Below are 144,179 nucleotides of genomic sequence, written 5' to 3'. Positions count from 1 at the left end.
CAAGCGGATGTATCATAATTGATGCCTTTTTTTATGCACCGTTTTTTGGTTTATGTTTGTTTCTTTGTTTTTGGGTCCTATTTTTTGTTATTTATGAATTGCTCGTCTTTTGTTTTGAATCATCTGACATAACGACTGCCTTTTCGACCTCGTTTGCACAGTAACACGCTCGTTTTCATCGGGCGCGTTCACGTTTTTGAACACAATGCCGTAATGTCAGACGAACTTGTACATCGCTACGGGAGATTCGCCCGTTTTTGGACGAGATAGACAAAATTATGACGATTGTTTTGACCTTTTTTAACTGACAACGATCACGAAGCACAAACGAGGTCGACAAAAAGTGTGCAACGTCACGTGAACGCAGCCCGCACCATTCATTCTTTACACGTTTACACTACGTGAAGGCTGCATGAAGGCTGCATGAAGGCTACATGAAGGCTACATGAAGGCTGCATGAAGGCTACATGAAGGCTGCATGAAGGCTGCATGAAGGCTACATGAAGGCTACATGAAGGCTGCATGAAGGCTGCATGAAGGCTACATGAAGGCTACATGAAGGCTGCATGAAGGCTGCATGAAGGCTGCATGAAGGCTACATGAAGGCTACATGAAGGCTGCATGAAGGCTACATGAAGGCTGCATGAAGGCTGCATGAAGGCTACATGAAGGCTGCATGAAGGCTGCATGAAGGCTACATGAAGGCTGCATGAAGGCTACATGAAGGCTACATGAAGGCTACATGAAGGCTACATGAAGGCTGCATGAAGGCTACATGAAGGCTGCATGAAGGCTACATGAAGGCTACATGAAGGCTGCATGAAGGCTACATGAAGGCTACATGAAGGCTGCATGAAGGCTACATGAAGGCTACATGAAGGCTGCATGAAGGCTACATGAAGGCTACATGAAGGCTACATGAAGGCTGCATGAAGGCTACATGAAGGCTACATGAAGGCTACATGAAGGCTACATGAAGGCTGCATGAAGGCTGCATGAAGGCTGCATGAAGGCTGCATGAAGGCTACATGAACACTACATTTACTCCGACCACTTTTTGCCTTTGTTATTTATCGTTCCTTTTGCGCCGCTCGTCTGTTTTCGCCAAACCGTTTTCTTGGTGGAATGTAGAGCTGAATGTGCAACAACATCTCTGCTGCCTTTTTGTTTCCTTTCATTGTATTTTCTTGTTTTCAAAAGAACAAATATGAGTGCAATCTACGTTTTTGTCATTAAACGTGAGGCACATTTTCTATTCATTTGTCGTGATTTGTGCAGCGTTTTGTCGACGTTTGGGAGAAAAGAAGAAGAAAAGGGGCGTGGTGTTGTTTTATTTGATTTTTTATTAGACTTTTGTTAGACTGGGACTTTAGAGTGACTGAAGTCGTCTTGCTTCGGTCTTATTTTAGAACTTAGTCTGAGTTAGAGCTGCTTTAGAACTACTTGAAAGCCAAATGTTTTCTCAGGTGGGTAAAAAGGTTTAAAGCGCCCTCTACAGGTTGGAGGACTCACTGAGCTAGTTAAGTTTATGGATTTAAAATGTTGATAAAAATTCTAAAAATGTTATCACAGAACAACACATTTTTTAGGTTTATAATTTTACTTCCTGTTTGTAATTGATGACATCACACAAGGAAATTACCCAGCAACCACTGGGCCAAAACTCATCTAGTGTCACCATTTTTTTTATTTGACAAATGGAAATATATGAGGGCAAATTTATTTTATTTTAATCTTTAGAGAGTCAAAAAGGTTGTTTCTTTGTGAAAATTCTGCATAAACTTTGACTGGAATGAGTGTTCCTGGTGTGATGTCACTTCCTGTCATTTTCTACAGATTTTTCAACTTCACAAATACCTGCTCGACTTGTGTAAAACTAATAATTTATATGTACAACAGGTACAATACACCAAATAAACTGTCACAGGCACTTTAATCGCGCATTGTCAGAATAGTTTGTACGAGTAGTTTGACTTGTATTCTCAAAAATCAATACATTTCTTTAGGCTGTGAGCTTTGACCTTTAACCTTGAATCAATCAGAACAAACCTCGTCAATCTGCAACTAAAATATGTTTCATATTTCTTTTCTATTATTATTCTATTTCTATTTTCTATATTTCTTTACAATTCAAATGTACAGACACAGACAAAAAACGTTAAAAAGACAGATTAGGAAAAGTAAGGCAAGAAAAAAAGGTCCAATTTTGTCCAATTTATGTGAGATTTGTCCATTTCAATTTTCGGTTCCAAAGGTATTTATTGATTAATTGATTAATTTCATCAACTGTCATTCACAGATTTAAACGGGATATTTTAACTTCCAATGACGACAAATATCAGCCCTTTACCTCACTTTAAACTTTAAAACCTTGTACTTGTCCAAGGATTTGTTCTTGTCTAATTCTAAGTTATTTATTCAAGTTTTCACTCCAAAAATTAGGCAAAATTGTAATCTTAAAAGCTAAATTTTTCAGTAAGATTTAATTTACTCAAAATCCTAAATAAGATATCCAAACTCGCCTTTGTGCATTTGTTGTATCTGTTGTTGTATCTTAGGGAATTTAAAGCTGGTTTTATCATTTCTTTAAAAAAAAAAAAAAAAAATTCCACAACTTACACATTAAATGCTTGAATTTAAAATGATAAATTCTTCATGTACGAGAACGACACAGGAAGTTTCAAATTTATACCTTCACATTAAAGATTATTTCTTCTCTTTTGTATAACAGACTTGCAGTTGCATGAAGTGTCCTGTAGGGCGCGCTCTAGGACACCTTTTGAGAATATTTCAATATCAAATCTCTCGACTCCATTCAATGTTTTTGGAAGAAATATTTAAAAATCTAAAATCCTCTAAATTTGATGATTATTTGTTTGGGATTGACTCCACAAACACAACATATTAATCTCATCTCTAAAAGTAAATTAATTCATCTGACAATTAATTATGTGGAAAAAAAAGAAAATCACTCTCGGGTACGTTCAGTTTAAAGACATTTACAATTGGATTTTATTTATTTCAGCTTTTACTGAACAAATACTTAGAGAAATGTTAGTTTTTCATTTGATTGATTGATTTACAGATACATTACACACTTAACCACAAATTGCACCTTTTTATATATTTTTATAACATATTTTGTTGGTTAATAGGAAAGGCCACTGACTTACAATTAACATTACAATTAAAAATCTAAATTATTGGTATTTTTTTTGTTATACAGCCTTGAAAAGATGTCAGTTGGTGTTTAAAAATGTGTTGTGTAATTCAAATTTAGCTCCGTTCTGGATTGATTAGATTTAAAGTGCCTATGACGGGTTTTTACAATTTTCAAATTTGACTTTATTTGGTGTATTTATACCTGTCGTACATATAAATTATGTATATATTTTTTACACCAATCGAGCAGGTATTTGTGGAGAAAACGTTAAAATCTGTAGAAAATGACAGGAAGTGACATCACACCAGGGACTCTTGTTCCAGTCAAGGTTTATGCAGAATTTACACCAAAAAACAACTTTTTTTTGACTCTTCAAACATTAAATCAACAAAATAAAGTCGCTCCCATATATTTTTATTGTCAAATTTAAAAATATAAATTGTCACATTAGATGAGTTTTGGCCCAGTGTTTGCTGGGTAATTTCCCAGTGTGATGTCATCAATTACAAACAGGAAGTGAAATTATAAACCTTAAAAAATGTGCTATTCTGTGATAACATTTTTATAATTTTCCGCAAATATCAAAGTATATTCATCTTAACTGCGTTTTAGTGCGATGAGTCGTGCGACCTGTAGGTGGCGCTTTATTACGGTCGTTTGATTAAAATATCTTGCTGCTTTTACCAAAGAAAAGTGTCCAAAGCCAAAGTGTGATTACAAGATCCATATTTTAATGTTTTCTTGTGACATCAATGACGTAAGGAACATTCCAGCAAATCTCGTCTCGATGCAAAAATCACAACGACAGAGATCAAAGCCAAACCCATACGACATCGAAGACGAAACGATACAAAGGTTACACAAAGTTACAGAGATATACATTCATGCAGACACAATGTAACGGGACACTACATTTTCAATAGCTGCAACATGCGAATGAGATAAACTTCTTTTAAGTGTCAAAATGATTGTTCATATTTTTAAATGATTTTTTTACATATATTTTTTTAAAGAATAACATTTAAAAAATAAAAACGGTCTCTTGTCAACCATGTTTAAAGTAGTGCAAAGTTATAGTTTCTGAAATATCATTTGTTTTATAGCAAAGGAGTTTATAATTATATTCCCCTTTAAAAAAAAAAAAAGAACATCAAATAAGTTAATATAGAATTTGTTGATGTGAAAAGACAAACGACATGTAAAGATGCAAAACGTTTAACGGAATTGAATAAATGTGATTATTACCGACTGTTTTTTCGTACGGAAGATCATTTGTTTCATCAGATTTTGAAGTTTTAAAAAAGTGTCGGATTTTTAACCGTGAATTTTGTTTTCGTCTAAATTTCTGCCGCTGAATTTTGCAGTGTACATTTTCTCTGGGTTGAAAAATTCAAAATGAAAATTAGTGTAAAATCACAGTGAGAATTTTCTGCAAATTTTACACTCAGAATTTTTGAATTTGAGAATTTTCAAATCCGTCCGGCGGATTTTCAAAAGGTGAATTTCTCATTTTTCATTTGGAAATCGTGAAAAAAACCACAAAAATGCACAAAGCAAAGTTCCAAACGTTGAAAATCCAATATTTTTTGTTTTTTTCAGGGTCAAAAATTCTGCAATGACGAATCAGCGGGATTTAAAAAAGACTAAACGTGATGAAGCGAATGATCTTGTACAGTTCAGGGCCAGTGTTGGCAGTGGCTGAGGCAGTTGTTGGAGGATTGACAGACCTGGTTTGGTCCTGTACCACCTCGGCCCAGCTCTGCGTCACCACTGTCGCTACGGACAACCTGAGATGCAATGGATTTTATGAAATGACATTATGAGGTAGATTGACTTGATGAAATACGTCTTTATGGCTTTTGGTCCAAATGTCACAGCTCCAGTCTCAGATATTCATGGGTTTCAGCTTCTTATTTTTTCTTATTTTGAGGAATTTTAATCAATCAAAGGATTTTGTCATCACTCTGAAACCCACGGATATGACATCACTAATAACACATCGATTTATTTAGCTTCTCTGGAGGTGAATGTCATTAGTTTATGTAAATCTTCTTTGGTTCAACTGCCTCAGCCGCTTCAAACACTGGAGAGAAAAGTCACACACATAAACCTGACAAAAACATGGACCTGTCACATGGACCTGTCACACACACATCACATGGACCTGTCACACACACCTGTCACACACACGTCACAGACGCACTCGGATATAAAACTACAGCTTTATATTGTGACATTAGAAAGACAGCGGTGGAGTGTCTGTCCCTGAGGACTTACAGTCTTTATGGACATTATCACCTCGTTTTATAAATGATATTTTATATTGTGTTATATTTTATTTTACTGGTGACAATAAATAAATAGACATAATATTATTTTAATTTGAAGTCACAATAGTGACAGCTTTACACTTCACCTCCACCGCTGACCTCTGACCTGGAGAGTAACACATCCACTCAGAAAAGTAAAGGTCACGACCCACAAACATGAGCCTGAGCAGGAGGATTCACAGTAATAAAGTCAAGAAAACAGCATAAACACTAAACATGATAATAACAGCTCAAACTTCATGAGCTCGAGGACAGTCAGTTTGAAACATATTTACAGAGGTGAGATTTCTCTCTGAGCAGGAGGTGATGTAGAGCAGGAGGTGATGTAGAGCAGGAGGTGATGTAGAGCAGGAGGTGATGTAGAGCAGGAGGTGATGTGGAGCAGGAGGTGATGTAGAGCAGGAGGTGATGTGGAGCAGGAGGTGATGTAGAGCAGGAGGTGATGTGGAGCAGGAGGTGATGTAGAGCAGGAGGTGATGTAGAGCAGGAGGTGATGTGGAGCAGGAGGTGATGTAGAGCAGGAGGTGATGTAGAGCAGGAGGTGATGTAGAGCAGGAGGTGATGTGGAGCAGGAGGTGATGTAGAGCAGGAGGTGATGTAGAGCAGGAGGTGATGTGGAGCAGGAGGTGATGTGGAGCAGGAAGTGATGTGGAGCAGGAGGTGATGTAGAGCAGGAGGTGATGTGGAGCAGGAGGTGATGTGGAGCAGGAGGTGATGTAGAGCAGGAGGTGATGTGGAGCAGGAGGTGATGTGGAGCAGGAAGTGATGTGGAGCAGGAGGTGATGTAGAGCAGGAGGTGATGTGGAGCAGGAGGTGATGTGGAGCAGGAGGTGATGTGGAGCAGGAGGTGATGTGGAGCAGGAGGTGATGTGGAGCAGGAGGTGATGTGGAGCAGGAAGTGATGTGGAGCAGGAGGTGATGTGGAGCAGGAGGTGATGTGGAGCAGGAGGTGATGTGGAGCAGGAGGTGATGTGGAGCAGGAGGTGATGTGGAGCAGGAGGTGATGTGGAGCAGGAAGTGATGTGGAGCAGGAGGTGATGTAGAGCAGGAAGTGATGTAGAGCAGGAAGTGATGTAGAGCAGGAGGTGATGTAGAGCAGGAGGTGATGTAGAGCAGGAGGTGACCACCGTGTGGCGCTCTACTGTCGGGACAACTCTTTACACTGCAGCCGTTTCCTCTTCTTCACTTTGAAGAAATCTGCAGAGACAAAGTGTGAAGTGAGTCCTCATGATCCTCTCACACTGAAACATGATGGGGTCACTTCCTCTCTCACCTGTGATTGGAGCCTGCTGGCACTTTCCTGACTCCAGCCTGTAGCGCCTCCTGGTGGTCACCTCGAGGTACTCCTCTTCAGAGGAGGATGAGCTGGACACAGTAGAGCCCTCTGAGGAGGAAGAGGACCGCCGTTTGGCCCCTGCTCCAGAGCGCGTGGGTCGGACCACGCGACTGCGGTAAAAGGCGGGCACCTCCTGGAAGCTCAGCTCCTCCCACTCCATGTTGGGGCCCGGGCCAGGCTCCTCCCTCTGGAAGTCAAAATTCCAGCGCTTGCTGGCCACTTCCACGCCCATGTGAAGCACTCTCTGGAAGTCCTGCTGCAGCTGCTGGTGGTCCACCGGCCCAAACAGGTTTCTCCTCACGGAGCCCATCTTCTGCCTTAGGGCCACGCCCCCAGGACAGGACAGCTCCTGCTCGGACGCTGCAGATGTTGATGCTGATGATGATGATGAGGCCATGACCACGTCCCTAAAACACAAACCAGCCTCTGTGAGAACATGACACATGAACCTGCACCTGAATGTTTTATATGATCAGACACACATGTCCCCCAAACTGTCATTACAGCAGGAGCCGGGCCCCTGAAGGAGCAGGAGCCGGGCCCCTGAAGGAGCAGGAGCCGGGCCCCTGAAGGAGCAGGAGCCGGGCCCCTGAAGGAGCAGGAGCCGGGCCCCTGGAGGAGCAGGAGCCGGGCCCCTGGAGGAGCAGGAGCCGGGCCCCTGAAGGAGCAGGAGCCGGGCCCCTGAACAACACCAAGTCAATCCAACACACAGAGACTTAGACACCTGCTCCAAGCCTCCTGAGGAATGTGCTCCTGCCACAGTTCATTAGAGCATCACAGGCTCTAATGAACTCCCATCACCACCTGCACGAGCTGTACTTATACTACACACACGAGCTGTACTTATACTACACACACGAGCTGTACTTATACTACACACACGAGCTGTACTTATACTACACACACGAGCTGTACTTATACTACACACACGAGCTGTACTTATACTACACACACGAGCTGTACTTATACTACACACACGAGCTGTACTTATACTACACACACGAGCTGTACTTATACTACACACACGAGCTGTACTACACATGTACTACACACGGTCTGTACTACACACAGTCTGTACTACACACTTGTATACTTGTACTTGTACACACCACATTCCATCAGACTCAGAGTTACACGTTTGATCCAAAAGTAACGTCACATTCCATCAGAGAAGCACAAATAACTTTTAATTATCTATTTACTCCAGTTTACTCACCCATTTATCTGAATAACCACCTCTGCGCGCGTGTTAATGTATTTTAATGTGATCTTTAGGCTCAGGGTGTGTTTCTGTCTCTGTTTTGCTTTGACTCCAGTGAAAGTTGTCAGCCAAACATGACGTCACCGGGTTTGTACTGGAATATTCACTTGTAGTAATATTCTCTTGTAGTAAACACAGTCCAGATGATATTTTTAATATTCTCTTGTAGTAAACACTGTCCAGATGATATTTTTAATATTCTCTTGTAGTAAACACTGTCCAGATGATATTTTTAATATTCTCTTGTAGTAAACACTGTCCAGATGATATTTTTAATATTCACTTGTAGTAAACACTGTCCAGATGATATTTCTCTACAAAGTATTACAGGATAAACACTCACCATAAGCGGCCCCAAAGTGGCTCTGAAATGTGCCCAAAACGCAGCTCACGCGCGCGTCTAAAGGCACGAGGGTCAGTGCGTGTGGTGAGAGGGGACCGTCCCGTGGAAACAACACTGTCCCGTGGAAACAACACCGTCCCGTGGAGTAAACTCTGTCCCGTGGAATAAACTCTGTCCCGTGGAGCAAACACTGTCCCGGAATAGTGGCCAGTGGAGGGCTGCTCTGGTCCTTTATCTACTCCTTGTTTGTTATGCACTCATAATACAAGGGGGACGTCCCAGGAGCCAGCAGCGGTCACGTGGGGGCCGTCAAAACACTCACTGTGGGAGGTAAACAGCGCTGTCGCAACTGCACACAATACTATCACAAATACTGTACAAACTGCACACAATACTATCACAAATACTGTACAAACTGCACACAATACTATCACAAATACTGTACAAACTGCACACAATACTATCACAAATACTGTACAAACTGCACACAATACTATCACAAATACTGTACAAACTACACAATACTATCACAAATACTGTACAAACTGCACACAATACTATCACAAATACTGTACAAACTGCACACAATACTATCACAAATACTGTACACATTACTATCACAAATACTGTACAAAGTACTGTAGTTTGTACAGTATTTGTGACTGTGCTGCTGAAGGACAAAAACATAATATGAATATGATTTAAAATAAACGGCACATTACTTAAAGTCTTTCTTACCTCATTAAAAATAAAAGTATCCTCAGTGCCGTGTGAGGCGCGCGTCTCTGCTCTCCAGACCTGTTGCTATGGCACCGCGCTGCGCTCCTCGGGCTTTTTCCTCTGGCGCGATTAAAAGTAGGTCAAATATCTTTGCAGTGGCGGCCGTTTCCCGTTCGTTCAAACGCGACACACATTCTCGTGTCGAGTGTGACGTCATGTTCCGTTTGGCGCCACGCCCACAGCCTCAGTCACGTTGGATTGCAACGTGACTTCTGCAGAGCCACAGCCCTATTTGGACCTGAATGAGGAGCTCCAGGTGGAAACAGTGGCCCAGGGCAGACTCTGCTCTTGTGAATGAAGAGAAGAGTTTAGTCGAGCGGGAAAAGACTTCAACAAATGACAAAGACGATGTAATGAACAACTTTACAAATGTCACACTTTAAAAGGGAAAACTACCATTAATAAACATGAGATATTCTTTTGCAGATGATGACCCACATGCTTAAAGCAGCAGTGTGTAACCGTCACCATGGATACTGTGGAGGCTATAGCTCAGGGCTTCTCAAACTTTTGGCACTAAAGATAAAGGCTGTGGCTGCAGAGCCGCGGCACGGTCAAATGGCCCAGCAGTTTCAGGAACCGCGGCACTGCCATATAGCCTCATGGCTAACCCTAACCTTAACCCTAACCTTAACCTTAACCCTAACCCTAACCCTAACCCTAACCTTAACCTTAACCTTAACCTTAACCTTAACCCTAACCCTAACCCTAACCTTAACCTTAACCTTAACCTTAACCCTAACCTTAACCCTAACCCTAACCTTAACCTTAACCCTAACCTTAACCCTGACCCTAACCTTAACCCTAACCCTAACCTTAACCCTAACCTTAACCCTGACCCTAACCTTAACCCTAACCTTAACCCTAACCTTAACCCTGACCCTAACCATAACCTTAACCCTAACCTTAACCCTAACCTTAACCCTAACCCTAACCTTAACCCTAACCTTAACCCTGACCCTAACCTTAACCCTAACCATAACCCTAACATTAACCCTAACCTTAACCCTAACCTTGACCCTAACCTTAACCCTAACCCTAACCCTAACATTAACCTTAACCCTAACCTTAACCCTAACCTTAACTTTAACCCTAACATTAACCCTAACCTTAACCTTAACCTTAACCCTGACCCTAACCTTAACCCTAACCTTAACCTTGACCCTAACCTTAACCCTGACCCTAACCTTAACCCTGACCCTAACCTTAACCCTAACCCTAACATTAACCCTAACCTTAACCCGGCGCGGTCAAATAGCGCAGCAGTTTCAGGAGCCACAGCACAAAATAACATGGCAGTGTTACTTCACGTCGCTGTGGTCCACGACGTCACACACACAGAGCTGACTCGTACCTCTGCAGGTCCACGACGTCACACACACAGAGCTGACTCGTACCTCTGCAGGTCCACGACGTCACACACACAGAGCTGACTCGTACCTCTGCAGGTCCACGACGTCACACACACAGAGCTGACTCGTACCTCTGCAGGTCCACGACGTCACACACACAGAGCTGACTCGTACCTCTGCAGGTCCACGACGTCACACACACAGAGCTGACTCGTACCTCTGCAGGTCCACGACGTCACACACACAGAGCTGACTCGTACCTCTGCAGGTCCACGACGTCACACACACAGAGCTGACTCGTACCTCTGCAGGTCCACGACGTCACACACACAGAGCTGACTCGTACCTCTGCAGGTCCACGACGTCACACACACAGAGCTGACTCGTACCTCTGCAGGTCCACGACGTCACACACACAGAGCTGACTCGTACCTCTGCAGGTCCACGACGTCACACACACAGAGCTGACTCGTACCTCTGCAGGTCCACGACGTCACACACAGGCTGCTTTCTGCGCGGAGCTGACTCGTACCGTTGCGTTTATGTTTCACATTTTACACAAAAAGCTCAGGGGATCAATGCAGAAAGGAAGCAAATGCACAAACATTCTCTTCTCATACTTTTCAGATTCAGACTTTGAGAAGCTCTGCTATAGCCCGAGGAACATCTCCATGGAAACAAGCAGGAGGAAGCTCCTCCAGGCCAAGTTTGAGTCAGGTTTGTGGAGATGCAAGCTCACTGAAAGAAGGTTTCAAAGTAAAACATACTTTTATATCATAGGGACTTACAAAGACGCTCAATAAGGTGAAAATGTGATTTAGTTCTACTTTAAAAGCTTTTAAAGTAGAACTGAGTAACATTTTCACCTTATTTTGCATCATGTCTCCTTTAAAACATATTTCATTATCTTTACAGACCGAATAGTTTGTCACTTACGTCTATAATTTCCCAAACAGGACGTGATATTGTGTGATTCATGTTGTGCTTGATTTGAACCCCGCCCTACTTTCACAGCCCATTGACCCTTGACCTCCATAGTGACAGTCCTGTCCACACATTAAGTCATACAGCAAATACCACACCCGTAAAGTTGCACCTTTGTGTCAGTGACTGCACGACCTCTGACCTTTCCTCCTGCTAGCTCTATGCTAAGTGCAGCTAAATATAGAGATATTCATTTAAAACTGTCGTAGTTTAAGAAAATACTGCATTCCACGATAACGAGTTTAAGTTTACGAGATGAAATGAAAGCATCTCGATAGGCCAATTGGAGAGTTTGGTTCCGTTGCCATGGAGACGTAGTGGCTCCTCTCGCCCCTGGACAGTGTCACAACAGTTGTGTCCTGTGCACCGCCAGTGTCCAGCAGTGGGAGTGGCCGAGGGCGGGTTTGTGTCCGTGTCATTGGCCGGTAATGATGTCACCGGCCAGGAATGCCGCTCACACAAGGGGCTTAAGCAGGGCCAAGGTTGCCCACGACGACAGGGCCCGACGCTCTAACCCAAGTGCACTTTTCATCCCGTGAACTTTAAGGCTTTTTATTGTTTTAAAGGGTTTTTATAAAGGTTTCTATGAGGCAATAAAAGAACTGTCCCGTTTATGAACTCGCTTTATGAACCCGTCCTTCTTTCTCTGCACAAAGTTCATATTATAGTGAAGTAGCTCGGTGCCCTAATGCCCTAATGCCCTAATGCCCTAGTGCCCTAGTACCCTAATGCCATAGTGCCCTAATGCCCTAGTGTCCTAGTACCCTAATGCCATAGTGTCCTAATGCCCTAGTGTCCTAATGCCCTAATGCCCTAATGCCCTGGTGCCCTAGTACCCTAATGCCCTAATGATCTGGTGCCCTAGTACCCTAATGCCCTCGTGCCCTGATGCCCTAGTGCCCTAATGCCCTAGTACCCTAATGCCCTAGTGCCCTGGTGCCCTAATGCCCTAGTACCCTAATGCCCTAATGCCCTGGTGCCCTAGTGCCCTAATGCCCTAGTGCCCTAGTGCCCTAGTGCCCTAATGCCCTGGTGCCCTAATGCCCTAGTGCCCTAATGCCCTAGTGCCCTAATGCCTTAGTGCCCTAATGCCCTAATGCCCTCGTGCCCTAGTGCCCTAATGCCCTAATGGCCTGGTGCCCTAATGCCCTAGTGCCCTGGTGCCCTAGTGCCCTAATGCCCTAATGCCCTAGTGCCCTAATGCCTTAGTGCCCTAATGCCCTAATGCCCTGGTGCCCTTATGCCCTAGTGCCCTAGTGCCCTAATGCCCTGGTGCCCTAGTGCTCTAATGCCCTAGTGACCTAATGCCTTAGTGCCCTAATGCCCTGGTGCCCTAATGCCCTAATGCCCTGGTGCCCTAGTGCTCTAATGCCCTAATGGCCTAATGCCCTGGTGCCCTAATGCCCTGGTGCCCTGGTGCCCTAATGCCCTAATGCCCTAGTGCCCTAATGCCCTAGTGCCCTAATGCCTTAGTGCCCTAATGCCCTGGTGCCCTAATGCCCTAATGCCCTAGTGCCCTAATGCCCTGGTGCCCTAATGCCCTGGTGCCCTAATGCCCTAATACCCTGGTGCCCTAATGCCCTAATACCCTGGTGCCCTAATGCCCTAATACCCTGGTGCCCTAATGCCCTAGTGCCCTAATGCCCTAATACCCTGGTGCCCTAATGCCCTGGTGCCCTAATGCCCTAATGCCCTAATGCCCTAATGCCCTAATGCCCTAATACCCTGGTGCCCTAATGCCCTAGTGCCCTAATGCCCTAATACCCTGGTGCCCTAATGCCCTAGTGCCCTAATGCCCTAATACCCTGGTGCCCTAATGCCCTAGTGCCCTAATGCCCTAATACCCTGGTGCCCTAATGCCCTGGTGCCCTAATGCCCTAATACCCTGGTGCCCTAATGCCCTAGTGCCCTAATGCCCTAATACCCTGGTGCCCTAATGCCCTGGTGCCTTAATGCCCTAATACCCTGGTGCCCTAATGCCCTAATACCCTGGTGCCCTAATGCCCTGGTGCCCTAATGCCCTGGTGCCCTCCCGTGTGTGTGCCAAGTGGGCTCTCCTAAAACACTTTTCTCTGTCCCGTCCTCTCACCCTCGTCTCTCTGTCCCATGATTCCCAATCTGTGGCGTATTGTGTCTGTTTTTGGAGTTTCAATCCTCCTCCTCCTTGTCCTCCTCCTTCTCGTCTCTCCTCCTCGCCCTTCTCCTCCTCGTCCCTCCTTGTCCTCCTCCTTCTCGTCTCTCCTCATCGCCCTCCTCCTCCTCGCCCTTCTCCTCCTCATCCCTCCTTGTCCTCCTCCTTCTCGTCTCTCCTCATCGCCCTCCTCCTCCTCGTCCCCTCCTCCTCGCCCTCCTCCTCACCCTCGTCCCTCCTCCTCTCTCCTCCTCACCCTCCTCCTCGTCCCCTCCTCCTCGCCCTCCTCCTCACCCTCGTCCCTCCTCCTCTCTCCTCCTCACCCTCCTCCTCGTCCCCTCCTCCTCGTCCCTCCTCCCCGCTCCTCCCCGCTGAGCACAGTGTGTCTTGCCCTGGTGGACGGAGTCATTAGTCTCCATTGTCTCTCAAACGAGGTCATTGTCCTTTCACTACATCAGAGACAATAGTGCAAACGACACTCGGTTCTGTTTTGTCACAGTCAGAGTCAGAGGGTCCTTTGTTCCTAAAAAGATGTTCCAACTAAACCAACTAAACCAGGACAAAAGGTCTAATATAGTGTTTTACGTTTTAATCATGAGGTCGATCTCAGCCGTTCTGTCACATTCCGAGTTTGTGCCACTGTGAGACGTGGCTAAAGCAAGAGAACCAGTGGAGGAAGCACCATCAGAGGAGCTGCCCCCAGCCACAGTCACCAGACCTGGACCCGGGGGCCCGAGAGTCAGGGCCCAGCAGTCAGCGCCGGCCTCCTGGTGCAGAGGGCCCCACAGAGGGAACGAGAACCAGTGGAGGAAGCACCATCAGAGGAGCCGCCCACAGCCACGGCCACCAGACCTCGACCCGGGGGCCCGAGAGTCAGGGCCCAGCAGTCAGCGCCGGCCTCCTGGTGCAGAGGGCCCCGCAGAGGGAACGAGAACCAGTAGAGGAAGCACCATCAGAGGAGCCGCCCCCAGCCACAGTCACCAGACCTCGACCCGGGGGCCCGAGAGTCAGGCCCCAGCTGTCAGCGCCGGCCTCCTGGTGCAGAGGGCCCCACAGAGGGAATGCCGTGGCTCCTCAAAAATGAAGTTTGAAATAAGTAACAACGATATGAGTTAATGCTTCAACTTTGAGGAGGAGCGTGAATGAAACGAGGACAAAGCGTTCAGACTTCCTATAAGTCATCTGTTCTTCTGTATTTTCCTGCGTTGCACCAATAAAATTTCCCCATGTGGGACAATAAAGGAATATCTTATCTTATCTTATTAATGTTTAATATTTAACTCTAGAGAAGGACGCAAACGAGACATAACTGTGTTGTCTATATGACCTGTACGTTCAGTCACACAAGACGCTTCTGTCCTCCTGACCTTGACTTATTCCACCACTTGACCTCTGATCCATGTCTAACGGTTCAAAAGCCTAATTAGCTGTTTCAAAAAAGTGTTATTTTGCGTGGTCCAATCAGAGAAGTGTATTCTGATCATGTGCTCTCTTTGTTGAGGTTTTATCACTGATTTTACTCCCGTTTTAAGCCGAGTTCACGTGATTAAATACGGCAGTTTTTCTCTTATTTTTTCTGAAAGTTATTGTTTTTCTGAATACTTCAGAAAAAGTATTATTATATACTTGAGATGAGTTTTGGCCCAGTGGTTGCTGGGTAATTTCCTAGTGTGATGTCATCAATTACAAACAGGAAGTGGAATTAAAAACCTAAAAAATGTGCTTTTCTGTGATCAAAGTTTTCGATTTTTTTTAGCAAAATGAAAATTTTACTTCAATGGGTCGTCCTGTAGGGGGCGCTTTAACCAGAATAGAGTAGCTTTAAATGATTATTCCGAGTGCGTTTGTTTGGCACATGCATCCTTCAGAGTTCTTTCCTTCAGAGTTCTTTCCTTCAGAGTTCTTTCCTTCAGAGTTCTTTCCTTCAGAGTTCTTTCCTTCAGAGTTTCACTGACTACGTGAAACTCCAAAGTCTGATTACGGATATGAAACTCGTACATTGTGAGTTACGAAAATAACCTTTCTGCTGAACTTCCTTTCAACGACAACGCCCTGAGGCAGTGACGGACCACCAGAGTAAAGTGACGGACCACCAGAGGAAAGTGACGGACCACCAGAGGAAAGTGACGGACCACCAGAGGAAAGTGACGGACCACCAGAGGAAAGTGACGGACCACCAGAGGAAGGTGACGGACCACCAGAGGAAAGTGACGGACCACCAGAGGAAAGTGACGGACCACCAGAGGAAAGTGACGGACCAGAGGAAGATGACGGACCACCAGAGGAAAGTGACGGACCACCAGAGGAAAGTGACGGACCAGAGGAAGGTGACGGACCACCAGAGGAAAGTGACGGACCACCAGAGGAAAGTGACGGACCACAAGAGTAAAGTGACGGACCACCAGAGGAAGGTGACGGACCACGAGGAAAGTGACGGACCAGAGGAAGGTGACGGACCACCAGAGGAAAGTGACGGACCACCAGAGGAAAGTGACGGACCAGAGGAAGGTGACGGACCACCAGAGGAAAGTGACGGACCAGAGGAAGGTGACGGACCACCAGAGGAAAGTGACGGACCAGAGGAAGGTGACGGACCACCAGAGGAAAGTGACGGACCACCAGAGGAAGGTGACGGACCACCAGAGGAAAGTGACGGACCACCAGAGTAAAGTGACGGACCACCAGAGGAAAGTGACGGACCACCAGAGGAAAGTGACGGACCACCAGAGGAAAGTGACGGACCACCAAAGTAAAGTGACGGACCAGAGGAAGATGACGGACCACCAGAGGAAAGTGACGGACCACCAGAGGAAAGTGACGGACCAGAGGAAGGTGACGGACCACCAGAGGAAAGTGACGGACCACCAGAGGAAAGTGACGGACCAGAGGAAGGTGACGGACCACCAGAGGAAGGTGACGGACCACCAGAGTAAAGTGACGGACCACCAGAGGAAGATGACGGACCACAAGAGTAAAGTGACGGACCACCAGAGGAAAGTGACGGACCACCAGAGGAAGGTGACGGACCACCAGAGGAAAGTGACGGACCAGAGGAAGGTGACGGACCACCAGAGGAAAGTGACGGACCAGAGGAAGGTGACGGACCACCAGAGGAAAGTGACGGACCAGAGGAAGGTGACGGACCACCAGAGGAAAGTGACGGACCACCAGAGGAAGGTGACGGACCACCAGAGGAAAGTGACGGACCAGAGGAAGGTGACGGACCACCAGAGGAAAGTGACGGACCACCAGAGGAAGGTGACGGACCACCAGAGTAAAGTGACGGACCACCAGAGGAAGATGACGGACCACAAGAGTAAAGTGACGGACCACCAGAGGAAGGTGACGGACCACGAGGAAAGTGACGGACCACCAGAGGAAAGTGACGGACCACCAGAGGAAGGTGACGGACCACCAGAGGAAAGTGACGGACCAGAGGAAGGTGACGGACCACCAGAGGAAAGTGACGGACCAGAGGAAGGTGACGGACCACCAGAGGAAAGTGACGGACCAGAGGAAGGTGACGGACCACCAGAGGAAAGTGACGGACCACCAGAGGAAAGTGACGGACCACCAGAGTAAAGTGACGGACCAGAGGAAGATGACGGACCACCAGAGGAAAGTGACGGACCACCAGAGGAAAGTGACGGACCACCAGAGGAAAGTGACGGACCACCAGAGGAAAGTGACGGACCAGAGGAAGGTGACGGACCACCAGAGGAAGGTGACGGACCACCAGAGGAAAGTGACGGACCACCAGAGGAAGATGACGGACCACAAGAGTAAAGTGACGGACCACCAGAGGAAGGTGACGGACCACGAGGAAAGTGACGGACCACCAGAGGAAAGTGACGGACCACCAGAGGAAGGTGACGGACCACCAGAGGAAAGTGACGGACCAGAGGAAGGTGACGGACCACCGGAGGAAAGTGACGGACCAGAGGAAGGTGACGGACCACCAGAGGAAAGTGACGGACCACCAGAGGAAGGTGACGGACCAGAGGAAGGTGACGGACCACCAGAGGAAGGTGACGGACCACCAGAGGAAAGTGATGGACCACCAGAGGAAAGTGACGGACCACCAGAGGAAAGTGACGGACCAGAGGAAAGTGACGGACCACGAGGAAAGTGACGGACCACGAGGAAAGTGACGGACCACGAGGAAAGTGACGGACCACCAGAGGAAAGTGACGGACCACGAGGAAAGTGACGGACCACCAGAGGAAGGTGACGGACCACCAGAGGAAAGTGACGGACCACCAGAGGAAAGTGACGGACCACCAGAGGAAAGTGACCGACCACGAGGAAAGTGACGGACCACCAGAGGAAGGTGACGGACCACCAGAGGAAAGTGACGGACCACCAGAGGAAGGTGACGGACCACCAGAGGAAAGTGACGGACCACCAGAGTAAAGTGACGGACCACCAGAGGAAAGTGACGGACCACCAGAGGAAAGTGACGGACCACCAGAGGAAAGTGACGGACCACCAAAGTAAAGTGACGGACCAGAGGAAGATGACGGACCACCAGAGGAAAGTGACGGACCACCAGAGGAAAGTGACGGACCAGAGGAAGGTGACGGACCACCAGAGGAAAGTGACGGACCACCAGAGGAAAGTGACGGACCAGAGGAAGGTGACGGACCACCAGAGGAAGGTGACGGACCACCAGAGTAAAGTGACGGACCACCAGAGGAAGATGACGGACCACAAGAGTAAAGTGACGGACCACCAGAGGAAAGTGACGGACCACCAGAGGAAGGTGACGGACCACCAGAGGAAAGTGACGGACCAGAGGAAGGTGACGGACCACCAGAGGAAAGTGACGGACCAGAGGAAGGTGACGGACCACCAGAGGAAAGTGACGGACCAGAGGAAGGTGACGGACCACCAGAGGAAAGTGACGGACCACCAGAGGAAGGTGACGGACCACCAGAGGAAAGTGACGGACCAGAGGAAGGTGACGGACCACCAGAGGAAAGTGACGGACCACCAGAGGAAGGTGACGGACCACCAGAGTAAAGTGACGGACCACCAGAGGAAGATGACGGACCACAAGAGTAAAGTGACGGACCACCAGAGGAAGGTGACGGACCACGAGGAAAGTGACGGACCACCAGAGGAAAGTGACGGACCACCAGAGGAAGGTGACGGACCACCAGAGGAAAGTGACGGACCAGAGGAAGGTGACGGACCACCAGAGGAAAGTGACGGACCAGAGGAAGGTGACGGACCACCAGAGGAAAGTGACGGACCAGAGGAAGGTGACGGACCACCAGAGGAAAGTGACGGACCAGAGGAAGGTGACGGACCACCAGAGGAAAGTGACGGACCACCAGAGGAAAGTGACGGACCACCAGAGTAAAGTGACGGACCAGAGGAAGATGACGGACCACCAGAGGAAAGTGACGGACCACCAGAGGAAAGTGACGGACCACCAGAGGAAAGTGACGGACCACCAGAGGAAAGTGACGGACCAGAGGAAGGTGACGGACCACCAGAGGAAGGTGACGGACCACCAGAGGAAAGTGACGGACCACCAGAGGAAGATGACGGACCACAAGAGTAAAGTGACGGACCACCAGAGGAAGGTGACGGACCACGAGGAAAGTGACGGACCACCAGAGGAAAGTGACGGACCACCAGAGGAAGGTGACGGACCACCAGAGGAAAGTGACGGACCAGAGGAAGGTGACGGACCACCGGAGGAAAGTGACGGACCAGAGGAAGGTGACGGACCACCAGAGGAAAGTGACGGACCACCAGAGGAAGGTGACGGACCAGAGGAAGGTGACGGACCACCAGAGGAAGGTGACGGACCACCAGAGGAAAGTGATGGACCACCAGAGGAAAGTGACGGACCACCAGAGGAAAGTGACGGACCAGAGGAAAGTGACGGACCACGAGGAAAGTGACGGACCACGAGGAAAGTGACGGACCACCAGAGGAAAGTGACGGACCACGAGGAAAGTGACGGACCACCAGAGGAAGGTGACGGACCACCAGAGGAAAGTGACGGACCACCAGAGGAAAGTGACGGACCACCAGAGGAAAGTGACCGACCACGAGGAAAGTGACGGACCACCAGAGGAAGGTGACGGACCACCAGAGGAAAGTGACGGACCACCAGAGGAAAGTGACGGACCACCAGAGGAAGGTGACGGACCACCAGAGGAAGGTGACGGACCAGAGGAAAGTGACGGACCACGAGGAAAGTGACGGACCACGAGGAAAGTGACGGACCACGAGGAAAGTGACGGACCACCAGAGGAAAGTGACGGACCACGAGGAAAGTGACGGACCACCAGAGGAAGGTGACGGACCACCAGAGGAAAGTGACGGACCACCAGAGGAAAGTGACGGACCACCAGAGGAAAGTGACCGACCACGAGGAAAGTGACGGACCACCAGAGGAAGGTGACGGACCACCAGAGGAAAGTGACGGACCACCAGAGGAAAGTGACGGACCACCAGAGGAAGGTGACGGACCACCAGAGGAAGGTGACGGACCACCAGAGGAAGGTAACGGACCACCAGAGGAAAGTGACGGACCACCAGAGGAAGGTGACGGACCACCAGAGGAAAGTGACGGACCACCAGAAGAAAGTGACGGACCAGAGGAAGGTGACGGACCACCAGAGGAAAGTGACGGACCACCAGAGGAAGGTGACGGACCACCAGAGGAAAGTGACGGACCAGAGGAAGGTGACGGACCACCAGAGGAAAGTGACGGACCACCAGAGGAAGGTGACGGACCAGAGGAAGGTGACGGACCACCAGAGGAAGGTGACGGACCACCAGAGGAAAGTGACGGACCACCAGAGGAAAGTGACGGACCAGAGGAAGGTGACGGACCACCAAAGGAAAGTGACGGACCACCAGAGGAAGGTGACGGACCACTAGAGTAAAGTGACGGACCAGAGGAAGATGACGGACCACCAGAGGAAAGTGACGGACCACGAGGAAAGTGACGGACCACCAGAGGAAGGTGACGGACCACCAGAGGAAAGTGACGGACCAGAGGAAGGTGACGGACCACCAGAGTAAAGTGACGGACCAGAGGAAGATGACGGACCACCAGAGGAAAGTGACGGACCACGAGGAAAGTGACGGACCACCAGAGGAAAGTGACGGACCACCAGAGGAAAGTGACGGACCACCAGAGGAAGGTGACGGACCACCAGAGGAAAGTGACGGACCAGAGGAAGGTGACGGACCACCAGAGGAAAGTGACGGACCACCAGAGGAAGGTGACGGACCACCAGAGGAAGGTGACGGACCACCAGAGGAAGGTGACGGACCACCAGAGGAAGGTGACGGACCACCAGAGGAAGGTGACGGACCACCAGAGGAAGGTGACGGACCACCAGAGGAAGGTAACGGACCAGCAGAGTAAAGTGACGGACCACCAGAGGAAGATGACGGACCACAAGAGTAAAGTGACGGACCACCAGAGGAAGGTGACGGACCACGAGGAAAGTGACGGACCACCAGAGGAAAGTGACGGACCACCAGAGGAAGGTGACGGACCACCAGAGGAAAGTGACGGACCAGAGGAAGGTGACGGACCACCAGAGGAAAGTGACGGACCAGAGGAAGGTGACGGACCACCAGAGGAAAGTGAAGGACCAGAGGAAGGTGACGGAACACCAGAGGAAAGTGACGGACCACCAGAGGAAGGTGACGGACCACCAGAGGAAAGTGACGGACCAGAGGAAGGTGACGGACCACCAGAGGAAAGTGACGGACCACCAGAGGAAGGTGACGGACCAGAGGAAGGTGACGGACCACCAGAGGAAGGTGACGGACCACCAGAGGAAAGTGATGGACCACCAGAGGAAAGTGACGGACCACCAGAGGAAAGTGACGGACCAGAGGAAAGTGACGGACCACGAGGAAAGTGACGGACCACGAGGAAAGTGACGGACCACGAGGAAAGTGACGGACCACCAGAGGAAAGTGACGGACCACGAGGAAAGTGACGGACCACCAGAGGAAGGTGACGGACCACCAGAGGAAAGTGACGGACCACCAGAGGAAAGTGACGGACCACCAGAGGAAAGTGACGGACCACGAGGAAAGTGACGGACCACCAGAGGAAGGTGACGGACCACCAGAGGAAAGTGACGGACCACCAGAGGAAAGTGACGGACCACCAGAGGAAAGTGACGGACCACGGGGAAAGTGACGGACCACCAGAGGAAGGTGACGGACCACCAGAGGAAGGTGACGGACCACCAGAGGAAGGTAACGGACCACCAGAGGAAAGTGACGGACCACCAGAGGAAGGTGACGGACCACCAGAGGAAAGTGACGGACCACCAGAAGAAAGTGACGGACCAGAGGAAGGTGACGGACCACCAGAGGAAAGTGACGGACCACCAGAGGAAGGTGACGGACCACCAGAGGAAAGTGACGGACCAGAGGAAGGTGACGGACCACCAGAGGAAAGTGACGGACCACCAGAGGAAGGTGACGGACCAGAGGAAGGTGACGGACCACCAGAGGAAGGTGACGGACCACCAGAGGAAAGTGACGGACCACCAGAGGAAAGTGACGGACCAGAGGAAGGTGACGGACCACCAAAGGAAAGTGACGGACCACCAGAGGAAGGTGACGGACCACTAGAGTAAAGTGACGGACCAGAGGAAGATGACGGACCACCAGAGGAAAGTGACGGACCACGAGGAAAGTGACGGACCACCAGAGGAAGGTGACGGACCACCAGAGGAAAGTGACGGACCAGAGGAAGGTGACGGACCACCAGAGTAAAGTGACGGACCAGAGGAAGATGACGGACCACCAGAGGAAAGTGACGGACCACGAGGAAAGTGACGGACCACCAGAGGAAAGTGACGGACCACCAGAGGAAAGTGACGGACCACCAGAGGAAGGTGACGGACCACCAGAGGAAAGTGACGGACCAGAGGAAGGTGACGGACCACCAGAGGAAAGTGACGGACCACCAGAGGAAGGTGACGGACCACCAGAGGAAGGTGACGGACCAGAGGAAGGTGACGGACCACCAGAGGAAGGTGACGGACCACCAGAGGAAGGTGACGGACCACCAGAGGAAGGTAACGGACCAGCAGAGGAAAGTGACGGACCACCAGAGGAAGGTGACGGACCACCAGAGGAAAGTGACAGACCATCAGAGGAAAGTGACGGACCAGAGGAAGGTGACGGACCACCAGAGGAAGGTGACGGACCACCAGAGGAAAGTGACGGACCACCAGAGGAAAGTGACGGACCAGAGGAAGGTGACGGACCACCAGAGGAAAGTGACGGACCACCAGAGGAAGGTGACGGACCACCAGAGGAAAGTGACGGACAAGAGGAAGGTGACGGACCACCAGAGGAAGGTGACGGACCACCAGAGGAAAGTGACGGACCACCAGAGGAAAGTGACGGACCACCAGAGGAAAGTGACGGACCAGAGGAAGGTGACGGACCACCAAAGGAAAGTGACGGACCACCAGAGGAAGGTGACGGACAACTAGAGTAAAGTGACGGACCAGAGGAAGATGACGGACCACCAGAGGAAAGTGACGGACCACGAGGAAAGTGACGGACCACCAGAGGAAAGTGACGGACCACCAGAGGAAAGTGACGGACCACCAGAGGAAAGTGACGGACCACCAGAGGAAGGTGACGGACCACCAGAGGAAAGTGACGGACCAGAGGAAGGTGACGGACCACCAGAGGAAGGTGACGGACCACCAGAGGAAAGTGACGGAACAGAGGAAGGTGACGGACCACCAGAGGAAGGTGACGGACCACCAGAGGAAACTGACGGACCACCAGAGGAAAGTGACGGACCAGAGGAAGGTGACGGACCACCAAAGGAAAGTGACGGACCACCAGAGGAAGGTGACGGACCACTAGAGTAAAGTGACGGACCAGAGGAAGATGACGGACCACCAGAGGAAAGTGACGGACCACGAGGAAAGTGATGGACCACCAGAGGAAGGTGACGGACCACCAGAGGAAAGTGACGGACCAGAGGAAGGTGACGGACCACCAGAGTAAAGTGACGGACCAGAGGAAGATGACGGACCACCAGAGGAAGGTGACGGACCACCAGAGGAAAGTGACGGACCAGAGGAAGATGACGGACCACCATAGGAAAGTGACGGACCACGAGGAAAGTGACGGACCACCAGAGGAAAGTGACGGACCACCAGAGGAAAGTGACGGACCAGAGGAAGGTGACGGACCACCAGAGGAAGGTGACGGACCACCAGAGGAAGGTAACGGACCAGCAGAGGAAAGTGACGGACCACCAGAGGAAGGTGACGGACCACCAGAGGAAAGTGACGGACCACCAGAGGAAAGTGACGGACCACCAGAGGAAAGTGACGGACCAGAGGAAGGTGACGGACAACCAAAGGAAAGTGACGGACCACCAGAGGAAGGTGACGGACAACTAGAGTAAAGTGACGGACCAGAGGAAGATGACGGACCACCAGAGGAAAGTGACGGACCACGAGGAAAGTGACGGACCACCAGAGGAAAGTGACGGACCACCAGAGGAAAGTGACGGACCACCAGAGGAAAGTGACGGACCACCAGAGGAAGGTGACGGACCACCAGAGGAAAGTGACGGACCAGAGGAAGGTGACGGACCACCAGAGGAAGGTGACGGACCACCAGAGGAAAGTGACGGAACAGAGGAAGGTGACGGACCACCAGAGGAAGGTGACGGACCACCAGAGGAAACTGACGGACCACCAGAGGAAAGTGACGGACCAGAGGAAGGTGACGGACCACCAAAGGAAAGTGACGGACCACCAGAGGAAGGTGACGGACCACTAGAGTAAAGTGACGGACCAGAGGAAGATGACGGACCACCAGAGGAAAGTGACGGACCACGAGGAAAGTGATGGACCACCAGAGGAAGGTGACGGACCACCAGAGGAAAGTGACGGACCAGAGGAAGGTGACGGACCACCAGAGTAAAGTGACGGACCAGAGGAAGATGACGGACCACCAGAGGAAGGTGACGGACCACCAGAGGAAAGTGACGGACCAGAGGAAGATGACGGACCACCATAGGAAAGTGACGGACCACGAGGAAAGTGACGGACCACCAGAGGAAAGTGACGGACCACCAGAGGAAAGTGACGGACCAGAGGAAGGTGACGGACCACCAGAGGAAGGTGACGGACCACCAGAGGAAGGTGACGGACCACCAGAGGAAGGTGACGGACCACCAGAGGAAGGTAACGGACCAGCAGAGGAAAGTGACGGACCACCAGAGGAAAGTGACAGACCATCAGAGGAAAGTGACGGACCAGAGGAAGGTGACGGACCACCAGAGGAAGGTGACGGACCACCAGAGGAAAGTGACGGACCACCAGAGGAAAGTGACGGACCAGAGGAAGGTGACGGACCACCAGAGGAAAGTGACGGACAAGAGGAAGGTGACGGACCACCAGAGGAAGGTGACGGACCACCAGAGGAAAGTGACGGACCACCAGAGGAAAGTGACGGACCACCAGAGGAAAGTGACGGACCAGAGGAAGGTGACGGACCACCAAAGGAAAGTGACGGACCACCAGAGGAAGGTGACGGACAACTAGAGTAAAGTGACGGACCAGAGGAAGATGACGGACCACCAGAGGAAAGTGACGGACCACGAGGAAAGTGACGGACCACCAGAGGAAGGTGACGGACCACCAGAGGAAGGTGACGGACCACCAGAGGAAGGTAACGGACCAGCAGAGGAAAGTGACGGACCACCAGAGGAAAGTGACAGACCATCAGAGGAAAGTGACGGACCAGAGGAAGGTGACGGACCACCAGAGGAAGGTGACGGACCACCAGAGGAAAGTGACGGACCACCAGAGGAAAGTGACGGACCACCAGAGGAAGGTGACGGACCACCAGAGGAAAGTGACGGACAAGAGGAAGGTGACGGACCACCAGAGGAAGGTGACGGACCACCAGAGGAAAGTGACGGACCACCAGAGGAAAGTGACGGACCACCAGAGGAAAGTGACGGACCAGAGGAAGGTGACGGACCACCAAAGGAAAGTGACGGACCACCAGAGGAAGGTGACGGACAACTAGAGTAAAGTGACGGACCAGAGGAAGATGACGGACCACCAGAGGAAAGTGACGGACCACGAGGAAAGTGACGGACCACCAGAGGAAAGTGACGGACCACCAGAGGAAAGTGACGGACCACCAGAGGAAAGTGACGGACCACCAGAGGAAGGTGACGGACCACCAGAGGAAAGTGACGGACCAGAGGAAGGTGACGGACCACCAGAGGAAGGTGACGGACCACCAGAGGAAAGTGACGGAACAGAGGAAGGTGACGGACCACCAGAGGAAGGTGACGGACCACCAGAGGAAACTGACGGACCACCAGAGGAAAGTGACGGACCAGAGGAAGGTGACGGACCACCAAAGGAAAGTGACGGACCACCAGAGGAAGGTGACGGACCACTAGAGTAAAGTGACGGACCAGAGGAAGATGACGGACCACCAGAGGAAAGTGACGGACCACGAGGAAAGTGATGGACCACCAGAGGAAGGTGACGGACCACCAGAGGAAAGTGACGGACCAGAGGAAGGTGACGGACCACCAGAGTAAAGTGACGGACCAGAGGAAGATGACGGACCACCAGAGGAAGGTGACGGACCACCAGAGGAAAGTGACGGACCAGAGGAAGATGACGGACCACCATAGGAAAGTGACGGACCACGAGGAAAGTGACGGACCACCAGAGGAAAGTGACGGACCACCAGAGGAAAGTGACGGACCACCAGAGGAAAGTGACGGACCATCAGAGGAAAGTGACGGACCACGAGGAAAGTGACGGACCACCAGAGGAAGGTGACGGACCACCAGAGGAAAGTGACGGACCAGAGGAAGATGACGGACCACCAGAGGAAAGTGACGGACCACGAGGAAAGTGACGGACCACCAGAGGAAAGGGACGGACCACCAGAGGAAAGTGACGGACCACCAGAGGAAAGTGACGGACCACCAGAGGAAGGTGACGGACCACCAGAGGAAAGTGACGGACCAGAGGAAGGTGACGGACCACCAGAGGAAAGTGACGGACCAGAGGAAGGTGACGGACCACCAGAGGAAAGTGACGGACCACCAGAGGAAGGTGACGGACCACCAGAGTAAAGTGACGGACCAGAGGAAGATGACGGACCACAAGAGGAAAGTTACGGACCACGAGGAAAGTGACGGACCACCAGAGGAAGGTGACGGACCACCAGAGGAAGGTGACGGACCAGAGGAAGGTGACGGACCACCAGAGGAAAGTGACGGACCACCAGAGTAAGGTGACGGACCAGAGGAAGGTGACGGACCACCAGAGGAAAGTGACGGACCACCAGAGGAAGGTGACGGACCACCAGAGGAAAGTGACGGACCAGAGGAAGGTGACGGACCACCAGAGTAAAGTGACGGACCAGAGGAAGGTGACGGACCACCAGAGGAAAGTGACGGACCACCAGAGGAAAGTGACGGACCACGAGGAAAGTGACGGACCACCAGAGGAAAGTGACGGACCACCAGAGGAAAGTGACGGACCACCAGAGGAAGGTGACGGACCACCAGAGGAAAGTGACGGACCACCGGAGGAAGATGACGGACCATGAGGAAAGTGACGGACCACCAGAGGAAGGTGACGGACCACCAGAGGAAAGTGACGGACTACCAGAGGAAGGTGACGGACCACCAGAGGAAAGTGACGGACCACCAGAGGAAAGTGACGGACCACCAGAGGAAAGTGACGGACCACGGGGAAAGTGACGGACCACCAGAGGAAGGTGACGGACCACCAGAGGAAGGTGACGGACCACCAGAGGAAGGTAACGGACCACCAGAGGAAAGTGACGGACCACCAGAGGAAAGTGACGGACCACCAGAGGAAGGTGACGGACCACCAGAGGAAAGTGACGGACCAGAGGAAGGTGACGGACCACCAGAGGAAAGTGACGGACCACCAGAGGAAGGTGACGGACCAGAGGAAGGTGACGGACCACCAGAGGAAGGTGACGGACCACCAGAGGAAAGTGACGGACCACCAGAGGAAAGTGACGGACCAGAGGAAGGTGACGGACCACCAAAGGAAAGTGACGGACCACCAGAGGAAGGTGACGGACCACTAGAGTAAAGTGACGGACCAGAGGAAGATGACGGACCACCAGAGGAAAGTGACGGACCACGAGGAAAGTGACGGACCACCAGAGGAAGGTGACGGACCACCAGAGTAAAGTGACGGACCAGAGGAAGATGACGGATCACCAGAGGAAAGTGACGGACCACGAGGAAAGTGACGGACCACCAGAGGAAGGTGACGGACCACCAGAGGAAAGTGACGGACCAGAGGAAGATGACGGACCACCAGAGGAAAGTGACGGACCACGAGGAAAGTGACGGACCACGAGGAAAGTGACGGACCACCAGAGGAAAGTGACGGACCACCAGAGGAAAGTGACGGACCACCAGAGGAAGGTGACGGACCACCAGAGGAAAGTGACGGACCACCAGAGGAAAGTGACGGACCACCAGAGGAAGGTGACGGACCACCAGAGGAAAGTGACGGACCACCAGAGGAAGGTGACGGACCACCAGAGGAAAGTGACGGACCACCAGAGGAAAGTGACGGACCACCAGAGGAAGGTGACGGACCACCAGAGGAAAGTGACGGACCACCAGAGGAAGGTGACGGACCACCAGAGTAAAGTGACGGACCAGAGGAAGATGACGGACCACCAGAGGAAGGTGACGGACCACCAGAGGAAAGTGACGGACCAGAGGAAGGTGACGGACCACCAGAGGAAAGTGACGGACCACCAGAGTAAGGTGACGGACCAGAGGAAGGTGACGGACCACCAGAGGAAAGTGACGGACCACCAGAGGAAGGTGACGGACCACCAGAGGAAAGTGACGGACCAGAGGAAGGTGACGGACCACCAGAGTAAAGTGACGGACCAGAGGAAGATAACGGACCACCAGAGGAAAGTGACGGACCACGAGGAAAGTGACGGACCACCAGAGGAAAGTGACGGACCACCAGAGGAAAGTGACGGACCACCGGAGGAAAGTGACGGACCACCGGAGGAAGGTGACGGACCATGAGGAAATTGACGGACCACCAGAGGAAGGTGACGGACCACCAGAGGAAAGTGACGGACCACCAGAGGAAGGTGACGGACCACCAGAGGAAAGTGACGGACCACCGGAGGAAAGTGACGGACCACCAGAGGAAAGTGACGGACCACCAGAGGAAAGTGACAGACCACCGGAAGAAAGTGACGGACCACCGGAGGAAGGTGACGGACCATGAGGAAATTGACGGACCACCAGAGGAAGGTGACGGACCACCAGAGGAAAGTGACGGACCACCAGAGGAAGGTGACGGACCACCAGAGGAAAGTGACGGACCACCAGAGGAAAGTGACAGACCACCAGAGGAAAGTGACGGACCACCAGAGGAAAGTGACGGACCACCGGAGGAAAGTGACGGACCACCGGAGGAAGGTGACGGACCATGAGGAAATTGACGGACCACCAGAGGAAGGTGACGGACCACCAGAGGAAAGTGACGGACCACCAGAGGAAGGTGACGGACCACCAGAGGAAAGTGACGGACCACCAGAGGAAAGTGACGGACCACCAGAGGAAAGTGACGGACCACGGGGAAAGTGACGGACCACCAGAGGAAGGTGACGGACCACCAGAGGAAGGTGACGGACCACCAGAGGAAGGTAACGGACCACCAGAGGAAAGTGACGGACCACCAGAGGAAAGTGACGGACCACCAGAGGAAGGTGACGGACCACCAGAGGAAGGTGAAAGTGACGGACCACCAGAGGAAGGTGACGGACCACCAGAGGAAAGTGACGGACCACCAGAGGAAGGTGACGGACCACCAGAGGAAAGTGACGGACCACCAGAGGAAAGTGACGGACCACCAGAGGAAGGTGACGGACCACGAGGAAAGTGACGGACCACCAGAGGAAGGTGACGGACCACCAGAGGAAGGTGACGGACCACCAGAGGAAGGTGACGGACCACCAGAGGAAAGTGACGGACCACCAGAGGAAAGTGACGGACCACCAGAGGAAGGTGACGGACCACGAGGAAAGTGACGGACCACCAGAGGAAGGTGACGGACCACCAGAGGAAGGTGACGGACCACCAGAGGAAGGTGACGGACCACGAGGAAAGTGACGGACCACCAGAGGAAGGTGACGGACCACCGGAGGAAGGTGACGGACCACCGGAGGAAAGTGACGGACCACCGGAGGAAGATGACGGACCATGAGGAAAGTGACGGACCACCAGAGGAAGGTGACGGACCACCAGAGGAAAGTGACGGACCACCAGAGGAAGGTGACGGACCACCAGAGGAAAGTGACGGACCACCAGAGGAAAGTGACGGACCACCAGAGGAAAGTGACGGACCACGGGGAAAGTGACGGACCACCAGAGGAAGGTGACGGACCACCAGAGGAAGGTGACGGACCACCAGAGGAAGGTAACGGACCACCAGAGGAAAGTGACGGACCACCAGAGGAAAGTGACGGACCACCAGAGGAAGGTGACGGACCACCAGAGGAAGGTGACGGACCACCAGAGGAAAGTGACGGACCAGAGGAAAGTGACGGACCACCAGAGGAAAGTGACGGACCACCAGAGGAAGGTGACGGACCAGAGGAAGGTGACGGACCACCAGAGGAAGGTGACGGACCACCAGAGGAAAGTGACGGACCACCAGAGGAAAGTGACGGACCAGAGGAAGGTGACGGACCACCAAAGGAAAGTGACGGACCACCAGAGGAAGGTGACGGACCACTAGAGTAAAGTGACGGACCAGAGGAAGATGACGGACCACCAGAGGAAAGTGACGGACCACGAGGAAAGTGACGGACCACCAGAGGAAGGTGACGGACCACCAGAGGAAAGTGACGGACCAGAGGAAGGTGACGGACCACCAGAGTAAAGTGACGGACCAGAGGAAGATGACGGACCACCAGAGGAAAGTGACGGACCACGAGGAAAGTGACGGACCACCAGAGGAAGGTGACGGACCACCAGAGGAAAGTGACGGACCAGAGGAAGATGACGGACCACCAGAGGAAAGTGACGGACCACGAGGAAAGTGACGGACCACCAGAGGAAAGTGACGGACCACCAGAGGAAAGTGACGGACCACCAGAGGAAAGTGACGGACCACCAGAGGAAGGTGACGGACCACCAGAGGAAAGTGACGGACCACCAGAGGAAAGTGACGGACCACCAGAGGAAGGTGACGGACCACCAGAGGAAAGTGACGGACCACCAGAGGAAGGTGACGGACCACCAGAGTAAAGTGACGGACCAGAGGAAGATGACGGACCACCAGAGGAAGGTGACGGACCACCAGAGGAAAGTGACGGACCAGAGGAAGGTGACGGACCACCAGAGGAAAGTGACGGACCACCAGAGGAAGGTGACGGACCAGAGGAAGGTGACGGACCACCAGAGGAAAGTGACGGACCACCAGAGGAAGGTGACGGACCACCAGAGGAAAGTGACGGACCAGAGGAAGGTGACGGACCACCAGAGTAAAGTGACGGACCAGAGGAAGATAACGGACCACCAGAGGAAAGTGACGGACCACGAGGAAAGTGACGGACCACCAGAGGAAAGTGACGGACCACCGGAGGAAAGTGACGGACCACCGGAGGAAAGTGACGGACCACCGGAGGAAGGTGACGGACCATGAGGAAAGTGACGGACCACCAGAGGAAGGTGACGGACCACCAGAGGAAAGTGACGGACCACCAGAGGAAGGTGACGGACCACCAGAGGAAAGTGACGGACCACCAGAGGAAAGTGACGGACCACGGGGAAAGTGACGGACCACCAGAGGAAGGTGACGGACCACCAGAGGAAGGTGACGGACCACCAGAGGAAGGTAACGGACCACCAGAGGAAAGTGACGGACCACCAGAGGAAAGTGACGGACCACCAGAGGAAGGTGACGGACCACCAGAGGAAGGTGAAAGTGACGGACCACCAGAGGAAGGTGACGGACCACCAGAGGAAAGTGACGGACCACCAGAGGAAGGTGACGGACCACCAGAGGAAAGTGACGGACCACCAGAGGAAAGTGACGGACCACCAGAGGAAGGTGACGGACCACCAGAGGAAGGTGACGGACCACCAGAGGAAGGTGACGGACCACCAGAGGAAAGTGACGGACCACCAGAGGAAAGTGACGGACCACCAGAGGAAGGTGACGGACCACGAGGAAAGTGACGGACCACCAGAGGAAGGTGACGGACCACCAGAGGAAGGTGACGGACCACCAGAGGAAGGTGACGGACCACGAGGAAAGTGACGGACCACCAGAGGAAGGTGACGGACCACCAGAGGAAGGTGACGGACCACCAGAGGAAGGTGACGGACCACCAGAGGAAAGTGACGGACCACCAGAGGAAGGTGACGGACCACGAGGAAAGTGACGGACCACCAGAGGAAGGTGACGGACCACCAGAGGAAGGTGACGGACCACCAGAGGAAAGTGACGGACCACCAGAGGAAGGTGACGGACCACCAGAGGAAGGTGACGGACAACCTGAGGAAAGTGACGGACCACCAGAGGAAGGTGAGAGACCACCAGAGGAAGGTGACGGACCACCAGAGGAAGGTGACGGACCACCAGAGGAAAGTGACGGACCAGAGGAAGGTGACGGACCACCAGAGGAAAGTGACGGACCACCAGAGGAAGGTGACGGACCAGAGGAAGGTGACGGACCACCAGAGTAAGGTGACGGACCAGAGGAAGGTGACGGACCACCAGAGGAAAGTGACGGACCACCAGAGGAAGGTGACGGACCACCAGAGGAAAGTGACGGACCAGAGGAAGGTGACGGACCACCAGAGTAAAGTGACGGACCAGAGGAAGATAACGGACCACCAGAGGAAAGTGACGGACCACGAGGAAAGTGACGGACCACCAGAGGAAAGTGACGGACCACCAGAGGAAAGTGACGGACCACCAGAGGAAGGTGACGGACCACCAGAGGAAAGTGACGGACCACCGGAGGAAGATGACGGACCATGAGGAAAGTGACGGACCACCAGAGGAAGGTGACGGACCACCAGAGGAAAGTGACGGACCACCAGAGGAAGGTGACGGACCACCAGAGGAAAGTGACGGACCACCAGAGGAAAGTGACGGACCACCAGAGGAAAGTGACGGACCACGGGGAAAGTGACGGACCACCAGAGGAAGGTGACGGACCACCAGAGGAAGGTGACGGACCACCAGAGGAAGGTAACGGACCACCAGAGGAAAGTGACGGACCACCAGAGGAAAGTGACGGACCACCAGAGGAAGGTGACGGACCACCAGAGGAAGGTGACGGACCACCAGAGGAAGGTGACGGACCACCAGAGGAAAGTGACGGACCAGAGGAAGGTGACGGACCACCAGAGGAAAGTGACGGACCACCAGAGGAAGGTGACGGACCAGAGGAAGGTGACGGACCACCAGAGGAAGGTGACGGACCACCAGAGGAAAGTGACGGACCACCAGAGGAAAGTGACGGACCAGAGGAAGGTGACGGACCACCAAAGGAAAGTGACGGACCACCAGAGGAAGGTGACGGACCACTAAAGTAAAGTGACGGACCAGAGGAAGATGACGGACCACCAGAGGAAAGTGACGGACCACGAGGAAAGTGACGGACCACCAGAGGAAGGTGACGGACCACCAGAGGAAAGTGACGGACCAGAGGAAGGTGACGGACCACCAGAGTAAAGAGACGGACCAGAGGAAGATGACGGACCACCAGAGGAAAGTGACGGACCACGAGGAAAGTGACGGACCACCAGAGGAAGGTGACGGACCACCAGAGGAAAGTGACGGACCAGAGGAAGATGACGGACCACCAGAGGAAAGTGACGGACCACGAGGAAAGTGACGGACCACCAGAGGAAAGTGACGGACCACCAGAGGGAAGTGACGGACCACCAGAGGAAAGTGACGGACCACCAGAGGAAGGTGACGGACCACCAGAGGAAAGTGACGGACCACCAGAGGAAAGTGACGGACCACCAGAGGAAGGTGACGGACCACCAGAGTAAAGTGACGGACCAGAGGAAGATGACGGACCACCAGAGGAAGGTGACGGACCACCAGAGGAAAGTGACGGACCAGAGGAAGGTGACGGACCACCAGAGGAAAGTGACGGACCACCAGAGTAAGGTGACGGACCAGAGGAAGGTGACGGACCACCAGAGGAAAGTGACGGACCACCAGAGGAAGGTGACGGACCACCAGAGGAAAGTGACGGACCAGAGGAAGGTGACGGACCACCAGAGTAAAGTGACGGACCAGAGGAAGATAACGGACCACCAGAGGAAAGTGACGGACCACGAGGAAAGTGACGGACCACCAGAGGAAAGTGACGGACCACCGGAGGAAAGTGACGGACCACCGGAGCAAAGTGACGGACCACCGGAGGAAGGTGACGGACCATGAGGAAAGTGACGGACCACCAGAGGAAGGTGACGGACCACCAGAGGAAAGTGACGGACCACCAGAGGAAGGTGACGGACCACCAGAGGAAAGTGACGGACCACCAGAGGAAAGTGACGGACCACGGGGAAAGTGACGGACCACCAGAGGAAGGTGACGGACCACCAGAGGAAGGTGACGGACCACCAGAGGAAGGTAACGGACCACCAGAGGAAAGTGACGGACCACCAGAGGAAAGTGACGGACCACCAGAGGAAGGTGACGGACCACCAGAGGAAGGTGAAAGTGACGGACCACCAGAGGAAGGTGACGGACCACCAGAGGAAAGTGACGGACCACCAGAGGAAGGTGACGGACCACCAGAGGAAAGTGACGGACCACCAGAGGAAAGTGACGGACCACCAGAGGAAGGTGACGGACCACGAGGAAAGTGACGGACCACCAGAGGAAGGTGACGGACCACCAGAGGAAGGTGACGGACCACCAGAGGAAAGTGACGGACCACCAGAGGAAAGTGACGGACCACCAGAGGAAGGTGACGGACCACGAGGAAAGTGACGGACCACCAGAGGAAGGTGACGGACCACCAGAGGAAGGTGACGGACCACCAGAGGAAGGTGACGGACCACGAGGAAAGTGACGGACCACCAGAGGAAGGTGACGGACCACGAGGAAAGTGACGGACCACCAGAGGAAGGTGACGGACCACCAGAGGAAGGTGACGGACCAGAGGAAGGTGACGGACCACCAGAGGAAAGTGACGGACCACCAGAGGAAGGTGACGGACCACGAGGAAAGTGACGGACCACCAGAGGAAGGTGACGGACCACCAGAGGAAGGTGACGGACCAGAGGAAGGTGACGGACCACCAGAGGAAAGTGACGGACCACCAGAGGAAGGTGACGGACCACCAGAGGAAAGTGACGGACCAGAGGAAGGTGACGGACCACCAGAGTAAAGTGACGGACCAGAGGAAGATAACGGACCACCAGAGGAAAGTGACGGACCACGAGGAAAGTGACGGACCACCAGAGGAAAGTGACGGACCACCAGAGGAAAGTGACGGACCACCAGAGGAAGGTGACGGACCACCAGAGGAAAGTGACGGACCACCGGAGGAAGATGACGGACCATGAGGAAAGTGACGGACCACCAGAGGAAGGTGACGGACCACCAGAGGAAAGTGACGGACCACCAGAGGAAGGTGACGGACCACCAGAGGAAAGTGACGGACCACCAGAGGAAAGTGACGGACCACCAGAGGAAAGTGACGGACCACGGGGAAAGTGACGGACCACCAGAGGAAGGTGACGGACCACCAGAGGAAGGTGACGGACCACCAGAGGAAGGTAACGGACCACCAGAGGAAAGTGACGGACCACCAGAGGAAAGTGACGGACCACCAGAGGAAGGTGACGGACCACCAGAGGAAGGTGACGGACCACCAGAGGAAAGTGACGGACCAGAGGAAGGTGACGGACCACCAGACGAAAGTGACGGACCACCAGAGGAAGGTGACGGACCAGAGGAAGGTGACGGACCACCAGAGGAAGGTGACGGACCACCAGAGGAAAGTGACGGACCACCAGAGGAAAGTGACGGACCAGAGGAAGGTGACGGATCACCAAAGGAAAGTGACGGACCACCAGAGGAAGGTGACGGACCACTAAAGTAAAGTGACGGACCAGAGGAAGATGACGGACCACCAGAGGAAAGTGACGGACCACGAGGAAAGTGACGGACCACCAGAGGAAGGTGACGGACCACCAGAGGAAAGTGACGGACCAGAGGAAGGTGACGGACCACCAGAGTAAAGAGACGGACCAGAGGAAGATGACGGACCACCAGAGGAAAGTGACGGACCACGAGGAAAGTGACGGACCACCAGAGGAAGGTGACGGACCACCAGAGGAAAGTGACGGACCAGAGGAAGATGACGGACCACCAGAGGAAAGTGACGGACCACGAGGAAAGTGACGGACCACCAGAGGAAAGTGACGGACCACCAGAGTAAGGTGACGGACCAGAGGAAGGTGACGGACCACCAGAGGAAAGTGACGGACCACCAGAGGAAGGTGACGGACCACCAGAGGAAAGTGACGGACCAGAGGAAGGTGACGGACCACCAGAGTAAAGTGACGGACCAGAGGAAGATAACGGACCACCAGAGGAAAGTGACGGACCACGAGGAAAGTGACGGACCACCAGAGGAAAGTGACGGACCACCGGAGGAAAGTGACGGACCACCGGAGGAAAGTGACGGACCACCGGAGGAAGGTGACGGACCATGAGGAAAGTGACGGACCACCAGAGGAAGGTGACGGACCACCAGAGGAAAGTGACGGACCACCAGAGGAAGGTGACGGACCACCAGAGGAAAGTGACGGACCACCAGAGGAAAGTGACGGACCACGGGGAGAGGGACGGACCACCAGAGGAAGGTGACGGACCACCAGAGGAAGGTGACGGACCACCAGAGGAAGGTAACGGACCACCAGAGGAAAGTGACGGACCACCAGAGGAAAGTGACGGACCACCAGAGGAAGGTGACGGACCACCAGAGGAAGGTGAAAGTGACGGACCACCAGAGGAAGGTGACGGACCACCAGAGGAAAGTGACGGACCACCAGAGGAAGGTGACGGACCACCAGAGGAAAGTGACGGACCACCAGAGGAAAGTGACGGACCACCAGAGGAAGGTGACGGACCACGAGGAAAGTGACGGACCACCAGAGGAAGGTGACGGACCACCAGAGGAAGATGACGGACCACCAGAGGAAAGTGACGGACCACCAGAGGAAAGTGACGGACCACCAGAGGAAGGTGACGGACCACGAGGAAAGTGACGGACCACCAGAGGAAGGTGACGGACCACCAGAGGAAGGTGACGGACCACCAGAGGAAGGTGACGGACCACGAGGAAAGTGACGGACCACCAGAGGAAGGTGACGGACCACCAGAGGAAGGTGACGGACCACCAGAGGAAGGTGACGGACCACGAGGAAAGTGACGGACCACCAGAGGAAGGTGACGGACCACGAGGAAAGTGACGGACCACCAGAGGAAGGTGACGGACCACCAGAGGAAGGTGACGGACCACCAGAGGAAAGTGACGGACCACCAGAGGAAGGTGACGGACCACCAGAGGAAGGTGACGGACAACCTGAGGAAAGTGACGGACCACCAGAGGAAGGTGAGGGACCACCAGAGGAAGGTGACGGACCACCAGAGGAAGGTGACGGACCACCAGAGGAAAGTGACGGACCAGAGGAAGGTGACGGACCACCAGAGGAAAGTGACGGACCACCAGAGGAAGGTGACGGACCAGAGGAAGGTGACGGACCACCAGAGGAAGGTGACGGACCACCAGAGGAAAGTGACGGACATCCAGAGGAAAGTGACGGACCACCAGAGGAAGGTGACGGACCACCAGAGGAAAGTGACGGACCACCAGAGGAAGGTGACGGACCACCAGAGTAAAGTGACGGACCAGAGGAAGATGACGGACCACCAGAGGAAAGTGACGGACCACCAGAGGAAGGTGACGGACCACCAGAGGAAGGTGACGGACCACCAGAGGAAAGTGACGGACCAGAGGAAGGTGACGGACCACCAGAGGAAAGTGACGAACCACCAGAGGAAAGTGACGGACCACCAGAGGAAGGTGACGGACCACCAGAGGAAAGTGACGGACCACGAGGAAAGTGACGGACCACCAGAGGAAAGTGACGAACCACCAGAGGAAAGTGACGGACCACCAGAGGAAGGTGACGGACCATCAGAGGAAAGTGACGGACCAGAGGAAGGTGACGAACCACCAGAGGAAAGTGACGGACCACCAGAGGAAGGTGACGGACCATCAGAGGAAAGTGACGGACCAGAGGAAGGTGACGGACCACCAGAGGAAAGTGACTGACCACGAGGAAAGTGACGGACCACCAGAGGAAAGTGACGAACCACCAGAGGAAAGTGACGGACCACCAGAGGAAGGTGACGGACCACCAGAGGAAAGTGACGGACCACCAGAGGAAAGTGACGGACCACCAGAGGAAAGTGACGGACCACGAGGAAAGTGACGGACCACCAGAGGAAGGTGACGGACCACCAGAGGAAGGTGACGGACCACCAGAGGAAAGTGACGGACCACCAGAGGAAGGTGACGGACCACCAGAGGAAGGTGACGGACAACCTGAGGAAAGTGACGGACCACCAGAGGAAGGTGAGGGACCACCAGAGGAAGGTGACGGACCACCAGAGGAAGGTGACGGACCACCAGAGGAAAGTGACGGACCAGAGGAAGGTGACGGACCACCAGAGGAAAGTGACGGACCAGAGGAAGGTGACGGACCACCAGAGGAAGGTGACGGACCACCAGAGGAAAGTGACGGACCACCAGAGGAAAGTGACGGACCAGAGGAAGGTGACGGACCACCAGAGGAAAGTGACGGACCACCAGAGGAAGGTGACGGACCACCAGAGTAAAGTGACGGACCAGAGGAAGATGACGGACCACCAGAGGAAAGTGACGGACCACCAGAGGAAGGTGACGGACCACCAGAGGAAGGTGACGGACCACCAGAGGAAAGTGACGGACCAGAGGAAGGTGACGGACCACCAGAGGAAAGTGACGAACCACCAGAGGAAAGTGACGGACCACCAGAGGAAGGTGACGGACCACCAGAGGAAAGTGACGGACCACGAGGAAAGTGACGGACCACCAGAGGAAAGTGACGAACCACCAGAGGAAAGTGACGGACCACCAGAGGAAGGTGACGAACCCACAGAGGAAAGTGACGGACCACCAGAGGAAAGTGACTGACCACGAGGAAAGTGACGGACCACCAGAGGAAAGTGACGAACCACCAGAGGAAAGTGACGGACCACCAGAGGAAGGTGACGGACCACCAGAGGAAAGTGACGGACCACCAGAGGAAGGTGACGAACCACCAGAGGAAGGTGACGGCAACCAGAGGAAAGTGACTGACCACGAGGAAAGTGACGGACCACCAGAGGAAAGTGACGAACCACCAGAGGAAAGTGACGGACCACCAGAGGAAGGTGACGGACCACCAGAGGAAAGTGACGGACCACCAGAGGAAAGTGACGAACCACCAGAGGAAAGTGACGGACCACCAGAGGAAAGTGACGGACCACGGGGAAAGTGACGGACCACCAGAGGAAGGTGACGGACAACCAGAGGAAGGTGACGGACCACCAGAGGAAAGTGACGGACCACCAGAGGAAAGTGACGGACCACCAGAGGAAGGTGACGGACCACCAGAGGAAGGTGAAAGTGACGGACCACCAGAGGAAGGTGACGGACCACCAGAGGAAGGTGACGGACCACCAGAGGAAAGTGACGGACCACCAGAGGAAGGTGACGGACCAACAGAGGAAAGTGACGGACCACCAGAGGAAGGTGACGGACCACCAGAGGAAAGTGACGGACCACCAGAGGAAGGTGACGGACCACGAGGAAAGTGACGGACCACCAGAGGAAGGTGACGGACCACCAGAGGAAGGTGACGGACCACGAGGAAAGTGACGGACCACCAGAGGAAGGTGACGGACCACGAGGAAAGTGACGGACCACGAGGAAAGTGACGGACCATCAGAGGAAGGTGACGGACCACCAGAGGAAGGTGACGGACCACCAGAGGAAAGTGACGGACCACCAGAGGAAAGTGACGGACCACCAGAGGAAGGTGACGGACCACCAGAGGAAAGTGACGGACCACCAGAGGAAAGTGACGGACCACCAGAAGAAGGTGACGGACCACCAGAGGAAAGTGACGGACCACCAGAGGAAGGTGACGGACCACCAGAGGAAAGTGACGGACCACCAGAGGAAAGTGTCGGACCACCAGAGGAAGGTGACGGACCACCAGAGGAAGGTGAAAGTGACGGACCACCAGAGGAAGGTGAAAGTGACGTACCACCAGAGGAAGGTGACGGACCACCAGAGGAAAGTGACGGACCACCAGAGGAAAGTGACGGACCACCAGAGGAAGGTGACGGACCACCAGAGGAAGGTGAAAGTGACGGACCACCAGAGGAAGGTGACGGACCACCAGAGGAAGGTGACGGACCACCAGAGGAAAGTGACGGACCACCAGAGGAAGGTGACGGACCAACAGAGGAAAGTGACGGACCACCAGAGGAAGGTGACGGACCACCAGAGGAAGGTGACGGACCACGAGGAAAGTGACGGACCACCAGAGGAAGGTGACGGACCACCAGAGGAAGGTGACGGACCACGAGGAAAGTGACGGACCACCAGAGGAAGGTGACGGACCACGAGGAAAGTGACGGACCACGAGGAAAGTGACGGACCATCAGAGGAAGGTGACGGACCACCAGAGGAAGGTGACGGACCACCAGAGGAAAGTGACGGACCACCAGAGGAAAGTGACGGACCACCAGAGGAAGGTGACGGACCACCAGAGGAAAGTGACGGACCACCAGAGGAAAGTGACGGACCACCAGAAGAAGGTGACGGACCACCAGAGGAAAGTGACGGACCACCAGAGGAAGGTGACGGACCACCAGAGGAAAGTGACGGACCACCAGAGGAAAGTGTCGGACCACCAGAGGAAGGTGACGGACCACCAGAGGAAGGTGAAAGTGACGGACCACCAGAGGAAGGTGAAAGTGACGTACCACCAGAGGAAGGTGACGGACCACCAGAGGAAAGTGACGGACCACCAGAGGAAGGTGAAAGTGACGGACCACCAGAGGAAGGTGACGGACCACCAGAGGAAAGTGACGGACCACCAGAGGAAGGTGACGGACCACCAGAGGAAGGTGAAAGTGACGGACCACCAGAGGAAGGTGACGGACCACGAGGAAAGTGACGGACCACCAGAGGAAGGTGACGGACCACCAGAGGAAGGTGACGGACCACCAGAGGAAAGTGACGGACCACCAGAGGAAGGTGACGGACCACCAGAGGAAGGTGACGGACAACCTGAGGAAAATGACGGACCACCAGAGGAAGGTGAGGGACCACCAGAGGAAGGTGACGGACCACCAGAGGAAGGTGACGGACCACCAGAGGAAAGTGACGGACCAGAGGAAGGTGACGGACCACCAGAGGAAAGTGACGGACCACCAGAGGAAGGTGACGGACCAGAGGAAGGTGACGGACCACCAGAGGAAGGTGACGGACCACCAGAGGAAAGTGACGGACCACCAGAGGAAAGTGACGGACCAGAGGAAGGTGACGGACCACCAGAGGAAAGTGACGGACCACCAGAGGAAGGTGACGGACCACCAGAGTAAAGTGACGGACCAGAGGAAGATGACGGACCACCAGAGGAAAGTGACGGACCACCAGAGGAAGGTGACGGACCACCAGAGGAAGGTGACGGACCACCAGAGGAAAGTGACGGACCAGAGGAAGGTGACGGACCACCAGAGGAAAGTGACGGACCACGAGGAAAGTGACGGACCACCAGAGGAAAGTGACGAACCACCAGAGGAAAGTGACGGACCACCAGAGGAAGGTGACGGACCATCAGAGGAAAGTGACGGACCAGAGGAAGGTGACGAACCACCAGAGGAAAGTGACGGACCAGAGGAAGGTGACGGACCACCAGAGGAAAGTGACTGACCACGAGGAAAGTGACGGACCACCAGAGGAAAGTGACGAACCACCAGAGGAAAGTGACGGACCACCAGAGGAAGGTGACGGACCACCAGAGGAAAGTGACGAACCACCAGAGGAAAGTGACGGACCACCAGAGGAAAGTGACGGACCACGGGGAAAGTGACGGACCACCAGAGGAAGGTGACGGACAACCAGAGGAAGGTGACGGACCACCAGAGGAAAGTGACGGACCACCAGAGGAAAGTGACGGACCACCAGAGGAAGGTGACGGACCACCAGAGGAAGGTGAAAGTGACGGACCACCAGAGGAAGGTGACGGACCACCAGAGGAAGGTGACGGACCACCAGAGGAAAGTGACGGACCACCAGAGGAAGGTGACGGACCAACAGAGGAAAGTGACGGACCACCAGAGGAAGGTGACGGACCACCAGAGGAAAGTGACGGACCACCAGAGGAAGTTGACGGACCACGAGGAAAGTGACGGACCACCAGAGGAAGGTGACGGACCACCAGAGGAAGGTGACGGACCACGAGGAAAGTGACGGACCACCAGAGGAAGGTGACGGACCACGAGGAAAGTGACGGACCACGAGGAAAGTGACGGACCACCAGAGGAAGGTGACGGACCACCAGAGGAAGGTGACGGACCACCAGATGAAAGTGACGGACCACCAGAGGAAAGTGACGGACCACCAGAAGAAGGTGACGGACCACCAGAGGAAAGTGACAGACCACCAGAGGAAGGTGACGGACCACCAGAGGAAAGTGACGGACCACCAGAGGAAAGTGTCGGACCACCAGAGGAAGGTGACGGACCACCAGAGGAAGGTGAAAGTGACGGACCACCAGAGGAAGGTGAAAGTGACGTACCACCAGAGGAAGGTGACGGACCACCAGAGGAAAGTGACGGACCACCAGAGGAAGGTGAAAGTGACGGACCACCAGAGGAAGGTGACGGACCACCAGAGGAAAGTGACGGACCACCAGAGGAAGGTGACGGACCACCAGAGGAAGGTGAAAGTGACGGACCACCAGAGGAAGGTGACGGACCACCAGAGGAAAGTGACGGACCACCAGAGGAAAGTGACGGACCACCAGAGGAAGGTGACGGATCACCAGAGGAAAGTGACGGCCCACCAGAGGAAGGTAACGGACCACCAGAGGAAAGTGACGGACCACCAGAGGAAATTGACGGACCACCAGAGGAAGGTGACGGACAACCAGAGGAAGGTGACGGACCACCAGAGGAAAGTGACGGACCACCAGAGGAAAGTGACGGACCACCAGAGGAAAGTGACGGACCACCAGAGGAAAGTGACGGACCACGGGGGAAAGTGACGTACCACCAGAGGAAGGTGACGGACCACCAGAGGAAGGTGACGGACCACCAGAGGAAGGTGACGGACCACCAGAGGAAGGTGACGGACCACCAGAGGAAAGTGACGGACCACGGGGAAAGTGACGGACCACCAGAGGAAGGTGACGGACCACCAGAGGAAGGTGACGGACCACCAGAGGAAAGTGACGGACCACCAGAGGAAGGTGACGGACCACCAGAGGAAAGTGACGGACCACCAGAGGAAAGTGACGAACCACCAGAGGAAAGTGACGGACCACGGGGAAAGTGACGGACCACCAGAGGAAGGTGACGGACAACCAGAGGAAGGTGACGGACCACCAGAGGAAAGTGACGGACCACCAGAGGAAAGTGACGGACCACCAGAGGAAGGTGACGGACCACCAGAGGAAGGTGAAAGTGACGGACCACCAGAGGAAGGTGACGGACCACCAGAGGAAGGTGACGGACCACCAGAGGAAAGTGACGGACCACCAGAGGAAGGTGACGGACCAACAGAGGAAAGTGACGGACCACCAGAGGAAGGTGACGGACCACCAGAGGAAAGTGACGGACCACCAGTGGAAAGTGACGGACCACCAGAGGAAGGTGACGGACCACGAGGAAAGTCACGGACCACCAGAGGAAGGTGACGGACCACCAGAGGAAGGTGACGGACCACGAGGAAAGTGACGGACCACCAGAGGAAGGTGACGGACCACGAGGAAAGTGACGGACCACGAGGAAAGTGACGGACCACCAGAGGAAGGTGACGGACCACCAGAGGAAGGTGACGGACCACCAGAGGAAAGTGACGGACCACCAGAGGAAAGTGACGGACCACCAGAGGAAGGTGACGGACCACCAGAGGAAAGTGACGGACAACCAGAGGAAAGTGACGGACCACCAGAAGAAGGTGACGGACCACCAGAGGAAAGTGACAGACCACCAGAGGAAGGTGACGGACCACCAGAGGAAAGTGTCGGACCACCAGAGGAAGGTGACGGACCACCAGAGGAAGGTGAAAGTGACGGACCACCAGAGGAAGGTGAAAGTGACGTACCACCAGAGGAAGGTGACGGACCACCAGAGGAAAGTGACGGACCACCAGAGGAAGGTGAAAGTGACGGACCACCAGAGGAAGGTGACGGACCACCAGAGGAAAGTGACGGACCACCAGAGGAAGGTGACGGACCACCAGAGGAAGGTGAAAGTGACGGACCACCAGAGGAAGGTGACGGACCACCAGAGGAAAGTGACGGACCACCAGAGGAAAGTGACGGACCACCAGAGGAAGGTGACGGATCACCAGAGGAAAGTGACGGCCCACCAGAGGAAGGTAACGGACCACCAGAGGAAAGTGACGGACCACCAGAGGAAATTGACGGACCACCAGAGGAAGGTGACGGACAACCAGAGGAAGGTGACGGACCACCAGAGGAAAGTGACGGACCACCAGAGGAAAGTGACGGACCACCAGAGGAAAGTGACGGACCACCAGAGGAAAGTGACGGACCACCAGAGGAAGGTAACGGACCACCAGAGGAAATTGACGGACCACCAGAGGAAAGTGACGGACCACCAGAGGAAGGTGACGGACCACCAGAGGAAGGTGAAAGTGACGGACCACCAGAGGAAGGTGACGGACCACCAGAGGAAGGTGACGGACCACCAGACGAAAGTGACGGACCACCAGAGGAAGGTGACGGACCACCAGAGGAAAGTGACGGACCACCAGAGGAAGGTGACGGACCACCAGAGGAAGGTGACGGACCACCAGAGGAAAGTGACGGACCACCAGAGGAAGGTGACGGACCACCAGAGGAAGGTGACGGACCACGAGGAAAGTGACGGACCACAAGAGGAAGGTGACGGACCACGAGGAAAGTGACGGACCACCAGAGGAAGGTGACGGACCACCAGAGGAAGGTGACGGACCACGAGGAAAGTGACGGACCACCAGAGGAAGGTGACGGACCACCAGAGGAAGGTGAAAGTGACGGACCACCAGAGGAAGGTGAAAGTGACGGACCACCAGAGGAAGGTGAAAGTGACGTACCACCAGAGGAAGGTGACGGACCACCAGAGGAAAGTGACGGACCACCAGAGGAAGGTGAAAGTGACGGACCACCAGAGGAAGGTGACGGACCACCAGAGGAAAGTGACGGACCACCAGAGGAAGGTGACGGACCACCAGAGGAAGGTGAAAGTGACGGACCACCAGAGGAAGGTGACGGACCACCAGAGGAAAGTGACGGACCACCAGAGGAAAGTGACGGACCACCAGAGGAAGGTGACGGACCACCAGAGGAAGGTAACGGACCACCAGAGGAAAGTGACGGACCACCAGAGGAAAGTGACGGACCACCAGAGGAAGGTGACGGACCACCAGAGGAAAGTGACGGACCACCAGAGGAAATTGACGGACCACCAGAGGAAGGTGACGGACAACCAGAGGAAGGTGACGGACCACCAGAGGAAGGTGACGGACCACCAGAGGAAAGTGACGGACCACCAGAGGAAAGTGACGGACCACCAGAGGAAAGTGACGGACCACCAGAGGAAAGTGACGGACCACGGGGAAAGTGACGGACCACCAGAGGAAGGTGACGGACCACCAGAGGAAGGTGACGGACCACCAGAGGAAGGTGACGGACCACCAGAGGAAGGTGACGGACCACCAGAGGAAAGTGACGGACCACCAGAGGAAAGTGACGGACCACCAGAGGAAAGTGACGGACCACGGGGAAAGTGACGGACCACCAGAGGAAGGTGACGGACCACCAGAGGAAGGTGACGGACCACCAGAGGAAGGTAACGGACCACCAGAGGAAATTGACGGACCACCAGAGGAAAGTGACGGACCACCAGAGGAAGGTGAAAGTGACGGACCACCAGAGGAAGGTGATGGACCACCAGAGGAAGGTGAAAGTGACGGACCACCAGAGGAAGGTGATGGACCACCAGAGGAAAGTGACGGACCACCAGAGGAAAGTGACGGACCACCAGAGGAAAGTGACGGACCACCAGAGGAAGGTGACGGACCACCAGAGTAAAGTGACGGACCAGAGGAAGATGACGGACCACCAGAGGAAAGTGACGGACCACGAGGAAAGTGACGGACCACCGAAGGAAGGTGACGGACCACCAGAGGAAAGTGACGGACCAGAGGAAAGTGACGGACCACGAGGAAAGTGACGGACCACGAGGAAAGTGACGGACCACCAGAGGAAAGTGACGGACCACCGGAGGAAGGTGACGGACCACCGGAGGAAGGTGACGGACCACCGGAGGAAGGTGACGGACCACTGGAGGAAGGTGACGGACCACCGGAGGAAGGTGACCACCAGAGGAAGGTGACGGACCACCAGAGGAAGGTGACGGACCACCGGAGGAAAGTGACGGACCACCGGAGGAAGGTGACGGACCACCGGAGGAAGGTGACGGACCACCGGAGGAAAGTGACGGACCACCGGAGGAAGGTGACGGACCACCAGAGGAAAGTGACGGACCACCAGAGGAAGGTGACGGACCACCAGAGGAAGGTGACGGACCACCAGAGGAAGGTGACGGACCACTAGAGGAAGGTGACAGACCACCAGAGGAAAGTGACGGACCACCGGAGGAAGGTGACGGACCACCAGAGGAAAGTGATGGACCACCAGAGGAAGGTAACGGACCACCAGAGGAAAGTGACGGACCACCAGAGGAAGGTGATGGGGGGAGTTCTGCCCCGGAAGGATTTAACCAAACACACACACCAAACTAATGCACACTCGGGGTTATTTACCACCATCACTCACTGAAGACACTGACTGAACATCACTGGAGCAGAAGATAAGGCTTTTCTCATCCTTCAGCGTTAAGAGCTCACAACAGGAAAACAAATAGTCCGGTTCAATTTCTTTAGAAACATGGATCTGGCCCCGGGGTCATTTGTGTGGACGCTGACAGCAGAGATGTGTTTGTGTGCACGCAAACACCAAATAGTCATCAAACACGTGATAGTCATCTAGGAAAACGGCTGCGTCGGCTGCGTCACTGTTTCTCTGTAAAACTGTGGAAAAGACTCACTTTTGTTGTCTCTATATATTAAAAAAAACTTACTTTAGTCAGTGTAATCATCTAAAAACAACATCTTACAATCTCTATCAAATAAATCATACTTGTTGTGCATTATTGACACTTGGCACTAAACGATAAACCAGAAGTTTCTTATTTACTCCAGCTTGAGGAATTACTAAGCATATTTTGTTGTTGTTGTTGTTGTGTACTGAAAAGGTGCATTTACAGCCACCTACTGTTGTTGTATGTCTTCAAAGTACGTGTTTTACGCTGTACCGTAAAAAAGAAAAAGAAAGAGAAAAATAAGGGAAAAAAGCAGCGTCTTTTTGTGATTTGCTGAGAATGGCCTCATGATTAAAAAGTATAATTCAGGTACAATTTAGATTTAATTTGAATAATAACAAAACAATGGTGATGTTTGTGTTGCAGAGCGATTGGACACTGTCATGAAAAGAAGTGTTCCGAAGCGTTCCAAAGCGCTTCGAGGCGTTCCTAACGGCGAGCAGGTCTGGGGGCGCGGTTGCCTGACCCGCCAGCCCCGCCCACATTCTGTTCGACTGCGTAAGGGTCTGAAATCGGAGTCAGAGCCAATGAAATCGTCGGTAATCCATTTACCTGTCCAATCCCAGTCGGAGGTTTTAACGCGTCACACTGAAGATACGGAAGTTGCTTTTCACCCCCGTTCCAAAACATTCAAGATGGCGGACCCGGCTCGTGACCCGGCTCGTGACCCGGCTCGTGACCCGGCTCGTGACCCGGCTCGTGACCCGGCTCGTGACCCGGCTCGTGACCCAGTGTTTACTTCTGCTCTGGCTTCGGTTTGAACAATCAGGAAAGTCCGCTCTACTCGCCGTGATGAACGTGCGTTAGATGCAGTTATACGAAGGGCGTCGTCGCGATTCAGGAGACATTTTCTGCGTTCAGGGACGGATAACGCGGAACACGCCTTGTTGACGTGGGCTACGTAATATCCGGTTAAGTGTGTCTCGTTTTTTGCGTCACTTCTGGGTTTATGTGATTGGTTCTGTCTCTGCTCTAAGCTCCGCCCTAGAAATTGAAACGCAGCGGTCGAGCCCCAGACCCACACGGTTTTGTTAAGTCGTCTGTCAAACGTGTTGGGAACGGCTGGTCAGGCAAGGGGCGCGGTGGGTCAGGGCCGGTTGAAACGTGGCTTATGCTAAGGTGGATTCCTTTCTGTTTGTACCGACTGAAGCTGCAGCGTATTATATGTGACGTATAAAGGTGAAAACGTGTGCGTGCCGCGCGGTCGTGGTCGAAACCGGTTTTGTTTAGTTTTTCCAAGTTCAACGTGAAGTGCGTGGGGGGAGGGGCCGGTGTGAGAAACACAAGACCTCCATTGAACCCCCCGAAAGAGAGTGACACAAAAACAGGGTCTGTGTGTCAGTGGGAGGGGCATCCATGGGAGCCTTGGCCCAGCTGTAGAGGCCTGCGGGGCGGGGGGCCCAGGGGCGGGGGGCCCAGGGGCCGGGTGCAGAGGGGAAGGGGTGTCTGGTTTCATGTGCACGTATGTGAGGGCCGCAGCTGGATGTTGTCAAGCAGGGTCCGCCGGGTGCCAGGGCATCAGGGTGAACAGGTTTAAGATGAAACCCGTATTGTGTGTTTGTTTTTGTGGGGGTCCTGCAGGGCCCCTGTGGGGTCCTGTGGGGTCCCGAACGACTTCAAGAGGGTATTTAAAGGGTATTTTAGAGAAGTTAGATACATTGCACCATCCGAAAAGATCCTCCGCCTTCACACATTCGACCTTTTGTTTTTTAACAGTGAAATCAGTCTGAAATTGTCTGTAGATATTCATAAAGAAGTTATATTTTAGCTGTATTTTTTATCCGTCTGAATTCATTTTGTAATTTTTAGTGTATTTTATTGAGCTTATGTTAATAATGAAATGTAACGTGCTGTAATTGTACTGAAATGTGTTCTTTTATTGCTGTTGTTGTGAATTCACCTGCTGCAGAGGGAAAGCAGCAGGAGCAGATCATCTTTTCTATTGAAAATGTATGATTTTCATTCATTAATTTTCATTCATTCAGGCGGGGTACACCCTGGACAGTGGCCAGCTCATCGCAGAGCCTAATTTATGTATTTGGCAAATAAAGACTAATATATATATATATATATATATATATATATATATATATATATATATATATATATATATATATATATATATATATATATATATATATAATTGTATTATTATAAAAAATGATATTATAAAAAATAGTAAAGTATATATTTTATTTTTTTAACAACATATATAAAAAAAAAAAATGCATTAAAGAAAAACAATTTAAATCTGCTCTAGGATAAAAATCAAAATAGACTTACTATGTACACGAAATTGACAGTTAAATTGACAGATGTAGTGCAGAAAGTGAACAGTGCAAATTATTAAAAATAATAAAAATATAAATAAATAAATAAAATAAATAAAATAAATAAAATAAATAAAATAAATAAAATAAATAAAATAAATAAAATAAAATAAATAAAATAAATAATATTATATTTAAAGTGGCAGGTGTTGTAACTACAGTCTTACTTTTACCTCTGAATAAACTGTACAATTCCAAACTTGTTTGTCTTTGACTTCGTGCCTTCCGAGCGCAGCAGCAGTGAGTTGTTGATCCTATCTGGTGAAATATTGTTTTGCAGAGTTACTTTGTGGGCGTGGGAAGCAGAGGGAGGGGGGCTCGGGGGGCTCCGGGGGTCCGGGGCAGGGGGGTCCGGGTCTCACGGGTGTAAATCAATCCTTTGTTTTGGTCCTCGGCGTAAGTGTCTGAGCGCCACTTGTTTTGGTCAGATCCAGAGACTGGGTCAGTGTCGGCGCTCACATTGCAGGCCACTTTCTCCTTTTAAGCCGCTTTCAATGGCCGCGGTGTTTGTGGTGGAGGATTTTGTTTTGTTTTGGTTCTCAGGGCAATTATCCAATCAGAGAGCTGAAAGAGAAGAGAAGATTTCACCACTGAATCCAACTTGTGCCCGTTCACATGCCAGCCAACGCTAACCGAGCAGTCCTCGCATTGTTATGAGGTTTTTAATCTGCTGAAGCGCAGATTAAAAAGTAGGTTCACTTTTGCACGTTTCAGTAAAAATGCGACGCTAAAGATGCAGTGCGGTGCTTTTCTGATGGAGATGTGTCAACTGCTCGTCTCCATTGACATTTTAATGCTTTGTCTGGTATTTTTTAACACTTTGGCATCAAAATATCACGCCTATTTAGCATTTATTTTATTTTATTTGTGCACAGAGCTCGGGATCGTCAGTGGAGAGTTTAAAACGCTCAATAAAACACATTCTGACGTTCTGATAAATGTCAGCAGTTTATCCATGTTGTCTTCTGCTCTTTAGTTTACTTTTTTACATTGTTTTAGCTGATTTACATGCGGACCTTTTGCACCTTGTCGTATTTCCATGGTAACGGGTTTGTCGTTGTTTTTTCAGCTCTTTTGCTTTACTTTGAAAATGTCTCCACACAGCAATAAATGTATGCATCGTTCACGGTATTTTAATTGCATCAGACGAACAAAACAACCTCAAAAACAAGGCCCAGTCGAGCCACTTGCTTGTTGTTAAATGCCGTACCATAGAACATTCCAGACTAACATTTTGACTTTATTTGGTGTATTTAAACCTGTTGTACATATAAATTATAGTTTTACACCAATCGAGCAGGTATTTGTGGAGAACATTTAAAAAAATATTCCAGTCAAAGTTTATGCAGAATTTACACAAAGCAACAACTTTTTTGACTCTTTAAACATGAATTCAACAAAATAAAGTCGCTCTAGTGTATTTTTATTCATTTCAATTACAAAACGGTGATATTAGTTTTTTCCCAGTGTTTGCTGGGTAATTTCCTATTGTGATGTCATCCATTACAAACAGGAAGTGAAATTATGAACCTAAAAAATGAGCTATTCTGTGATAATTCTTTTATAATTTTGACTCAAATTCAAAACATATTTATCTTTACTGCATTTTAGTCCAGTGAGTGGTCTGGCCTGTAGGGGGCGCTTTAAACCTGCCTCTGGATTCACCACCGCGCAGCTTCCAGGCGCAGTGTGTTTTGCTCCGTGCTTTTTCCCGCGCAGAGCAGCTCACGTGGATGGGGGGGGGGCGGGGCCTTCAGCTGATGTGGTCCGTGTCCCGTCACGTGGTACGCATCTGGTTTGAATCTGGCGTCGCGGCTGCGCACCGGGACCGTCCGCGCGCGTGACGATCTGACGCGCGTGGCCGAGGGCGGGAACGACTGTCACGTGACGGGCGCGAGGGGAACGGTTACGTAATCGTGTTTTTGAACAAGGCCAATGCGAACTTTAGCCCACATATCGCGCTGTTATTTTGTGTTTTGCTGTTAAATAAAAGTACTTTCGACACAATCTTATTATATTGACAAGTATTACGCAAACTGTTTATGGTAATTTCTTAGTTTGAAGTGACGTATGACAGGTTTTTACGAGTGTCTAATTTTGACTTTATTGTGCGTATTTGTACCTGTTATTATAGTTGTATATGAATTGAGCAGGTATTTGTGGAGAAAATGTTGACAAATCTGTAGAATATGACAGGAAGTTTATTTTCCAAGGTCCCACCCGGTAATAAATAAATGCAATTCTCAATAATCTTGTTTTATTTCATCAGTGTTTGTCATTTATAGGCCCTCAAACAGCATTAAACAGCCATTATTTTTTAGAACGATTTGATAAAAATCTCAACGGTACGATTACAAAACCACATTTGATTTTTTGTAATAAACGATGGAATTCATTTCGATTGTACAGCTCTTTTAAAGCATCGTTTTGGTTCAGTCCAGAGTGTGTTTGTGTGTGTTTTTGTCCTTAAGTGAGTCAGAGAGACAGGAAGTAACCAGGGGCCCCTCTCCACAGCAGCAGCAGCAGCAGCAGCAGGAGAATGTAGGCCCCTTAAAGGGCCTATAGCAGGTTTTTATGACATTCTCATTTTGACTTCATTTGGTGTGTTTATACCTGTTGTACATAAGAATTATAGTTTTACATCAATCAATCAGGTATTTGTGGAGAAAAGGTTGAAAAATCTGTAGAAAATGACAGGAAGTGACATCACAGCAGGGACACTCATTCCACTCTAAGTTGGACTCCCCCTTGGTCACATCCTCCGCCAACTCAACCTGGACTTTCACTGCTACGCTGACGACACCCAGATATACCTCACCACCAAATCCACCCAAAACCCTCCCCTCAGCCACATCGAAACCTGCATCTCTACAATAAAATCATGGCTCACTCTCAACTTCCTCAAACTGAACAGTGACAAAACAGAGCTCCTCCTCATTGGCACCAAATACACTCTCAATAAAACTGGTCCCTTTTCACTCAGCATCGACACCTCGACCATCACCCCCTCTACCCTGGTACGCAATCTCGGTGTCATCATGGACCCCACCCTCTCCTTCACTCCCCATGTCAGCCACATCGTCAAGACCTCATACTTCCACCTCCGCCGCATCGTCAAAATCCGACACTGCTGAATCCCTCATCCATGCCTTCATCTCCTCCCGCCTCGACTACTGCAACTCCCTCCTCACTGGCATCTCCTCCCATTCCCTCCATAGACTCCAAATGGTCCAAAACTCCGCTGCCCGCCTCCTCACCCACACCCGGTCCCGTGATCACATCACTCCCGTTCTCCGCTCTCTCCATTGGCTCCCCATCAAGCAGCGCATAAACTTTAAAATACTCCTCCTCACCTTCAAAGCTCTTCACCACCTTGCCCCCCCCCCCTACCTGTCTGACCTCCTCATCCCCCACCGCCCCACCCGAGCTCTCCGATCCTCCTCCTCTCTCACCCTGGCTGCACCAACATCCCGACTCAAAACTTTTGGCGACAGAGCATTCTCCCGAACAGCACCCCGACTCTGGAACTCCCTCCCCCAACCTGTCCGCCACTCTCCCTCACTCACAACATTCAAATCCCGCCTAAAAACATACCTCTTCACCCAAGCCTATGACCTCCCCCTCCCCTAGCCTCCTCTACCCCATTGCCTACTCTTCTACCCCCTGTTACATCCCCATCTTTTTCTCTCTACTTCTTCTGTCTTGTTCATTTTATCTGTATATTAATGTGTATTGTACGTGTTGTCCCCCCCGTCTGTAAATACCCCCCCTTTTTTATTATGTTCAGCGTCTTTGGGTCACTGAAAAGCGCTATATAAATAAAAGTTATTATTATTATTATTATTAAGTTTAAGCAGAATTTACACAAAGAAACAACATTAATCGAACAAAATAAAGTCGCTCTCATCAAAATTCACAAACACAGAAACTCGCTTTACATAAAACAATGAACAATGATAAAAACAACATGTATAAAGTCAAAAAGATTCAAAATATATTTATCTAAGCTGCATTTCAGCTCAGCGAGTCGTCCGACCTGCAGGGGGCGCTCTGATCCCAGCTCCTCAGTTTAAACACGACACCACGTTCTGCTTCATGTTTTTGTTTATGTACAAACTTTGGAAAGTGTCAGTTTGTCCCGCGGTTACGCTCGCTCCGTGGTAAACAAGGCGTCCATTCTCTGCGTTGGAACAGGGCGTTTGGCGTGGGGATCACATGTCCGTGATGATTAAAGGGCTCCCCCCGGGGTCTGCGTCCATGTGCCGTCCTTCAACGTCTCTCCTCGGCTCGGGATAATCCACGTTTTGTTCCAAACGGTCGCGGCCTCGTGCAACTTGTGACGTTAGAAACACTTCATTTAAAGGGAACGGGGATAAATCAGTGTAATGTGCGAGAGCGAGTCAATCACACGCAGAGATTCAATAGATTTAAGTCAATACAATGTCGTCTTTAAAGCAAGCGCCCCCTACAGGTCGGACGACTCACTGAACTGAAATGCAGTTCAGATGAATATATTTAAAAATGTGCTGAATATTATTACAACCACAGTAATCACAGAATAGCACATTTTTTAGGTCTAAAAAATTCCACTTCCTGTTTGTAATTGATGACATCACACTAGGAAATTACCCAGCAAACACTGGGCCAAAACTCATCTGATGTCACAGTTTCTGTTATTTGACGAGTAAAAATATGTGAGAGCGACTTTATTTTGTTGAATTCATGTTTAGAGAGTGAAAAACGTTGTTTCTTTGTGTAAATTCTGCATAAACTTTGACTGGAATGAGTGTTCCTGGTGTGATGTCACTTCCTGTCATTTTCTACAGATTTTTCAAAGTTTTTTCCACAAATACCTGCTCGATTGATGTAAAACTATAATGTATATGTACAATATATACCAAATAAAGTTAAAAATAGAGAATTAGAAAAAACTGTCAATAAGGAGAGACACTGCAGGACAAACTCTTATTATTCTATTTTTATTTATTTATTTCAATTTTGTCTCTTTTTCTCTCTTTCACCTGGAAATTACATTTTACGGCTCAGCAAGATTAATCGCACTCGAATCAAAATTTTAACGATCGCCGTGTCTCATCTAATTTTGCATAAAAACTGCAAACTACAGTTCAGATTTGGGATGTCGAGATTGTTCGGTGAATCGCTCATTGTGATTATTTAGGTCACACTGTACAAAAAGAATCATGATATTGACATTTTTAGAAGCTAAAGTGCTTTTTTCATCTGTTTGTTTTTGTTGCATTTACTTTATTTTGCATTTCAGACGCTTAAAAGTCACAAATCTGAGACGCGTCGGTTGAGATTTCTCACAGATTCATTAATAATCGTGAATAATCGTTGCTCTCACAATAATCATAACATTTGACACTGTGACATCCCATAGTTTAGATCTGTACAAACACGCTACAAAAAACACGTGTATTTTAGTACTTCATCGGGTCAATTTGCGTTTCGACCTGAACTTTGAACAGAATCCTTTTATTAAAACATAAATCAGGATATTCAATTGAAATTATTGTCAGGAAAAATTGCAATTTGATATGTTTTTTCCAAATCGTGCAGCCCTTTTGTCCAATCTGCAATTACGTAGTAAGATTTTGTTTTATTTTAGATTTATTATATCTATTTCTAAGCCTGATTTAATATCCAAAAAGTATTTATTATTTATGTATTTATTCTCCTGCAGTAAAACAAATACTTACAAAAGCATAAGCCCTTCTTGCCAATAATATGAACTCTTTAAGTAATACTTTTGATTATTTTTAGGTGACATTGCACCCTCTGCTGTTGAAACAGTGTCACACGCAGGAGGATTATAGCTCTCTCTAGCGGCGACCTCGTGTATTGCAGGGAGTGACCTGTAAAAACACAAAACATGAGCTGTTTTGCCTGTAAATAACTGAGCTGTAACGTGTAATGTGTTTTGACACCGACACGGGGGAGGATCTGCAGTGTTGCCAGGATACACAGACCCCGCCCATTCACTGTAGACCGCGACGCCCCTTTACAACAACAGCCACTTAAAAACAATTCAACATTTAAAGGATTTATGACTTTTCAAATGTATTTCTCTCATGTACAGTCTATTATGCACTGGAATAATTAAAAAATGAAGGTAAAAAGGTAAATATAATGAGTAAAGCTGTGAGAGACGATGGAAAAAAGTGTAATACATGTAAAAGGCCTGTTTATTTTAGCTTAATCATATTTTTTTGTATTTGTGAGTTTTTGGTCCTGATTCGTCTGAGAATTTGACAGAAAATTAGTGGGTTACAACTTTCTGCGCATGAATAAAGTGAGATAAAGTGATAACAAACAAATACTTATGTATATATTCAGAAAAATATCGGAATTAGGGCAAAAAATGAATCGATTAATCGCAAACAAATCGATCAATCAAAAGTACATTTAGTGTTTTGGATGAAAACCAAGTGTCAACCTGTTCGCAGACACCAGCTTTATCTGGGTCAAATCTGGTGAATATTGCATAAAACTAAAACAGCTAATACAAATCTAAAAGTCGCCGGTTTAATCCAATTGCAAAAAATAATACAATGAGCTTTATGGTCTTTGGAAAGTTCAGTATCTCAATAAAATTTTGATTATTCTAAGTAAAAAAAAACAAAAAGAAAAGTAAAAAGGCTTTGCAAATATCCTGTTTGTCTCACAAGTTGCAGTTCTTAATGTGTAAAATAGATAAATAAATGTGTAATGTGCCATTTATCTATAAATCAAATTTATTTATAAAGCACAATTCATACAAACTGCAGTTCAAAGTGCTTTACAGTGATTAAAACACAATTTAAAAAAAAAACACACAATGCAATTTATAAAAATGTAAAACAATGTACATCAGAGTAAAATAAAGAATACAAATAATGTAGTATTTTAAAGTATTAAAAACCAGGTAAAATTATGTCAGTCATAGGCGCTGCTAAACAAAACAGTTTTTAGCTTGGATTTAAACACTAACTGTTTAAATCCAATAAAAACTATAACTAAGTGAGATGAACAGATTTATTTCAATACATTTGTGACATCTCTCACTCTCACACGAGTCACTTTTAAACACATCGACAAACCCACGCGCGTCGACAAAAGACCTAAATATTTGTGCAGTTTTCTTTTGTCAGATGCGATTCATTAAAGTCACTTGTGGACGTGAGTATTTGTCAAAGTGGTGCAACAAACCGCACTCTGATCCGCGGGGGCCGCGTCATGTGACCGCGGGCGCGTCCATCCACACATCGACTCAAAATAACTGCGTTTGCGCTTCAGAGGCGGGACATCGTGGTTGTTATGGAGATTTGCAGCACATAATACAAATGTATATCATAAAAACGAATCACAAAGCAGAAAAGCTGTTTAAAACAAAAAAAAATACTGTGATATTTCAAAGAAAGTGATATTACCGTATTTTCCGCACTATAAGGCGCACTTAAAAGACTTTAATGTTCTCAAAAGACTACATACCTACTTAGTACTTAGTATTTGAACTACAACATGAGTAGATCACTATTATACGTTTGTCTCATTATAAACTGCAATATTACGTCTTAGAAACAGAAACAGGCCCATCGACTGACAAAACACACCTGAGAGTACCGTATTTTCTGCACTATATAAGGTGCACTTAAAAGCATATAAGATAAGATAATCCTTTATTGTCAACACATGGGGAAATTTCATTGTTGCAACGCAGGTAGATACAGAGGTAGATACAGAGGAAAAGAACAGATCACTTATAGGAAGTTTGAAAAACACTCTCAGTAGAAGATCTCTTATAAACAAAAACACCTATAGACAAAACCTCCCATTTCCCAACAAGGGATGGAGGGGAAAAATAAAGATAAAAATAAATAAATAAATACCATTGCATGTGAAATAAAAAAGATGAAATAAATAAATAAATAAATAAATACCATTGCATGTGTCACGACAGTAATTGCACATGAATTGCACAGTAATTGCACATGAATCACGGCAGTAATTGCACATGAATATGACAGTATTGCGAGTGTTCAGTACTGACAGTGTTTGTTATAAAGTCTGACAGCAGCAGGAAGGAAAGACCTACGAAACCTTTCCTTCACACAGCGAGGGTGGATCAGTCTCTCACTGAAGCTGCTCTCCAGAGCGGACAGAGTGTCCTGCAGGGGGCGACACTCATGGTCCAGCATAGATGTGAATCTAGCCAGGACCCTTCTGTCCCCCACCTCCTGCACCGAGTCCAGAGCGCAGCCCAGGACGGAGCTGGACTTCTTGATGACTCTGTCCAGCCTCTTCCTCTCCCTCTCTGTGATGCTGCTGCTCCAGCAGGCCACACCTACAGGAGCTGATGCCACCACAGAGTCGTAGAAGGTCTTCAAGAGTGGCCCTGTCACTCCAAAAGACCTGAGTCTCCTCAGGAGGTAGAGCCGACTCTGGCTCTTCCTGTACAGTGCGTCTGTGTTATGAGTCCAGTCCAGTTTGTGGTTCAGATGAACACCCAGGTACTTGTATGAGTCCACTCTCTCAATGTCCCGTCCCTGGATGTTCACTGGTGAGGGGGCAGTGGGGTGGTGTCTGTGGAAGTCCACCACCATCTCCTTGGTCTTCCCCGCGTTGTTGAGGTGGTTCCGCTGACACCAGTCCACAAAGTCCTGCTCCAGTCCTCTGTACTCCACATCATCGTCGTCTGTGATGAGTCCGATGATGGCAGAGTCGTCAGAGAACTGGACACAGCTGTCCGTGTCATGTCTGAAGTCTGCAGTGTAAAGAGTGAAGAGAAAGGGCGTGAGGACAGTGCCCTAGGGCGCCCCCACACTGCAGGTCCGAGTGTCAGACACACAGTCCCAGGCTCTTACTAACTGGGGTTGGTCTGTGAGGTAGTCCAGGATCCACTCTGCCAGGTCGTACTCCACACCAGCCGTCTCCAGCTTGTCCCTCAGGAGCAGCGGCTGATGGTGTTGAAGGCGCTGGAGAGATCGAAGAACAGGATCCTCACAGAGCTGCCAGGCTTCTCCAGGTGAGGGAGAGAGCGGTGCAGCAGGGAGATGACGGCGTCCTCCACTCCGATGCCAGACCGATATGCAAACTGCAGCGGGTCCATGGCTGAGCGCACGGTGGAGCGGAGGTGGTCCAGGACTAGCCGCTCCAGTGTCTTCATCAGATGGGACGTGAGAGCCACCGGCCTGAAGCTGTTGAGGTCTTTGGCGCGCGGTGTCTTGGGCACAGGTACCAGACAGGAGGTCTTCCAGACCTGTGGTACCACCCTCAGCTTCAGGCTCATGTTGAAGACATGCTCCATAACTCCACACAGTTCAACTGCGCAGGACTTAAGGCTGATGCCGTCAGGTCCTGCTGCCTTCCTCACTTTAATCCTCTTCAGCTCACTCCTCACCTGTGCTGCTGTGACAGTCAGTGGATGGCAGGGGGACTGTGTGCTGGGGGGATGGGTGGTATCTCCTGGTGCCGAAAAACGAAAGAAGAAACTTCTTGACGATGTAAAGAAACTGCAAACTCAACAACACTCTCCAGGTATTGAACTTATCTTACAAAGAGACGGTTAATGCTGCTGTTTGAAACAACACGATTCTGTCAGTTCGCTCAGGCTGGAGGCGAGACGAGAGTGTGATAAAATGTGAATATATGATTGTATTTCTGTGATGTATTTTATCTGCATAATAGTGATATTTTATCTGCATCATTAGTCTAAGAGAAGAATGGGTGTGTGACAAACTGCATTTGTGAAGGGGTCGTAAAGATGGGCCAAAGAATGTTGCCCCAGGGGGGGAGTTGCACCTCCCCTTGCAGGCTTTATCTCTACGGAAAAATACCAAGTGCCTTGATGTGAGGCTGACCAATGAGAAATGTGACCCGCCTATTCCAGAATATCTAATAAAACCAACCAGCATGGGAAAAAACGGGGTGAGACGCAGGAGGATCACGCAGGCTGCTTACCACAGCTTGCGTGATCAGTCCCCGCGTTTTCTCCCAAGCTTGCCATACAAATGTCTGATATTTTTGTGTCGTTTCATATTCTAAGTTGAATTGTGTTCTCTATGTGTTAAGGAATAGCATCGGTGTTTGTCTAATTCCATGACATTTTCTGGTCCTATCGAGCCGGACGACCAGCTGCCCTTCGCGGAGATTGACGGGTGAATCGGTGAAGTCTGTGCACAGCTGAAAGAAGTTCACTTTTCCCATGGCCGCCCATCGCACCTCATTCTCCGCGAGGAGAGCGCGTCGTTTCGAAGCAGCAGGAGAACACAGGCGACGAAGAAGGTCAGACAAAAACTTTGTGTGTGAAAAAGAGTTAGCCATAAAACGTTTTATGCATTAGTTTGATATTTACTGGAAAAATATTATAGGCTTTTATGCCCAGTTAGGTATTACTGAGGAAATGCCCAGTTTAATATTACTGAGGAAATATGTGTGAATGTAAGTGCTGTGCACGAGCGAAGTAAGTAAGAGAGAAGTGTGAATGTGTGAATGAGGATTAATAGTGATTAACTAACGAGTGTAAGAATCACAATTAATAATACAAGGGTCACAAGGCGTTATTCTGAGAGATCTAGAATTTGCAGTCATGGGTGAATCTTAAACACCACGTTTATGTCCGGAGGAATCTAATAAGGAATTTTCTCTAGAAGCTTGACATTGACCGTGACTGTAAAGCAAGTAGCATTTCTCTCAGACGACCGAGACCACATAATGCCAGAATTATCACCCCAAACTGTAAAAAGACAAAGGAAAAGTCATAAGAGGATTTTGGAGGGAGACTTCCAGCATGCTCAGATGACGTGGCAGAGAGGGGGAGATAAGGGGGGTCAACAAGGCAGGAGAAGAGAAAGCAGTTCAGAGGACGCTCTGAACTGATGAAATAAGTAAAACTAAACTCAGCTGGTTTTAAATTTTAGTATTTGAGAGCTCTGTAGAACAAATTTTAAGGATTTTGTTTGATTGACAACAATCAATTATAAAGATTTTATTAAACTTGATAAGAGATAAAGATGAATTCAGATTTTTATAGATGGCCAATATTTTGGGGAATGTGATCACAAGACAGGACACTTCCTGTCCCCGACATAGAATACAAAAGTTGTGTTTTTACGGTATTGTGTTTTTTAGAACACAGAACAAACCTACGTTTTGTTTTGTTTTATTTTTGGACTTGACGAAAATTATCTTTTTGGACTTAATGCATGACTAGATGAAAGTACAGGACAAAAAGACAGAAGTGTTTTTAAATTTAGAATAAAATGCAGGCACAGGCCTGGAAGTGATAATGTGGGTAAATGAGTGACGACTGATGTTTTTGGACATAGAACGGGCAGTAAGTAAAGTGATAGTAAAAGTTATATCAGTAACTTATTTATTTGTATTATCATGAGGAAACCTCGTATTGCATGTAGACGTAAGTGAGGGAATAAGTTAAATAGTGACGTCTAATGCCGTCCCAAGACATGACTGTGTGTCATTAACTAAGGAAGGACACCAAGTCACAAAAGATAGTCAGAGATAAGGGGCTATTGACTGGCAAAGAATCTGGAGGACGTTGAGCAGATGTTGTTAACTTTACGGATCACAGGGACACCAAGAGGTTACACCTCAGGGGGGGGTTGACGTGATGAGTAATAGGAAAAGTTAACATTAACAGGGAAAGAATTTGACATTCTAAAGGAATTACCTGAAGGATTGTGGAGATTCAATCAAGAATTTAATAGATTTAAATAAGACAATATCATCTAAAATTAGACGCTATAGAAGTTATGAAAACCAGTGATAACAGGACTTAAACATTATAGGACTCAGGACGGAGGCAAGAGATGGTGAGACTACAAGAAAGAGAGAAAGTAAAAGCAGGTTACAAGTGAGGGTAAAGAGTAAGTGAAAAGAGAGAAAGAAAAAGCAGGTTTAGAAATTTGGAAATGGGTGTTTCCTCCGTTACGAGAGGAAGACAGAGAACAGACATAGGAAGATGTGATGAGAGACAAAGAAAAGACAAAGAAAGTAGGCAGCAAGGGGAAAACTGGTTGATAAAATGATGTGCCTTATAACCAAGGGGAAGGTTTAGAATCATTTTGATTTTTTAATACACATATAGACTTGCTAGAACAAACTAATACACAATGTTTGTAAAGCACCACATGAGCAGGTGTGAGAGATTGAGTTTGAAACTCACCTGAAGCACATATAGAAGATTAGCACATATTACATTAGATGTGTGACTTTATTCAGGCCACACCCACAGAGGAGATGTGAAATTATTAATTATGTGAAGAATTCTAAGTTGTGAACTGACCCTTAGAAAAGAAGTGTGTTCAATGTTGAGGAATGTGCATAACTTTTTGAGTGTAAAAGTGTCATTTTAACACCAATATGAAAGACATGTTGAAAACTGAAAAGAATAATGTGTTTGGCATATGAGACAGTAGACTAATGCTTTGATAAACAGGAGGGAAATGTGATAAAATGTGAATATATGATTATATTTCTGTGATGTATTTTATCTGCATAATAGTGATATTTTATCTGCATCATTAGTCTAAGAGAAGAATGGGTGTGTGACAAACTGCATTTGTTTGTGAAGGGGTCGTAAAGATGGGCCAAAGAATGTTGGCCCAGGGGGGGGAGTTGCACCCCCCTTGCAGGCTTTATCTCTACGGAAAAATACCAAGTGCTTTGATGTGAGGCTGACCAATGAGAAATGTGACCAGCCTATTCCAGAATATCTAATAAAACCAACCAGCATGAGAAAAACAGGGTGAGACGCAGAAGGATCACGCAGGCTGCTTACCACAGCTTGCGTGATCAGTCCCCGCGTTTTCTCCCAAGCATGTGAGACAGGCTTCTACTCTGACAATGTTCAAATCTAAGCTAAAAACAGTTTTGTTTAGCTGTGCATATGACTGAAAGGATTTTTTCTTTGCACTCTTCTCTTTTGTTTGTGATTTTATTAGTTTAGACAATCAGTTGGATTGATAATTTTTTAATTTAGTTAATTAATTTTATTGTAGTTAATTTTTATCTTTGCACTCTTCTCTTTTGTTTGTGATTTTATTAGTTTAGAAAATCAGTTGGATTGATGATTTTTAATTTAGTTAATTTTATTGTATTTCTGTAATTTCTTTGTGATTTGAATGCATTTTTCCTGCTGTGTGAATCACTTTGAATTGCCTTGTGTATGAAATGTGCTCTACAAATAAACTTGCCTTGCCTTGCATGCCATACAAATGTCTGATATTTTTGTGTCGTTTCATATTCTAAGTTGAATTGTGTTCTCTATGTGTTAAGGAATAGCATCGGTGTTTGTATAATTCCATGACAGAGAGCTCTGCCCCGCGCATAATATGTCTGAATGAAAGATAATAAGCTTAACATTTACACCAGCCCGGTAGTGTTAGCTGCAGGTGAGGCTGGTGAGGTCTATGCCCCGGGTCACGAAGAGGTGGAGGTCCGGTCCGGACGAGCGCCGTCTCGTCAAGAACCTCTGACGTGAGACTTTGGGGTGAACAGTGTGCGGCCCCTGTCCCGGGCCCCTGTCCCGGGCCCCTGTGCAGCCTCAGTTAGAGATGAGTGGGTTTGAGTTTGCGTCCCTCTCTCACATCACCATGTGTGAGATCAATCGTGACTCGTGATGTCTGTTTTACTTTGACTTCTTAACGTGGAATGAGAGGAACGTAAAGGTTTATGCGTGTAAGGTCCATCAGCCAATCACATCGCAGCATTGTTTCATGCAGGAGTCCAGTGTGTGATGTTCTGATCAGAACAAACATTTATATTAGAATTAACTTTTAATAGAGCAATAAAACATTGCGATGTAGTTAATTCTTAATCAAGCAATGCTTATGCCATTTCTTTAATTCAATACAACTTGTTTTGTCACTTTGGCAAGAAGGAACCGTTGGGAGCAGTAAAAGATAAATTAGTAAGGATAACTATTACTTTTACATTTTCAGTTAAAATGAATCAATTTGACCATAATTATTTTTCATAGCCAATATTGTATTGAGTAATTAAGTACACTATTGTATTAATAACTGGCTTTAGTCATTTTCTCCTGGCACAGTTTCATCACATCACCATTTTATAGCATTACAACCTCAACATTTTACTCTTACTTTAGCCGGCTGGACCACATTAAAATGCAACAGAAGACCCCAAAAAGGTCTGAAAATCTCCCCCCCTGTTTATTCATTTAGTGCTAACGTGGCTGTAGACCCTTAACGCCCACAAATACGCCCAAAAACATATCTGGGAGGTGTGTTATTTGTACAGGGAGTATAGGTGATGTCAGCGGAATACCAAGTTGCATTGTGGGATTTAAGTTATCAATATTTGAGCTTGTGAGGTGCTGAGAATAAACTAACTGGCAGATGCCCTGTTTGCGTTGAAGAAAGTTTCCATACGTGAATTGTTTACCGACAATGGCAATAAAACTGATTCTGAAGACGTGGTGAGGGGCCCCCAAAAACGTTTTCGCTTAGGGCCCCCTGAAGGCTTGGGCCGACCCTGGTTAGGGTTAAGGTTAGGGTTAGGGTTTGCCATGAGGCTATATGTCAGTGCCGCGGTTCCTGAAACTGCTGGGCCATTCGACCGCGCCGCGGCTCTGCAGCCACAGCCTTTTGTGTTAACCTGTTTGTCTTGCCTTTGGCCGATGTCTAGAAATTAAAGTGCAACAATATTTGGAAGCCTGTCTTTTTTCTTTAAGCTACTCATATTTTTATACGTTTTATTCGTTAACCCGCCATTAGGTGTCCCTATCCAGTCGTTCTATTGCCAGCGCATTGCTAAAGTCACAACGTTTGCATGGAATCTTGAATAGACAGTTCAACCAAACCATCTGGTAAAATATACTAATTTTGTCTAATTATATTTCCCTGGTGTAGGATCGCCAAAAGGGCTAATAGAGCCAACTAGGCCGATGTGACTGTTATGACCCCGGAGAGGTTTAACATTTAAAACGGACACGGAGACGAAGACAAGTTTAAACAAGTTTATTAGGTTTTCACCAAAAAATAAATGCCAAATTTCGAACCCCTGTGACCTAAAAATCACCCCAAAGTTATAAAAAGAAAGGTGGACCTGGTGGGCCAGCCAAACAGAAATAAAATAGGAGCGACACCGGGCCAGCCCCGTATAGGGCCGTCGAAGCCGGTGCCGACACCTCTACCTAAAGCACAAAAATAAGGACACACCAAACCCCCTATCTAGCCCCAAACAAAAGCGAAAATGGGACTACCGGTCCCACCAGGCCAAACAAAACAGGCTAGTGCTATTGCTAGTAAGAGCCAGCTGGGAGCAGGCGAGCCGAGTGCGTCTACGAAGCTGGACCGTAGCGGGATGGGCAGAGCCGAGCTGAGAGGGAGAGAGATGAGCCCATCCGGTCTCCATTTAAAGGCTCCAGGGCGCGCACCCGCGGCCGGGAGCCAATCTAATAAAAAAACTAAACAGATCATTAGACAAAACTGAACAGACAATATTATAACCAATAGGGAGGAAAAGTGCCCAAACCTAACATCCCCACCCAAAGTCCCTGAATAAATTTGTTAAGGTGCTTAACAAAAAACACATAACCAATTATTCAGGCCACAAAAACCACAAGGTTCCATCCCTTAATTTCCCAAAGAATAGAGCCAATAACCAAATAATCAAGATAAGCCTCAGAAAGGTAAAGCGGACAAACATGAGCTTTTGAACGTAGCAGGTGCATTGCACATACCCAAAGCCATGACCGTACACCAGGAAGTCGTCAGGTGTAACCAATGCGGATATTTCTCCGGCTCGCTCAAATAAAGGCACCCGCCAGTACCTCTTCCGGAGGACCAGGTTGGTGACCAATTTAGTGGCCTCTATGTTATCCACACAATTTTCCACTTGTGGAAGCGGACAGCAATCAGGTTTAGCTACCCCATGGACTTTCCTGCAACCCATACAGGAACAGTCATCTCCATTGGCTTCGATAGTCAGTAGATACGGTGAACTCCATGCACTACCGCTGCTAACCGCAATGTCCTGTTCCACCATGTCAAATACCCGTTTCCTCAAACTGCTCAGTATGCCCGGATTTACTCTGTGCTGCTTAATCGGGCGTGAATCACCCCAACCAACGTTGTGATTCAGCACAGTCGTCGACTGGGAACATTGGGACAGAACAACCTATAAGACTGGATGAAAGAAATCACAGTCTGTTGGGAAAAATCAACGGTTTCCGGTTCAGTACTGGACAGCTCCTGTTTGACGCGAGCCGCCAGGCTGCCGCGCGGCTCGGAACAACCAGTCTTATTCACGTACACTTTTCCGGTCGGGTCATGTCGTATGTCAGGCGTAGCGACTAAATCATCCCCGTAATCAACTTTCCTTACAATACAGTACGGTTCACTGCAGCGTGCTTGTAAGCTCGACCCCGGAAGTGACTGTAAAACTAAACCTTTTTCCCCAGGCTCAAACACTCGAACCGTCGCATTTCTGTCGAATGATGCTTTCATTTTTGCGCGAGGCAAACAAAAAAGCGACAACCTCGGGAGCGCTTCCGCCACAACCGGCGTAGTAATTTTACGCACGGGAAAAACCTCAGGAAAGCGAGTGGCTGCGCACCCGACAGTCACCAACGAATCCACACTCTCAACCAGGACGCGTTCGAAAGGTTCCCCAACCGCTGGGATTGGATAGAGAGGCGCTGGAGGGATGACTTGATTTGGTTTTCCAGACATTTGGCACCAATGACATGATTTACAGTAGTGCGCAACGTCTGCTTTCAAACCGGGCCAAAAAAAAAGGATGCAAAATCCGATCGTATGACTTCCTCACACCAAGATGACCGGCTAGTGGATTATCATGAGCCAATTTAACTATTTCCGAACGATAGAGCGCGGGGAGTACGATCTGCGTGACCACACTCCACTCTTCACTAGGGGAGACACTTAAAGGCGTCCACTTTCGCATCAACGATCCGTCATTCACAAAATACCCAGTGGACATCGCTTCAGCCTGGTCACTGGACACAGCTACCTCAAACAAACGTGCCAAGGATTGGTCACATTTCTGATCAGCTATCAGCGTTTTCCTGGACAACGAAAGACCGCTCAAATCAGGTTTATCATTCTCAAGCGTTATCTTAGGCTCACTGCTATCCTGGTCAGAGACAATATCTGGACCACACAAAAAACTGTTACTCAAATCAATTTCCCCCTTGTCCTCTTTAATCTGGCGTTTCGCAGCTGCAGGTGTAACAGCACAGGACGTGGAAACTTCTGGACACTGTCGGGCCAGTTCATCTGGGCGCGTGCTCATAATAGGCACAGGCGTAATGTCGGGTGTGACTAAGACTTTGCCTCCCGCTAAATCGTTCCCCATGATGATAGAAACCCCCACTATTGGAAACTCAGGACGCACTCCAACTACCGCGTCCCCGGAACACAAATCAGAGTTGACAAAAATCTTGTGCAAAGGAACACTGATGTCCTGCATATTAAAACCGCGCACAGGAACGTCAGAGCCAACAGCAGTACTGTCAGACAGCGGCAAAACCCCCTCCAGAATAAATGATTGAGAGGCAGCAGTATCACGCAATATCTTCACTGGGACTTTCTCACCATGAACAAAGACGGACACTGACCCGTCCATAAAAAATGGCTTAAAGTCTGCATAATCACAACTTTTCTCCGACTCGTGTGCTTGGTTCGCGCCGATAGATTTAATTAAAGCCACAGGTTTCGCATTTTTACTTTTCAATACTGGGCAACCAGAAATAATATGTCCCCTCTTTCTACAATAAAAACACATTACATCTTCTTTAACTGTGGACACTGTAGATTTAAGTTCACCATTGGACACAGAGCTCTCAACAGGTTCCGAAGATGTGGAAACGGTTGTAGATGCATTACTTTTGTCAAACCTCCCAAAACTCAAAGGACGCTCCACAAACGCTGCTTTGTGTGTGAGCGCATATTCTTCCGCTAACACCGCGGCCTTAAACACATCAGTGACTTTATTTTCGTTCAAATAAACGGCAACTTTCTCAGGAAGAATATTTTTAAAATCCTCGAGCAAAATTAAATGTTTAAGTTGATTAAAATCACTGATCTTTTGGGAAGAACACCACCTATCAAACAAGATCTCCTTTTCCCGAATGAAATCAACATAAGTCTGATTGTAGTTCTTCCTCAACCTACGAAACTTCTGTCTGTAAGCTTCTGGCACAAGTTCGTAAGCCCTAAGGATAGCAGATTTAACTTAATTAAAATCTAAGCTATCTTCCGCGGAGAGCGCCGCATAGGCCTCTTGCGCCTTTCCACTTAATGTGCACTGCAACAATAATGTCCACATTTCTTTTGCTAGTGCTATTGCTAGTGAGAGCCAGCTGGGAGCAGGCGAGCCGAGTGCGTCTACGAAGCTGGATCGTAGCGGGATGGGCGGAGCCGAGCTGAGAGGGAGAGAGATGAGCCCATCCGGTCTCCATTTAAAGGCTCCAGGGCGCGCACCCGCGGCCGGGAGCCAATCTAATAAAAAAACTAAACAGATCATTAGACAAAACTGAACAGACAAAATATTATTATAACCAATAGGGAGGAAAAGTGCCCAAACCTAACAGTGACACAGCCCTTGCACTATGGCGCAGTGGAGTTAACCATTTTGAACAGATGCACGCAGAAATATTTAGCTTAATATCTTTGCCTTGTATTAAAGGTGCACTGTTTAGCCAAACGTCTGTGAAGGAGGTCCACCACCTGCTTGTTTCCCTGGAGATGTTTTTACTTTGCCTCTGTATGTATAGTAGGCCTATACATACAGCATTAAAGCAGCCCACTTATCTGTCTTGCATTTATTCAATTACGACTGTCGAAAAAGATATATATTAAAATAATCTAATGCATTCTTAAGGTGGGCTAAGCTTCTCCAAATGTTTGACCTGTTGTAAATTGACCTGGTGGCATAACCTGCTTGTCCCCATAGAGGTGGATACGTTTAAAGGGAGTGTCTGTAGAATTTGCAATTAATAAACATGACCATGATCTGTATCCCAGGTATGAGGTAAACACGTTTCAATCAAATATAGCTTTTTTGATACCATCTGTAATGCTAATTTATTCTGAATTTCAAAACATTGGGGATGATGGGCAAGTTATGTTGTCATTAGGTGTTTTGAATCTCAAGGCGTTTATTCAATCAGAAAGCAGAATGAGCCTCACATCAGGTTTCCAGTTCATACGACTAAAACCTGGAGGTTCTTTCACGTGAGGCATGGCCAGACCACTGAAAATGAACAATATTTGATGCACATTAAAACACAATCAATCCAGATTAAATTGTGATTGTAGTTCCTTTTTTAAATCAGTAAAGGCACAGGCTATACCCTCCCTTAAATACCATAGTGTGAAACAATCCAGGCAAAGCATCTCCATGGAGCTAAATGGGACACACACCTCCCCCCCAAAAAGCTGCATCGTGCACTTTTAGTCACTGTTGAGTCATAAGATGCTTTCGACTTTAGTTGTAATTAATTCTTAAACTAATCATGTCCTCAAGTTTGTCCGCATGAGAGAAAATATTTTTAGTTTTAATACTTTGTTTCCTGTTGGTTGTCTAAAATGAAAAATAATTTCCCCTGGGGGATGAATAAACGTAATTATAATTCTGCTTTGGGTAATTTGGTATTCCTGTAGGTGTAGCTTCAATCTCTCGGTCCTGTATTTTGTCTTGCTATAGGGAAACAAACGGCCTCAACACGGAAAGATACAATGTTTGTATGATTCCCGAAGGTCTCTTTAGGAAGCTGTTTCTGCCGCCACTAGGCTCTTGCCCGTCCTCTACCACTTTTTCTCTACCACGGGTTTCCGTGGAAACAAAGTGCGTGCAGAGCCTTAGTCAACAGTTCCATTCTTAAAAGAGAGAGCATCTATAACAGAGGAGTCCATGTAACAATTCACTTACAAAACTGTATAATGCCCATATATATATATATATATATATATATATATATATATACATACTGATTATATACTGATTATACTGATGTTGTGTCAGGTCAGGTTTAATTGCAGTTTTCTTTACACCGTGAAAACCAAACAAAAACAGAAAATGCATCAGCAATGAATTACAAACAGTATCAAATAAACAGACACAAGCATATTTACCGTGTTCACCAACATAGGACCATTGGTAGTGAAGTGGTTTTCTGACAGACGTTGGTCTTTTCTTTCACGTTCTGTTTCACGGCTTCTCTCCATCTCTCTCTCCCGGTCTCTGTATTTGCACTTCCGGGGCCACGCCCGTGGTCACATGAAAACTTACACAGGTAAATATTAACTTAGATAAATAAAGAAATAAATAATAGACAATTACAATGATGCTTGGGTTAATTTGGTGAGAAAAAACTCTTTTGAAAATAAAATGTTTGAGGCGAACTCTTAGTTGCCATGGTAACGAATAGCGTCAGCTCCAATATATATGTTTTATAACATTTCAATATAGAGACAATACAGTTTGAATGGTTGTAATAAAGTTGCGGTTTGATGTTGTCACGTGTGAAGTGGACGCGGTTTCACGTGTTTTCTCAGAATCAGGGCGTTACAGCCTAAGCCCCGCCCCCAGAACCCAGGAGCTGTCAGCGCCGCTTCTGGATCCTGATCAAGACTCGCGCGCGTCTGCGCCTCCTCACCCGTGTCTCACAGCCCGGCAAAACAACTCTAGGGTCGGAAAAGGTGCCTGAGGACAGTTTACGTGTCATAACATTGCTCCTGTCAAAATCAGGTAAGTCTATAGTCTTCTATCTTTAATTTCAGTCATTTATTTCAGACTGGCTCCATAACAGATCCAGTTAGTGCTCTAGTTTTTGTTATCTAAATTAACAATGCTATAAAAGGGAATGTAAAGGCTGTACAAAACATGCCTATTGGCGTTGATTAAGATTGCATTCAGGCATAATGTAGCCTATGCTTTTTAATGGGCCGTGTATGAGACTGCCTAACATAAATATTTCATCCAGTAGCATCACCTGTGGAACTGCTCAACCTTGGTCCTTTATGACAAATTGTTAACGTATGTGGAGTTAGCAGTAATTTGACTTTGACGTGAAAACGCTTTTGTTTCTCAGAGATGCTTATATTTCCAGGTATTACCTGCATTAACTAGTTAAACTAGTTCGTTTTTGTTTTTTTTAAATCATGGAAGCTGTTGACCAATGGTTCTGCAGGTGATTTCCTTTTCCACAGGAGGTACTTGTGAAGGAGTCTCTAGTGGGATTTTTGCTCATGCTCTTTCTCTAGTGTTTTGTTGTCACAAAGGCCAGACGTCTTCAGAAACCTGCCTATTCTCACTGCCACTTTAAGCCCCCCAGATCCGTCATATTATATTAATTCAACTCTGTCTTCACAAATTATAATTAGTCTTATTATTTTTACATAGAATAGGCTACATCCTATCATTTTAGGGTACACACAGTTGGCACAGCATGTATGCACATTTCACTGAAATAAAGTGTTGAGTTTTATAATTCTAGAGGATGACTCCCAGGGCAACTTTCTTGCTTTATAGCCACATTTTATTCTAATCTTTTCACCGTAATGTTGAAGAGACTTATGGCCTACAGGCCATCTTCATCGCACTAGAACAGCTCTTTAAGTATTTGTCTACAGTCTATGGTTGTTCCGTGTGACACAACTATCCTTTAAATTATTCATATTACTGTGCTTGAACTGAACACATTTCCTGTTAATGTAAAAACACACCTTTCTAGGAACAACGCCCCGCCCTGTGGCTGTAGGGAACAGTGCAACAAATATGAAGGGAAAAGCAAATGTAGCAACACATTTCATATATTATGTTCTAAAACATTTGAGTTCACTTTTTACGCCTTTTCTTTTGTTGTTTGTACTGGAAATCTAAACTGTGTTTCTAATTGTAGGGAACTTATCGCATGATAAAACTTGAGTAAGGTTACGCTGGCTCTTATCCAAATACACTTATATATACACTTATATATATATATATAAATGTCCCTCATGACAGTAACACATCCATCTGAATTGAAATGTTTTCTCTGTTAACAATCATAAAAAAACAAGCCCTCCATAAATGATGTTTACTGCTCTCAGTGGTTAATGAGTTGCCAAAAACACTTTCTCTAATGTCCTCACTCTCATGTGATGTGCGATAGTGCTTCAAGGGCACAAGTCTGATTCTCTAAGACTTTTTATATCAAGCTTGCAAGAGCGATAGAAAAGGCGTAAAAAGTGAACTCAAATGTTTTAGAACATAATATATAAAATGTGTTGCTACATTTGCTTTTCCCTTCATATTTGTTGCACTGTTCCCTACAGCCACAGGGCGGGGCGTTGTTCCTAGAAAGGTGTGTTTTTACATTACCAGGAAGTGTGTAATAATTTAAGGATTGTTGTGTCACACGGAACAACCATAGACTGTGTAGACAAATGCTTAAACTGTGCAATGAAGATTCATTCATTAGAATCAACATCATATCACGCTTCATTTGAGGTTAAATATCAAACTTTACATTCCTGTTAATCACTTTTAGCCGTATACTTTGTACGTTTATTTTGTTAAATTCAACCCTGAAGCAGGAGCAGCTTCCTAGAATCAACATAAGCCTACATAAAAAAAAATATAATTATAGATGAGTCATACGAATGGTTGCAATCACAGTTTTCTAAGGGCTTAGGCTATATTGTTAGCTGTTGGCTAACAGTTTAGCAGCTTAGTTTCAGTTACGGTTCCAGATTATGTAACTGTGCTATATAAAGTCGGACATTACTAATCCAGTGGCTTTACCTTAATGCTAATTAACAGTTCACTGCAACAATACTAAAAGGAACTCAACTTTTCAATGGCAAAGAACATGTAAATGATGTATAGCATTATATTTAAGACACAAATGGAAACAGGATCATTATGATGATGGAGACTCTTACATAACATATTGGAGGAAAATGCTGTGCAGATGTTAAAACACATGACTGAGCCAATGTATAATATTGGAAGAATATTTCTGCCTCGTGATAATTTTGTGTGAGTGGAGCATTATATGTGCAAGAATTAGTAAAAGTCCCACAAACCCGGAACCTTCTTGTTGTGAGGCTAATATCCCACCCACTGGGCCATCAGAAAAAACATCAGAAGGTGTTGTTGACTGTGAAGGGTTAGTACAAATGTCACTCTTCCTTTTCTCACTCATAAACACAAGAAGATATAGTTTAAACAATACTTTATATGAAAAGCCAGAGCTCCATCCGAGTGACCTTCTGTGGATCTTTCAAGTCTAATACATATTAAATGTTGTCGCACGTTTTTAATCTGGCTCTCCTCTTTATTTGTCCTTGCCTTATACCATAAAGTACACGTTGGTGTTGAGACATTTGCATTGTAGTATTTTGTCAGTGCGATTGAAATTGAAATATAGTATCCAGGAATATATTGTGTTCCACGCGCAAACACAGTAGGAAGTCTTTCTCTTTGCAACTTTCCTGGTTCCGCAACAACCCTTTCAAACTCTTTAATGCCGGCACATAACTCTTTGCCATTGGTCAAGAAATAAAATGAAAATAGGTTTATTATTATTGCCATCATCATCCCAGTGTCGGAATTTTCAGAGCACAGTAACTGAAGACTGTCTAGTTGATTGTCTTGAAGTTGGAAAAGCGCTCTATAAAGACACTACTGTGATGATAATAATAATAATACTGATGATGAAAATAGAACCAGCCTCTTGTTCAGTGTGTTGTCCTTGATATTGTGGCAAAAGCTCCAACTGTTACATCATCAGTCAAGCCGTGCATGCCAGCTGGTGGAGGTATACTGTACGCTCAGCTTTTTAATCCATGATTCAGCCCCAGAAGATACGTCCCTTTCAGAGCAGATGTAATATGATATATGTTATCAAATCTGTTCTGTTTTCATGCCAAGGTTTCTACATAGGAAACCAACACAGGAAGTCACTCTGTTGGCAATGCATACATGTTGTCATCGTACACAAACTGTCGTATGGGTCAAATATTCCTGTTGAAAACCTGATCAAGCTGCTTGTCTGTTTTTTAATCTGCAGGATCGCGGTGTCATGAAGACAGAAGTCTTTCTCCCGTTTCTCCTGTTTTCTTTGGCCAGTGGAAACTTTTCAGGTGGTAAGTGACAGTGTCTTATCTTCATTGTTGAATCAAAAACAAACATCACACTCATGCCCATTTCTCATGTTTGTCATGTTGTTTAACCTTTGATGTTTTATTCAGTATTATTTTATTCAGTAGTGCTTTTGATCTGATAACTTTTCATTTTGGTTCGTTGTTACATTGTATTCAGGCTTTGGTCCACCAGGGAAGCCAGTTTTGACCAACTGTCGCTCTCCTGAAAAGGAGACTTTCACATGCTGGTGGAGGCCTGGCTCTGACGGAGGACTGCCTACCACCTACGCTTTGTACTATCTTAAAGACAAGTGAGTGTCATGTACATTTGCCATGAAGGATGATGGTCTGAGAGGCCGCTGGCTTGTACCACCAGGTGTGGAGTGAATGAATAATGCAGTGTAATGCATCTTTGCATGTCCAAAAAAGCATTTTAAAAAAGTCCAGTGCATTATTACTATTATTATTTCACCCTTATTAATAACATAATGGTTTGAGTTGAAAAACCAGGCTATTGTTTGTAAAGAAAACACTGCATTTATTGTGTTTTATTTATTTTAAACTCATTTAACACAGCATTTAGTGAAAGCTGATCTGTTTAAAGCCCAGGGACAGGTGGTGCAAATTAGCCATGGCAAATCAGACCTCCATCAGATTACTGTTAATCTATGTTTTTTTATTCTGTCCTTATCAAATAAATAATACATTAATACATAACATGTGAGAAGGTAGACATAAGAGTTCGAATAATAGATTGCATAGAAAAAAATAGAAGATGTGCTCTCATGTAAAGAATTAAGCACCTTTTTAAAATAGGCATAATATGTACTGGGACGCCAGCATCACTCTGTGTAAATACTACACAGCAACCACACGCTCTAGTGTGCAAAAACTAGTACTTCAGCACATACTTCAGCAAGTACTTCAGCACATACTTCAGCAAGTACTTCAGCACATAATCCCGGATGATTACTATTAAATTACCACTGTGTTTTTTTAAATCAGAATATGCCTTTAATATGTAGACCTATTCTTTTTGAGGTCAGAAAAGCAACTGTCTTTGTTTCTTGTTGCTGGGACAACAGAATGTACAACGTACTTGTCCAAACTGTTCTTGTTTTCAAAGAGATTCTCTTAGAAAACATTATCACCAAGATATTGTTTAAAAACAACATAGTCACAGCTCAGTAGGAGAACTACACTCACATACAGGAGTACTTTTACGGACTACGACAGAGTCTGAGGACTACGAAAAGTCTGAGGAATAAAGTCTGGCGGTAATGCAACAATTGGATGCCAACCGCCATAAAAAAACAACAACAACATAAATGGATGTCTCCATGCTGTCCATCAGCTGGACCATTCCTATGGTAACAGACACGTATGTCCATGTTGTTACAAAGACTTATAATCTGCTCATTTTTAAGATTATAACGAAAACGATAAAGAAAACATCTTTCTCAAACTCAACAAAAGAAATAATCTAGAATACAACTAATACTCATACAACAACACAATATTTTCCTTTTGAACACACAGCCCGTGATATGGTAATCTTCTCTTTCTTTCAGTTGTGAAGCATTATTTGAATGCCCTGATTATCACACCGCAGGCAAGAACTCCTGTTTCTTTAACAAGAATGAAACATCTGTCTGGGTCAACTACAACATTACTGTTGTGGCCACCAATAAAATGGGGAGAACATTTTCTGATCCAGTGGATGTAGATGTTGCCTATATTGGTAAGTATAACAATTGTACTGCAGTATATATGAATTATTACATAAGAATATAAATCCTTGTGCCGTAGACCACCAGTGATACACTGGGATGGCACATACAGGGAATGAAAATGAGTCATTGTGATAAAATGTGAATATATGATTGTGTTTCTGTGATGTATTTTATCTGCATAATAGTGATATTTTATCTGCATCATTAGTCTAAGAGAAGAACGGGTGTGTGACAAACTGCATTTGTTTGTGAAGGGGTCGTAAAGATGGGCCAAAGGATGTTTACCCTAGGGGGGGTGATAACCCAGAGGAGTCTGGGTAATGTTTACCCAAGGCTTGATCTCTACGGAAAAATACCAAGTGCCTTGATGTGAGGCTGACCAATGAGAAATGTGACCCGCCTATTCCAGAATATCTAATAAAACCAACCAGCATGGGAAAAAAGGGTGTGAGACGCAGGAGGATCACGCAGGCTGCTTACCACAGCTTGCGTGATCAGTCCCCGCGTTTTCTCCCAAGCATGCCATACAAATGTCTGATATTTCTGTGTCGTTTCATATTCTAAGTTGAATTGTGTTCTTGATGTGTTACGGAATAGCATCGGTGTATGTCTAATTCCATGACAGTCATTGTCTTAATATAATTCATATTTCATATCAAAAGTTAACACATGAGCATGATTTTCTCTCTGCTTTGACTCTTGTGTCTTTCCAGTCCAGCCTCACACTCCTGAGAATGTGACCGTGAATGTGATGGAAGACAAGGGCTGGCCCTTCTTGCGTGTATCCTGGGAATCCCCTCACAAGGCGGACATCCGCTCAGGCTGGATCACTCTGGTCTATGAGCTCCGGAGCAAGATGGAAGGAGAAGAGGAATGGGAGGTAATGCTATTACCAGGGTACTAAAAGTGCTAATGTTTCCACTGTTAAGTCTTTAATCATAATCATGTCCCAAGCTCATTTTTATATTGTTTTGAAGGAACATCTTCCTGGCCAGCAAAAGACATTCAACATTTTCAGTGTAAGATCAGGAGGCTCCTACCTGGTGAAGGTGCGCTGCAGACCGGACCATGGCTTTTGGAGTGAATGGAGCCCCACAACCAAAACCAAAATACCTCAATGTGAGACATGTACAAGCTTCTATTTACAATGTGATATAATATAAGATATAAGATCATATTATAATGAGCAAAGGTGACTTCATTTACGTTTTTCTCTTACAGATTTGTGGAAAGAAAGATATCTGTGGATCCTTATTTTAGTTTTCTCCTCCTTGATCTTTCTCATTCCTACATGGATTATTTACATGAAAAGCCAGAGGTAAAGATTCTTCAGATAAACAATGTATACTGCCACTTAAGTGTTGCTAACTTATGGTTCTTTGTCATATCTGCAGTTTGAAAAACTATATTCTACCACCTATTCCGGGTCCTAAAATTAGGGGATTTGATCATCAACATTTGAAGGTAATGTCCACTCACTATGATGATGATGATGACTAAATAAGCAATCTAATCTTGTTTCCTGTGTGGAATACTGAAATGGTATTGTATTTTTAATATTGTAAGACAGATTTATTTTGTATTATGTTCTTACAGTAGACTGTAAACAAAAATGATATAAATGTATTCTCAAGTAAATGTTAGAATATCACTGTAACCCTTTTTATGTCTGTGTTGGTAGAATGGCAGTTATAAAGTTTTGACGTTGGTGATTCCTGAATTTCCTCCAATCTCCTCATCCAACTACGACGACCGGCTGGTGGAGTACTTAGAGGTATATGTCGCTGGCGAACAAGAGGTATCCATGGAAGAAGGCAAAGATATGCAGGACCACTACTGCAAATCTGAAAGCTCGACATGCGACAGCGACTCTGGCCACGGCAGTTGCGATAGCCAAACTCTGCTCATAGACAAAGAGACAAATAAAGATAAACTAAACTCAAATTGCAAAGACAGTGGCAAGATCATCGAGCCAGAAATATCCCAAAACAACCAAGACGAGAGGATGTTGAGCTACCAAGGCAGCCCTGACACATGCGACGGGCGAGTGAAGACACGGCCCTCTGTTTTCATACCTCTGCAACAGGATACAGCAAGTGCGATCCTGCGAAAGAGCAACCTGGAACGAGCGAAACAGCACTGCCTTTCAGATACCTTGTACCCAGCTGGTTCTATCTCGTCTAATCTCATCAACCAGAATGAGGCTGTTGGGACAAGTTACTTGGAATTTAGCCTAAATAACGAGCAGCAAATTCACACGCAAACTTCAGAGCACATCCAGGCTCCCGGTGATGAGAACATCAGCCAAAAGGCCAATGAAATTTGGACTCCGTTGAAATCGACACAATATGTGGTGGTGCAAAAAGTGAATGAGGATATTGTTCTCCTTCAGCCTGTGGAGTCAAGCCCAAGCCATGCTGAAGACGCTCCACATGTGCATGAGCGAGAGGATTACAGCACGGTCAGGTTAGTGCTGGAAAGTGGCGTGAACGTAACAGAGGTGGACATGGGTTTTTGTGACAAGATGGAGACAAACACACTGAAAGAGAGTTGTTACATGTTATCAGATAATGCTTGGAGGCACAAAAACTCCTCAATGCAAACCACTGCTCTGCCGATGCAAGAAGACGAGAACCCACTTGCAGCCGACGGCTATGTTGACACTACCACCATGTTCTCAGTGCCCATAGACAGGTCTGGAGAAATCAGCGGTCTGTTTCATGACACAAAATACTAAATGACTAATTGTAGATTGTATTATGTTTTCACAAATAGAAAATTATCTTTTTCACTTATTTTTATATTTGTTATCATTCTGTGCTTATTTCGATGTCTTACTCCATAGTATTTGGAACTATGTTGAAGGGAAAAGATTCAATCAGTGCAATATATGTGTGAGAGTAAATGTCTGTCAATCAAACAGGCTCAAATGACAAATATGACCTGAAAAGCAATTCATGTGCACGTTATCCATGGGTTCCAAATGTCAAGAAAAACAGTACATAAAACGTCAAATCAAACCTTTACATTTAAGCTTCCTCATCCAAAAGCCCGCTGCACTGGACAAACCCTCAAAGCTTTCATGAGCAGTGACCGTCTGATCCTACAATATAACACCTGGACGCTTGGAAATGATGCTTATTAAAACTGCAAGTATTTATTAGCATAGCCACATGTAAACAAGCATTAGCTGAAACAAAGAGCTCAGCCTCAGTCTGGAGTGATTTCTGTATGTTCACTGGTCCCTCCTGACCACAGTGATCCATTTCTGGCATCAAACGGGGTTTTGGGGACAAATCCTTTGTTTTGATTCAAAAAAACAAAATACTGCATAATTTCTGCTTGTCTCCATTTAGATGTCATTGCTTAGCCCAGAATATTCAGCAATATGTTATATGTATCTGCATAATGATAAGCAAGTGTCAACACCAGGCCAAGTCACGGGTCAGGGATCTTATTTATAAATCATGTGTACATACAAAAATGTTGCAGACGTGATTTTCAATGTACTCGTGATCTATAAAAAGCCAACTTGATGTGGAGATTTCAGATTTGCTTTTTGAAGTTTCCGAGAAAGTGATCTGCAACTTAGAGAGGCGTGTCAGCAACTTAGAGAAAATGTGTGTTTTGTACACATCAAGTTGTATAAATGAGGCTCCAGATCAGATCTGTGAGAAGGCGATATTGTTCACAGTAAGTAATAATGTAATGCTTCCATGGAGACAAGCAAGTGGCATACACTGTGCACCTGTAATTACATCGGATTGATTAAATAGCTTATAAAACCTCATGAGTAATTCATGCTTGATTATTTGCTCACAAATAATAATATATAATAAAAATGATTCATTGTACTATGATGTACACAAGACACAAGAAAACCACAGACTTTATCAATACTTTTTATAACAGTACATTATTTCCAGTAATAGTAAGACCAACTAGAATAACAACAGAATCAGCAACATTAATTGATAACATATTTACAAATGAAATTGGTAAAATTGATGGAGGTCTTTTAATGACTGATATTAGTGACCATCTTCCTGTTTTTGCAATTCTTCAAAATGTATTTAAAACACCTTGTAATCAGACTAGCGACATAAGAACAGTGAGACATAGAACACCTGAAGCAATTGAGACTTTGAAAATGGAATTAAGTAAACAAAATTGGGATGAAATTTATAGGTATGAAAATCCTAATGAAGCATATGAACTCTTTTTAGCAAAATTACTTGATATTTATAATAATTGTTGTCCACTTAAGACAATAATTTGTAAAAAACAGATGCTGAAACCCTGGTTTACTAAGGGAATAATTAAGGCTTGCAGAAAGAAAAATCAACTATATAGGAAATTCCTAAAATCCAGAACGCAGGTTTCTGAAATTAAATATAAAGCATACAAGAATAAATTAGTTAATATAATCAGAAATTGTAAGAAATAATATTATACAAAATTATTAATGCAACATAGACAAAATATCCAGGGAACATGGAAAATAATGAATGATTTAATACACAAGAGACATAATAATAATAATTATCCTAATTATTTGAACAAAGACAATGACAAAATAAGTCATATTAAGGGAATTGTTCATGAGTTTAATCATTATTTTGTAAACATTGGCCATAAAGTGGCAACAAAAATTATGCCCCCTCAAAACAATGACATGGAGACTGGGGTCACGTATGAAGGTGTAAAATATGTTTTTAAACCCAACAAATGAAAATGAAATATTGAAAATTGTGAAGAGCTGTAAAAACAAAAAATCAACAGATAATAATGGGTACGATATGTACATAGTCAAAAACATCATGGAACATATTGTCAATCCATTTACTCACATCTGTAACCAATCTTTTAAAACAGGAATTGTTCCTAATCAAATGAAAAGAGCAAAGGTTATTCCCTTGTACAAAGGCGGTGACAAACATTTGACTTGTAATTATCGACCCATTTCTTTACTTTCACAATTTTCAAAATTATTAGAGAAATTGTTTGTTAAAAGATTAGATAACTATGTTGAAGTTAACAATATATTAAATGAGCATCAGTTTGGTTTTAGAGCACACAGGTCCACAACGATGGCAGTTGTTAATCTGGTTGAAAATATTTCCCAATCATTAGATCAAAAACTCCATACAATAGGTTTATTTTTGGATTTACAGAAAGCATTTGATACAATTGACCACACAATCTTATTACAAAAATTGGAAAAATATGGCTTTAGGGGAAAAGCAAATTCTTGGATAAATAATGACTTATCAGATCGATTCCAATATGTTCATCTGAAGGGAGCAGAGTCTAGTTGTCAGCAAATTAGTTGTGGGGTGCCACAAGGCTCTGTTTTGGGCCCAAAATTATTTTTATTATATATTAATGATATCCAAAAAGTATCTGATGTTCTTAATTTTATCTTTTTTGCAGATGATACCACAGTTTACTGCTCAGGTCATAATATTATTGAGCTGGTGAAGGTGATGGAGAGAGAAGTGCATAAACTAAACAACTGGTTTGCATGAAATACATTATCATTAAACTTGAATAAAACTAAATTTATGGTATTCAGTAACAAACATATGTAGATAATGATATCAAAATCAAAATAAATAGTTATGAAATTGAAAGAGTCAATTATATTAAGTTTCTTGGCGTAATCATAGATTGCAAAATTACATGGAAAACACATATACAAAATGTACTGAAAAAAGTGTCAAAAACTATTGCAATTTTATACAAATTGCAGTATATTTTGAACAAAAATGCCTTATATTTACTTTACTGTTCTCTCATTACACCATATTTAACATATGGTATTGAGATCTGGGGAAACACATACAAAACTAGAACCAAACCAATTTTTATTCTACAAAAAAATCCCATTCGACTGATCAATCATGCATCTTATAACTCGCCGAGTCACCCTTTGTTCATTCAATCTAAGCTTTTAAAATTTTATGATTTGGTAGACCTGTATACTGCTAAGTTTATGTATTTAGTTAAATGTAATCAAGTCCCTACATCATTGAGGATAAAGTTTACCCAGAGGGAAAGTAAATATAATTTAAGGGGAACGTGTATATTTGACAGACCTTATGTGAGAACAACGCTGAGGGAACATTGTTTGTCAAGTAAAGGAGTTAAATTATGGAACAATTGTTGCGATGAATTAAAAAATGCCATTTCTTTATTTCTGTTTAAAAGGATCTTTAAGGAAACAATCATAGAAAAATATTTAGCAGAATGAAAACGCAGCTTTGTTATAATACCTTGAATGCTTGTGGAGGATACTTGTGAGCAGACTGTCCAGTATTATGTAGTGTTGTTTTTGATGATGAACTGTGGCTTGTGAACTATAAAATGTCCACCAATGTTGAGCGTTTGAGAGAAGGGTCGGCACAATAAGCCTTGGCTTCTGCCTACACCTGGAAAAAAACATTAATATATCTCGAATTTAGTTTTGTGCTTGAATGTTGAGCACCTTTTGTTTTGTTTTTGAAAAAAAACCACAATAAATTAAAATTTTTTTTTTATTTGTTTCATTTGTAAAAACAAAACTGTTCATTGGTTTAGCTTCCTGTTTAAAGGTGGCATTTTAAGAACTTTTTACCGTTCAAAAGATGAAATGTTTTGATGTTTGTTAGTTTCTATGGTGATGGTGCATTTTTTTCTTCAATCTGAAACCCATGGATTGTCAGTTGATGGTTGAAATGTTATTGCTGCATTACGTTATTTTAAACAGCCTAATAACAAGTTGTTTTTCTTTATTCATTCTGTAAAGATTGCATACACCATCATCCTGTTTGTCCATGCACGTTTGACAATGACAGGTTAAAAAAATACATCAAGCCCGTGTAACGTTCAAAAGAAGCTGGTCTATGTGGAGAAGATCACAAGACACCTAAATAAATACTTTATTTACAAAAGTGGCATCTCTTTTTGATTAAATCCACTTAATTTGGACCTGATTTTATGATAATAGGCCCAGCTGAAGTAGTGCTATGTGCCTATAATATAAAATAGATCTATCTTCTAATGTTTGTATAGTGCACAAACCATAACCAACATTAAAGTGTCGCAATGGGCTACCTCATACCTGCTGCATAAGATAAGATAAGATATGTAAGTAGATACAGAAGAAAGGAACAAATAACACTCTTAATAGAAAAAAAAAACTCATAAACAAAACTCCTATGTACAGAACCTCTCATATTCCTAATAGGGAATAGAGAGAAGAAAAATAGATCAAAATAATACTAATCATAGTGGTAAAGTAAATACTCTTATTTACAGGATCCAACATCCAAGGAGCTTTGTGTCATTGTAGAAGGCCTAGTGTCTAATTAAGGAAGAGATCCTGAGTTTTTACAGCCTGCACCGTTTTATCTTGGCAACAGAACAAAAAAAAGTCTTGATGAGTGAATTTCTGCTGAATTGTGAGACCTGGCCCCTTCTGAACAGCGGCCAATCAGAGAGACGCACTGGGGAAGGCCCACAGTGTAACCTTTGACAGTGTGTTACTTATCGACAAATGTAACAAAAACGCTAAGAATTGGCGAAAAGCTTCCAAAAGTGTGGTAGTTATTCTCAACAACATGTACAAGGTGATGTCTGGGGTTATGGCTCGCGCGCACCGCAGTGGACAAAACTGCTTCAGGTTCTACTCTTCAAGTGGTGAGTTATTATGGTAACTGTGCACTCAACATGCCTTTTGGGCTGCAAAGCTAAACAGGGCTTTTAGGCTACATTAAAACTTTTTCTTGGAAAAAATTCATGCAGAAAACGGTAAAGGTAAGGTTTGTATTTGATCGTCTTTCTTCTCGTTTGAAAGTGAAGTGGACTGTTGCATAAGTCCTAAAGTCAAAGGTTAACTAGGCTGTTTATTCCGAGTTCATGTAAGTGTAACCATGTAACCTAATATATACATATATATATACATATATATATATATATATATACATATATATGTGTATATATATGTACATATATATATATATATATATATATATATATATATATATATATATACATATGTACATATATATATATGTACATATATATATGTATATGTATATGTATATGTATATATATATGTATGACACTTTTTTTCAGGAACATTATGTCAGAAGTCCGCCCCCACACATCTACCAGAGATGCCATCTTGTGGTTTTACTTCTGAAGAATACAAGGTAAAAACATTGTCTCTTTGCTGTTTGCTGTAACTGTGTGAGCAAAGAAGATCATAGTTGTTGGATTGTTGTCTCTGTTTATCAAGGGCATGTCAAAGGATCAAATGATGCGGATTCGAAAACAGAACTGTAACCCCATGACCATGAAGATCACTAGTTATAAAAGACCAGTGTTTATCCATCAAGGCCACATGCAGTGGCTGTGGGATGTGGATGGAACGCGGTACCTGGACCTGTTTGCTGGTGTGGCCACTGTCGCTGTCGGCCACTGTCACCCGTAAGCTCTTACTTTCATTTACAGGAATCTAAGGTATGCATGTTATACTAAATATGTGCATCTCTTTTATTTTGATCCTTTTAAATTCTCACAGACGGGTGACAGAAGCTGCTGTGAGGCAGTTGAAAACACTGTGGCACACCACAAACATCTATGTACATCCCTCTATTCACGAGTATTGTGAAAAACTCGCCTCTTATCTTCCCGATCCTCTCAAGGTTTAGATGTTTGTGTTCTTTCAATATTTCCAATGTACAGTGTTCAGCTGGGATAATGTGCAGTATGTTCCTGCAGGTTATATATCTCACCAATAGTGGGTCAGAAGCCAATGAGCTTGCTATGCTGATGGCTCGGCTTTATACAGGAAACTTTGACATAATCACGTTAAGGTATGCGTAAAATGTTTCGATTATTCTGTACAGTACACACAATTAACCGTGTATTTCTCTGCCTGGTTTTCAGAAACGCATACCATGGAGGCAGTCCACAGACCATGGGTCTGACCTCCAACACAACTTATAAATATCCTACTCCCAGTGGTTTAGGCTGCACAAATGTAGGTTTGTCACATGCTGATTGTTGTGCTTTACAACACAATGTATTTTAAACTACAGCACGCTCACATTTACTCTTAAACATATTTCCCTGTGATCATTTTTAGACGATGAATCCTGATGTGTTCAGAGGTGTTTGGGGTGGAAGCCACTGCAGGGACTCACCTGTGCAAACTATCAGAGAGTGCAGCTGCCCACAAGGTACACAAACATACAGTATTGTGTTGTGTGGGTAAATAATCGCCACAACAATGATAAAGCGATGCATTCAATTGTATATTTATTTATCTTGTGTACAGGTTATTGTGTGGCAAATGAACATTACATTGGTCAGCTAAAAGAAACTTTGGCTACAAGTGTTCCAAGTCGGATTGCAGCTTTCTTTGCCGAGCCTATTCAGGTATGTCATTGTGTCACAAGAATTTAGCACTTAATCTATGAGTGTGTTGTGAAAAGGGACTCGGAGGAACAGTGCAGTATCCCAAAAACTACCTGAAGGAGGCTTACAAACTAGTGAGAGAGAGAGGAGGTGTTTGCATTGCAGATGAGGTAGACGTTCAAGCATTTATTTAGGATTGTTGCATTTATCATTTTTACAGCTTTAGTTGAATGTGATTGTGAACAGGTCCAGACTGGGTTTGGTCGCACGGGCAGTCATTTCTGGGGTTTCCAGGGTCATGATGTGATCCCTGATATAGTAACGATGGCAAAGGGGATCGGTAATGGATTTCCTATGGGAGCTATTGTAACAACACCAGGTAAAATCAACAATATACAGTAGTAAAAACTTTGAGTTGCATTATTGCTGTTTATAAAGGCAACGGAGCTCAATAAATGTGAAGCGTAACAAAGGAATGGCATTGTAATTGGATTGCAATTTGCAATGTTTTACTACATCAACAACAGAATAAGAAAGAGCTTGTGTTACCTCTAATAATTCTATAAAAGTTATGATAAAGAATGACATGAATCCATGTTTATGTGAGCATGACCTTTGAGGCTCTGGTGTTTTATTTGTAAGGGGAAATGGGTATTGCATTGCTCTAATCTGATCAACTTTGTGTGTATGAAACATTGTATTTGTCTATTTTGTGTGATAGAAATTGCTGCTTCATTTGCTAAGGCTGTCCACTTCAACACATTCGGTGGAAGTCCTTTGGCTTGTTCTATTGCCTCGGCCGTGCTTGACGTAAGACAAGGATTATTAATTGATCTGTTGTTTGTTATTGACTTGGACAAATAGCATTTGGACTGATGCATGTTTATTTAACAGACTATAGCAATAGAAGGCACACAGCACAACAGCCTTGAAGTGGGGACCTATTTGATGACCCAAATGGCTAAACTAAGAGACACATATGAGATCATTGGTGATGTGCGAGGAAAGGGTCTTCACATCGGTGTAGAGATGGTCAAAGACAAGGTATAGACCGCAATCTATTTACTTACTTTACGTACTTTAGATTCTATGTGTTATGGATATAGGATGTGATGTTATGGTGTAATTCAAAGAACAAAGGCATGTGGTAAGCCCATTCTGATTATTTTATCATAGCAACTTAAAAACTCAGTAGTATGGCCCTTCTTCTTCTGCTTTATAATGGTCAGGCACTAAGAGAGGCCCCAGGGCTTTTCTCCCTTCTTGGATATCATCTCAAGACAATCACTGATTCACCACCATGACTGGTTAGCCATGAAAAGTTACCCACACAATTCAGTTTTCTTTGGCTTATTTTGTCTGTCACCTTTGCTCAGATTGAACCTGCTTTCTTCATTTTGGTTTTCTACTGTGAATGCAAATCGAGCCAAGAGACACAATCTGTGGGTTAGGGTTCATCTTTTAGCTCAACGAGAATAATTAAGACACAGCAAAACATTAACGCGAGTAAACCTGGCAGTGGCATACTGTATACTAATGAGGTGCACTCAAGGACAACATGAGAAACTGTGTCTCGGGGGTCTCGTAGCCTCTGCGTGTAAAACCAACAACAGAAGGAAAAAACATAACATTTTCCCATAACTCTTAATCGTTTTACTAGAATATTCAATTATACTTTAAATAGGGTAAATAGGATTAAAAATATGAATGATTTGATAATAACAGTCATGGGCTTGACTACATCAATATTCCAGAAACTTGATTTAGTTCCAGTATAAGTGTAATGTGTTTTTACAATTACAGACTAGCAGAAGTCCATTGCCCGTCGATGCAGTACTTGAGATATTTGAAGACATTAAGGACATGGGAGTCCTGATTGGGAAAGGAGGCCTTTTTGGACAGGTATTTCTTTATTTAGCTGTTTCATAGATTCAAAAAGCTTGACGGAGTCATACATCTTACACCATCTTGTTCATTTTAGACCTTCCGTATCCAACCTCCAATGTGCATTACATTGGAAGATGCAGACTTTTTCTTGGCTGTTTTTAACAAATCTCTTTCTAACTACATGGAGAGGAGATAAGTCCAAAGGTTTTCTCAGGACAAATGGCATTTCATTTTAAAATCTCAAGCCCTTTTGTCCATTCTAAAAAATCGACTGCTTTAAGTGTCTGTAGCAGTATCGTGTAAGACATTTCTTTTGGTTAGTAATGCTTGTATTTTAAACATGATTTCTAACTCACAAGAGAATCGTTTGATAGAGCACTTTTGAACTGCAAATACTACTGATATTTTATACTGCAGAAGGTTTTTGTTTGGCATGAGTATTTTTCACTAAGATTTAATGGCTAGTGTGAAAGTTAAATCATTTCCATTCCTTGCCTTTATTGGCACACACAAATGTGTATGTTTGCTCTGTTTGTTCGTGTATGCACATCAATTGTAAATGTGTTCTCGTACTTTATATCATAATAATCAGAACTTTATTGCACTTGTGGTATGTGGCTTCTTCTAACCAATTCTATTATGAAGTTAAGAAAACACCTGGGAATTGAGCTGAAAAATGGTCAAAAACAAAGTGTATGTACTTTTATACTATTATTCTTATTGATTATATGACATTGGCCTACATTCACATTAAATTGATAAAATATGAAATCATAAACTACACTTAAACTTATATAAAATCTTTGTTGGGGAACAGGGTCTGAGTATGGCCAAGTTTGTTTTAATCACAATGTAATCTGTGAGACAACAGGATACAAAATGAACAGGAAGGGAAGGAAAAGCAACAATAAAAAGCAGTGACGCATGTGCAAGAGAACAAAGGTTAGTAAAAGGATAAACCATTTTCCTCTCTTCGTCTGCCAAACAAATCACTCCACACAAGTCCTGCACTGACTGCACTGCAATAATTTGTACCTATGGTTAACTACCTGTGTCAGGTCATGTCAGGTCAACTACCTGTGTTCTTCCTGATGTCATTTTGAAATGATTCTATCTGTTAATGCTTTTCAGAAGAGTCCACCACCCGCAATAGGTCGGTGGTTGGAAATGTCCAGCAGAAGTAGTTGAAGAATGTGAGGTGGTTTATATTTTAAAATGTGGCAGAAATGGATCTTCAACTTCAAGATATTTCAATACATTCAAGGATTAGCAATCTTTATCATTGGTTAGTATTTAACAACAATTTGTGAAGCACATTAAAGCATCCAGACTGTAGTGGAGCCATTCCTTAGTTGATGAAAGGGATTTATTGATGCAAAAAAATAACTTTACGCATTATTCCATGAACCATGTAATTTGCAGTCTATAAAGTGTCATTTAAAATCTTTAGGCAAATCAACTATACATTTTGGTGAATTTGAATTAATTTCAACTAATCTGTATGACTTGAAATTAATTTAAATTCAAATATGACTTGAAAAATCATAAAAATGACTTGTAACTCTATTCCAGGTTCTACAAAACTCAAACCTGGATATAGTATAGATTCCTCCCACATGGAGTGAAATATTTCAAGCCTTTATGTTGTAAAGTTTTGATAATTATGGACAAGAGAACAATAAAACCTACCTCACAATCTGATGAGCTAATTATTTCAAAACACCTGTAAAGGTTTCCTGAGCCTCTAAAGTCTCTCCGTGTGGGTCACTACGCTACACAATCATGGGGACCAGAAGACATTGACCACAAAAGATCATGACTAAAGAAGCTGGTTGTTCTGAGTGCTGTCTCCAAGCATATTCACACTCTTGACATGTGAGAAAAATGTCACTTTCCTCTTTTTAAGACACTTAAGCGTTTGACCTGGACTGTGGAGGGAAATATCTGGACTGTTGTTCAGTGGTCCAAAGTACTCTTTTCAGATGAAAGTACATTTTGCATATCATTTGATAATAAAGGTCCAAGAGTCTGGAGAAAGAGTGGAGAGACACATAATCCATGCTTGAAGTCCAGTGTGTTTCCAGTCTGTAATGATTTGGGCTGCCATGTTTTCTGAAGTCCACAGTCAACACAGCCATCAACCAGAACATTTGAGAGCACTTCATGCTTCCTTCTGCAGAGAAGCTTTATGGAGATGCTTTTCTTTTCCAGCTGGAATGCTTCAGTGACTATGGTGTTACTGTGGTGATTGACACCAGACTCAACACTGCAGATGACATGAGGCCGTTATTAAAGCAACCTCGGCTTCCATTACAGTCATTTGTGCAAAAGGAGGCCCAACCAAGTATTGAGTGCATAGAAATGAACATCCTTTTTAGAAGACTGACATTTCTGTGTAAAATGTGGTTTTTAATTGATCTTATGTAAAATTCAAATTTACTGAGATACTGAATTTAGTGTTTTATTGTCTGTGATCCATATTTATCGAAATTTGACAAATTAAAGGCTTGAAATATTTCACTATGTGTAAGGAATCTATACTATATCCAGGTTTGACTTTTTTAAATGAATGACAAGAAAAGTTGGCATTTTTCATGACATTCCCGAGTTGTGTTACGTGTGTGTTGTGTGTGTGTTGCGCGTGTGTGTTACGTGTATGTGTTGTGTGTGTGTGTTGCGCGTGTGTGAGTGTGTGTTGTACTTAGAACAACAAGAATGATGCATGGCTAGCAATATGATTTGGAAAACCTTTTAATGTAAACTCCTCTACAGTGTTTTGTCTCACAACTCACTTCATTGAGTCCTGCACATGCAAAAGGAGGCTGTTCATCCTGTTCAGTTTGTTCAAGTGGAGATGGTAGTTTTACAGGTGGGGTCCATTAAAAGTTCTACTGCAGTGGCTCTCCGAAGGACGGTGGCATAGCACAAAGATGGTGGGTGTGTTATCGGTTTTTCCTCTTGTCTTTCTTGTTTTTGCCTGAGGAAGAGTGAACAGCATTCTTGGAGAGCGCCATCGCATGGCCACTGATTTTAAGATGGTCAAATAATTTGTTTCGTGTTGGAAAGTCATTGTTACAGGTCTCACAGCGGAGGTTTACTTCTTTCTGCAGATAGTATGTACTTTCATTAGAAAATATTGCATACTCGTTATCAATGGTAAAGTACATGTGAACAGTCTTTTTTGTGAACCTTTTTTTAGCTTTCGTAATAAACAGAAAACTTTACAAAATATGCTGTAGATTACAAACCTCTCCATCCTGTTCTCCATTTTCTGCCGTCACCGGTTTTGTTTTGTCTTTGAAAACTCCTTTTTTTGCTTTAGTTTTTCCAGAACTGCAACTGACAATATACTATGAATTAAAGATATGCATTTTACATTGCAAGGGATACTGTCATATATACATTGATTTCAATAAGCATGTTGTGAAATAACGAGGCTCTACGCTTGAAACAAATAGTTTCTAAAAGCTCAACATTGATTTATAGATAACAAATAAATACATTCATTCAAGTTGAATTCCTGCTTTGCTCACTGAAATGCTTGATACATTTTGTATGAGGTACAAAGAGCTGTGAAAATAAACTATTTCAAAAAGATATTAAATACACTGAGATCACAGTCTATGATAAGTGGTTGATAAATGTTACAAATAGGGACGTCCCGATCAGGATTTTTTGGCCGAGTCATCTGATTTTGAGTATCTACCGATACCGAGTCCGATCCGATACTTTCGTAACACATTAAAAAATGTCACAAATGCAACATAAACGGGTTTTCTGCAGTTTTTGTTTTATTTAACACTTTAACAGTCCACCTTTCTTTGAGGTAGCTTGAATAAGAAAAATAATGTGCAAAATGTGAATTAAATAAAAATAGCAGCTCAACTTACAATAGCCAGCAGGCATGTAAACAAATAAACAAAGTATTAAATGAAAGTGCAACAGTGTCATAAAGTAAGGACATAATGTGCTTTTGAGAACTGCACTCTTAATTTTCTTCTGGCTTAAGATAAGATAAGCCTTTATTTGTCCCACAATGGGGAAATTCCAGTGTTGCAACACAAAGTAGGTACAGAAGTAAACAACAAAGAACAGATAACAGAAACTTCAAAAACACATGGTATGACAGTTATACATGTTCAGTACTAACAGTTTTTGTTATAAAGTCTGACAGCAGCAGGAAGGAAAGACCTACGGAACCTTTCCTTCACACATCGAGGGTGGATCAGTCTCTCACTGAAGCTGCTCTCCAGAGCGGACAGAGTGTCCTGCAGGGGGCGACACTCATGGTCCAGCACAGATGTGAATCTAGCCAGGACCCTTCTGTCCCCCACCTCCTGCACCGAGTCCAGAGCACAGCCCAGGACGGAGCTGGACTTCTTGATGACTTTGTCCAGCTTCTTCCTCTCCCTCTCTGTGATGCTGCTGCTCCAGCAGGCCACACCGTACAGGAGCTGATGCCACCACAGAGTCGTAGAAGGTCTTCAAGAGTGGCCCTGTCACTCCAAAAGACCTGAGTCTCCTCAGGAGGTAGAGCCGACTCTGGCTCTTCCTGTACAGTGCGTCTGTGTTATGAGTCCAGTCCAGTTTGTGGTTCAGATGAACACCCAGGTACTTGTATGAGTCACTCTCTCAATGTCCCGTCCCTGGATGTTCACTGGTGAGGGGGCAGTGGGGTGGTGTCTGTGGAAGTCCACCACCATCTCCTTGGTCTTCCTCGCTTTGATGAGGAGGTGGTTCCGCTGACACCAGTCCACAAAGTCCTGCTCCAGTCCTCTGTACTCCACATCATCGTCGTCCGTGATGAGTCCGATGATGGCAGAGTCGTCAGAGAACTTCTGCAGGACACAGCTGTCCGTGTCATGTCTGAAGTCTGCAGTGTAAAGGGTGAAGAGAAAGGGCGTGAGGACAGTGCCCTGGGGCGCCCCCACACTGCAGGTCCGAGTGTCAGACACACAGTCCCGGGCTCTTACTAACTGGGGTTGGTCTGTGAGGTAGTCCAGGATCCACTCTGCAGGTCGTACTCCACACCAGCCGTCTCCAGCTTGTCCCTCAGGAGCAGCGGCTGATGGTGTTGAAGGCGCTGGAGAGATCGAAGAACAGGATCCTCACAGAGCTGCCAGGCTTTTCCAGGTGAGAGAGAGAGCGGTGCAGCAGGGAGATGACGGCGTCCTCCACTCCAATGCCAGTAATAAATTAATAATAAAATGTATGTTTTTCTTGATGAAATCCGTCTGAATGTCTTCAAGTCGAGAGTAAGCATGGGGCAAGTGTTTGAAGTGACCTACAATCTTCCTCGCGTTAGCCACGGTGTCTATCACGCTGCGTTGGGAAAGCAAGTCCTCATGTACGCGCCCGTTCTCTTCACCCTCTACACTTTTTGTTTTACGCCGTGCGTGCGATCCACAGCGTAAAACAAAACTAAAGTTTACACTACTAGTGTGGGCTTTACGGCAGTAAAATGTGATCCATTCATGCATTATACGGAGGTGAGAGACTTCTACTGGGGTATTCATGTCTAATAATAAGCTTGAAATGTATAGCACTGATCAAACTAATAAGAGTAAAATGTACATCCGATCAATGATCAGGATGCAACATCCGATTTAGATTGAGTCTGAAACTACGTGATCGGCTCGGGACATCCCTAGTTACAAACCTTACAAATCATTTTAGACACACAACGATTTTCACCCTCAAGTTTAAACTTTCAAATTCCTAAAAAAAGAAAAGTGTCTAACCTCTTGCGCTGAGTGGCCTCCGGCTCTCTCCCCTCTTCTGACTCTGTGGGTTCTTCTATTTCTTCAGGGGCTTCGACACAGTTTGAGATGGTCATCTTGGGCTGGACATCTTCCTCTGGAGTACTCTGCATTTTGTAAATAAGTGTTAACTAATACAATGTCTTGTAAGTAAATATAATGTACACACTACGGTACATACATGGGTTGCTTTCTGTAGCTTATTCTTTCTCTTCTGCTTTTTGGAAAGTCTTTAGGGAAAAAAAAAACATAATACAATAATCTTACAATAATTTCATTTTATAATTACAGCATACTTTTGCTTGGGTTTATCCTCATCTTCTTCCTCCTCCTCCTCTTCATCCTCATTTCCCTCTCCACGTTCTTCTTCATCCAGCTTCTTGTCGAGTGACTCATCTTCCTCCTCCAACTGTTGCCGTAGCAATGCTACCATCTCCCGATGCTTTTTGGATTTTTCATGGTTCATCTTACTGCAGGTAGAGAAAGCCACAGATACATTCAAGGCTCGTACGCAGAGGCTTCCATTTCTTCATCTTAAATTCATGAGCAAATGCTGTCAGTTTCCATGCCTTTGTCTCAGATCGATCTTTTCACCAAGCAAAACAATGGCTTCAGATCATTGAGAAGTGTATGTAAATGAATGTGATTAGAAAAGTCTAAACCTTTTGCATGGTTTGTTGTAATACATTGGGTTTATTTAGCACCATATATGGCCACATCAGGGCCCATTGTCCAGTACTCACGCTTTATCTGATTTGAAGGATTTATCACAGGCTAGACAGTACAAGTCAAAGTCATCAAGGGTGAGCTCGTCATAATCAATCTCCTCAGCATCTGCGTATGCAAGTAAAATAAGACAGAAAATAATCAATTAGTCAGTACTGTACAATTCGTTTTATATAACCGCTAATGAGCATTTTGTTGCAATATTTAAAAAAGAACAAAAAACCTAAATTTTCTATTTCCCAGAGTAATAAGTCTGATTTTATAGGAAGTGAGGAAACTAGAAACTGACCAAAGACTGTAGTATGCAATGCTACGCTAGATGCTTCATTTTTCATTCAACTTAATGCTAAAGGGCTGCTTGTCAGGGCCAGGGAAGTGTCATACAGTAAATGGTTAGAATCAAATCTGATGACAAACTGCTTGTTAGGATAGAGTAGTTCTTTCAGCAGCCCATAACTGGACCCAACTGGATCATTTTTAGGGGGCCATGGCAAGAGTTAGAACTTGTGAACAACTGATGAACACAATAAATAAGAGTCAATAATCTTATTTGAGGATTTGCAAAACCTTGTAAACAATAATAATAATATTTTTTTTAATCATTTGACTTCAGCAATGCAAAATAGAATGAGTATGAATAATTTGGGATATTTTAGACTAAAACAAAAAAAATGTCTTATCTAAATACTCATGTACTGAGGTCTTTATGGCAAAACTGAGCACCTTTCTCTTGTGCATCCAAATCCAGCTCTTCCTCTTCACTCTCGGATGCATCTCCAAACTCCTCTCCGTACTCGGCCTCGATCTGCTGCAATTCCTTCTCTAGTTCAGACATGGCTGCCCAACTCTGCTCCTTGTATTCTTCTGCCAGTCTTTGATGAATTGAGTTCAATTCAACAGCACCATAAATATCACAGCATCACAGTTTAAAACAATCCAATCGTCGACTTCTACTCACTTGGCTTGGTCGCGCTTCTGTTTACGTCGCAGTTCCTCCACCTTCTTAGTCTTTTCTGCGTTTTGTTCTTCTACCAGTTTTCGGTGAGCCTGCACGCGTCGGTCACGCTTCCGCACAAAGGCTACCAGTTGGCGCACCAGCTCATTGCGCTCCTTTCGAGCTTTTTCCCTGGTCTTCTTGTTCTCCTTCTCCATAGCTCTTTTTTCCCAGCGGTTGGATGCCTGCCTTGTATCATACTCTTCTTTCCAGGCAAAGTTTTTTCGAGTGCAAAAACTCTGCCAGTAAGCATAAAATATGTGCACAACCTATAAAGAAAAATATATATTTTTTTATTACGCCACGACATAACTTGTCGGTGTAATCCCTCATTCGTCCAGGCGTGTTCCATAGTAGAAAAAGCTTCAGTTGCAGTCATCTGGACTCAGTTAGAAAAAATATAAGTATTTTTATATAGTATTTTTAGTATATAATATAGTATTTTTTCTAACTGAGTCCAGATGACTACAACTGAAGCTTTTTCTACTACACCACATAACTTGAAAAACTAAATAAAAATAAACTTGCTTACAGTATCATAGTCACTCTGAGAATCTCCAAAAGCAGGAAATGCATCATCCACATCTTCTTCCTCCACTTTGGTCTGCTCCAGCTCCTCTTTTGCAATGAGCTCAAAAATATTCTTATAAACTGTGTAAAATCCCTAGAATACACAAGGAAACCCATAATTGTCTAATTTGAGAATATATCTATAATACACATTTGAAACAGATTTTAGAATCATAAAGATGCCATCTTCCTTTTAAATATCATACCTTTTCATCATCTCCATAGCCAGAGTAACAAGTGACAGTGAAGTATTGAAGTAAGTCTATGCTGTCGTCCTCATAATCTCCACTCAGGCCTCCTTTGAGCAAGGCTTCTCTGTGATTGTCGTACCTTGGGTAAATATTAGGAATGTATTAACAATATTTCAATAAAAACATAAAGTTATATCCCATCAATTCAAACTGAAGCTGTTCCTTTTGGAGCGCAAGCAAATACCCTTTTGCTTTTTGTGAAGCAGAGACTCTGCATCTGATGTCTGATTTACTGTAACTATAAGTGGAACAATCAGGTAATCTTCTTAAGTAAATAATATAAAGAGTAGAAACTGTGGAGGAATGGACTGATCGACACAGTTTGGGTGTTTCTTGCATTTCAACCATTTCAATTTCACATTCATTAGATGGTAAATGAAGAAAAAGTCAAGTGGCATCTTTAAAATACATTTGGACACACCAGGCTCTCTCTTGTGGGTCACTGAGCACGTCGTACGCGGCCTGAATCAACTTGAACTGTTCCGAGGCTTCGTCGGCATTGTCCAAGTTCTTATCTGAGGGATTAAACACATTTAACACAAGTACAATTCATCCAAAGACGCATCGGCAGCCGCAGCCGCCTCATCGATCCATCCTGGACTTACCTGGATGCCACTTCAGTGCTAGTTTGCGATAGGTTTTCTTCAGATCAACGTCTCCGGCATCGCGTTTGACACCAAGAACTTCATAGTGGCACCTCATTGTTGTAGATGAATTGTGAACCAATAATGTCGATAAAATAAATATGTGAGAAGTAAAAACAGTAGCTCACGTCAGCTAAGATGCAATTGAAGTGACGCTATGACAAGTAAACTGCTGATAAACATGTCTAACGCTATAGTTTGGTGTTTAGATTTAATCACGAGGGTAAAAAAAAAAAATAGCAGTGTTTTTGTCCTATATATAAGAGCTGCTGGACTCCATTCTGTGCACCGAACACGTGACGCTCGGTTTACGTCTCGCCGGTTTTGCAGCAGACGTGTTGCGCAGTGCTTCCCCCTGGAGGCTCGGAGGAAGAACAACAGAGACGGTTTGGAAACTCCTTTATTAGCGAGTTCCAGTTTGTTATTTTTAAATATTTTCATGTGGTGAATTCCTAAATCTATTGTTTCTAGTTTTGGGTGATGAAATGAGAGCGTATCGGTTTGGAGAATGAAAATAGACCGGAGTTGTGGCGCGCTCTAGTGGTGAATCAGCAAAGTGACAGGTTTATACACAAACAAGGGATTGTTATTATCATTATCATTATCATTATCGTTATTATTATTATTACTATTATTATTATTATTATTATTATTATTATTATTATTATTATTATTATTATTACTGCTACTGAACCATACAATCACTAAATTTACATGTATCCGGAAACTCGAATAATAACATCGTTAGATCTGGTTTTTGGTGTGTGTTTACTTCATGGATGTATGGTTTACATCGGGGTTTACATGCACACTATGAAGGTTATTTTCTGTTTTATTACGAATTTTAAAAAAAAGAATATTTTCAAAGGGTTAGGGACAATAAATGGGTTAACGTGTTTCAATATCTATTCTATCTATAACTAATATCGACTATGTTAATATAGCTCTGAATCTTTAGAGTTTTGTCTTTCATTTCAGTGTTTTGCAAAGTTTTCCATGTCAAAATCTGCACGAACGTGAACGATCAGAAACAAATCAGATTGCACACATGAGAAGTATTATGTTTGCCTGTAATTTCCATAATTTAATAAGAAATCAGTTTGTGGAGATGCAAGCCCACACACGGTAAAGATGCATACTGTTTCTAGTTTTTTAAGTGCGATAAAAGCATACAACAACAACAACAAAAATCATACTTTATTTTTATTTTAGTTTATTTTTTATCTTACATATGACCCAACTCTGCAGTATCACCTCCGCGGCACTAGGGGCGTCCTGTCCCAGTTTACCATGCGCTTCTTCTATTCTCCACTTCCCGGTAAACACTGGACTCAACATGGCGGCGTTCGTGAGGAAACGTGGGGCACAAGGTTCTGCTCCGAAAAACTCAAAGAAAGTCAAATTTGTGGCCGATGAAGACGAAGAACAGACTGAAATCAGCCCGAAGTACAATGAAGTTACCGTGCCTCGCCCCGTGTCCATGGTAACGCCTCCTTCGTGTTATGATCAGATGTAGCAACAGGGACAAGTGTTTTTTCCCCCATATTCCCGTAAATCTACTGTTAAAAACGATGTACACTGTTTAACACTGATAAGATGTAGTACTGTTATAACCATGACTGCTTTTTACAGGGGAAATGGACCAACAAGGAAAGGGTTTTGATATTCTCCTCAAGGGGTGTCAACTTCAGGACAAGGCATCTGATGCAGGATCTTAGGACTTTAATGCCTCATTCCAAAGCAGGTCAATGTTCTTTTGATAATGTTTGCTTTAATGCGTTCTTGGTCATTTGAAGAAATTAACTAAAGTTTTGTATGCAGATACAAAAATGGACAGAAAGGACAAACTGTTTGTAATCAACGAGGTGAGTTCATGTCCAATTTTTCATATTCATCATATTCTACATCTTATCCACTGTGTTATTATACGTTGTGAATGTTTTTCCGAATTCGTTTGTTAGGTGTGTGAAATCAAAAACTGCAACAAATGTCTATTTTTTGAGGCAAAGAAAAAGCAAGATCTTTATTTGTGGTATGGCCGTTTTTGCTGTTTTACGTTTGATTATTGCAATAAAGCCGAACATCTCTTCATCATTCTGTTTTATCTGCAGGGTTTCGAACAGTCCACATGGGCCGTCTGCGAAATTTCTTGTTCAGAATAGTAAGTTGCTTTAGTCGTGGTGTTAGTGAGAGTTGTCTCACTGTAAACGCATTTGTGAATGTCTTTTTTATTTTGTCTATTATTCTCCAATAGTCCACACACTGGCAGAACTCAAAATGACTGGAAACTGTCTAAAAGGATCTCGGCCGTTGCTGTCTTTCGATCCTGTAAGAAATGTTGTTCACGATGTTGAATTTGTAATACTATTATGTTAGTTTTTGCATTGACATATTTTTGTCCTTTTTACAGAAATTTGACAGAGAGCCCCACTATGCATTACTGAAGGAGCTCTTTATACAGGTGATGCTTCTTTGATAAACACAGGTTTTGATGTTTTTTAAATTTTGTATTAATATCAGGATTTCATTTTTCCAGACATTCTCTACTCCTCGGTACCATCCCAAGAGTCAGCCTTTCGTGGACCATGTCATCACATTTACCATTGCAGATGATAGAATCTGGTTTAGGAACTATCAGGTAAGAAAGTGCATAATAATAATAATACATTTTAAAAAATTGTAAGATGTAATTTAGACTTTGTTTTATGTGTTTGGCATCCAGATTATAGAGGAGGATGCTTCTCTGGTGGAAATAGGCCCTCGGTTTGTTCTGAACCTAATTAAGATCTTTCAGGGAAGTTTTGGAGGACCCACTCTTTTTGAAAATGAAAACTTCCTATCTCCTAATATGGTAAAAGCCAACCAAGTCAATTTATTGTTTCCATTGGGAAATGTCTGGGTCAACCTTGTCGTCTTATGCATTTGTAGCACCGAAGACAGATGCGTCTGGCAACGGCTGCCAAGGTCCGTGAAAAGCAGATGGTTAAAGAACTCCAAAAAATGAAGAAGACTGAAGCAAAGGAGGATGTTACTAAGGATGTCACAGCGGATGTGTTTCTTACACCAGCTGATGACAAGCCAGTTCAAATACAGTCCGAACCGCCTGAACCCAAAGCTGTTAAGAAGAACAAACCCTTTAAGAGACAGAGGGTGCAGATGGCTCGTAGGTAAAAAAAAAGATCTGTTTGAATGTGGCCTAATCTTTCTTGAATGGAAACAAATGATTAATCCCTCTACATCATGTCTTTTGATAAATAAAGTTTATGTAACAGTATTGACTATATCGATGTGTAAATTTTTAAATAGGGAGATGGTCAAAATATAAAGATTTTTATTTAAATATATTTCAGTATAAAATTGCAACACCTAAACATATTTTTCTAACCGATACAAACAATATAAATTGGTAGTAATTCAAATTTGAACTTGATAGTGGCTGGCCTGGCACATGTCCCAAGTGGACCAGTCCAGACAGAAGTTCACTTTTTAGAGTGTTTCACTCTTAACACTCCAGCTGCTCTAGTTTCAACTGCTCAAAACTTGATGTGTATCAACGTCTCTCTCCAATCACCAGCACTCACACAACACACTCATAGGCACAAGTTCTAGGTGAACTTCATAAGAATAGATTATGCGATTCCAATTGTCTCTTTGATCATTCTTCTTCAACCTCCTCATCTGGACAACAGTAGTACTCCACAAAGCAGATTTGTCCATCATCGTTCCTGACCAGGTACTGCAGAGACAGGAAGCCCCTGTTGTCCGTCCTCACTGACACTTTACAAGACAATGCCAGGGCCTTGGTTGATGGTTTTAACAAAGACATCTTGTACCTGTGGACATAACATAGGCAATAGTAACATGTAAACTAAAGCTTTACAAATGTATCAAAGTATACCGGTAGTTTCACCTATTGGTCTGCGTCTTTGTGCACTGAAACAACTCCATCATGTCCGAGTCTTTGGGATAATCATAATGTGCATTTCCAGAGTTCCCAAATGTGGACAGTCTAGTTATTTGTGGGAAACACATTTTAGAATTAAGACAACATAAATTATTATAGTAATACATTCTAAAAATGTTTACAGACCGAAAATATGGCTGTGTCGGTGACATGGTTATTTGCAACACTTCACTTGTCATGTCTAGTTCAGAGAATGCTTCCTTCAAACTCTCAGACTGCAGGATCACCTTAAACATTGAAATTAAATGGATAACTCAATGATAGTGTATGTTATGGGAAGCGAGAAGTGGGGTGCACAGACTTACTTTGTTGGTGACATTACTGCTGCAAAACTCAAAGTCAATCGGCTCCTCTGGCTCTTGAGTGTTTATCTTGCATACAGTGACCACTCCTCCTTCCTCAAGAAACAAAGTCAAAGGGTATCCATAGCCTACATAGCACATCCGCAGGGCTGTTGAGACTCCTGCAACATCATTACCACATTGTGTATAACAATGAACCCACTTTAGATGCACTTTGTGGCGTTTCTTTGTGACTGACCTGGCACCGTGCTTCCTCCAAAGATGTTAAGGCAATCAAGCAAAACAGTGAGATTAACCTGAAAGCCCACTAAATCGTCTTTGATTGTAAACTCTTGGAAGATCTCAGCCTGGGAAATGCAACACCGGGTCATTATGCTCCAAACCATACAACTCGCTATAACAGATGGCCTTTCAAACACACCTGGATGAAGGCATTAGCTTGAAAACATTTAGAGTCCTCTACGGTGACTTTGAGTCCATTTGGAGTGGCACTGAAGATGGCATGATCTTTGAACGCAATGGCTTTCAGGATGTTGGACAAATTGCGGGCATTATCCAATGTAGCTACCAACACGTACACTTCATCGTCGGCCTGAGATTGAGTTGACAGGGGCATATTCAGTCTGCAAATAAAACATAGAAGCGATTCATTTGTTATACAAATGGCAGATAAATGAAATATCAGGGCAAAGTTTTAGTTTCTAACGCATTTGTTCTGCAAAGTGAACGAGACATGATCTTACTGAGCATTGTGAATTCCTTCTGAACTAATGATTAACATTCCGCCATAATCTACCACGTCTCGGCCACTTACGTTCTTTTATTTCACAGGTATTCTCAGTGATGTTTTGAGATTAGCGCCGCACAAAAACAACATGTCACGCTACAACTTCCGTGTAATGCGGAAGTTGCTACTACGCATGCTCAGAAAGCTGTTGGACCAAACGGACTGAAACACGTTTAAAGACCTTTTTGATTGTTGCTGAATCTAATTTCTGCTTTTGTGTCGGTAAGATATTCATTGTTTAGTAAAATAAACAATTGCCATATTGATCTAAGGTAATCGGATCTAGGGGGGTCTCTCTACTCGACTTGGCTAATGACGCATTATGTCATTGTTAGCCGTATCTGTTAATAATAACCAAACCTAAACTCAGTAAAAAGAGTTCGAATAATAAAACTAAACGTGTAATGTGGCATGATAATGCGTATGATGTTTTTGCTACAGATGTCACTGTTCTTTTACTCGTTAATCGATGTTTTTCCCCGATGTCCTTAGGTCCTTCTCCTTAGGTCCTTCTCCTTCCAGCCATGGTGTGCATTCCCTGCATTGTGATTCCTGTCTTACTGTGGGTCTACAAGAGGTTCCTGGAGCCCTTCATCTACCCCTTCATTTCCCCTATTATTAATAAGTTTTGGACCAAACGGGCTGTCCAAGAAACAGGCACAAGTGACAATATTCAAAACCAGCCCAATGGGTCTTGTAAGGTAGGTCAAATACAAACTAAACATAAATGGATTAAAGGAGCAACAAATAGGCAGAGTTACTTTGAAAATGTATTTGTGTACTCTGAATACTGGAATACTTTCACTTTAAGTTGCATTATGGTGTGATATGCGACATAAGAATTAAACAGGTTTATGTTTGTTGCATCCATTTGTTACATGTATGTATCACTAATTGGAAAAGGCAAAATAACATATGTGCATAGCACAAGAGCAGTGTGTCCTTTTTTACATTTCTGGTCCTTAAATTTAAATGGCCAGATCCACGCACTGCAATGTATTCCTTTGATTTGAATTAATGCTATACAATTAAAGAGTAACTCTAAAGTCCAAATGCATATTTTCATGTAAGCTATTAGTTTCTTACCAACACTAATACGTTGAAATAAAGGTTTGGCTGTTGAGATGTATCATCTGTTTTTCTGAACTTTTTTTTAATTTACTGTTGTGTTTAAAAATGTTAGGATATGTATAAATTTGTTCCTGATGTTTCTTTCAGCTTGAAAACGATAAAGCAAGCATGGCTAGTGGATTACCTTTACAACCTGACAAGAAGACCGACTGAAAGAATTGCTGTGAATGTTATAATATAATGTGATAATAATGAGAATATAGAGATAGTTTATAGTTGTTTTTGATAATTTATCTACTTACAATTTCCTATTAATATACAGTAAACACAAAACAATTTAAGTTATAAAGAATATATATAGAATATATATTAAAATGATTAAAAACACTTCTTAAATAAAAAAAAAATCTTAAATTTTTTGTGTAAAGATTTCTTTCATGTTCTATTACACTTTTATTATAATGCATATTACATTCCATATACAGATCTATTGTACAAAAGCATAGTTTGAATAAAGTTTCTGTTAATGATCTCAGAGGTAAAAATCATTCTGTTTATATGGGTGAAATAAATTCGTTTTTACAAGAAAAGTTGTCTATGAATTTTTCAATAGAGTCCATGGATTATTGTTTTTTATATTGTATAGCGTTTCTTTTTTTCTCTTTGGTTCTCTATTCTTTGTCCATACTATGTTTTTATATTTATTTACGTTTCTATTTGACGTGCGTCAGCGACGACGCATCGACGTCGTCATTACGCAAGGTTTGGTGACGTGGAAATCGGTGACGGGAGGAGCTAGTCAAGTGCCACCGGAGTGAAGTTTGATGATAAAACTAGAACTAAAGATCGGTGCTGTAGATATATAATATACATGTAATGAATACATTTACTCTGGTTCTCAACGAAGGAATAAAAACGGCCTTCTCTTTACGTTCGTGGCGCCTGGAAAAGCGGGAGAAACATTTATGACATTTATGACAGGTAAGCGTTGCTCAACTGATGCTATGTGAGTCTTAGCATGTCACAGTTTCACGGTACATCCACTAAACATTGGGATAATAATGCACTGGATATTCTAAACTTGACTTCTATTATTGTTCATTTTACTCGCTGTCTCGGTCCTTTTAGCTGCTGCTTCTACTGACACTGAGCTAACTGCTAGCTAATGTTGCCAAATGAATGTTGCTGGTGTCAACACAGGTTAAAGCACTTTTCCCACAATGCGATTATTCATTTAAAACTAATGAGCTATTTTCACTTAGTTTTTCAAATTGAAAGAGCCAAGCTACATAAGCTGAAGCCATAAACTGAAGCCATCTATAGGTCTGTGTTCTCCACTGTTCTCAATAATGCTGCACGTTTGTTTAATTGTAATGTTTAAATTACAGCCATCATGATAACATTTGGACACAGCCTTTGGTCATGCCATTTTTGCTGAAATGTTGGCTCAGAGGAAACAAAATCACACACCAAGGGTTACAGCATAAAACAATTAAAAAAAGAGAGACATACAGAGACATATACATAAATAATAATACATTGTTACACAAATACAGATGGATAAACAGCCTATTAAAAATATGTACCATTTTGATAGCTTTTAGGTATGGGTTTTGCAATATATCTTTTTAGAGTCCTCTATGGTCCTGCACAGCTTTCTTCAGTTTACAGTGAAAAATAAATAGTAACAAAATGCTACTGTGTGGAATGAAAATTGGGTGCAAAGAACAAAAAGAGAAACTCAAACCTATATCACTTTTAAATGTGTGCAGCGTTTTAATTCATACATTTTGTGCAGAAGATTTCATTTTCTTTGTGGGCTACACATTTTATATTGTGATTGTGATGTCCTTTCTCAAAAGAAGCTTTCTGTTGAAGTGCATGTTGTGAAAACATGAGAGAGCAAGAACCTGATGCATTTCAGTTGTTGTTGTTTTATGGCGGTTGACATCCGAGTGTTGCATTACCGCCAGACTTTATTCCTTATACTTTGTCGTAGTCCTAAAAGTTTATACTTTGTTGTAGTCCTAAAAGTTCTTCTTCCAGTGCCTTGACTTCCAGTGCTGTTGTTGTTGTTGTTGTTGTTGTTGTTTTATGGCGGTTTGCATCCAAGTGTTGCAGTACCCTGCATTTCAGTTTCAGAGCTCTAAACTACAGGGTCAACAACATTTTCTATAAAAAAGAGATTCTGTTCTTTGTAGAGGGCATTCTATTTGCAGTCTGTGATTGGATTACTGCGTTGTCTCCAATTGCAATTTCTATGCAATCTGGATATATTTTGCAGCCCTATTATTCAAGTCACATACATGTTTGAATATTTAACTTTTAGACTTTTATTTCAAACCTTACGGTGTGTCATGTTTGAAAGAGAAGTCTACGCCCTGTTTACACAACCCGCTGCTAATCTAAGTTTAAGTTTAACAATGACAATCCTCTATGAGCAGTGACCTTAAACCAATATTTAAACGTGCACTCTGCAACTATTCTGATGGAGGGTTTTCCATGTAATTGTTTCCATGGAGATTGTATCGCATTGCTTGGAATCGTCCACAATATGGCATTAAATGAGTGCGTAATACACACTATTAGATCTAGAATATCTTTTGGACAAGATACGTTTGGTCTGATTTTCGTCATTCAAGGTTGTTTTTGTCGATATTTTTTGTGTGATTCTTGCTATTTTGGTATTCCTTTATTTATTTTGGTATTCCTTTAGTATTTTAGTATATTTAGGATTTCTCGTCAAATTTGCAATGTTTCCTATCTTTTAGAGTGGTGGAATATTCTAGTAGTTTGTTCTAGAACTACTAACTACTATCAATCATGGCACTACTTGTAATCATGCAATGATCATAGCAACTGTCCAGAACTACTAGAACTGTTATTGTAGCATAGGCATCGTCTTAATAGCAAAGCGTTTAACTTGTCATTCTGATAAAACTACAAAACCGACAAACACCAAATTTATTCTTCTTCTTTTTCTTTTTTTATAGTAGAAAAAGCTTCAGTTGTAGTCATCTGGACTCAGTTTGAAAAAATAGACGTTTCGACTCTCATCCAAGAGTCATTGTCAATAAAAGAATTTAGATCGAGAACTCCGATATTAATACTGTTCTGTGGTAAGACCCGCCCATTGGGAGGAGCCTTCCTGAAGTAGAAAGAGTTGTTGGTTTCAACAGAAACTCCCCCCTTGTATCTACCGAGCTAGCCTATTCAGAATTTGAATGGCCTATTAGAATCCTCTTTGTCTTTGTGAGACCCTGGCTCAACCACCCTGAGTACCTGATTAGCATCTAAATGTCCTGGTCCTGGTCCTCTACCTTTCCAGGGGTTCAGTATACCATTATAAATAACAGGAAGATTAAATCTTAGCCCTCCATTTCTGTTTAAAGAAGGTCTTTCTTTTTTAACAAAAATAGCTTCCTTGACTCCTCTTTCAAACCATCTTTTCTCCCTGCTTAAAACCTTCACCTCACCGTCTTCAAACGAGTGATTAGAGGCTTCAAGATGGAGATGCACGGCGCTCTGTGGTCCTGAACTTGTATTTCTCCTGTGCTGATAGAGCCTCTTGTGTAGAGGCTGTTTTGTCTCACCTATGTACCGTTCTTTACAGCTTTCTTCACTGCATTGGATCGAATAAACTACATTGCTCTGTTTTTGAGTCGGCAACTTGTCCTTAGGGTGAACCAGTTTTTGTCTTAAAGTGTTTCCTGGTTTAAAATAAACAGGGACTTCGTGTTGTCTAAAAATTCTCTGCAGTTTTTCCGACAGGCCAGACACATAAGGGATAGAAACACCCTTCCTTCTCTGTTCAGTTTCCCTTTTGTCCTGCTTCTTGGTTCTCTTCACTCTGTTGAGAGCCCAAGCGGGGTAACCGCAGGCTGAGAGTCATAGGTGAGACAAAACAGCCTCTACACAAGAGGCTTTATCAGCACAGAAGAAATACTAGTTCAGGACCTCAGAGCGCCGTGCATCTCCATCTTGAAGCCTCTAATCACTCGTTTGAAGACGGTGAGGTGAAGGTTTTAAGCAGGGAGAAAAGATGGTTTGAAAGAGGAGTCAAGGAAGCTATTTTTGTTAAAAAAGAAAGACCTTCTTTAAACAGAAATGGAGGGCTAAGATTTAATCTTCCTGTTATTTATAATGGGATACTGAACCCCTGGAAAGGTAGAGGACCAGGACCAGGGGATTTAGATGCTAATCAGGTACTCAGGGTGGTTGAGCCAGGGTCTCACAAAGACAAAGAGGATTCTAATAGCCCATTAAATTCTGAATAGGCTAGCTCGGTAGATACAAGGGGGGAGTTTCTGTTGAAACCAACAACTCTTTCTACTTCAGGAAGGCTCCTCCCAATGGGCGAGTCTTACCACAGAACAGTATTAATATCGGAGTTCTCGATCTAAATTCTTTTATTGACAATGACTCTTGGATGAGTCCAGATGACTACAACTGAAGCTTTTTCTACTATGGAACACGCCTGGACGAATGAGGGATTACACCGACATACTTTTCTTTTTCTTACAATTACTAGACTAATTGTAGTGTGTGGAGTGTTTTAATCAATCAGTGATTGAGCATGATATATTTTTTCAGAATGACAAATTAAAAGTCAGTTTGGTCTTATTATTTTAGAAAATAATATATTTTTTATCATATATTATTGCATTGTATTGTGCATCACAAGATATATTAGTTAAAAGTTGTCAGAGTTTGTCAGTTAGAGTTCAGAGATGACGGAACAGTATGTGAGAGTGATAGTGACCACACAGACCGCTTTCTACAAGGTGCTTCTTCTTCTGTTCTTTTAATGGCAGTTGGCAGCCAGCTGAAAAGGTTAGCTTTTTACCGCCACCTACTGTAGTTTTACGGTTGGCACTAGGTCATATATGGAATTAGAAAGGAGGAAGTGACGACAATGGCTGTGACGACATGGCGGGAGCCGGGCGGAAGTAAACAGGTGGTCGACCGTAGTAAACATGGCGAACGGTCCTGCTAATTCTGCTGATCCGTCAATAATTTTCACTCTTGGGTCCAAACCTGAGGTTTACGATGCATTTGATGTGTACAAGGACCAAACAATGAGTTCCTGGTGGTGTTGTCTTGCTGAGAAACAATTTAAATGGGCGTGCATTGAATGTAAAACAAAGAATTGTGAAAATGTAAATCACATGGGTCTGGGTTTAACCGTAACCTTAACCTTAACCCTTAACCCTAACCTTAAGCCTTAAAAGTGGAATGGACGATTTTTTTCAGATTTTTTTTTAATCATATTTCCTCGTGGCGTGGATAAATCATTTGTCCTGCCACGTATCAATCATAAAACGCACCTACCGCTCACCTGCAGCCGCGTCAGGCTCATCCCCACGTTTCCGCGTGCCTAAGCGCATGGATCTATCATAATATAGTTCCCTCAGTGTACGGGACAAAATGAAGACGGAGAAAGAGAGAAAAGAAGAGCTGACTCAGAAGTGCATGCGCACTTCCGCCTGCGTTCTCAAATCGCCGAAAAATCGTCCATTGCGCCTTTAACTCTAACTTTAACCTTAACCTTAACCTTAACTTTAACTTTAACTTTAACTTTAACTTTAACTTTAACTTTAACTTTAACTTTAACTTTAACTTTAACTTTAACTTTAACCCCGACCCTCAACCCTTAACCCTTAACCCTTAACCCTTAACCCTTAACCCTTAACCCTTAACCCTCAACCCTCAACCCTTAACCCTTAACCCTTAACCCTCAACCCTCAACCCTCAACCCTCAACCCTTAACCCTTAAACCTAACCCTAAGTTTTAGGTTTACTTTGTTTGGTTAAAACTAGTTTATACCATGACTTTGTATTAGCAAAAGTGTAGCTAACTCATCCCAAAACAAACTAGACTGCAACATTTTTTTTTAAACTTGAGATAATAAAGCTCCGTGCAGGAATCAAACCCTTGAATTCTTTGCGCAAAGCCGTGTCTCTAACTATCGGGCCAGCAAATCAGCTAACTTAGAGTTGCGAGACAGGTGAACAGCAAGTGATTTAGGCCGCATGAGCGCCGCCATGTTGGATTTCGTCACTTCTTTTCCAATTCCCTATATGACCTAGTTCCAACCGTAGTTTTACCTCTAGCTTCTTCTTCTTTGGTGTTTTATGGCGGTTGGTATCCACAAAGTGTTACATTACCGCCACCTACTGTAGTTGTAAGTCTTGTTGTTGTTGTTGTTGTTGTTGTTTTATGGCGGTTGGCATCCGAGTGTTGCATTACCGCCAGACTTTCTTCAAAGTATGTGTTTTACGCTATACTGTAAAAACAAAAAAGAGAGAGAAGGTTTCATTGTCTCCAAAGCCCATAGGATCAAAGTGGAAAGGAATTTAATGTTTTGATGTGACAAATCACCGGGCGTTGCAGGCGAGAGACACGGCTTTGAGATGAACGGCGGAAGCACCAAAGAAGAAGAGTCTGCTCTGGAATAAAGTCTAAAGAATAAAGTCTAAAGAATAAAGTCTGGCGGTAATGTATCACTTGGATACCAGCCGCCATAAAACACCACAATGACAAAGGCATCTCATGACCTCTTGGGCTTTGTCAAAGCACTGGAGGTCAAAGCACTGGAAGAACAACTTTTAGGACTACGACAGAGTCTGGGGAATAAAGTCTGGCGGTAAAGCAACACTCGGATGCCAACCGCCATAAAACACCAACAACAACAACAACAACCAAAGGAGAAGAAGAAGAAAGAGCAATTATTCTTTGTGTTAGATAAGGTTGTGTCTCAAAGAGGTTTAAAGAGCGTTTTCAGGTCTTTTAAGGTTTTAGTGTTGTTGATATTTAGGCAGATCCAGGTAGGTATCTAACTAATACTACTACTATACTACTATACTATACTATAATACTATAACTACTACTTGTAGCGTATTCAATATTTTCAGTCTTATCTTGTAGTAATGGTAATTATTGCTAACCCTTTATTTGTTCTTGCCTTGCTCTGATGTTGATTATTTGTATTAATTATGAATATGGGTTAACACAAGCTTGTTTTTGTCACATGAGAGGTCAGTGGCAGAGCAAATTTAGTACTAATTGACAAACTCTACAATGTAATACATTTACCAAGGGAAACATTTAACTACAAGACCGACAAACACCAAAATTATTACTACTATAATCATTGATTGAATGACACACTGCACACGCTACAATTACTAGTACTCCATATACCCACAGTACAACAGGGGAGAGAATGCATTTGAAGTATAAACATTATTCTGGAAAATACAGAAACATGAACAAACCATACATTGAACTGTGTAAACAAACACATCTTCTGTTTTTTTTTTTGAGTTATTTTCTATTTTCCCCCCAACATTTTAAAATAATTTAAATTTCAAGTAGCGAGTCCATGCGTCATTGAACCTATGTTTAGTTTGAATCTCATGAGCTCCAAAAAAAAACATAATAAATATTGAGCCCTCAAAATATTGTTCCAGCTTTCATATATTGAACAGTAAGTCAATATGATATGATGGTGACATAATATGAACGAAAGCATTGTCTTCTTTTGACATCTTTACAGAAATAGTGAGCTTTACTACTGGCCAAAATGGGAGCCAACACGAGCCAGATCAGCGACTTATCAGAAAATACAAGTCTCAAGGCCTTAGTCGGAACTGAGGTTATTTCAGACAATGATCCCTTCTGGAACCAGCTCATTTCCTTCACGTTCATCAGTCCCACCTGCAGGTAATACTCACACGTTTGTTTGTTTGTTTCTTTCTTTCTTACTGTGGTATTTGTTACTATGCTCGGTTTCTCTCTTCATACAGTGGAGACTCAAAGTTGTTGGACGAAGCCGTCGTCCCATTAGCCAAGATGCTCAGTAAGTTTTTGCACGTTAGAACAAAAATAAATGTGGATTTATTTGATTCATCAACATTTTGGCTTTTTTTTTTTTTAATTTCTAGTGGAAAACAACCCCAGGAGCGGAAACTTTTGTGCTCTTGTAAGAATTTTTCTCGGGAGGACCAAAGAGCTAAAGATATCAACAGAATGTCAAGAGTGAGTGAAAATTGGCCATTTTTCTTGTTTGAATATTTTCTTCTCAATTTGTTGTTATTTTATGTTTAAACATAGATTATTATACATATATCAAATCTTTTTATTTTTCATCCTTTATGGCTAGAGTTATTTTTCAGTCTTCAAATAGTGTTGCCTTGTTCCTCAGCCCTTTACTAACTGAATTAGCATTATATCTCTGATTTGGAGTGATTATTAGGCCTACAAACTGCAGCACACTCCCTGACCAAGTGTTAGTGATCGCTCCCTACACTGGGCTCTGAGCTCATCTACATCTGCTGCTCCTTTCAGACTCCTGCTGCTTTAGGAGGTTTTTTGACATTTTCATCCAGATCTGCCTGTTGGTTTAGACTTTTTTTTGTCGGGACTGACTAACAAGACTGCGCTTCTATTCAGCACACTTAGAGCAGATGAGAGCAATGAGATGTAAGTGAGGAAACGAAAGAGAGACACAGCTGCAGCGGTGTCATGATGTCTGACAACACAGCAGACGTATGCCAGTGTCGAGAGTTCGAATCCCGACTCCGACATTCACTGCATGTCCTCCGCTCTCTCTCATGCCCCATTTCACACTTTCCTCTCCTGTCTAATAAAGCCTACAGGCCCAAAACATAGTTCACTTACGGAGTGATGAGGTGTGCGGTGAGGGAGGGGGAGAGGCGTGAGCGCTTACCAATAACAGACACTTGATCGCTGATTTTGCAGTGGTGCAGGCTTCGCAGAGCTGTTTTAATCATACTTTTTTATTAATATCTGGTGAGGACCTGCCTTCATTTGCCCAGCTCTGAACTAGAAGCAATCTGCAAATCTGGTTTTACATTTTAATTCATTATTTCTCATGAAGTACAAACACCCAGAGGTATCTTCATAACATAGATGAAATGCTTAAATGCATACACATATTGTTCATTCATTATGATTTTACTTTGGAAATGAAAATATGTGCTTACTTGAATTTGAAGGATGGTTAAATCCTTTATTAATGTGTTGACGTCTTATATTCTATTTCTTTGCAGTCAGCTGTTTATATGGCAGGCTCACAATGCTCTGTTTATGATTCGCTGCCTGCTCAAGGTTTTCATCAGAGAAATGAGTGAAGAGGAGCTGCACTTGCAGTTTTCATACCAGGAGATGACACCAGGAGTCTGCAGAGGTGAGCGTCCCATCTATTTGGCATGAAATTATATAAACATACTTTAAATGTAGGCACCAGCCTTTTCAACAACATTTCAGATTTCAAAACTGATATACCAAGATCAGAAATATTTTGCAAATGTTCTTGGCAAAAATATAATTTATTTTAACTGTATGCTTTATTAGCCAAATATCAATTTCATGAAAAGTTTGTGCATTCATTGCCATTTAAGATTTGAAAGATTCAATGCACTTTTGAATAAAATCAATAAAAAGTAAAGGGCTGGTGTTACTGTGTCTGCCCTTTTAATGTATGTCTCAAATAATAAGTGTTTTTGCCACTGTGCAGACGCCAGGCGTGAAGACCTCCTTGAGGAGCTGCTGTCCAACCTTATTCACCTGATTGTTGAAGTGCCCCTGCTGTGAGTGTAGCCAAGGTGTATGCACAAATCGTATGATTATATAACATCCATGAACCCCACTGTGTTTAGAATGTATAAAAAGGTCACGTCTGCAAGAGGGATTTCCATAGAAATGCTTTTTAACTTATTAATATTATTCAGTATTGGATGCATTATGTGACCAGAATTGTATCCCTGCTTTGGAGTTATTCATATTAAAGGATTTAACTTCACTAAAAGCACAACTGTCACTACATTCTAGCTCCATCATTTACAGTGTCTCATTCGTCATGTTCTGCCTTTTTTAAATTACAATCATTCAGCCCTTAGACACTAAATGTTCACTACAGTCCTACAACAATCACTGAATATATTAATTGTCTTAAATTAACCATTTATTTATTTATAAATCTATTTGATTTGTTGCCCCATGTGGGACAATAAAGGATTATCTTATCTTATCTTATCTATTAGCCTGCTAACTATATCCATTTCAACACGCTTCACTCCCCACTCTCACCAGCAGAGGGAGACTGCGCATCAATACGTTTTGATCAAGACTCATTTCAAATCTTCAATGATCTGGTTGAGGCTTTTCAAAAGGTCCACAGCCAGTCCTGTGTGGGTAAAAGCATGTGGTTTGAAGATATGACTTTGGAGCAGCAAGTTTGACTATTTATTGTGGTAAATGACAATGACTAAAAGTCCAAATTAAAACTGTATATTGATAACTACGGCTGGTCGATAGTGAATCTATTGCATTGTACAGTGACTTGGAGGATCAAAGTAGCAACACATTTTTTATTGTTTTTTTATTTAAACCAGGGGTAACATAGCTCACTTTGAATGTGCTTGTTTTTCTGTAGAGACATAACTTACAGCATCCTGTTTGAAGCCGTGTCCACACTGCTCGTCTTGTTTTCATATCAACTCTTCAGCAAAGACATTCTCAGAGATGGTGTGATCTACCAGCATGCCATGAAGGGAAGATGGTACGGTTACTCACCATCGGCATTACAGATTTTCATATGTTTTAATAATACATTTATTCATTATTTGTATATTTCTGATGCGTATATAGTTGCACACTGATGTTGTTGTTGATTATGGACTACATTGTTGAAACTAAGAGTATTGTCTACTAGTATTGGCTTCTCTTTTTTTCACAGTTTGTCTTTAACAAGTCGACTCGTGAAGACGTTGCTCTATAACTTCATCCGACAAGAAAAATGTCCACCTCCGGCGACGCACATATTTGAACCCAAATCTGAGGGTGGTCTTCTGTACGGCCTGGCGTCTGGAGTGGCAAGTAAGAACATGCGGCATGCCCAATACATTCTTTAACTAATATTTAACCTACCGTCCCGGTCATAAGTATTTCCGATAAGTGGCGATTGTTGCAAATTACTACCAGGCACGAGGCACATTATGTAAAGCAAAAACATGAAGATTTTCTATTCTCCATTTAAAGGTGCCATAACATGCTTTTTTTCACGTTTCGTAGTCTATCCTAAGTGTATAATTGATAATAATAAGGGTTGTGCAACACCCTTAACATAATAGTTAAGAAATATCACCCAGACCTTGGACCCCCTCACCAACCCGGAAATGCAAACGGCTTGGTTTGATGGTGACGCGTGCTTGCCCTTATGACGCAGTCTTGCCCCACCGCCCGTCAGTTTGGAGATTCGAGGAAAGGAGATAGTCTGTAATATAGCTAAACACTGCGGGAATCAATCAAAAAAACACTCTGGGTACATATATTAAGCACAAATAGCAATGTAAGAAGGTTAAAAGCTCTGAAAAGTCGATTTAGCATGTTATGGGACCTTTTAAGGACCCTGTAAAAACCTGTATCTGAAAATCACTACATTGGCACTGAAATGTGTGTAAGAAGTGAATGCCCTTTGCCGCTCTCGCTGGAGGCAGATTCCGATCAGTGAGACGTCAGCGTTCGTTGCAGCCTGTATGTCTGTGGCGGCCCCCCAATCGGCCCAACGAGTGACGAGGCCGTGTCCTGTTCCGTAATCCCCCAGAGCCCGCCAGTCTGCTGTCGTCCCCCTTATGCACACACGGGCCAGCGAGACGGCAGCGCCCTCATCTGCCCGTGCAGTCCATTCATTACTATGTGGTCTCTACATCTAATATTGCATACATTTGACCACGTTCACAGCTTCAGATATGATTTCTTTTCATTTTGTTTTGTTTTGTGAGTCCATTCTTTGGAAATACCAGAATCCTCACCTCACATTATCGAGTGTTTTGTCTGTCCGGTTACATTAACTTACAAATAATTAATCTGGTCTTGAAAACATTTTACATCCAAACTTTTACTCAACACTCTTTTACTCTTACTTGAGTAAACATTTGGGTCACTTCTTTTTATTTCCACTTGAATAGAGCTGGGTTTCGATTCAAATTTCAAGAATCGATTCGATTCCGATTTTTACGTTTCAAAATAGTTTTTTTTCCGATTTCTTAGATTCCATCCGATTCACTCAGATTTCAATCTGATTTCCGATTCGATCCGATTTCGATTCGATCCGGGGGTTAATGTTACTAAAAATGAAAAATGTATTTGAACCGTTTCCTTCACTTCATGACTGTGTAGAGAAGCAACATATTAAAACTAGTATTATATCAATATTAAACAGCAAATCTTACAAGTATTGGTAGTTACTGATGGAAGACTGATGAAAAGGTTAAGGGTCAATCTACCTTCAAGAAAGATAATCCAGGAGTCCTGAATTATCTTCCTTGAAGGTAGATTGAAGTTCACTGAGGGAAATGTAGAAAAGAATTTTAATTAAAAAAAAAAAAAAAATCATCGATCTCTGGACGTACGAATCGATAATCGGTCATTAATATGCGAATCGATTAAAAATCTGAAAATCGATTATTTCAACCCAGCTCTACACTTGAGTAATATTAGTTTAAACTGATGTTTCTCCTAATCTAGTACAAATTTGGGCTACTTTACCCACTTGTTCTTTTGGTTAGTAGACTGTAGGTGTTTGTGGGAAACATTTAAGTGATCCAATGTTTCCTGTGGCCTCGTTTTTGTATTTGAAATGCACTTGATATTAACTTTAGTACTATGAAAGAAACCTCTTTTTTGTAGGGCTGTAGTCGACCTACAGACATTTTCAGTTGCCCTGGGCATCGATTATCAGTCGACTAAAAGAGGGCGACGTGTGGTGCTGGCAAAAAGTGCTCAAAACTGAGAGAATTAAATATCTCTATGATCTGACCTCGAGTTGAACATGACTCTGGTTCCCATCTGTGTAAAAGAAATGCACAGCCACAAGAACACAGGAGTTTATATGTAGAGCAAAATCTATTCACAAAGTAATTTATCGTGCTATACAGAACAAGAAAAGATCACAGTACAAATGGATAAAAACATAAACGATTATAAAAAGAGAAGAGAGCAGATAAAACCCAGTCATATGCACAGCTAAACAGAACCGTTTGTGTTTGTTTTTTTATTTTAACTTTGTCTCACATGTTAACACCAGTAACACCATTCCATAAAACCGAAATGCAAATATTCATGCAGAACACCTCTTGTTAAGTAGTAGTTGTACTGCTGTTGTTGAACTCTCAAATCTCAGACTAACTCTCCACAACTTCCCCTTTCTCCTGTGATCCATTTACTAATGCAAACTTTGGGCGACAAAGACTTGGCGTCGACGGCGATTAACAGCCCTACTTATTTAAGGAAATTTGTTGTAGCTTTCCCCGTGACCGACACAGACGGAGCATTTAAGAAGATACAAGTGTGGTGTATTGTGCCGCGTGTGAGTACATGCTATTTATGGCAACACTCCTCACTGCTCCAGATCCTTAAATTATGATTTCAGCGTCTCCTGTCCGACTTTGACCTCCGCGTTTCTTTATGTCTCCTCTTGCCTTCCCCTCTCAAAGTGTCCTGCTGCTTTTTCTCCCCCCACTGGGCCACGAGCCAGGGCCACAGCAGCCTTAGCAGCGCTGTGTTATTGGGTGGTGGGTGGTTACGCGGTGGGCTTGGCAGACAGACGCGGAAACTGAGCCAAAGGGACAACAAACAGCACCGTGAGGTAAAGTCAGCATTATAAACCAGCGCAGGAATCACTGGGGGCTGGACTGTGGCACTGCTGGGCCCGTCTTTGCGGTGCCAGTGAAAAAAGGCATCATCACTATTTGGCCCTCCTCCTCGAGATCTTGTCGCTCTCTCTCTCGGAGCGGTGGAAGTATCGTGCAGCAGGAGATACGCAACAAAAGTCAGCAACGATTCACTCCGTTTGACTTGACCGGGATTCATCGGAACAGTTTGTCTTTGTTCTGAATGCAGTTTGTTGCACAATCTCTTCTCTTTGGAGCATGAGACAACAGTGGACCTTATATATGACATAAAAGTAGCATCATTATTGTATTACCGTTGTCCTTTTTATTAAGAAAACTGTAGGTTTCACATTAGAAAATGTTTAAAATAATTATTGAACTATTAATCACAATTTCCAAGATCAAGACCAAACAACAGTGAAATCTTACATTTTCTTTCATTTCCATTGTCTAAAATATTACTATTCCTCCAGTTTGTGACCAGCTTGATGGAACTCATGAACTCAAACTAAAGTTAATGTGACCAAAAACAGCCTGATTAAAAGTAGTTTAAATTATGTCATTCATCGCTTTTGAGCTTGTGGAGCAATTGACAATCTTTTTCTGTACCACCAGAGGGCAGCAGATCAGTTTGACTTTGGCCCTGCAGAGCCTCAGCCTGCTCTCTCTTCTCTCTGGTGCTTACTTCATGCATTCTCTGTGGCTAGACACGTCGGAGCCAGAGACTGTCATCTGTGTACGTAGCTTCTTGTGCTTCTCATGTCGCTTGCACGCCTGAGAGCACCAGCTTTCTACTGGCTCCATTGAAAAGGGTGTTCAGACAAATGAGACGAAATCAGCCCCTGATATGCAATAGGATTTTATATTTTTATGGGGGCCCTCGATGCTTGTGTAAGTCAAAGATAAGACCGTGTAAACGATGAGTAACTAACTGCCACAATTTATCCCGTGTTTTTTTTCTTTTTTAAATAGGCTCTGTATGTAACTACTGTACTGTACGTTTTAAATAATGATCAAGATATTATTTGAAATGTGTCCAGGTGGTCTGTGGAGCGTTTTCACTTTGGGAGGAGCTGGTACCAAAACAGGGCTTGATCAAGACCACAACCATTTACCTTTATCTGATCAGAGCCTTCTGCTTCTTCTGGTCTTGGCCAATCTCACGGATGGACCTGACTTTCCCAACCCTTTTCGGCAGGCCATTACCAGCTTCAGAAATACACAAGGTACTGGAGCTTCACACTTACTTTGTAAATCTGATAAGTCTTGTTATAATGATGTTTTTGCCTGTGCCTGCTGCAGACACATCAGTGCCCCCTGTGGAGCAGCCTCACACGTTCCAGATTAATTTCAACAGCCTGTACACAGCTCTGTGCGAGCAGCAGCGCTCGGACCAGGCCACACTGCTGCTGTACACTCTGCTCCACCAGAACACTAACATGAGGACGTACATACTCTCCAGAACAGATATGGACAACCTGGTGGGGTTAAACACTTTGGATGATGAATATAATGCACAAAATGTATCTTTACACCATAGAAAGGATCTGAATTATCTGTATAATTGTTGTAAAGATTACAATATGGCTGTTGTAAAGATTACAATATGGCTGTTGTAAAGATTACAATATGGCTGTTAAAGGTACACTATGCAACTTTTCTCCCTGCTTGTCTCCGTGGAGACGTACGTAATAACATTAAACTTGTCAATCTTTATGGCAACAAACGGGTTACCGGTCTGTGGAAAGTGCTTTTCGTTATTTTTATTTAGTTTATTTGCAATATAGATTTTTGTGTCAACCAATATTGCAAAATTTATACTTTTGCATAATATTTTACACAAATGGCAATTTAAAGTCGACTGCCTCATTTAGCAAACGCCTTAGACACAGGTTTAACATAAGTAATGTAACTAAATGATAACCGTAACCAACACATGGGCACTTGTACATTTCTCTTCTGTAATTGCTGCAGGTGTTGCCAATCCTTGAAATCCTTTATCACGTGGAGGACAGAAACTCTCATCACGTCTACATGGCCCTCATTATTCTGCTCATTCTAACCGAGGATGATGCATTTACTCGCTCCGTCCATGAAGTGGTGAGCACATCTTCAATGTTTGCACATCACTGCTAAGCCATGGCATTTCTAATCTAATCCGACTACTTTCTCTCTTCAGGTGTTAAAGAACGTCCCATGGTACACGGAAAGGTCATTAACAGAAATATCACTTGGAAGTCTTCTCATCTTAGTAGTTATTCGCACTATTCAGTTTAATATGACTCGAACAAGGGTACGATCATGGACGTTTTTAGTGGATGTTTTTCATTATTGATGGTAATAATCTATATCATATGTTGCTGTACTTTGTGTAGGATAAATACCTCCATACCAATTGCCTGGCTGCACTCGCAAACATGTCTGCGCAGTTTCGATGTCTGCACCAGTATGCTTCCCAGCGTATCATTAGGTGAGATCTGTTTTTAATTTGACTTTTGCAATACTTTAAAAGGGTTAAACGTAAAGGCCGTGTTCAGGGTGCCCTACCTTTGGCGCTACGGGAGCTTATGCAATGCGGGCAAGCTGAGGCAGAGGATTGGGCTGAGAAGAAAGTACTTGAAAGGACACATGTCTTTAGCTCATTAAGTTCTGCTGGTAATAACTCACGACACAGAAAATGTTTGTCCCTAAAGACATGTGCACATTCTCCGTCCACAGAAGTTCAAATCAGTGAATCTATTGTCTGTCGCAATGGACCAGTTGTGTGTGGAGCCGCAGTAATGATGCACTCTGCACAATAACCATAAAACGATGACGACGATCAGGGCTTGAACTTAACAGACTCTGAAGCTTGTGAGATTAAGGGAATTTCCTGGCAGGAATTTCCAAACGTCAGGAAGACCGCAATTGCACTTTATAATTGAGTCCTATGGAGAGTCATGTGTAGAGTTGTTATTTACTGCAGTGGAAAAAGGCAAAGCACCTCCCAGATTTTATATAGGCTTACGTTTTTACACTATAGACTAGAATTGAGCTCTAGGTTTTAGTTGGTTAGTTTAGTACAAAACATTTAGGAAGTAATAGTCTCTATTCACTACTTGCCTTATTTGAACTTGATATGACAATGAGTGCAAGCGAGTTACAATATCAGTTTGTGTGTGTAGCTTTTTTAGTTGTTGCACAGACCACCTTTACATCCTCATTTTGTAAGGCCTTCATCTGTCATTACTTAATGCATATTGCCAATTTAAGGATCAGGTATCGCAGTGTAAAAGTCATTCAGAATCTCACTGCCTTGTCCATCGTTACCTCGACATTAAAGAAGGATGAATTGGAACTTCTATACAGTTCTTTTTGTGAACAAAACAGGCAGGTGGAGCTCCCATGGTGGTCCGTGAGGCCACAAGAACCTCTCACAGATCATAAAGACCTCCTCCTTTGCATTTCAATACAACAATTTATCAATCATGTTAGTAATTTAGCTGATAAGACTTTACTTGTGAAAGCTTTGTTTTGGCCGACTTTTATCTCTTCTTTAATTTCCTGAAGCAAGTATAAGATGCATATTTGTGGGCCAATTTAGAATTTGAATAATTGGGACTTTTGTTTCTTTAATCTCTTATTTCTGTTCTTCTTCCACAGCCTATTTGCGCTGCTTTCCAAAAAGCACAACAAGGTATTGGAACAGGCCACACAGTCTCTCCGAGTGAGACAAGGAAACAACACAGCATTGCCCGACTATGTGAGTTACACATTCACGCTCACAATTCAATTAAATATTTAAGTTATTTTTGTTGGATCCAAGCTTGTCTGACAGTAACGAAAGAGAAATAGAAAAGTTGGCTATTGCTTTACATTCTCCATGAATACATACATTGATGTGATGCAGTGTGGCCTTCATTTTAGAGTCAGTGGTGCACTCGTCTTAGAGAGAGGACAGTAAATAATGGGAGACTCGGGGTTCGATACTAATGCTAACGATCACTAGCCCTCAAGCTAGGGCTGAGTGTATGGTCATAAATATCTAATCGTCATCTCAACCCTGTCACAATCAATGTTGATATTCTCTCTTTCCCACCGTCTCCTCCTGTTGGTCAGCCTCTGTAACGCTCTGAGTGAGTGACAGCTGGATTCAACCAGTCACAGTGTGAACTTTCAAAAGAAGCAGATTCACTTTATTTTCTTCTTAACAATAGAAAACACAACGTGTACATCAATCGATATTGTGATCAAGCTCCAAGAACATTGTGATTTTAAATTTTTATTATATCTCCCACCCCCACCTTTAGGTTTTTACATGCCAAATATAATCACAAACTGTTTGGAGAAATAACTTGAGCCAGTTTAATTTCTCCTATAAAGTACTTTAGCACTTTTTGGGCCGGCATTGCTCAAGGGCATGAACCACATATTTCATTAGAGTTTACCAGTGAGACTGTTTTTCTTCTCACACAGTCTGGGTCAGACTCGGAACTGGTTAAGTCCTCTTTGATACCACTCTTATCCTGTAGTTTAGTCTAGGACATTTAGTGACATTGGTTCCGTGTTTGCTCTTGTGTCTCCCTACTTGCTGTGTTAAGTCCAGGCACACCTTGACATAAATACTCTTTGAATTTTGTTTTGGCTATTGCTTATGTCATGTGTAGAATCAGAGTTTCCCCTCTTACATCAGCTGTTCTCGGATAATTCACAAGGGCTTTTGTGTTTTGCAGCTCATAGACATGGATACCCTCTAGGCTGCGTTAGAAAGCAGATTTTAGTTTGACATTTACACATCAGTGCTTTGTGCAAGTCTTTTTTTACATTATTGTAGTTTGAACTACAGTAACAGGGTTCTTTCCTCTCACCAATTTGGATTTAAACCGACCCTCTCGGTTTCTTCCATTGCATATGATAGATGTTAATTTGAATATAAAACCCACATTTTATGCTGTATTTGCTGAAGGGGAAGCGACCTCTTCTGTGGGTAATGTAGCACACAGTAGGAGAGCAGCAGGGACTTTTTTCTGACAAGCATCTGGAAACCATGTGATTTGGCTTCGTCTGGCTCTGCACACAGAACTAATGTTTGTGGCATTGTCCTGGACCTATATTGCTCTTTTTTATGGGTTAAGTCAGAGGATATACAAAAAGAGGAAGGCTGTAAGCACTGAGCTAAAGCTTATGTGTTAATGTCTCCTCCAGTCTGTCTGCCTTTTTCTCTTTGATACACACTCTGTGAACAACCCCCACCTCCAAGTGCACTGCTGTGTCTGCTTAGTGTCAAGGAGAAAAAGGGAGAAGAGGGCTTGAGCCCGGAAGCCTCCTGGGACAGCCAGCAGCTCTCAGCTCAAGCAGGGCAGCTCTCTGGAGAGGCTGAGGCCACACTCTACTGCCTCGGCCCCTCCAGTCTCCTGGTGGCCCCTGCAAATCACAATGTTAGGTGACAAGTCCTTGATCTACTGGTGGTGGGTGTTACCAGGGATTTTTGTTACGATTAGATCCCAAGCAACACTCTGGCAAGTATCGCAATATCAATCTGATACCGATACCTGATACTAATGAGTTTTGTATTAAATGCATTGAAATGCCTCTTCTATAAATAGCTTTACCTTGCGACCATCATCATTTTAGCGCCACCCCAGCTTCAATTCAATTTATTTTTGTAAAGCCCAAAATCACAAGAGCAGTTGCCTTGTTGGGCTGCACAAAGTTGATGATTTTACCAGCAGAAAACTTCATCTGATTAAAGTAATTTAAATAAGTGAACATACATCCATCTTCTTCCGCTTATACGGGGCCAGGTTGCGGGGTCCAAGCGGGGACTCCCAGAGTTCCTCTCCCCAGACATTCCCTGTGGGACATGCCTGTAACAAATCCCCAGGTACGCGCCCAGAAGGCATCTGGAGCAGATGCCCGAGCCACCTCACCTGGTTCCTCTCAACGTGCAGGTAAAGGAGCAGCAGCTCTACAGATGTGACTGAGCTCCTCACCCTATCTCTAAGGGAGCGCCCAGCCACTCCGTTGAGCAAACCCCTTTTCGACCGCTTGTACCCGCGATCTTGTCCTTTCGGTCACTACCCAAAGCTCATGACCATAGGTGAGGGTAGGAACGTAGATTGACCGGTAAATCGAGAGCTTTGTCTTTCGACTCGGCTCCTTCTTCACCACAACAGTCCGATGCAGCGACTGCATCACTGCAGCCGCTGCACCGATCCTCCTGTCAATCTCACGCTCCATCCTTCCCTCACTCATGAAGAAGACCCGGAGATACTTGAACTCCTCCACTTGGGGAAAGGACTCCCCACCCACCCGGAGAGGGCGAGCCACCTTTTTCCGGTTGAGAACCGTGGCCTCGGATTTAGAGGCAATGCGAACACTGCTCCTGCTCCGGTCATACAGGGACCAGACAGCCCTGAGTAATACTCCTGGAGCACCCACCAAAGGACACCGAGGGACACGGTCAAAAGCCTTCTCCAGATCCACAAAGCACATGTGGACTGGTTGGGCAAACTCCCATGAACCCTCGAGCAGCCGATGGAGAGTATAGAGCTGGTCCAGTGTTCCACGACCGGGACAAAAACAACTCTGCTCCTCCTGAATCAGTGGTTCGATTATTGGTCGGATTCTCTTCTTCAGTTCCCTGGAATAGACTTAACTGGGGAGGCTGAGGAGTGTGATCCCTCTGTAGTTGGAACACACCCTCCGGTCCCCTTTCTTGAACAGAGGGACCACCACCCGGTCTGCAAGTCCAGAGGTGCTGTCCCCGACCTGCACGAAATGTTGAGACGTGTCAGCCAAGACAGTCCTGCAACTTCCATGCAATACATGTAAACAATGTATTTTAAAAACAATTCGCAATATGTAGAATAACCATGTACTTTTCAATACCTTGTCAGTATCTATATTTTGGTATTGATCCATCCATCACTGATATTATTCTGATACTATTCTGCTCGTACACATGAAAAGCATTCAAAGAGAAGCTCTGCCTGTGTAGTTCTTCAGCAGTGCTCTGTGTAGTGGTGTATATGCCCCGAGCCAGTGTGAGTGGTAAAGTTACTTGGTCTGTTTACTGTTACACATTTCTGGGAAAGGGCTACACACTCAGTCAGCCTGGAGCTTGTTGGACCACCCTGCCTATCTGTTTATGTGCTGCCCGGGTCCCATTCTGTGATCCCTCCCTTAATGGCCAGTGGAGAGACATGCATTAGCCTCTTACTGCTGCTCCTCTTAAAGCCACAGTAAGGATGGGGATGTATCAACAGATCGTAAACAATGACATCTGTTTAATTTAAGGCCTTCCAAGGACTCGAAGAAGTTGTCATAGTTTCCAATGGTGATATTATTGCATGAGTGTAATCTTTCACTTCAAATTGTTTAGAGCTTCAACCTTTTGTTTCACTAGCCTATAACATTCTGATGAATACTGTCACATTTTACAGGAAAGATATAGTGTACTTAGGCTTAATTGTTAGCCTTTTAATTTATGATGAAATGCCCCACAGAGTTACAGAGTTCTCAGTATTATACAACGGAGACTTTCCCTTGTTCTTAAGTGAACGGAATCCCTGATGAGTCAAAAGTGCGCAGATTACTCTGGACTCATTTCCCCCAAATTTATGCTTCTACAATATATTTGTACTGGAGCCAAACACATTTTATGACTTTACTACAAGAGAAAAAAAAACATTAGTCTATGCAGTGTATACATATTTCTAAATATACATTTTAGTTTTGAAGCGTTGATGGACACATAATGGCGATACATTCCTTTCTGAGAAATTAGAAACTGGAGCACACAGACATTTTAACCAAAAATAAATAAATGGTCACCAACAGATTTCACATCTTTGAATAATCTTGAGTCATTGACTGGTGTAAATATATTTTGTCGACACCCATACATCCCAATGACACACTGTATTTAACAGCCATGTAGATTACTGTGAGACACAAGGCACATTTCAAGATACTTGTGAACATGATTGATGAAAGCTTATTTTCTCAATCTCAAATGAATGTTTTGAGTGTGGCAGAGGTTCAGTGGTAGGTTGATGTTTCAATCCCATCTCTGACCTGTGCACAATGCTTGTGTGTCATACTAATATCCTCCTCCTATGGGTCAGATTGAACCATACACTCAAATGACTCTATCTCAAGTTTTTAGTCATGCGGTGCTTCTGGCTACTATTAATGATGCTTGATACGGTTGCAATATACATCATATATTGGAACTGCATATTCCCAAAGATGTTGTACGTTTTTTTTGCGGAGCTCATTATATCATATCTTAGTGTCAACACCGGTGACTCTTGGGTGTTGCTCTCATTAAGTTGGTGTCCTGCTGTGAGCCTGGAGATGCTGCTCTCACAGAACCCCCACTTTTAGTCTCCTCCTCAGTGATGCTTTCTCACCTGCCTGGTGCCAATCACGGCTTGTATTTGCTTCCTATTACCTGTCTATTGTACAGCCCTTGGCCTCTCATCTTCTACCCCTGACACTTTGGTCTTTTTTATCTGCTGGAGGAGGGCCTCTGAAGGAAGCAGGTGCTCAGGCTCATAATAGTTATCTGCCTCTAATTGGTAATTATAGCATCCATGCTGTGCCCTGGTCTCTTCATAATTGGCACCAGTGACACGCAGTGCATCTCAGAGTTGATAAATTAACACTGACCATTTAAACGCAAGCTGCTTCAGTTTGCATTTTGACTTATCAATTTTTCTTGAAATATAAATACAGTGAAGGTGACGAACATGGGCACTTCACCTGTAAAGCTGACCCTTTTTTGCACCCAAAGTGCTTCTACAAGTTTTTATTATAGTCTTTTGTTTCATTCTGTGAATAGGAGCAACAAAAGTGCCTACACTGGTGCTCCAAGTGTAATTATAACATGACCTTAGCACCACAATACAGGTCAGACAATGACCTACTTAAAGTCTCCCAGAAGGCTGCTGCCAACCAAGCCACTTCGTCCCTTCAGCCGTGTATGAACAGTACCCTATAACGTTTAAATATTATAATAAAATCTGTAATCAATTCTTTCCAACCTAAGTTGACTTTATGGAATTCTTGTTTCCAGGTCTTCTTTTTAAATGTTTATTTTTGGCCCTAATATCTGAACCTAATAGTGGCACAAAAAGGATCCAGAGAGTCACTAAAAGAGCCAGCTTGTTCTTGGGAGAAATTTGCATGTCTGTTTTACCCAGGGCAACTAAAAAACCCAAATGGTTTTACTGAGTGTGTTCCGGACAATGTACTTCTTGGTAAAAGATCGTATCCCTCTTTTTTCCTGAAAAGACAAATGAGCCGCAGTCATTGACTGACACCTTAACAATACAAATCCTCCAGCTATTCCTGACCAATTTGAGCTCAAGATCTGGAGATGTGTCTCTGGGCGCACCACTGTGCCGCTCACTGGCTCCTGACTGGTTTCCCCATTGAAGGATGGGTCACATCTAATTTTGAAGTATACCTCAACTTAATCTTAAAGGTGGTATGGACGATTTTTTTCAGCAATTTTTTTGTCATATTTCCTCGTGGCGTGGATAAATCATTTGTCCTGCCACGTATCAATCATAAAACGCACCTACCGCTCACCTGCAGCCGCGTCAGGCTCTTCCCCACGTTTCCGCGTGCCTAAGCACATGGATCTATCATAATATAGTTCCCTCAGTGTACGGGGCAAAATGAAGACGGAGAAAGACAGTTCGAGCTGACGCAGAAGTGGACAGAAATCGCTAATAAACAAACGCACGTGTGTGTTGTATCAGTCCGCACGGGGGAGTGCGCATGCGCACTTCCGGCTGAGTTCCCAAATCGCCGAAAAATCGTCCATACCGCCTTTTAAAGAAGACGGAGGAAAAATGACCAATATTTAAACATTGCCATGGTGGATTGAAACTACAATTTACTTTGGGCTTCTAAATGTAAAAGGAAGAAACCACAACAAGAATATTGATAACTGGATAAAAAATGTACAAAAGATACGTTTTAAAAAGTCATCAATTGTGGTCCTGATTATGGCTGAATTTCTTGCAGCCCTAGTCTTGACGGCTTGCAGTGTTGTTGGTATAACAAGGAAATACCAGAGAAGATGTTGTTGTACTCCTCACAGTACAAAGATAGGTCTGGAGCAAGTTCCCTCAATGGAACAATGTTCTCTTCAGGTTGTGCAATGTCGGTGAGCAGCTGACTGTGGAGATGTTGCATCCCTCTTGACTGAGAGCCTTGTCTGTCCTGATGACTGGGTCTTTTAACAGGTCAATGTCACAGGACACAATGCTGTTGGACTGAGGAGCAATCCTGAGAGTTGTTCTGATCCAAATCATATATTGAAGATTTTGGAATGTATGAGAATTTCACTAAATGGGCACAAGTTCCAGACTGTAGATTACGAATTATTATGAAGCTGTCATTGGAAACTATCCATCCATCCATTTTCTACCGCTTGTTCCCTTTCGGGGTCGCGGGTGACTGGAGCCTATCCCAGTGACTTCGGGCCTTAGGCGGGGTACACCCTGGACAGTGGCCAACTTGTCGCAGGGTCAACACAGAGACATAGACATTACAGACAGTTCACTCTCACATTCATTCACTAGGGCCAATTTAGAGTCACCAATTTTGCCTAACACATTGGAAACTAGTCTCCAATAAATATCAAAATGCCTATATACATTTTTGATGTGATTCTTGCTAGAGACTGATTTCAAAACACTTTGGTTGAAGGATTTATATGAACAGCTCCTGAAGGGACATCAGGTGTGAGTAATGCTTTTGTTTAGAAAATATCCATGAGACACTAGAGCGGGGAATGAAGGCGGATGCATAATATTTAAATCCTGTCTGGCTTTCAAGTAGACCACGGCTCTCTTAATCTCATCCACTTTACAAACATGCCGAAGGGAGCGGGCAGACGTCTAGCTAGCCTATTTTCATTTGACCTGAATTCCCCAGCGTGGCATTTTTCCCTTGCCAGCCTAATCTCATTACGACGGGTGCCGAGCCACAGAACAAACATACTAGGCATCCGGCTGCTTCTTCTTGGCCTACTCCTCCTTCTTTCTTTTAGTTTTGGCTTCCCATGCGATAACCATACTCGACCCTCACACAGCTTCCAATTTTTGCTGCTTCGCCTACCTCCCTCGTCCTCCTACTCGCTTGTCTCCAGGATCTGTCCCTGCTTTCAGTCTAATTATGGCCTGCCAGAGGAGAATAGAGAGGAGCTGAAGTGAAGCTAGACAGTCGAGTCGAGCCCAGAGAGGCGCACAATCAATCCTCATTATAACCCGGCGCTCCTGCCTCTTCCCCCGGCTGTTGCGTGTATGAAAGTGCTACACTGTCCACCTTTGTCTGCCTCTGGAAATCCATGCGACGTCTCCCAAACCCACGGGGTGCACCCATCATCCTAATCTCCCTTGTGCGGGTGTCCCTTCAACACATTCATGCCTACAGTAAAAAAAACAAGACCCCACAGTATGGAAAGCCGGTGTTTTTCTGAAAATCCAACACAAACAGGCACCACATGCGCTCCAGATTTGAGCCACAATCTTGACCCAAAATCTGATCGCCCTCCCTCTGTTGTTTTGAATGCGATCTTAGCTGGTATTAGTGAATTCTTGGGCAAAACAGGTCAAAGCAGCCGGGATGTTAATGCATTTCTGGGATAAACAGCACATTTAAGGCCTGTGGCGTGTTGAGGCGCCCTGCTGTGTTTTGGCCGATGAGATACCTTTTGGTTTTTTTTCTTTTCATATTAAAGTTCTGAATGCAGTATCCCTAAAGGAAAGGGGCATTTTCATGTGCTATGGACTAATTTCATACATTTGTACATCAAAGATTAAACTGGCTCACTCAGCACTTTACCCTAATGTATTTCACAGTAACTCTGATACTTTGGAGGTTATAAACTTTTCACTTTTCAGTCTAAAATATACCGTGGTGTTATAGTTTAGCAGCGCCAACTACAACTGCTGTGTCATGAGTTTACATTTGTGCGTGCACTGCATCTCTAACCGTACAGGCCGGTCCGCCGCGATACTGTATCCACTCAATGTTCAAAATTAGAGATGGGACTACATATTTTAGGGCTCAATATTTATCGTGTACCTTTCCAGTTCAATTGCAGGGAAACTGTCATGTTTTTGTAATGTGACAAATAAATATTTGACCTGTATGTGACTCATTATAGACGTTAATGAGTTGGTTACATATATTGTACATTTTGAAAGGTTTTTTGGGGATCACCCTGTTTTTAGGATATTGTAGTTTAAATAGTATCGTGATATTTTCTTTAGCGGTTTATTATTAGGTTGTTGTGACAGGTTTAAAACGCACATTATACCCTTGTTTGAGAGATTACACCAGACTTTGTTTTTGAATTATTGTTTTAAAATCTTAAATATAGGCGATATACTCAATATTCTAATTTGGCATGTCTCTAAAACACCAATTACGATATTATTAATTTTTTAGATTTGTCTCCCACCCCTAATAACGGCAAAGAAAGCCATGTTTATTGTATTGTTGTTTCTTGTCAGCGTGAAATTTATGCTTATTTAATGTTGATGTATTGATAATGTCCGAATTAAACTAAAACTCATCCCACATATCACAGAATATTTTCTGCTGTGACTGCAACTAAATCACAAAAAATGTAACTGAATCCAAACAAGTTGTGCAGATACTTCATAAAAACATCAGCTAACCATTGTGGAGTCTGTGGACACTCTCACTCGCCTGTCAGTACTGTCAGATCTTAACACATTAGGACATGTCACCTGACTAGATGCTTTCTGCCCTATGTTTCCACCCCACTTCTAACTTGGCCCCCTTGTGACATTTCTTACTCCTTCACTGATCAATGCCTCCATCAGGCAGAACTCTTATAAAAACGCCATTTATAAATGAAACCAGTCGAGTGGGAAACCAATTAACCTTTGCATCTTCTCTTTCCCTCAGGCCCAAGACCTAAACGTGATAGAGGAGGTGATACGCATGATGCTGGAAATCATCAACTCCTGTCTCTGTAACTCTTTACACCACAATCCTAATCTGGTGTACGCTCTGCTGTATAAGAGGGAGATGTTTGAGCAGTTTCGGATGCACCCTTCCTTCCAGGACATCATGCAGAATCTAGATACGGTTAGTTAAATCCCCTCGGTTTTTGTCCGGGAGGAATCGAGCGAAGCTTCTTTAACTTGCTGGGTAGATTTGTGGTAATTATTCCACAGATCAAGGTTACGCTGACTCCCGCATGGCTGTCTTATGGATCTTAAGGGAAAGTTTTTAAGTAGCTGAGCAGGTCTGGGGCATATGTGAACCGCATTGTTAACATGGGGAGCGCAGTTGGACTGTAGAACACAAGCGCTATCGATAAATGAATCAGTCCCATTGTGTGAAGAGGCTCCCTATCAAATATTGAGTGTGTTGTGTGGGGGAGGAACCTAGTCGAGAGAAAGCTGTCATTCATTGTGTTAGTCATGTAGCGGTAGACAGAACGAGCCTGTGTGTGTCTATGTACTGTATACAAGAGTGTGAAGGATGGGGGTTGGTACACACATCGCCATAGGCTCGTCTTATCCATAAGTATGAGGGAAGCACGCTCACCACAATCCCTCAGTGCACCCAGCATCCCCAGGGCGATTCCGTGGAGCCCTGAAAATCCGCGTGTGTGAGCAGGAGATCCAGGATGAAGGACAGCTTTTTTGCTCCTCTAAATTAACCCCTTATGGGAGACCTCCAAAGTTAATGAAGAGATTAGAGTTAGATATGTGTCGACAGGAGGCATTCTAAGCAGGCTCCAGTGTGTTGAGTTCTCTACTGCAACTTCTGAGCGCTGCTACGGAAAATAAGTCGGTGTTCCAAAAAAGCATAATGAATTGGCCCATATTTTGATAAAACATCCGACTAGAGAAGTTGTATATATTCTGAAAATATGATAGCATGACATAATATATGCTTCAAACTTGCTTTACACAAGCATGTGTTTGTGTTTTATAATGAGATATGTTCTGTTACTGATTAGAGCGCCTAAAGGCGTACTACCAAAACCAAACCCTTTTATCAAGAATCATACTTCAGACAGTTTCCTAAAGAATGAACATTAGTCTTTTTGTTGTGTGTGAAAGTATTACATACTTCGCTATATTAATCTAAAACCGATAAATAACAGAAACACGTCCAATGACTTTCTGTTCTGTTCATGGTGGAATTTCACTGTGACAAGCAGCACATTTGCATCTATGTTTTAAATACTTGTGGGAGGGGATAGGGGGTAGGTGGGAAAAAATGATCTGAGCATTCAAATCCAGGACAATCCATTATAACACTGTTATATCATGTACCTTTAAGATCGTTTTGCACTTGAGTATTTTCAATTATTGCAGTTTTTATCAGTGGTGGACGAAGTACTCAAAGTAGTCAAAGTATCTCATGTAAAAATCAACTTAAGTAAATTAATTGAAGTACATGTTTAAACTTTAAAGTAAAAACTATCTATTAAAGAGTGAAATGTGGTAATCTTGATAAATTTCTGTACATGACTTAAGTACAGTACTCAGTTACTTTCCACCACTGTTTTGGAAGTGAGTATCTATTATACATTAAAGCCACAGTATGTAACTTTCTGGAAATGGAAAATCACCGGCATGATTCTATGGAAATGGTAAGTTACCTAAAACCTATTCCTGTCTATCATATCTAAATGTAACTCCAGGGAGATGGATACATTTTATGTTGTACTGAGGAATATTATGGCCAAAGGAATACATTCCCAGAGTAAGGAACGCAATGTAGTCTACGTTTTCAGTCCAATAAAAACATCTGCAATAAAAAAAAGAACATTATGTAAACGGTTACGTACTGGTGGATTTAAATTGCAAGGCATCATTGAAGTTATTAAGTTGTAAGATTATTGTTGCTAGGGAACATTATAAATATTCCCTTAGAGAATGGTATGCTCTTCAGCATAATACAGTCAAAGCAAAGCAGTTGTTGCCAGTGAAGTTGTCATGCAGTACAAAAAACATACAATGCAAGGAACAGAGAACTTATGTCAAGTACAGAGTGTCATTTTGGTGTTCACTTGAGGATGTTGCACTCGGTGTCATCATGTGGGGCGTGGCAGTTGCCATCTTGATGTGACGGCTTCAAGCGCGGAACAAACCAAAGCTCCTCAAGACAGAACAGAGGTTATTAATGGTCAATGAGATGAATGGCATGCTATGATCTTTATTAGTATAATCCACCGTAACAGCTTCAGTGTGTGCATAATATTACTTTTACTGATTGTTACAAAAAATGATTTCATGAAATGTTTTTCAGTTTATTTAGTACATTGTTGGTTTTTCTATTTTAATAGATGATTGGTTTCTTCAGTCAGCGCCTGGAGCAGGCTGGCAGTGACCTCTCTGTGGAGCAGGTCCAGGAGGTCATCATGAAGGGAGCCCAGGCCTTGCCCAAAGACCGACTGAAGGTAACTCTGACACAAAACCTCAGACAAAAGAGAAAAAGGTATAATGTTGTGTGAAGTACAATGAAAGCTATCGTCATTATAAAAAGTGCACCATGTTCGTGAAGATGAATGGAAAGTCTGAACAGTATGCTGTCAAAGGCCAATCTGTGAAGGATGGCAGATTGAAGTGCAGCAGAGAAAATTAGTTTTTGTGGACAGGTGAGGAACAGAGAAGTGTTGGATATGTATGGACCGGGCCCAAAGATCCTGGCAGTCATGGGGAAACAAGACAAAAGGCCCAGTCTTCATTAGCATTAATGCTCATGTTCATCCCATCTCTGCTGCCTGGCTACATATGAACATGTAATGACATTTCAAGGAGATGGGATGGGGGCAAGGGGCACTTTGTCATGGGCACAAGTGATTGTGAGGTGGCTGTGTGGGACATAAATCTGCCTCAGTGGGTCGTTACCCAACACTCTCGGCACTCCTGGCGGTGTACGGTAACCCTCGCCCCTCCCTGTGCTCCACCATTAATCAGCACAGAAATATGGAACTAGTGGTCTCCCCACTTTGGTCTGCGCTGGTGCTGACGCTCTTAATTGCCTGTTTCATCATGTGTTTCATGTTCTATACTTGGCGTCCGGCTGCGAGGCATTTGTCTCGCTTGGTGATGTAAAAGAGGAATGGTGCTCGAATGGTCCATGTGCTCGCTCAGGCAGCACCTCGGAGCACTAATGTAGCAAACGACCAACGAGCCATACAATTACATATGTAGTCATGTGAACAACCCTGTGCTGTCCTTCAACATGGCTCCACCTGCGCTATGCACAGTGACGTGTTGGCCAAATCTATTTACAGATATTTTATTTATTTATTCGACAGGGACGATGCCATTAGACAGAGTTGCAAAGGAAAGCTGGCAGCTGATGCCATGCACTGTATTTGCCCTATGTGTCAGTCTCTTTCTCTGCAAAAAGGGCTAGAATCAGACCAGAGAGCACATCAGATACCTGTCCATTTTTTTGGACTGTCCAATCATGGCCACTAATTTGGAGCATGTGTTTCTCAAATGTCTCTTGAATATTCTTGTTACTTTCAGAATTAAATCAAAGCTTCTTTTTCCTTAGATTTACATGGTTTATTTCTTTGATTGTTGATTCTGCAGAAATCCACGCTGTTTCTTAGTCCTATACGTCATTAATCCTTTTTAAAATGTCCTTAAGTGTCAAGAAAGACGCTGATCATTTTTTTTAAATATTTTTAAGCCACCATTTTGTTTGGACAAGAATGGACAACTTGATTTTGGTAATCTGCCTGTCGGGAGATACGGTTCCAGTTGGTTCCGTTATTCTAAAGTATTTTTAAAAACGTGTTTTCTTGGCTGGCCATGTAAGCACTGTTTAGCTAGTGCTAATTTTCAACTCCCGTCCCTGGACAGTAACTAACCACTTAAACTCACAATGCTTTAATCAAGGGTTAGTAAGTTACATTCTCACTGGTGCTTTCGGCAACACATTTTGCAGTCTTGTTATTTAGCATGATAAACTGATAAAAGTGTATTAGAACGATAAACCAACTAGAGCATGTGCTCCTCTATGTGGTGTTTGTTAATGTTCCCTCGTGCATTTATAGCTCTCACTTCTACAGTCAAACTTGAATTCAACTTCTCTTGTACAGTGTTCAACGTGCCTGGTCAATTAGATTTCTTTCCAGCTCCGCAGGGTGTTGTAAAGCAAAGAATATCTGGTCAATGTCTCCTGTGGGAGCAGCCTGGCCGTTTAATGATAGCATCGCTCATACAAACAGCATCTCTTTATCTTATGAGCTCATTATGCTCTTTCACCCCAATAGGAAAATCCATAAGTCGAATAAATATTTGTAATGTATAATCATCAATAAGTTGGTAATTATTCTGCTCTTGGACAGGTATTGGTATTTACAGAATCTCTTGTCAGTGAACTTGACTTGACAGCGACGGTGTTCAACATACAACAGTGAATCGTAATAATAATGATGACAAGATCAGAACAATAGTGCAAAACTAGCAGTGCAAATAGGTGAAGTATTCATTACATTAATTATTAACAGGCTTTCACTTTTTCAGTTTATTTCATTGATGTATTAATTTAATATGGTACAGTGCATTCATTAACATGAACACATGTACATGAATGCACTGTACCATATCAAATGAATGCATCAGCGAAATAAACTGGGCATTTGAACTAAATCTGTATCTTAGCTGTGACTACATTTATTATGAATTTAAAAAATAAATAAAAACAATTACAATAATATATGCAACATGTGAAGAAAATCTACAGTTGTAAACAGCTAGTGAAAGCCTGTTAATAATGAAAGTAATTAATACTTCTCCTATTGGCGCTGCTAGTTTTGCACTATTGTTCTGATCTTGGCATTTCCAATCTGTCGTCCCATGGCAGGTGATGTTAGGACAAAACAATAAGCATGAATTGTTAAAAGCCACACAGACATTAGTAAATGAGTTGTATCAGTAGCAAAAGCAGTTAGTAGAAGCAGTTGCACAGCAGGTCAGCACAAACAGGACATACATCACTGAGAATGACGCACACACCTTTTAGTAAAAACTACACGTTGTGACTGCACGTTGGTCCAGGAGCCAACGTTTTACTGACCTAGAGCAGGTTCTGAGTGTTGTGACGGTCCTAATGTTGAGAAGCGCTCATGTGCCTACACTGTCCTGAGCGTGGATACTTCCTCGCAGAGGAGGCGGAGCCAGTCCATTCATTATTTTATACAAATGGATTTAGAGTTAAAAAATATTTTTCCAACTTAACAAATATGAGACATAATAGTTGCTCCAAAATGTTTTAGCTGCCTCTATGTTTACATTTTGCTTGTGATATGGTGAAAACAAATTCAATTATTTATATTTTGACCTTCATAAATAATCAAATGTTTCTTGTCAGTTGGCCTGAAGTTGTCATAGATATGCAAGTAGTGTCCTAACTGAAAACAGTGAAAGGTGGTTCACCCTGGGGACAAACCCTCAGTCACTCCAGCGTCTCCAGCCTCTCTTTGTGGGCTTGTTGTTTCTGGGCGTGAGGCGGCGGAGGAGGAATGTCTTGTTTAGGTTGACTAGCTAAAGTCGGCCTCACTGAGCTGAGATATCCCACAGACGGCCCGGCTCCTCGGGGCCACACACTTCAGAGCAGGGGCTTAACGGCTCTCGCTTCAGGCTCAAGGCAGTGAAAAGCAAACAGGTTATGTGCTACCGACAGCTTCACCACACACTTTTCCCATCAGTGGCCACAGAACAAGTTTCTCTTTACTATTATCAATCTATGTGCAATATGTAATGAGAATGTAAGAAAATATCTTCCGTAATTGACACAACTAATAGATTTTTTGCCATAATTATTTTCTGGACTGTCTGGACTGCAGACTCTTAATAGTTTAATAGATGAATCAGTAATTTTTATAAAAACACACACCATCACTTTTGTCAAAATAGAAGAATATATATTTTGTGTTTTTATCTCGTCTTTATCTCTTGTCTTTGTTTTAGCTTGAGGTAGTTCAAAGAATCTCATTCTTTCTTGCAGCTCTAAAATGTCATAACCTTTTTGACTTTATTCTGTCTTCTCTATAGTAGTATTATTAGCATTGTCTTCAAACATGATGTAGTGTAACTATTCATTCGCTCATCTTCTACCGCTTGTTCTCGTTAGGGGTCGCGGGTGACTGAAGCCTGTCCCAGTGACTTTGGGCCTTAGGCGGGGTACACCCTGGACAGGGGCCAGCTCGTCACAGGGTTACCACAGAGACGTAGACACACAGACGAACATTCACTCTCACATTCATTCACCGGGGACAATTTAGAGTTGCCAATTTTCCTTACTATACCCCATAATACTATACCTACAAACAGGATTTATCCATCTATGGAGAGACTATGGAAAGGCACAAGAGCATCCAGCTTAAACGCTATAGTCACGTGAGGTAAAATGGCTAAACAAATGTGTTAGTTCCTTTCCACCACTGTTTATCTGCTCATTAAAACCTAAATATCAAGGTCCCATCAGTGAAATAGTCATATTATCCTGTGTTCTTTTCAGATGCAGTCTTTTAAGAACGACCTTTGTGAATTCTTGTGTATCTAGTTCCATTTTTCTCTCAGCAATTCTTCCCGGTGCGACTGGGCTCTGTTAGTTTTGCAGAGGAGGGAACATTCAGTCCCAAGTGGAGATATGAGTCAGTGGGTCTGTGCTCAGAGGAGAGGGCCTGACCTTCCAGGACCTATAACCAACTGATATGAGGCCAGACATGGAACAAAAAACAGGCCAAGGGAGCGAGCGCTGGGAGAGGGGGGGCGGGGGCGCGGTGACACGGACTCTGCTGATAGGAAGAGCTGAAATGAGTTTTCACTGTGTCCAGAGAAAGGACAAAGATAAAATTGGAGACAGGATTAGGCAATGTTGCGACGCTCTCCTTTTGTACATGGTGCACTGGAGCCTCGGGAAAGCGATCTGTGAAAAGCATGAAATGATATCTGCCATTACTCCGAGAATCCTCAGTATTAGGACTGCTCTATGTTAGCTTAAGAAATAAGTCATCAGAGTAAAAGTATTGTATTAACTAGTCAAAACGTTATGTGTTTTTCTGTATTTCAAGTAAGAAAAAGCAGGTTAATAAATGTAAATATGTAAATCATGAGTGCATTATGTACGCAGCGAACTCCCACAGTGGAGCAGACGGGAATATTCACAGCTTGGTTCACATATACACACAATACATTTTACACTTTGGGACACAGATCCTATTAATCAAGTCGTATGTTGCATATGTTGACATTGCAGCATTTGCTGATTAATGTTTTAATTATCTTAATTGCCTTATTTGCATAGTCAATTATGTTTAATACATCATGTAAATTACACCGCGTCATTAATCCATGTACGTATGTGCTCTGCCTTATATTTGCTTGTGCTTGCAAATGCAGCGCTGAGAGGAGCATGTCACTCTGGCTCGGCATGTTTCACCGTTTGTGGAGGTGCTGTCAGTGTCAAATGAACATTTGATGAGCTGGTAATGTACTCTACCAAACAGTCACCTACTCTCAAAATTCCAGCAGGATAATACAGTTCCTGCATTGTGTCTAGGCGGCGACAATGGGGCGGTGTGTGCGGTCGAGCCCTGATAGCCTGGCATATGGCCTGTGACCCCGTAGCCCCTGTGTGTCTGTGTCATTATGATAGCAACAGTGCGCCGCTGAATACAGGCACTCAATAGAGCCGACTGGGACGTGACATACAGGCCGCGAGCGCCTGTATGTCACTGCAGACTGATTACTCTGCGTGTGCGTGCGTGTGTGTGTGTGTGCGTGCTTATATACATGCATGTGCAGACAGCAGCTTTTAATGAGATGCTCCTGCATTATTGATGCTTATCTTTTCTACCTGCCTGCTGTTATGTAGGCGACAACATGAAGTGATGGGCTCGTGTATGACAGTAAACATGAGGACATTTTCAGCTGTCAGTCAGAGTAGTTTTGTTTGTGCTGCTACACAAAACCATATGCTGTACATAAATGTGTTTTTGTTTTTTCGAGGGGGTTAGCTGGAAATATAGATTCACGGTGTTTTACTCTTACTTAATTTGAGTGTTTTTAACTTGGATAACTCTATTTCTTCTGCTGGTTGGTTGCATGCCTGTGGTAAATATAGGTTCGCCTTGGGAATGAATAAAAGTAATTCAGATTCTGATCCCAAAATTGTTCTCATTGTGTTTTAGTCATTTGTGCTACTTTTTTTATACTAAAAACTATGTATTTAAATCATAAAATGTCTTCAACTTAAAAGAGACAATATGCTTTGTGGCTGCGTGACATTATAGACCAAACGTCTATCATTCAGTCTTCGTTTATCCAGTAACCGCAACTAAATTCAGTGTTGTGGGCGGGGATAGGGGGTAAGTGAAAACAGGAATATTCCGAGCACTCGAGCCTCAAATGCAGGACAAGACAGGATTTCTCAAACATGCAGGGATCAATAAAAAGACTGATCGATGATGATGAGGAAACACATATGTCCCCTATAACAGAACAAAACTGTTATTAGCATTTTGATATCGAGCTTGAAAAATGTATAACTACGATTATTTTTTGTCTGCTGTGAATAAATTAGGCCCTCGCCCATGTTTGAGTCATTGTCTATAATCGTCTCTGGTTGCCCTGTTAAGCCTTGACAAACTGTTGCTGGGTAAACTCATCGTGTCTGTCTCTTAACAAGAGCAGCCAATGGCCACTAATGAGGTTAGTCCACACTTTCCGACGGGCTCAGACCATCACATCACCCACGGAAAGGACACTGCTGCGCTTTATTCTGTTTTGATTCCATTATCTTTTGTTGTGATTCTGTTTAATGCGAGGCCATCAACCCCGTCTGCTTGTACCTGTGGGCAGTGCCGACTTCTTCTCTGCGTGTCTGTCCAAGTGGCCTGCTGAGTTCACAAGGCGGTGTCGGTGCATTAGGGAGCTTTTAGAGGGTCAGCGGCTGGCTCATAGACCAGTGCTACCTGCTGCTGCTGTAAACAGTTGTGCCTAACACATAGATGAAATTACAGCTGCCACTGCGCCTGACAGAACGATTACTGAGTGGCCCGCAACAGTTAACCTCCATTCATCTAATGGGACACGTCGCACACGCGGGCCGAGCATTTTGTCCAGTGGGTCACTAGAGCCTCTGTTTGGGTTGGTGGTCGAAACATAATTAATATAAATGGAGTTGAGAGTATAATGGAAATATAGCGTTTTTTCATTTGTGATTTGTAAAATGTACTAGATTTGTGTAGTTATACTTGTGTCGTAAAACTTTATACAAATCTTTGAAAAAAATGTGCTTTCCATTGACTTTTTTCATCACATCTTGCTTTAGATAATTTAGATTCTTACTTACTTATCATATATTTTTTGCTGTCTTGACAGAAATTTCCTGAGCTGAAGTTTAAATATGTGGAAGAGGACCAACCTGAGGACTTCTTCATCCCCTACGTCTGGTCCTTGGTTTTCAACTCAGGAGTGGGACTTCACTGGAGTCCACAGGGCATAGAGCTCTTCAGCATGGACTCTGGCTGAGGGACCTGTGAGTCTGATCCCTCTGTTCGTGCGTGTGTGTGTGTGTCCGTGTGTGTGTGCGTGTGTGTGTGCGTGGAGGGGTTCGTTTGTGTGCATTTAGTGTGTGCATGTGTGTGCGTGCGTGTGCGTGCGTGTGTCCGTGTGTGCGTGTGTCTGTGTGTGTGTGTACGTGTGTGCGTGTGTGTGTGTGTCTGTGTGTGTGTGCGTACGTATGTGTGTGTGTGTGTGCGTGTGTCCGTGTGTGTGTGTGTGTGTACGTGTGTGTGTGTGTGTCTGTACGTATGTGTGTGTGTGCGTGCGTGCGTGCGTGCGTGTGTGTGTGTCCGTATGTGTGCGTGTGTGTGTGTCCGTGCGTGTCCGTGTGTGTGCGTGTGTGTGTGTCCGTGCGTGTCCGTGTGTGTCCGTGTGTGTGTGTGCGTGGGGAGGTTCGTTTGTGTGCATTTAGTGTGCGTGTGCGTGCGTGTGTGTCCGTGTGTGTGTGCGTGTGTCTGTGTGTCTGTGTGTGTCTGTGTACGTGTGTGTGTCTGTGTGTGTGTGCGTGCGTACGTATGTATGTATGTGTGTGTGTGTGTGTGTGTGTGTGTGCGTGTGTGTCCTGTGTGTGTGTGTGTGCGTACGTATGTATGTATGTATGTGTGTGTGTGTGTGCGTGTGTGTCCTGTGAGTATGTGCGTGCGTGTGTGTGTGTGTCCGTGCGTGTCCGTGTGTGTGCGTGTGTGCGTGTGTGTGTGTGTGTGTGTGTGCGTGTCCGTGCGTGTCCGTGTGTGTGCGTGTGTGCGTGTGTGTGTGTGTGTGTGTGTGTGTGTGCGTGCGTGTGTGTCCTGTGAGTGTGTGTGTGTGTGTGCGTGTCCGTGCGTGTCCGTGTGTGTGCGTGTGTGCGTGTGTGTGTGTGTGTGTGTGTGTGTGTGTGTGTGTGTGTGCGTGCGTGTGTGTCCTGTGAGTGTGTGTGCGTGCGTGTGTGTCCGTGCGTGTGTGTGTGTGTGCGTGGGGAGGTTCGTTTGTGTGCATTTAGTGTGTGCGCGCTGCTTTGAAAGTGCCTCAACCTTGTAAAGATGTTTCAGTTAAATTCACCTCCTCTTCCTTCCTTGTGATTCTCTGCTCGGAGACGGGGCAGGGTTCATTTGTTATTTTCCACAGTTCTATCATATTTTAACAGCTTCGCATCACTGACTGAAGCAGCGCTTGACTCTGGCCCTTTTCTTCTGAAAATGTCAAACTCTGTCACCTATTGTCACAGTTATCAACACTTTATGCTTACACACCAACAGACCTGTTCCAAGCCATGTGTTCATGTCATACAAGGGATTCTAGATACATTCATGTTGGAAAATAATACTTGGGGATTTTTCTGTACAGCTATCAGTCAAATTCATCTACTCTCATTAGCAGCTTCCTTCCTCCACTGTGAGTAAATTTAGGGTTTTTTGAATATTGTATAGTTGGTATAATATCTCTTTTCTACAATATATTAATTTATTGGGATGCATCTGTATTATTCTATCGATATAAATATTGAATCTTTACACTCCTGTTTATACAGGAGTTTGTAGAATTGTGGTTTTGTAAGTTTAAACCGGTCAGAGTGATAAATCATTGTAAACAGAAAGTTTCTGTTATAGTAAATAGACTTGCTTCATATTTACTGAATAACATGATTGTAAATTCCAGGATGCAACACAGTCTCTTCTGATTAACCAGATTTCCCATTTATTTGACATTCCCATGTCATGTTTTCTCTTGAAGTAATTCAAAGACTAAACATAAACTGGGACAGTCATTAGAGCTGCATACTTTGAATTTTATTGGATGTTTGTCCTGCAAAGTTACTTTGAATTATTTATTTTATGTATATTTGTTTTATATATAAAGAAGCCCCTAAATGTGTGTCCTAGTAGTGCAAGAAATGGCTACTAATAATGAGATGCAGGTTCTATTGTGACTGCCCATGTGCTTGACATGTTATGACAAGAGCTGTCATTTTGTGGATGATATTATTTTAGAAAATGGGGTTTAAATAAAAATATTGAGTCCAAAACATCAATATGTCATGTGTTTATTGAGCAAAGATGATGTATGTCAGATTCAAGCCAAGAACTTAATGTACATTTGCTTTCCCGCTTTTTCTCTTCAAAAGCTTCCGCTGATATTTAAGTTGTGTCAAGCAAACATCCCAGGAGAGTTTGATGTTTGTCGGGAGAGTGAAGGATCTAACTCTGCTCCAGGCGAGACGAGGCTCCAACTTGGACCAGATCAAATACATTTTGTATCTTATAAACGGCATTTAAAAATGTCACTGCTACAGATCATGATTTAAACATCCAATCCCTCAACTTCCTGTTGTTTAGGAGGATGTTTCTCATGTTTGTGCTTTGTGGATAAATAAGTCGTCACCAAAACACTATTAATATATTCTAGTGTGGGATGAATGATCTCAAACTAAACAGATCACTGTATTAGTGTCTTGTGAAGGTGAATGCGCACACATTTACAGGAACAACCCACTGAACGCTATGTTTTTGCGGACGTTTTGCACAGTGTTCAATCCAACATATTTGGATTTAAAATTGACGGTGTGTTTTGTGCCTCGCGTGGTAGAGTGAATAGCACATATGCCTGCTGTGTGGGGCTCGATTCTGGCTCTCGACAATTTACTGCATGTCATTCCCCAGTCTCATCCTCATTTCACTCTGTACTGGCCAAAATATCCTTCAAAATTGACAGAGTTTTAATTGTTCAAATGATATGTGTCGACTGTCTATTTTGCATAAAGGTGCCAGAGCAGTGTAACCTCTTCAGGGGGAAGGTTTATGACACAAAGGCACCCACTGTCACTGGAGCGCCCACTTCCCCGGAGAATTTTATGCCTTTCCTCCCCATTGTATTGATTTTCATGCTTGGAATTCTCCTATTCTCAAGGACAATATAATGAATGCACTCTGATGTAAAGAATAGGGCATTTTCCACGCAGGGTCAGTGGCCGGTTACAGTGAGGCTCGGCAGACCCTCACCTGCTCCGCGCTCTATTATCCAGCTGCCAGATGGTTGAGGGGACGCTTTCACAGACTGACATAGCCCCCTTTTCTTTAGTATACAGGGTCACCTTACCTCCAGCTCTTGTTTCAGGTGAGAGTGGCAAGATGGATGGAGCAAGGACTTCTGGGAAAAGTAGTTTTTTTTTCCCCCTGTGTCCGAATGAAATGGTTTTAGCACTTTCAGAATAATTTACATGTAGTGTTTTGGAGATCGCATAATAACTCATTACTTATTGATTTTAGTAATGCAACTTGGCATGCAGTAAATTGTCGGGAGCCAGATCCCCCCCAACCCCCCTGCATGCAAAGAAGAGAAGAAAATGTCTTCATATTTATAAGATTCTGATTTTGAATTGCCTGCCAATAATAGATTTTATTGATTGATGTTAATAATAATTAAGTGTATAGCAAAAGCTGTTAAAAGTGGTTCTGTGCACAGTGGACTGTCAAGGCTCCTCTGAAACACCACAGGCTTTATACAGTTTGATCAGGGTGTATAAACTCATTCTTACTGTCACTCTTAAGTTACCTGTATCATGAGATTATGAGGGAAAGGCGCGGTGCCTGTCCACAGTAAAACATGTTGATCAGGTGCATTTTTAAATAAGGACAGAAATGTCCACAGATCCATGAACATGTTAAATGGGCACATTAATTTATGTAGCACTTTTCTACCTTAAAAGCACTCAAAAGTGCTTTACATCAAGGAACCACTCATCTATTCACACTCCAGTGCACACAGACACTGAGGGCGAGGCGCTTTAAGTGTCTTGCCCAAAGACACAACGGCGGTGTTCACCTGAGGCAGCTGTGATTGCACCGCCAACCTGTGGGTCAGTGGTAAATGTAGGTTTACAGCTTATAATAAATGCATTACAAACAGTGAAATAAAAACAAACAAAAACGTTTTAATCCTTTTTAAACCTCTTGTGTTTTCACTCTATAAATTATATAATGCTACTCAATGTGAAAGTATTCTCAGATTTGACCATGTAACAGAAAACGTTACAAAGTCCATTTTAATGCAAGTATTCAGTGTTTTGTATCTATATGAATGTTGCTATTTTGGCTCTGACTGGTGTAGGACTTTTGAATGAAATAGATTTTTTGGAGTATGTGACCCTTATATATTTTACTTTGGTCCATGTTTTCTTTGGCTCTCGTTGTAGGTATGCGTATGCAAGCTGACTGATCTTTAAAGGAGATGTTCCAAGGTGACTTTTTAAGACTTCAAGCGGAGAAGGTCAGAGCAACTATCCTAGACATCTTCAGAATCCATCTCACATAAACGGACACTACAGGACTCTACAGGTCACAAAGGCCTCCAGCTACTTGAAGCGACGAGTCTTTTGTGAGTCGAATGAAAGATGAAGGAGTACAATAAACAAAAATACTGTTTTTATGTCCTTTGGATTCTGGACCCATGTTTTTAAACTCATAATTGTTTGTCTAGACTGGAAAGCATAAATCTATTATATAACTTTTGATGCAAACATTCACACTTTTCTTATTGATGACCTTTAAAGTTATAGACCTATGGCTGTAATAACGGCAATATTTACTGAAAATGGAGGCGGAATCGAGTTATATTTTCATTTGATGGAAATGAAAACATAACTCAATTTTGTCCCTGAACGCTACACGTATAACTAAAGGTCTTCCATATAATAAGGTTGTAAAGAGTGGTCATTCAAGTCTCTTTAGAGAACCTTCAAGCAACTAGTACAAGATATTGCTCAAATGACTTTTACATTTTGACTTTTTCCAGTAAGTGTTGACATTTCTCTTTTATATATTATCAGATGTGTGAGAGACATTTCGAAAGGGTTAGGGTTAGAGAGTATAATGAACACCTAACCAAAGTATAACATTTATAACATAAATCTGTCCAGTGGTAGGTTTGGAGCACATGTCAGATGTAATGGGAAACGAATGAGGCTTTGTGAGAAACTGCGTAAAAGATCTTAAGATATCATTATCGATCATAACCGTTTCACTTAGTGCCCAGTACAAACTGGTTTGTGTGACTTCTGTATACAAACTAATAAGCAAAGCCCCTTTTGTGGAAGACTGTAACTCGGCACATTATGGACTTATGTCTCTTTGCTGCAAAGATTTTTTTCATCAAATAAAAGACGAAATATTCTGCTTTCCTTGGATTTCTTCATTCATTTTGAATACATTTCCAGAATACCATCCTGTCTGATCTCTGTTTTGCCTTGGCACAAAGTCATGAATGCGTGTGAATCTGAGATGAAACTTTTATTAAACTTTTTTTTTTTTATGAAGATGAGAATGCTTTTTTTTTTAGACATAGAATTTAAATTGGACCATGCATTGTCGCCTCTCCTTGAACCGACACCTTAACGTGGTGGAGGGGTTTGAGTGCCCGAATGATCCCGGGAGCTATGTTGTCGGGGGCTTCATGCCCCTGGTAGGGTCTCCCAAGGCAAACAGGTCCTAGGTGACGGGTCAGACAAAGATCGGTTCAGAAGCCTCTTATGATGACTACAAGAACAAGGCAGTTTACGTCGCCCGGATCGGCGTCACCGGGGCCCCATCCTGGAGCCAGGCCTGGGATGGGTGCTCCATGGCGAGCGCCTGGTGGCCGGGTCTTACCCCACGGGGCCCGGCCGGGCACAGCCCGAAAGAGCGACGTGGGGCCGCCCTCCCGTGGGCCCACCACCCGCAGGAGGATCCATAAGGGGCCGGTGCAGAGAGATCTGGGCGGCAGTCGACGGCAGGGGCCTCGGCGACCAGATCTCCAGACACAGAGACTAACTCTGGGGACATGGAATGTCACCTCGCTGGGGGGGGGGCGCTCGAGGAGATGGGGAACCCATCTCCTCGAGAGGGGCTGGACGCTCCACTTCTCTGGTGTTGCCCGCGGGGAGAGGCGGCGGGCTGGTGTGGGCTTGCTGATAGCCCCTCAGCTCAGCCGCCACGTGTTGGAGTTTACCCCGGTGAACGAGAGGGTCGCGTCCCTCCGCCTTCGGGTGGGGGACAGGTCTCTCACTGTTGTGGCGGCCTACGGGCCGAACAGCAGTGCAGAGTACCCGGCCTTCTTGGAGTCCTTGG

At 44.6% G+C, this 144,179-nt stretch overlaps 8 protein-coding genes across 10 annotated transcripts; 5 read left to right on the top strand and 3 right to left on the bottom strand.

Annotated features, from left to right (window-relative positions):
* Window positions 1–6,420: 6,420 nt before the first annotated feature.
* On the bottom strand, window positions 6,421–8,514 carry cdkn1d (cyclin-dependent kinase inhibitor 1D). Its single transcript, XM_072454169.1, has 3 exons — window positions 8,434–8,514; window positions 6,767–7,236; window positions 6,421–6,690 (listed from the first exon to the last, which is right to left on the bottom strand). Exons 2-3 carry the CDS (start codon window positions 7,224–7,226, stop codon window positions 6,632–6,634), a joined length of 519 nt encoding a protein of 172 aa, XP_072310270.1. The 5' UTR covers window positions 7,227–7,236; window positions 8,434–8,514; the 3' UTR covers window positions 6,421–6,631.
* Window positions 8,515–73,664: 65,150 nt separating this feature from the next.
* prlra (prolactin receptor a) lies at window positions 73,665–78,210 on the top strand. Its single transcript, XM_072453225.1, has 8 exons — window positions 73,665–73,728; window positions 73,904–74,036; window positions 75,297–75,466; window positions 76,172–76,338; window positions 76,436–76,577; window positions 76,680–76,776; window positions 76,853–76,922; window positions 77,140–78,210. The coding sequence occupies exons 1-8, from the start codon at window positions 73,665–73,667 to the stop codon at window positions 78,193–78,195; spliced, it is 1,899 nt and encodes a 632-aa protein (XP_072309326.1). The 3' UTR covers window positions 78,196–78,210.
* Window positions 78,211–83,013: 4,803 nt separating this feature from the next.
* agxt2 (alanine--glyoxylate aminotransferase 2) lies at window positions 83,014–87,140 on the top strand. The gene is made up of 14 exons (XM_072453224.1): window positions 83,014–83,138; window positions 83,577–83,653; window positions 83,740–83,930; window positions 84,025–84,148; window positions 84,225–84,319; window positions 84,393–84,486; window positions 84,592–84,685; window positions 84,784–84,884; window positions 84,941–85,033; window positions 85,110–85,242; window positions 85,585–85,673; window positions 85,758–85,907; window positions 86,667–86,765; window positions 86,845–87,140. Exons 1-14 carry the CDS (start codon window positions 83,060–83,062, stop codon window positions 86,944–86,946), a joined length of 1,521 nt encoding a protein of 506 aa, XP_072309325.1. The 5' UTR covers window positions 83,014–83,059; the 3' UTR covers window positions 86,947–87,140.
* Window positions 87,141–89,524: 2,384 nt separating this feature from the next.
* Window positions 89,525–95,944, bottom strand: dnajc21 (DnaJ heat shock protein family (Hsp40) member C21). 2 transcript variants are annotated; one of them, XM_072453222.1, is made up of 12 exons: window positions 95,656–95,944; window positions 95,472–95,565; window positions 95,006–95,129; window positions 94,762–94,893; window positions 94,194–94,498; window positions 93,959–94,107; window positions 93,253–93,343; window positions 92,806–92,979; window positions 92,691–92,739; window positions 92,492–92,616; window positions 89,999–90,089; window positions 89,525–89,854 (listed from the first exon to the last, which is right to left on the bottom strand). In XM_072453222.1, exons 1-12 carry the CDS (start codon window positions 95,750–95,752, stop codon window positions 89,693–89,695), a joined length of 1,593 nt encoding a protein of 530 aa, XP_072309323.1. In that variant the 5' UTR covers window positions 95,753–95,944; the 3' UTR covers window positions 89,525–89,692. The 2 variants fall into 2 exon arrangements, with proteins under 2 accessions (XP_072309323.1, XP_072309324.1); XM_072453223.1 differs by having other exon boundaries at window positions 89,999–90,083.
* A 1,054-nt stretch (window positions 95,945–96,998) lies between these two features.
* Window positions 96,999–98,889, top strand: bxdc2 (brix domain containing 2). The gene is made up of 10 exons (XM_072453221.1): window positions 96,999–97,177; window positions 97,327–97,438; window positions 97,516–97,559; window positions 97,656–97,726; window positions 97,806–97,855; window positions 97,949–98,022; window positions 98,105–98,155; window positions 98,231–98,332; window positions 98,417–98,545; window positions 98,623–98,889. Exons 1-10 carry the CDS (start codon window positions 97,031–97,033, stop codon window positions 98,863–98,865), a joined length of 1,023 nt encoding a protein of 340 aa, XP_072309322.1. The 5' UTR covers window positions 96,999–97,030; the 3' UTR covers window positions 98,866–98,889.
* Window positions 98,890–99,249: 360 nt separating this feature from the next.
* On the bottom strand, window positions 99,250–100,872 carry rad1 (RAD1 homolog (S. pombe)). Its single transcript, XM_072453218.1, has 7 exons — window positions 100,775–100,872; window positions 100,382–100,583; window positions 100,199–100,307; window positions 99,964–100,121; window positions 99,785–99,885; window positions 99,605–99,703; window positions 99,250–99,527 (listed from the first exon to the last, which is right to left on the bottom strand). Exons 2-7 carry the CDS (start codon window positions 100,574–100,576, stop codon window positions 99,350–99,352), a joined length of 840 nt encoding a protein of 279 aa, XP_072309319.1. The 5' UTR covers window positions 100,577–100,583; window positions 100,775–100,872; the 3' UTR covers window positions 99,250–99,349.
* A 20-nt stretch (window positions 100,873–100,892) lies between these two features.
* LOC140366956 (UPF0729 protein C18orf32 homolog) lies at window positions 100,893–102,138 on the top strand. 2 transcript variants are annotated; one of them, XM_072453219.1, is made up of 3 exons: window positions 100,893–100,969; window positions 101,254–101,448; window positions 101,966–102,138. In XM_072453219.1, exons 2-3 carry the CDS (start codon window positions 101,272–101,274, stop codon window positions 102,029–102,031), a joined length of 243 nt encoding a protein of 80 aa, XP_072309320.1. In that variant the 5' UTR covers window positions 100,893–100,969; window positions 101,254–101,271; the 3' UTR covers window positions 102,032–102,138. The 2 variants fall into 2 exon arrangements, with proteins under 2 accessions (XP_072309320.1, XP_072309321.1); XM_072453220.1 differs by having other exon boundaries at window positions 100,901–100,969; window positions 101,240–101,448.
* Window positions 102,139–102,584: 446 nt separating this feature from the next.
* Window positions 102,585–140,086, top strand: dym (dymeclin). The gene is made up of 17 exons (XM_072453217.1): window positions 102,585–102,799; window positions 109,378–109,544; window positions 109,628–109,680; window positions 109,766–109,859; window positions 110,894–111,030; window positions 111,361–111,433; window positions 112,279–112,404; window positions 112,582–112,721; window positions 116,557–116,742; window positions 116,819–116,997; window positions 117,491–117,616; window positions 117,696–117,809; window positions 117,892–117,986; window positions 119,159–119,258; window positions 128,456–128,638; window positions 130,857–130,970; window positions 137,920–140,086. Exons 2-17 carry the CDS (start codon window positions 109,405–109,407, stop codon window positions 138,067–138,069), a joined length of 2,010 nt encoding a protein of 669 aa, XP_072309318.1. The 5' UTR covers window positions 102,585–102,799; window positions 109,378–109,404; the 3' UTR covers window positions 138,070–140,086.
* The last annotated feature ends 4,093 nt before the right edge of the window (window positions 140,087–144,179 follow it).

This window comes from Eucyclogobius newberryi, unplaced genomic scaffold, assembly GCF_026437365.1.
Source record: "Eucyclogobius newberryi isolate DKJ021-1_F unplaced genomic scaffold, fEucNew1.0.hap1 SCAF_2, whole genome shotgun sequence".
NCBI lineage: Eukaryota > Metazoa > Chordata > Actinopteri > Gobiiformes > Gobiidae > Eucyclogobius > Eucyclogobius newberryi.
This window is presented reverse-complemented; position numbering and strand designations above follow the sequence as displayed.

Bases quoted from the DNA above. Each gene is read 5' to 3' on its own strand.
- cdkn1d (XM_072454169.1), bottom strand. From the start codon at position 7,226: ATGGCCTCATCATCATCATCAGCATCAACATCTGCAGCGTCCGAGCAG. The intron at 6,691-6,766 runs GTGAGAGAGGAA...TTGTCTCTGCAG, and splicing joins CCAGCAGGCTCCAATCACAG to ATTTCTTCAAAGTGAAGAAG.
- prlra (XM_072453225.1), top strand. From the start codon at position 73,665: ATGAAGACAGAAGTCTTTCTCCCGTTTCTCCTGTTTTCTTTGGCCAGT. The intron at 76,339-76,435 runs GTAATGCTATTA...ATTGTTTTGAAG, and splicing joins AAGGAGAAGAGGAATGGGAG to GAACATCTTCCTGGCCAGCA. The intron at 76,923-77,139 runs GTAATGTCCACT...CTGTGTTGGTAG, and splicing joins TTGATCATCAACATTTGAAG to AATGGCAGTTATAAAGTTTT.
- agxt2 (XM_072453224.1), top strand. From the start codon at position 83,060: ATGTACAAGGTGATGTCTGGGGTTATGGCTCGCGCGCACCGCAGTGGA. The intron at 84,885-84,940 runs GTATGTCATTGT...TGTTGTGAAAAG, and splicing joins TCTTTGCCGAGCCTATTCAG to GGACTCGGAGGAACAGTGCA. The intron at 85,674-85,757 runs GTAAGACAAGGA...TTTATTTAACAG, and splicing joins TTGCCTCGGCCGTGCTTGAC to ACTATAGCAATAGAAGGCAC.
- dnajc21 (XM_072453222.1), bottom strand. From the start codon at position 95,752: ATGAGGTGCCACTATGAAGTTCTTGGTGTCAAACGCGATGCCGGAGAC. The intron at 95,130-95,471 runs GTGTGTCCAAAT...TATTTACCCAAG, and splicing joins GACCCACAAGAGAGAGCCTG to GTACGACAATCACAGAGAAG. The intron at 93,344-93,958 runs GTGCTCAGTTTT...TTGCATACGCAG, and splicing joins TTTGGATGCACAAGAGAAAG to ATGCTGAGGAGATTGATTAT.
- bxdc2 (XM_072453221.1), top strand. From the start codon at position 97,031: ATGGCGGCGTTCGTGAGGAAACGTGGGGCACAAGGTTCTGCTCCGAAA. The intron at 97,560-97,655 runs GTGAGTTCATGT...TTCGTTTGTTAG, and splicing joins AACTGTTTGTAATCAACGAG to GTGTGTGAAATCAAAAACTG. The intron at 97,727-97,805 runs GTATGGCCGTTT...TTTTATCTGCAG, and splicing joins AAGCAAGATCTTTATTTGTG to GGTTTCGAACAGTCCACATG.
- rad1 (XM_072453218.1), bottom strand. From the start codon at position 100,576: ATGCCCCTGTCAACTCAATCTCAGGCCGACGATGAAGTGTACGTGTTG. The intron at 100,122-100,198 runs GTCAGTCACAAA...ATGATGTTGCAG, and splicing joins TGGAGGAAGCACGGTGCCAG to GAGTCTCAACAGCCCTGCGG. The intron at 99,528-99,604 runs GTGAAACTACCG...TTATGTCCACAG, and splicing joins ACAAAGACGCAGACCAATAG to GTACAAGATGTCTTTGTTAA.
- LOC140366956 (XM_072453219.1), top strand. From the start codon at position 101,272: ATGGTGTGCATTCCCTGCATTGTGATTCCTGTCTTACTGTGGGTCTAC. The intron at 101,449-101,965 runs GTAGGTCAAATA...TGTTTCTTTCAG, and splicing joins AGCCCAATGGGTCTTGTAAG to CTTGAAAACGATAAAGCAAG.
- dym (XM_072453217.1), top strand. From the start codon at position 109,405: ATGGGAGCCAACACGAGCCAGATCAGCGACTTATCAGAAAATACAAGT. The intron at 109,545-109,627 runs GTAATACTCACA...CTCTTCATACAG, and splicing joins TTCATCAGTCCCACCTGCAG to TGGAGACTCAAAGTTGTTGG. The intron at 117,987-119,158 runs GTGAGATCTGTT...CTTCTTCCACAG, and splicing joins GCTTCCCAGCGTATCATTAG to CCTATTTGCGCTGCTTTCCA.